This window comes from Phalacrocorax carbo, chromosome 7, assembly GCF_963921805.1.
Source record: "Phalacrocorax carbo chromosome 7, bPhaCar2.1, whole genome shotgun sequence".
Lineage (NCBI taxonomy): Eukaryota > Metazoa > Chordata > Aves > Suliformes > Phalacrocoracidae > Phalacrocorax > Phalacrocorax carbo.
This window is the reverse complement of record NC_087519.1, coordinates 45888841-46008374: the sequence shown is the minus strand read 5'-3', so window position 1 is coordinate 46008374 and position 119534 is coordinate 45888841. Positions and strand designations below refer to the sequence as shown.

Sequence of the window (119534 nt, the reverse complement as noted above, 5' to 3'; positions counted from 1 at the left end):
ACTGACCGAAAAAAATCCCTTGGAAAATGTGACTTGAATCAGCAGTGCCTGGGCTTCCCCTGCTCTTAGGATGTGGGTTGTTGAATAATGCAAAGGCTAGAAAACCAGAAACTGGGAAATAAGCTTTGAGATAATCTTCAGTATATCCAGTGGGTCAGAGTTTCCTTTCAGTGGCACTCATGTACACTGAGAGTAACATTACATTAACAGAGCTACAAGAAAGATAAATCTGTAATGTACAGGGCCAGGCCCAAGAGTCCCAAATGCCTCAAAGGATTGTGGTTCTTGAAATAAAAGATATAGCCAGGTGCTGAAATGTACATTTTCTGTACTAATCTTGATAGAAAATATATCTTACAGCATCATATGATTTCAAAATACAGTAATTTCATAAAAAATAATAAATGTTACTTATATGTTATTTTACCTTTATAGATTTGAGGTTGATGCATAGATTCTGGAACACAGTTTCACTTCCAGGTATGTATCACTATGATAATTTCCAAGATGAGTGTTTGAGTGTTATGTTCCTCACTCTTAATGAATTTTGCAGATTTAGATGTCTCAGAGCAGAATAAAATCTGCTTTTCTATACTTCAGCAACAGCTCCTATAAAAATTACAATACCCATAGCTGTGCACTCTTGTATGTTGCACACTCTGTTTCATTAAACAAACAAACTAATTTTAAAGACCTTCAGACCTTGCACAAACAATCTTTTCTCATAGAGACAGTCCTGCTGACTGCAGCACTGCTAGTGTCCAGTAGCAAGATTTACTCACTGGATGAGAGCTGTAACATGGGATCATCTTTTATTGGGTCTCCCCCTTCCGAGTGTTTACCTCATGGGTTTCATGTTTCCTCATTAGAATTTGACTTCAAGGAATCTCACTTCAAAGTACTGAAAGGAGAACACTCTCTTCTGTCCTCTTTGAGAGTGTGCTGCCACGTAGAGACCATTATGTACACTTGAATTATTTTACATCATGATAAAGTGCTACTGAAGTGAATGAAAACTGAATGTGAACAGTGGTTAAAAGGAGTTTAAAAGGCCCAGTAATATGTAATCCACTGAGATAATTTCAAGAAATATATCTTTCCATGCATAGAAGAAAATGATCTTTACATTAATAGATCATGCACATTTGCTATCTTTCCAACATCTAAATCTATGAATCTACTAAAAATATTTTAGTTCGTAATATTTTCTTTAGAATGTGTGTTTTTTCGCAGTCTTAAAAAGACATGGCTGAAATGCAGTAGCTGCATGCTATGGAAATTTTATCTCGCACTAAAATACCATTTATTTCAAACGTGTGCATGGCTTAAGTGTCCAAATACACTATCATGGAGAGACAGTGGATCAAACAGAATTAATCTGTTGAGGTCACCCGAGTGATTCAAGGTAACCCTAGAATATTTTTCTTCAATAATTTTAAGGAGATAAAACAGGCAAAACCAACTTTCTGACAGCTTGCTTAGGCATGCAGAACGTAACACGAGGTGCAACGGCGTGTTTAAGTCAGGCGGCGTCTGAGAGTGTGGCCACACACATTGCTGAGGGGATACACGCCGTAAGCCCTGGCTGGTGGTATGTGTTACAGATCGTCACTGGGGGCCCTTCCACTCCAGGCTTCGCTAGTTCCAGATTAGCATCAGCCACGTCTCCTGCCCTGGTATATCTAAGTAACAGAACTAGAGATAATAATTGCCCCAATTTATATTCACCTACAGGCTAAAGAAGGCCCAGAAGGCAAGCTCATTTGTGTGTGGGTAATGTCGTGTCACTGCCATGAAAGTTCATACCTGAGCAGCAGGGTGTGTTTTCCCATCTAGTATCCTACCCCCTCCATCCTTTCAGAAGGACTTGTGCCATCCTCTCTTGTTTGGCTGTATAGATATGACAGCAACATACTTCAACAGGGGATCTTTTAACATTTCTTAGGTTTCAGAGAATTTATTTTGTGCTAATTTCCTTCGGCTCTTTTTTACTCCCTAGCTGGTTGTCACTGTGAGACTTTTGAGGAATGCTATGAAATTACTGTTAGCTTATGTAGGATGACAAATGCAAGAAGTCAATGAGTGTGCTTCCTAGTCTGCATTAAGCCACACATGCAGAATGAGAAGAGGAGAAGTAAGGAAGGAGTATATTTCTGCCTAGATTTCTCATTTCTCTCCCACGCTCCTTCCTGTAATTTGCCTTTCGAATGATCCTCCTCAGTACCCTTCAGTCCTTGTACTCTCTGTTCTTGGTCCCCTCCTTCTCCCTCTTGTCTCTGGGTAACCTCACCCAAAGTTCAGCAACTTGCTATGCTGATGACTCAGAGATCTTGCTCTCTGTTCCTTACTTGTCTCTTTATTCAAATTAAAATCTGAGCTTCCTTGTACCTGAAGTGGGCATAGCTATAGAGACCGCAGGATGTTTCTTGCACAAACCCTCCTGTGCAAGACCGTAGCATGACACTGCGCCATTTTGTAGATGTACAGATAAGCTCTGGGTGAATTGGTAGGTCTGCGCAGGACACTGTGGTGCACCACAGGTCTCATCCCCAGTGCGGTGCGGTGTCGTCCTTGGAGGAACGGGCCCCAACAGCCATCTGCTGCCTACTGCCATGATCACTAAGAAGAGCTCCATTGACTGCCTTGTCACTCACCTCCATAACCTGAGATGTCGTTGAGTAAAAGGCTACAGACGCGTGCTACAACAAGGCGTTGTGATTTGGGTCTGCATGTTTTAAGGCCATGGAAATAATCATTTCCTTAAGCATAGAAAAGGATAAGCCTTGCAGCAAGCCAAGTGGCTACTTGGATGCATAAAGCTTTTTTTGAGGGGAAAGGAAAAAAGAAAATACGGCTCTTTAACTCAAGCACCTAGTTCTTATTTCTTTACATAGCCAACTGCTGAGAGTTGCTGGACTAACTGCAGGTAAACTGTAGGCAGATTAAAAAAGAGAAAACGGTTTCCTTTGAACGAAGCAGTCCTTTACCTGAAAGAAGTTTGAAAATCAGTGCGTAACATTGTGTTTCAGAGATCTGAATGCCAGTAATTTTTAAACAAATGTAAATCATACCAACAAAGAAGAAAAGGCAAAATAATTTGTAAAGAAATAGGATTGAAGAAAGCATTTATAGTTGCACAATGGCATTCAAGGAAACAAAATGAAGATTAATTTGCTGTTGAAAGAGTAATAATTCTGCGAATGATTTTATCTAATTTAAAAGGTTTCATTTAACAGTCCAGAGAACTTGGACGAAGCATACCACACACAGCAGTGCTCAGCCAGCACACCCAGACCTCGTAGCTAATCGGCTATGTATACTACATTCAAAAAAGAAAAAATAAGAACACCCATGTGGTACGGAGAAAGGGTTGTAACCCCATATGTAATGATGGAGACCAACATTTAAAGCTTCCTTACAACCTTATCTGCCACCTTAGGAAGGGAAATCAAAACGAATATCTGTAAATTGAAGCGAGAAGAGGTAATTTATGCAAGACGAACTCCAGTGATATATCGCCTCATTCCGTCGCTATGACGTATCATTCCCACGGGAGCACGGCCGCCCTCACACCGGTGACGTCACGCCGCCGGCGGCGGGGCGGGGCGGGGGCGGGACTCCAACCCGCGACTCCGGCGGCGGGGGCGGGGCGGCGGGCGGAAGTGAGGTGCCGGATGCGGCGGGCGGCGGTGGTGGGAGCCGGGTGGCCATGAGCTACGAGCACCGCCGGGACTGGGGTCGGGGCCGCGGCGGCGATGGCGGGTCCGCCGCCGCCTCCTCCTCCGCGGGGGGACAGGGCGGCCGCGGCGGCCGGGGGCGCCACCCCAGCCACCTGAAGGGCCGCGAGATCGGGCTGTGGTACGCGCGGAAGCAGGGCCAGAAGAGCAAGGAGACGGACCGGCAGCAGGTGGGAGGCGGCCGCGGGCCCGGGCTCCCCTCGGCGGGGCCTTTCGAGCCAGGAGAGCGGGGCGGGCGGGGGAGGCTTCCGGCCTCGGTGGTGCCTTTAACTGAGGTGAGGGGGGCGACGAAGCCCCTCGTTCGGGCCGGGCAGGCCCCATCTGCCCCCGCCCCCCGCCCTTCGTGCGAGGCCGCCGGTACCTCAGACGTGGGGGCGCTTATTGAGTGTCCGGCCTGACGGGATGGGAGAGGCGTCCTTGTCCCTGCGCGTTGAGATTCCTCGTGAGGAGAGGCTTACCAAGAAGTTTCTGATCAAGCAAAGAGTCTCGCTAGTTGGAGAATGACGTTTAAGTGTTAATCATGTAATACTTGTAGATATCCTGATTACACGTTGATGACAACTGTACTTTTCTCTTTCTACTAGAGAGCTGTAGTGCGTATGGATGAACGCAGGGAAGAGCAAATTGTACAGCTGTTGAATACTGTCCAAACTAAAAATGAAAAGGAGCAAGAAGCCATGTCCTGGTGGTCTGGGGATGAAGAAGGGTAAAGAGAAACAGTTACTAATGCCTTTATTTACTTTGAGTTGAACCAGCTTCCTACAAACTGGTAGGAAGATATATCAGAAAGTATTTACATTTAGTGAGTGAATTAGCTTAACAAGTATACTCAGTTTTCTCTACATGGATTGCCATGCTGATCAGTTGGTTGTAACCATTGCTGTAAAACTCTTTCCCAGATTCTTGTTGAGTTTTGGGGGGGTTAAACTTTTACTTAAAACCCTGTAATTGCTCTCCAGGCCTGCTAGAGTAGATACATGGAATTTTTGGACTCCCCTGGCCTCAGGAATTACTGTTCCAGAGTGGCATTTGACTTCATTTTTCAGTTATCGTACAGTCTTGGAATGTTTTCTTGGCCCCTGTGAAAGAGGGTCCGTTCTTAACACTTAAAGGATTTTAAATAATAGCAGTGACGTGAGCAGTCAGGTGTGTTACTCTGAGTCCATGGAGATGAGGTGTTTGGGTCTCTCTTTGGCTGAATGGTGCTGTTACAGGGCAGTGGTTCTGACAGCAGGAGAAGCAGTAATTCTCTGGAGTTATGATACAAAAGAACACGTTGCATTTCTACATACCGATGTAAAATTTTTGATGGTTGGTGATTTTCAGACTTCAGTTGTTTTAAGGGCATACGTCATATTCTCGTTAGCTGATGGTCAAGTAACTCATGGACGTAATGTCTCAAAACCAGACTTAAGGTTTGCCTTGAATGGTCCGGTGTGCTTTTCACAGTGGCCAAGCGCATCTTGGATAATCTTTGAAGTTTCTGTTTCCTGCGCTTATTTCAGACCTACTCCAGAACAGCCTGCAAAAGTGAAACCAGAAGCTGAAAAAGCTCCTGTAAGACAGAGACCAGTCTTAGAAAAAACATTTCTTGATCGGGATGTGGAATATCTCTTTGAAAAAAATGAGCAGGATACTGATTTAGATGAGCAACTTAAAGAAGACTTAAGAAAGAAGAAATCTGATCCTAGATATATTGAAATGCAGGTACTTTTCCTTGTGTTAAGTAGAAAGCTTTTGATTGGATTTTTTTTTTAAATTAAACTAACCAGAAGACATAACTTCTTGAAATTTATTTACTACAAAGTTGTCATGACGTTACTTTGACTAAAAATTACCTTCAGCATTTGCAAAATGCGTACCTATCAATAGGACAGTGATTAAAAAACAAGCTTTCAGTGCCAATTTCTGGTTGCATAAAATCTGACATTTTAAGCTTGCACATTGTTTAGTTGGGTAGGTTTTTCCATTTGTATTTTAAGGGATTGTATCCCTGCATTTACATTTAAAACTGAAAGCACAAAAATGGGCTTTGAAGGAATTGCCTCTTAAAAATGTAGTTTATGTTGTTCTAATAGCTGTATATAAAGTTGTCAAATAAAACAGTCTTGCCATGAGCAGACGGCTGTCCCCTTCATACAAGGCCCTAGTCTTGCAGCTGTACATACATACCTCTTCACGTACTGAACTGTTGGTTTTAAATAATTCTGCAAAATTTGATGCAACTGAAAACATGCATGGAGTTAAACTTATTCCAGTGGGCCTGCGTCTATGTAAGTATTAGCCGAACTGTTTGTCATGCTGTTTCGCAGTTTAGCCTAGATCATAGACATAATCTGTTCTATTACTTCAGTTTTGAAAATGTGTTTAAAGATACATACTGTTATTTTCTTTTTCCCCAGAGATTCCGAGAGAAACTCCCTTCATATGGGATGAGACAGGTAAATGTGTATTTAATTCGAAAGAATATGTGGTTTTGTTGCTCTTTTGTAGAACAGGAGAAAACAGTTGTGTAACTGGGACTAACAGGAAACCTTTGCCTTTTATGAAGGTGCTGAAGCCTCCCAAATTCTGACACTGGGTTTGACTTCTTTCCAGAAAGTAGCTTGGGCTCACTTCTTATGTGTGAGGTTACTCTGAGGCTGTATACAGTTTTATCAGTAGGGGCAGCATTATTCATGGGAACGGTATTGAATGCTGGATACATTTAACTACTTTTGGTTTTAAGTATAGGCCTTTTCTTCTTTCTCTGCCAGCTAAACTTCTAAAATGTTCCTAGCAACTTGGATTTTGTATAGAGTGATTGACCACTACATAAATTGTCATGCTTTCTTTTTCTTAAAAATGTATAAAATTGAGGCCATATGTTGAACATTTGCCCAATTTAGAATTTAATATAATGCCAGTTAAACCTTTTTCTGTCTTAATCACAGACTTAATGCTGTGCTGCTGGCTCTTACTGCCATTAGTTTCCCAAAGTATAATGTCAGTGATAGTATGGGTTATTAATCAGTGTTAATCCTTCATTTGATGTCAGCTGTATGAAATAGGAATTGAGTGTTCTGTTATGTTTTCTTTTGAAGATTCAACGAATGATTAGTGAGCTTCCTTTCTAAAGTTAATGTATTCGTCATAATGTGGTCCTTCCTGTTAATGTTTGTTTCTTAAAATAGTTATACCTCCACTTTGCAGTCCTTTGGATTGGGAGGTAGAGGCTGAGAGTGTAAGAGATCTGTTCCTGTCGGTATAAGAAATATTAAAATATTGTGCCGAAAATCATCAGTTAGTACAGTCCTGGAGGCCAACAGGGAAAGCGCTTATTTTCAGTCACCAAAGATATACAGAAGGCAAGTAAGAGGGAGAAAAGTCTAAATATATATTTCAGGCTTTTATTTTAGTTATTTTATATTGTTTTCATACAGGATCTTAAGTATTTAAAACTAGTATTCAGAACTGATATGCTTTAAACCTTACACGTGAAGTGCAAATGTGCAGAAATTACTTCTGTGTTAAACTAAACTTTTCTTAGTATTGTGAGAAACAGATGAGTATCTGTTTCTTTAGTCGCTATGACACTTAAGTTCACTGCACAGTCGCAGAGAATTGACAAAAACCTTCTAAAATCTGTTTTGAACAATAATACAATAAATGTTTTCTCTTTGTTTGGAAACAGGAACTTGTAAACCTTATAAACAATAATCGAGTAACTGTGATAAGTGGTGAAACTGGTTGTGGAAAGACAACCCAAGTTACGCAGTTCATCTTGGATGATTACATAGAGCGAGGGAAAGGGTCTATGTGCAGGATTGTTTGTACTCAGCCTAGGAGGATCAGTGCCATCTCGGTGAGTGCCATTGTGACAAACTGAGTAACTTCTCGAGATTATTTTTTTTCCCTGGTAAATCTGAGGATGAATTACCGCCTTACTCACAATCATTGAATGAAAGTGTATTTCTTACTGGGCCTAAGGTCCGAGGGCAAGCTTATGAACTGAGTGTACGATATGCTAGATTATTGGTAGGTAAGATCTGAAAAAATTCCAAACGGCCAGGCGGGTGCTGTGCACCTCTCAAGCTGCTCTGCTGTCACATGTACTCATACTAAGTTTAAAGCTCAAGATAAGCCTTCAGCCTGTTGTGGACAGTGAAGATGCTTTTTGTGTGTCAGTTTTCAGGCATCTTAGATTCTATTGCAAATAACAATTGTGTTAGTATATACTAATTTTATGTTTCATAAGTTTTGGTCGTTAATGGAGTACTGACACTGCAAGCCTCATTCTTTCCTGAATTTAATCAAGGTTTATACCTGTGACTTTAATGGATTTGGGCAGTGCAAATGTGAATTCAGGTAAACACTAATGCTGTGTCAGGCCCTCTAGAGGTATATTAATGAGTAAGAAAGAATTTGGCTTTTAAGTACACAGCAATTACTCTTCTTGATTGTTAAGTGTCAAACGATTATAGAACCTTACTTCCTATGAGGAAAAGCTTGCCCTGCAGAAAGAGCGAGTGTATTGCTGATGCCTAAATGGTTGTATTCCTTTAAAATATGTCATGGGTTAGAAACCTGGGTTTTAGTTGCTGACAGGAAACACTATCCTCAGTGGAGGAGAAAAAGTGATTTTTCAGGGTGTTTCTTCGTTGTTTACGTAGCATCTTGGTTTGGGGTATTTCCTGCTGATGGGTAGCTAAATCATAGATCAGCCACGTGGGATTTTTTTTTTAAATTTTCTTTAATGCACTATTTTGTTTTTGTTTATTTTTCTAAGGTGGCTGAGAGAGTTGCTGCTGAAAGGGCAGAAGCATGTGGTAATGGCAAGAGTACAGGCTACCAAATTCGTCTACAGAGGTAAGAGATGCTCCCTTGGCAGTTTTTGTGCATTCATGTAAAGTAGTACCTATTGTTATTCAAGTAAGAGAATTTGTAAAGTAGTTCTTATCAGTATGAAAGCAGTCATCTATGTTGTTTTCTCCGAAAGGAATTCCTGTGAATAGCTGGTGAAGGGAATAAGGTTTCTTGAAATTTAGCAAAAAGTTTGAGTACAGTTATTGTGTTCTTATGCAGGGTGTAACAATGGCTAGCACCAAGTTTTACTTTGTCTAGTAAGTCCTTCTTTAAGCTCTTCTATAAAGGCTCTGCTATAGGTAGAGGCAAAACTGATGTCCCTAATCCATGAGGTTCAAGAAAAAAGGGAAATGCTGAAGGAGACAGTGCTGTAAGCCATATTTCTGTGGAAAACTATTTATTTTCTATCTATTGAGTAATCCCACTGGGATCGGGTAATAAAGTTAGGGGCATTGACAAGAGTTTGTAAACCTAGTGCCATAGAGCAAAAGCTATTACATTTGGAGTCATCTGTAATTAAAAAATCTGAAATGTTACCAGCAAAAAATGGAATCTCAGTTATTGTTGAAGAAAGACTGCTGGCAAGAGATGACAGCTTAGTCCTTTCAGCATTTTAATTTGAGTTTATAGAATCTCATTTATATTTTTCTTTAATCAAGAATGATATACTGCTGTATATTTAGCTGTCATCTGTGCTGAGCTTAGATAGCTGCAAGAACTTGGGGTCAGCAGATCAATGTGCAAATGATGAAAAATGATGTCTGGGAAGTCAGGGCTGCTGTCAGATTACGAGTAGTTCATTCCTCATCAACAAAAATGCTGCAAGTGTGGCCTGATTCCTTGTTCCACCAATTGAACTGTAAGTGAGCAAGTTACAGAATGAGGCCTACTTCATAATGTCTTATAATGACTGCATTTTGATTTAAGCTTTTAAAGTACTTTGTAAAATACAGAAGAGAACTGAGAAATTCTTAATGTATCTCTTTCAGTCGGTTACCAAGGAAACAAGGGTCAATTTTATACTGTACCACAGGAATTGTCCTACAGTGGCTCCAGTCAGATAAGTAAGTTTTTCTATTTAATAAGAAACTCAATACAATTACAAAACGACTTGACTACTGAGCTGTTTGTAACAGCCTCGGCTCTGTTTTGTTTCTTTTTTTTTTAAATTTTTCTAAAAACAAATGTGTAACTTCCTGCTTTTGTATTTTAGGCACTTGTCCAGTATTAGTCATGTAGTCCTTGATGAAATTCATGAAAGAAATCTTCAGTCAGATGTTTTAATGAGCATTATTAAAGATCTTTTGAATATTCGTTTGGATCTGAAAGTAATACTAATGAGTGCTACTTTAAATGCAGAGAAGTTTTCGGAGTATTTTGGTAGGTGAAGTACTTTCTATGAATGTCCCCCTTAAGTAATTTAGGCTTCTACAGTATAATGCAGTTCTCAAATTTTAGGATGGATTTTTATCAAGTGGTAATGACGTCAGTTTTACAAATAGTTACCAGCTGCTGGAGATGCTGATTTCCTTAGCTTTATCTCATCGTGAGCTTTTGTATTTGCTTTTCAGACATATTGTGGAAACAGTATCTCCAGAATGTTTTCCTATTAAATATTTGCTAATTTTACTGTATTTTAGAAGTCTTGGTGTGAGTGGGCAACCAGATTGAAGCCTTTAGTTGTTCAGTCTTCCAGTACAGTTTATCCTGTAGCTGGAACCAGATGAACATGCTGGAGAGCAATAGACTGCTTACCACCTATGCTTTCTTTATTCAGCAGCTTTATTTGGAGTTCAATTTGGCCTCTTCTGTGAGAATTTAAAAATAAGCAGGAAAAACCCTATAAACTTGGCAACTGTATTGCAAAAATAATGAAGAAAGTGTATTGCCTCTGTTATTTCTGTAGAGTATTTTATTTCCTGTTTAAAAACTGAGTTACGCCTTCCTCGACAGATAATTGCCCAATGATTCACATACCTGGGTTCACTTTCCCTGTGGTGGAATATCTTCTTGAAGATGTAATTGAGAAGTTGAGGTAAGTGTTTTTTTTTTTTAACGTCGTTATAGGTAGTGTTTTGGGGTTTTTTGGTTAGTATGTCTTTTCAAGGACTATCTTTGGTATAACTAGCCTGTGGAAGAATTAGCTGTGTTTTTCAACAGAAAAACCTTCAAGAGAAGTTTAGTAGCTTTTACAGTAACTAAAAATGACACACAGCTACCTAGAAATGCTGACTTCAGGAGGGAAAAAAACCCTTGTCTGTTTTTCAATGTGGTGAATTTTCAGGCTAGTAAATCAAGCTAGTCTTTCTGTTTGTTCAGGCTTTTTATTCTACATGTTTTCATGCTTACTAGAGATAGTACCTGTTTTTATAAATAAGATTTCTTTCAGAAAAGAAGTGTAAGAATCTTATTTATATGGCATAGCTAAAGTGCAGCATATTGACCATAGTTTGGAAAACTACTATGCAGCTGGCTTTAAATTACTTTCATTTCAAAATTTAATTATATTTGTTATTTAAATGTAAAGGTATACTCCAGAGAACACAGACCGTCGGCCACGGTGGAAGAAAGGCTTTATGCAAGGACATGTAAGCAGACCAGAAAAAGAAGAAAAAGAGGAAATCTACAGGGAGCGATGGCCAGACTACTTAAGGCAGCTGCGGGGCAGGTTGTTCTCAAGTTACTCTTTTGCGTTAAGATTTTAGACACTTCTTAACTGAGGCACGTAAATTGGTGCTGTATTCTATTCCTGTGCTTTTATAAATGATGTGATAGGAAAACAATAATGATGGAGTTGCCGGTACAGTTGGCTGGCAACCATTGAAGTGCTTTAGAGTTACCACAGAAAACTCGCTTCCTTTGCATGTGCAAGCTGTAAGAGAACTTAGAGCTGTTGAGTCGCTTGCTGTTGATGTTGGTATTGTCCATTACAGTCTTCAGCATAATGTTAGGCTTCTTGAGCTTTGGTTGTCAGTCCTCTTCTTATGAATTCTCTCTGTCTTCGGTCTTTTTCTTTGGGAGACACCTCACAGTATTTTAGTCTCATAATCAACGTAATACAAAATGTGCTGGTTAAAAAAAAAAAACAACCAAACATAAAACCAAAACCCAAACCCAACCAAACAAAAAAAAAAAACACAAAAAACCCAACCAAACAAAAACCAACCAACAAACAAAAAAATCCCCACAAACCCAAAAGCAAACCCAACAAAACAACAAACCTCCACCACCTTTTCCTCAGAATATTTTAATATTCCTCTGGAGTGGTTTAAAGCCAAGCTAAATAATTTTGCCTTGTGAGCACCTGCTAGAGATTGTCCACTTGAAACATTCTTTTGCTTGCCAGCGTTTGACCTCTTTGGTAATCTGGATGAAATGAGTAATTGAATAGTCTGGCTGATTTATTTCAGGAACAGCATCTTTTTGTTTTTCCTCCTGTCTTATTTGTCCTGTGCATTTTGGGACTTTGTATATAGCCAGCTCAGTAACAGTAGTGAATATAGGTGGCTCAGTTCTGTCTCCCTTTTCTAAGGGAAAAGTCCTCAATGCTGCATTTCTGTCCGGCCTATCCCGTGCTCTGCTTGTCCCACTTGTACTCCTCCTTCACTTTCCCTCCATGTCCTCTGAACCAATTGGCAATTCTGTCCATAGTGTTAGCTTTCATGAAATCAAAGGGCTGAACAGATGACTTGCTTCACGGTGAGTTAGAGATAAATTGAAGGGGGTAAACTCATATTGTTTAGGTCCTAGGTAATCCATGAGGAGGAGAGAGATCATGTAAATGCTTCAAATGCAGTTCAGTCATAACATTGTAATTCTTAAACTTACCGTTCTAAACTGACGATAATAGCACTAAGCTAAATCTGAAGAGTGTATTGTCTGTTCAATTACTGTACCTCCAAAGAAATAAATTGAACAGTAGTGGGTTACATAGGTGCGTGATTGCAGAGCCTTATAACAGAAACATGAGCGTATGACTTTGTATGTTAATAAGTTACCAACATGTACGCTTTCAATGCCTATAGGTATTCAGCAAGTACTATAGATGCCTTGGAAATGATGGATGATGACAAGGTCGACCTTGACCTTATAGCAGCACTTATCAGACACATCGTTTTGGAAGAAGAGGTACATCTGTCTCCTATCATCACATTTTAATGATGTGACTGAATTGTTGTGAGTGGCTGTTGGGAATGTCAGAGCTGGTAGTTAGTTTCACTTATCTTACAGATTTAAAGAAGAATTTTTTTGTTTTGCTCCTCGGAGAAGTAATCTAACAGGTTTAAGTATCTAATTACTACTTAAGCCCTGAATTTAGCATGTGGTTGGTTACAGTGTTTATTGAAATGATGGGATAGGATCTGTGTTTAAAGGAGAGCATTTTCTTGAATAGGGGTTGTGGGCATTAATGAGAGCTGTCTACATAAGAAACTTGGAAAGCTTACAGATACATTTGATATGCTCATTTATGGTCCCTTCTGAGCAAGGGATAAAACAAGAGCCTGAATCCTTTCGGTGACGCTAGGGATTTTCTCGTAAATAAAACAGGATAGACAATCTGAAGGTTTGGGTGCCATTTTGATTTAGGTTGCTGCGTTTTTGTCTTTCAGATAAGCTTTTAAATAAACCTTCAAATTACTTACACACTTATTTGATGGTAAATAAGATAATTACAAATTTAACTTTTAGTTCTTGCTGTATGTTTGTCAAAGGTGTTATTCTTTGTAGCCTGTAGTAAAAGTTATGTTTTGTGAAACAGTTGGCGAAAACTGTCTGAAAACCTAAGTCTCTATTCTTAATTCCTCAGCAATGTGAGGGAGAAGGCAAGAGCAATACATTGAGTTGATGTTTGCTGCCTCATGTCTACCCTGTGAAGTTGGCTTTAATGGTTTTTCTGCCTGAGTAATATAAATATGACTTAGATGCTGTGAAGACTGAATTTTTCTAGAGCCTAGCAAAAGTCTAGTCACACTTACCCAACACACAGCCAGGAGACTCTTCCAACTTCCAGTTCATCAAGATTAGTAGTTAATACAGCTGCATTAAGTTATCCCCAAATGTGCCTTACCTTGTTATTTAGTAATAATATCATCAGAAGGATCACTGTGCCTGGGGCAGTGACAAACATGAAGTAAGAATAGCTTCTGTTACCATAGGTATAATGTATGTAGATTGTAATAACCTGAAGCTTATATTTGTTTCTGTGTTCAGAAACATCTGTGGATGAGCTGATACCTTGGCTGATTCCTTAAAGAGAATTTTGATTATTTAAAATATTAAATGATTTAATATTTCAGTTGATAGATCACTTAAGCTGTGGTTAATGAGGATGAGTTGCTGTTTCATATTTTGTTCTTCCTGTGTTGAAAATTATACGTTAGTTTCTGTTTTATTTGCAGCTCAAATTCTTCTAGTGTTGACATGGCTGTGTTTAGAACATTGCAGGGGAAAAATGTTTAAAATCAAATTTTTATGTATTATGCCGAGAGAAGCATATGTATCTAACTCTTTTATAAAAAAAAACAATCTTACAAACTTTGTTCCAAATTTGAGTCAATGAGGTTTCAAATATCACCTGTCTAACATACATGTGTCAGTGTGCAAGTAGCTGGTTCTTTGCATAGCATATGATTTATTCTAACCTCTTTTCCCCTTCACTCCTTCTTTTATACATAGGATGGTGCAATTCTAGTGTTTCTTCCAGGCTGGGACAACATTAGCACTTTGCATGATCTCTTGATGTCACAAGTCATGTTTAAGTCAGGTAAAACCGAACCTTTAAATGGGAATTCTAGCAGTAGCATTAGCGGCAAACTCTCACTTTTCGCATGTGATTGCTGGCATTACACTGGATTTTTTTCCCTCGTGTCTCCTCTCAAAATGTTTGCAGTGTGTTCAGCATTTTTTGCATTTGTGTGGTATCTTTCATCTGCTAATGATAATAACTCATTTTCCTCGGTGTAGGAGTGAACAATCTGAAAAAGAATCTGACTGTGTCTTTTTCCTTTTGTCCTTTCTCATAGCTATGATAACTTCCATCCAAAACTAAACCCTCTTTCTTCATTCTATGTTCATTTCCTCTTTTCTTGATTCTTCAGCAGCTTGTTTACTGCTTTGCTGATAGTTCTTTTAACTCTTATTTATTCCTCGAAGCTTTTTTTAATAGGACACGAAAATACCCTACGCCTGTCTGATACACTTTAATTTGTCCTGTTTGTCTAACTCATATTTTCATCTAACTTGTCTAACTATGCCCTTGAACTTTAAGACAACTAACTGAATAGTCATGTTGGGTACATTGCATAGATGAAGAATTTCAATTCGTGGAAAGATTGAGGAAAGTGTCAGTTTACTAAACTTGGGCAATTATTAAAACATTTAAGAATTTTGAAATTAAATATATGTTACTATACATAACTTAATATTTTTTCTTAAACTTGTCAAGTCATCGTAGTGTAATAAAAAAAATTCCTTTTTACCTTTTTGCTTTAGAATTTACCATTATGATATATATATATATCTGTGAATTCAGATAAGAAACAGTAGGCTTTACTTGCAGCATATTTTCTCTAGTCTGCATAGTTGATTTTCCTGTAAATTTAAAGTTTCTGTGCTTACGCCATATCTTTTACTGATTTCTAATTTTCAGATAGGTTTATTATCATACCTTTACATTCATTGATGCCTACTGTTAACCAGACTCAGGTATGCTTTTCTTTTATTGTAATATTTTATAATTACAAAAAGATAAATTAAGTATATGTTTGGGTTTGGCAAATATATAAATGGGTCATGGATAATTACAGGTTTTTAAGAAGACCCCGCCAGGAGTAAGGAAGATTGTGATTGCTACCAACATTGCTGAGACTAGGTAAATAGCTAGCTATACAGACCAAAAAAAGCTATATGTTTAACAAAATAGTGTTAAGTATAAACCTGTTCGTTGTTTCCAAAATACGTTTTGTATTGTACCATTCATTTATAACACTTTATCTTTAGAAATGTTTATAGGCTAAACAGGAGTTTTCCTTTAATTGTTTTAAACAATTAAAACGTGGATGTTACTATAAAGACATGCCTTTGTTGTATGTGATAAATCTGAGCTTCCTGTCCTCTCTGCAGACTTCATAACCCCATGTGGTGACTTCTGCCAGACCTAGGAGAATAAATCGAGCTGTTTCTTGAACTGCGTAGTAATGTAATTTTTAATGAAAATCCGAACACAAATTTTCTAATTGTTGGCTCACAGTTTAACAGTGGGTAAAGAGAGGCTAATCCCCTTTCAAATCCTAGGTCAAGCTTGCAAAGATGAAGAGTTACATGTCTTTTATCTCTCTTTTTTTTTAAACAGCATTACAATAGATGACGTCGTGTTTGTTATAGATGGTGGAAAAATAAAGGAAACTCATTTTGACACACAGAACAACATTAGCACAATGGCGGCAGAGTGGGTTAGTAAAGCTAATGCCAAGCAGAGGAAAGGTCGAGCAGGAAGGTAAGAATAACGGGGATAGTTAGAAAAGTTGTGTGATGTTAATTTTGTGTCAGTCTTGGAGCCCGTGCTGCTGAAGATACAACTTCGCTTCTGAACGTATGAATAACAGATGCTAGCACAACTGTCTGCTGTTCTTATGGAAGGAATGGTTTCTTTGTCCTTCTAGGAAACTGACTTGCGCTGCATTTAACTCCACGAGTTTCCCTCCTTTTTATAAAAGAATAAGTCAGCATTTTTAAAAAATTTTTGTCGGTAGTGTTTGCCTTCACACCTGATTTATGAGGCTGTGATACATTAAAGTGAAAATTGCCTACAAATTAAATTCACTTAGCTATATACCGAATTCCTTTTTTTTTTTTTTTTTTTTTTAAACTTCTCTCCCTCTCAAAATACCTCGTGGAATATTTTCTCTCTTGTTCAGACTTCCAGTTCTTCTCTGGTCTCTTCATTACTCTGTTTGAGCAGTTGATAGGAGGTTTCTGTGTTCTCCGTGCCTTCTTTTCCTGTTGATGGGTCTGCGTTTCAGAAAGCTGAAATGGCTTCTAGAATTGAATACACTTCAGTTCTAATTCTTTGAGGTGCTTTGGAAAGCTTTTTAGAAACACACAAAATCATACTATTGCAGTGTCATAGGAGAAAAAATTACCTGTGTTTGTTTAAATAATTCCAGAGTTCAGCCAGGCCACTGTTATCATCTATATAATGGACTACGTGCTAGCCTTCTAGATGATTATCAGTTACCAGAGATCTTGAGGACACCTTTGGAAGAACTCTGTTTACAAATCAAGGTAAATATATGAATCTTCAAACATATTTTTTACTTTTCCATTGGAATAAGAGGTTGAGAGATTAAGTTAATGTAACTGTTAGCCTGTGGTTGTCTTCAGGTTGAAGTTCTGTTACACCTGAAGTACTATATATTTAGCTAATCATTGTAGCAACTTTTGCAAAAGGTATATTTGTATTTAGATACATCAAACCCAGGAAAAAAGAGGATTGTCTAGTATAAATAAAAGCTGAAGTCTATCAACAAAAATTTAGACTATGCTTACCCCTCATTTCCCGCCAAATATCATTCAATCAGAGGAGCTTCAGTGAGAATGCCAATGAGTCAAGGGTTATGATATCTTAAAAGAATTTTACTAAAAAGTAGTTTTAGAACTGACCTGAGTTTCTGTTTTGACAGTTTGTATTGAATTCTATAAGCATGCATAAGGAATACCGTGTGTATGCATACTGAATGAAGGATAGATCCTTATGTTTCAGATTGCATCATTAAAACCTCTTATTTTTCTCCATAATTCTTAATTAGTGAAATCCTTACTCAAGCTCTGAATTATTCACACTTTTTAAAATTAGTGTGGTTGCTGCTTACTAATTTTAGATAACTGTCTTTCTCCAGTTGCTGCAGGTTTATGTTTTGGGTTTTCTTTTTTTTTTTTTCCCCTTGCAGATTCTAAAGCTTGGTGGAATTGCTTATTTTCTGAGTAAACTAATGGACCCACCATCTCGTGATGCTGTAATGTTGGCCATAAATCATCTAATGGAGCTGGTAAAGTATTGCTTAATGTACATGCAAGGAAAAATCTGTTTAGAACCATGTTACTGCATTGTTTGTTATCCGACAGTTGTGATTCTACAGGTCTGGAGACTTGAAACTCCTTACCATATTGTGTAGACCCTTCATATATCTTCACTGAACAGAGGAAATAATTTCATGTAATACATGATCTTTATGGGCTGCATAGAGTAGTTCCTGAGGAACTTTCTAAATTACTCAAAACATATACACGCCCTTTGCATTTAAGTTCCCTGCAGATATTTAACTCGCTGCTTCTGAACTACCCTGCTCATGGCTGCATCCACCAAGCCTTCCTATCTCAGTCAAATTAGTGAAGAGTTTATGATACTCTTTCTGTGGGCAAATAAGGCCTATAGGAGAAGGATCTTGTATGTCATTGCTCCTTTGGGTGCTGGGGAAGGAGAGATTAATGACACTATTAACTACTTGAAACATGATTAAAGATGACTGCTGTTTTCTTGGATCTAATTGAATGCTTCAATTTCTCCATAACTTGCTTGATCGCTTTCCTACCATACCTTATTACAGCTAACTGTGTGCTCCAGCCATTAGGCTTTCCTTTGTTCTCTAGGTAGCCTAGTGGCTATCTTGGGGAAATCCTCCCCATTTCAGATACCGTGTTTATTCTCTTTTCCTTTTCTTTTTTTCCTTCTTCTGACAGAACGCTTTGGACAGACAAGAAGAACTGACTCCACTAGGTGTCCATTTAGCTCGATTACCAGTTGAACCACATATTGGAAAAATGATCCTCTTTGGAGCTTTATTCTGCTGCTTGGATCCAGTACTTACAATTGCAGCTAGCCTCAGCTTCAAGGACCCTTTTGTCATTCCCCTGGTAAAGTTTCTAAGAAGAGAATTACATATAAGAATTTAAGAATCTCAGAAGGATATTGGGACTTACTGAGATGTTATAGTTTAAAAGCACTTTAATCTTATTTTCATGTTGTTTACATTTTTATTGGTAAAAGTTTGCCTTCATATACCATGAAGTGTTGTCTTTGCATACAGAATATTGGAAGTAGCTTTAATTTTCCTGTGTATAGCATACAAAGTATTGCTGTATATATGTACCTTAATTAGGAAAAGAACGGGTGTCAGTCACGAATACTTTATGGGTTCTAATTATTCTTAGGGCAAAGAGAAAGTTGCAGATGCAAGAAGAAAGGAACTGTCAAAGAACACTAAAAGTGATCATCTAACCGTGGTGAATGCTTTCACGGTAGGCATGCTTTAATGTTGTTGTTTGGTTTTTTCTCTTCTAGAATTTTAGTTTGAGTAATATGGATTATTCTAAGGAAAATCTGATCAGTTTATGCTCTGAAGTATTTCTTTCTCAGCTTCTAAGAAACATAAAACCAAATTAATTTTCACCCTTCTAGTGTTGAGGAATCTTGTCTTCAGGCTCAAAAACCTAATTTTTTTTTTTAAGTCTATGAAAGAGACAAAGGAAACGTAATGTTGTAGTTACCTTGCTGAAGTCATTAAGTCTTGTCCTTTTGGCCCTCTACAAGAGGCTGAAGCTGACTTCAAAAGTCTTGGAGACTTAGTTGTATAGTGTTGGGGTGAGAAGAAGAGGAAATAAATGGCCTGGAATGCCATTTCTGCCCAGGACTTTTAATAGCAACAATTGAAGTTCCGGCAAACATAGTTAGATTTCAGTCCTCACCATGGAAAAATGAAGTTTTTGATTCAAAATGTTATATAGTTGTACTTTTCTACTTGGGCTGCATATATATCAACAGAGAGATCAAAGGATTTACTTTCTCTCTTGTAGAGAAAAATGTGACTATATTGTTTGTTGACTTCCAGTTTTTGCAGTCCTTACTTCTGTAGTATATGTTCAGTTCCAAATGCCTTAAGTATGGTTTTGTCTTTTAGGGCTGGGAAGAGACTCGGCGTCGTGGTTTCAGAACTGAGAAAGACTATTGCTGGGAATATTTCCTGTCTTCAAATACACTCCAGGTAACATCCTGACAGTTTATAAAAGAGGATCATGTCTGTGGGGAAAAGGGGAGAGGCCTTTTGGCACAGCAATATCCTGGGACAATTTTGGTTGTTTCCTAGATGCTGCATAACATGAAGGGACAGTTTGCTGAGCATCTCCTTGCAGCTGGATTTGTGAATAGCAGAGACCCCAAGGATCCCAAATCTAATATCAACTCAGGTAAACAGCAAAAGGAAATGGAAAATTTCTGATAGCTGAAATCTCAGTTTGCAGAACTGCATCATTTACTTTGCTGTCCTCTACAGATAATGAAAAGCTGCTCAAAGCGGTCATCTGTGCTGGTTTATATCCAAAAGTTGCAAAGATCCGGCCAAGCTTCAGCAAAAAGAGAAAAATGTAAGGGTTTGGTTTAATGTTGGTTTGTATTTGAGGTGTTTTCTACGTTAGGTAGTTTGGCAAGGTGAAGCATGGGCTTGAGTGCGTGAATGGATCTCCATATAGCTTAATCGTGGGTGTGCGTTACTTCATTTGAAACAGGTAGATGAGAGCATGGATTGTTGATTTTACTTTAACATTTGGATACCTGCTAGTCTGTGAAATAATTTGTCACCTTATCATGATAATGCTACAACATATCAATAACGCTGCTGCTAAAGGAGTCCTACCATCATCTTCGATCCACAGCAGCAGTTGAAACACTATCCTTTCTTATTATGTGGCTACATAGAGCTGAGAAATTCCAGTCTGTTGATTTATTGCTACTTATTATCAGACTATTTATCCTTATAAACTGTTACTCAAACTAACAGTATACTCTTCAGAACATAGAAATCCTTCTTTGTGGACCTGATTTAAGACAGAATGAAGGGTTGAACATTTGGAGAGATTTTTCTGGGTGTGTAATGTCGAAACAGCAAGCTAGGATCAATCATTAGGCCTATAATCAAAAACTAACCAAAAAAGGCAAAAAAAAAAAACCCTCAAGTGGTTATTTCCATGAAAGGAGTAAGAATAGGTAGTCAAAATTCTACCTTAGACTGTGTAATTTAGACCTGTCCATAGTTGATGCTGCTAGTCTGTTGATACTCTGTTTTAAACTGAGTCGGGTACACTGGAGTCTCCTAAACGCAGTAAGTTTGCAAACCTGAATCAAATTACTGTGTCACTGTATCTTTGCCGCATGGTGGAGCTGCCCAGGAAAGTTCCGTTTTACAGTCCACTAAACAAGACGCTTGTTATGCTAACTACTTTGCTGGAGAAGCTCTCCCACTGCTGTTTCTGTTTCAAAACACTGAACTTAATGTTTTGCAAAATACTTCTGCACACAGGGGGTAGAGAGCTCAGTGATCCACACCCAAAGAATTAGGTTGCTGAAATGTAGGAAGGAAGAGAACAGTTGTGTTTCATACATATTGTGCGTGCTTTCTGCTTTTTATTGTCTGATGGCATTATTGCATAAGAAGGGAAATGTGATTTTGGGTAGTAAGTATGGCCAAAGCAGTTGAACATTAACCTGTGAGTCAAATTTGTTCAAAGGTACATGGTACAAAGAGAGGTGCACCACTCCAGACTGGTTGACAGTGGTACAGCTAGTCCTTCATTTGCAAAAAGAATGTCACTTGGTTTTTCTGCTTGAGAGGATGACAGGGTTTATTAAGGGGTAAATTTGGCAAAGAATTCAAGCTTAAGTGCAGAGAGATGTCTAAAAACTCATACCGTAGATTCAGTTTTAATCTTTTGGGAAATAAGTTAAAGTTTCCTTGAATGTCCCTGTACTCATAGAATCTCAGAATGTCCTGAGCTGGAAGGGACCCACACGGACCATCCAGTCCAATTCCCGTCCCTGCACTGGACAACCCCAAATTCACACCATGTCTCTGAGGGTGTTGTCCAAGTGCCTCTTGAATATCACCAGGCTTGGTGCCGTGATGCCTCCCTGAGGAGCCTGTTCCAGGGCTTCACCACCCTCTGGGGGAAGAGCCTTTTCCAAATATGCAACCTAACCCTCCCCTGGCACATCTCCCTGCCATTCCCTTGGGTCCTGTCATCGGTAACCAGAGGGGAGATCAGCGGCCTGTCCCTCCTCCTCCCCTTGTGAGGAGGCTACAGACCACCATGAGGTCTCCCTCAGCCTCCTCTTCTCCAGGCTGAACAAACCAAGTGACTTTAGCTGCTCCTCATACGGCTTCCCCTCTAACCTTTCTTCAACTTCAGGGCCCTCCTCTGGACACTCTCTAGTCGCTTTGTATCCTTAATGTACCCATAACTGCACACAGCACTCGAGGTGAGGGACTTCCACAGTTTAGAACACTAGTGGATAATCGGAGGGTTTTTAACTTGGGACATGATTGTGTTAAACTTTCAAGATCTTATTTCAATCCTAAAATAAAAACTTTTTTTTCTTTTAAGGGTGAAAGTTTGCACCAAGACAGATGGAACAGTTAATATTCATCCTAAATCGGTTAATGTGGAAGAAACAGAGTTCCATTATAACTGGCTGGTGTACCATTTGAAGATGAGAACTAGCAGTGTATGTGAAGGTTTATATTTGTGTAATTTATTTTTGTAGCTCTTTAGTAAGGTTGGATTAAGGTTCAGAGTGGGTGTGAACACTGCCTTTGTTTGAAGCCTTCCTGTCTTGGGTCATTTCTTTTACATGCCGTTAGATTATGGTCTTTGTGATACTGGTGCTGTTGTTCCACAAATGACTAATATACTGACTTCTGGTTTTTTGGTTAGGGGGGGGGGGGGGGGAGGTTGTGTTGTGTGTTTGGTTTTGTTGTTGTGTTGTTGTTCTTTTAAAGGTTCTGGCAATGACAGGTATAGTTACTATTATTATTTTAATTTTCAATCCAGTGTAGCACTTTTGAAAATGCCAGAAAAGAAAAATTCCTCTGATTGTTATGGAATAGTTGATTTGGTTTTCACTACTTTGCATGAAGGACTGTATCTGGGACCATTTTTACTCCTGTTTAATCTGATTTCATGTAACTTTTCCAACTGAGTTGCTTCAGATGTCTTTCAAATTTATGAATGACTCTGAATAATGGTCTTCTGGAATTCTGTTATGAGTTTCATTAAGGCTTACTCATGTCGCTTAAGATGTTTGGAAGGGTGATTGGACAACTTTATCTTCTTGCAGATCTACTTGTATGATTGTACAGAGGTCTCTCCATACTGTCTCTTGTTCTTTGGAGGAGATATATCCATTCAGAAGGATAAGGATCAGGATACCATCGCTGTGGATGAATGGATTGTTTTCCAGTCTCCAGCGAGAATAGCTCACTTAGTTAAGGTGACTATATTTAATAATAATGTATATGGAAGACTTAGTGCAACACCGATTCTTCTTGGAGATTTCTATATTTGATATTACTGTGTATCTACTGACTTATCACTACAGTGAGATGATGTTTTAAATGTATTCCCAGTAAGCAGTTCAAGTACACAAAGTAAACAGATCTACTGAAGGTGTGTAGATGAATGCAAGTTAAAATGCAGAAGTAAAAATAACATTCTGAACAGTCTGTTTCTCAGGGTAAACTGGGCACAAGTAAACAGTGAAGCACCCCCTTATGTTTGTCCTTAGGAGAAGGCAGTCAGGTGTGTGTTTATTTGTTTCCAATTTAATAACCTGACTAATGAGAATGAGGCTGGGTGCCTGTTGAGGCATCAGGAATCTGGCAGTGATGTTCTTGTTCAGCTGGTGCAGCCTCTGCTGAAAAATTCATAAGCATATTGGAAAAACTGTAGAAGCTCCAGAGGAGAGTCATAAGGTGAATTTAAAGCATTTATAAACATGTCTTACAGTGATAGATTTGAAGAGTTTAATCTCTCTAGTTTTCTGTAGCAAAAGCTGTAGGATGACTTGAGCAGTCCATGAAATGGCCACATTGGATATGGAAACATGAGGATGGGGTCTTCAGCTAGCAGTAGTAAGTTCCAGTGGAAGGAGGAGCTGAATGGAGCTCTGTTTAATATTAGATCCTAGAAATTATGACTGATGCTTTTTTTTAACACGAATATTTTTAATCCTGAAATGGTCAGCTAGTGTATGTATAGGCTATTAAAGGCCATCATATCCAGAGATGGTCATCTGTCACAAAAGGTGAAAGTGCTTATTTCTGAGAAGCAGCTTTTGATCCTGAAGATAGTAATGTTAAAGTGATTTGATAGGAGAGCAGGTGTAAAGAGTAGGACAACAGAGGGCCCAAGGGATTTGAACCTACTGTAGTTATGTTGTGTGTAGCTCTGACTTGTTTCTTTTTTCTTTATTTCAACACTCTTTCCAGAATTTAAGACAAGAGCTCGATGATCTTCTACAAGAAAAAATAGAAAATCCACATCCCGTGGACTGGAATGCTATTAAATCCAGGGATACAGCAGTACTGACAGCTATTATAGACTTAATCACAACACAGGAGAATGAAAGTGCCAGAAACTATGCTCCACGATTCCAGAGTGAACGCTATAGTTGACACACTTTCATCTGTATTGATAAAGCCAACATACTCCCCTTTTGGTTTTGTTTTGTATAGCATTTATTTAGCTAGAGGAAGAACTTTTTTTAGGGTAAGCTGGTAATTCCCTCATGCTGAAGAGCAGTTATTTCAACATAGTTGGTAATATCTGTATATGCATGGTATTCTGTGTTCAGTGTTAGCTTTTTAAATAAGAAAAATGCAATGCTAGCAATGTTAGTTGATGTATGGTTTTTGTCCTGCTGTAGCTTTTTTTTTAAACACCTATCAGGTAACAGATATTCAAAAAACCTGCTAAAATACTGCTTAATAATACTTAAACTGTTCTTGCTATTGGTAGAAACATCTCAAAATATTTTTTTTATTGGGGGTGGTGAGTAATTATACTTACTGTGTCATTCCAGCTGTGCAGCAGTCTCCTCACCAACACTTCCACAGAATGTAACTAGCTTAATTAAACTAAACTTGAAAAACACTTGTTAAATTTGTACTATGGGAGGAAACAATCTTCAGAAATATTCTCCTGCCTTTCATCCCATTCAGTTAATCTTTAGTAACTTTCTGTGCCTATCCATCATCACTACCGACTAAAAGTTCAGACTACAGGAAACATGGTTAAATAAAAGCCATGTTGGAATACTTGTCTTCAAGGTTTCATTGCATTCTAATTTTTCTTTTTTAAAACAGTCCATGTATGGATTATAGTATTACATTAAAAGCTTTTTTTCTTTAAAGTGCTATTTCATCTGTGCTTAGTTCAAAATGTTTTGAATGTCATTCTGTTTTGAATGCTTCCAACTCTGTAAGAACATTTGAATAACAAGGCTTGTTTAGGATTTCGAGCATGGCGACTTGTTTGAGAAACACTGTTCTGATCAAACTTGTGTAAGGGTGGCAGACCTGCAGTTTCCTTTAAACCCTGGGGGCTGGATTTGGGGTTGGGCAGTGTTCCCCCACTGCTGTGGGCAGGCTAAGACTGAGGCTGCGTGCTTCTAGGCTCTGAAAAGTGCCAGCAGTGTATTTGGCAGCCCTCTGGTACCTGCACTTTGCAGCCATAGCTGTGGTTATTTCTAGACTTAGCCTTGAGGAGGAAAAGCTCGTGTCTTGTTGTTGTTGTTGCCTGGAAATGTAATCCCTCTCCTTTCTTGAGGTTTGTTTTTGTTTCTTGTGCTTTGCAAAAATGACCTTGACCACCACCCTCGGGAGGATTTTTAAGCCTCATCGTGAAGAAAACAGAACTGGTCAGATGAAACTTATTTCTGTATGAAAAAGTCTAACTTAGTGACTAGACCGTGCTTTCCTTTGGGTTAACAAGGAGGGGAGGATGCCAAGCTCATTATTTCTACAACACAGGTGCAAAAAAAGCGTACGGTTCGACCTCTCCCTCCCCCCAATCACTTTATTCTTTCACACCCAGCTGCTAACACTGGTGCTGCAATCAGTGAGGGAGGAGGAGGAGGAACACCGCGCCCTGGCCTGGCGGTGGGGGAAGCAGGAGGCAGTTTAAAGGGAAAATCAAAGCCCCGGAGCCGGCTGTGCTTGTGTGTGGAAGGGCGGTGCTGTGAGGGCCGCGGGACCCGCCAGGAGCTCGGGGCGCAGGTATGGGCGGGAAGCGGCCGGTGGCTCCGCCTAAGGGCGGCGGGGGAGCGGTGAGGGGCCTCGCGCGGGCTGCGCCGCACGGCTGAGGGGGCCGGAGCCCAGGGCGCCGCGGCACCGCTGAAGGTGAGCCCTGGAATCAACGGGGAAAAGGGAGATTAATGATAACGTGTGTGGAAATGAAAATTAAATAACTTGACTGTAGCGCTATACCTTGGTCTTGGAAAAAAAAAAAGGGTGTCGGGCTGGGACAGGTGCAACCGATATAGGGGGAAGCAAGATGGCGCCGAGAGAAGAGCTGTGTTCTGGGGCCTGTTGTACCTGGCTGCGCAGTGTTAAGGCAGAGGGGTGTGCGATGGCACGGGCAGTTACCACAGCAAAGTATGGTGCGCTGCTCTACGTTACAAATTTCTAGTTTCTTGAGGGAGAATTGGCAGTAGTGCTGTTACTGGCGGGGTTGGATTAAGTCATGGAAAAAAAAGGCTGGCAGGTGATACCAGTTTTACTCTCCTAGTTCTTAGTTTTTGCAATACTTAAATGATGGCTAATTTTCTCCCTAAAAACACAAAGGGTAAAAAGAAATGGTAGTGATAGCAGAATCTGGGGGAGAATAGCAGTGTTGGTTGAAGAAATGAAAGACAGATGGCAGTTCTCTCAGTCCCCCCTGCCCCAACTGTGGAGGGTCAGACTGGTATTATGGGGGTGGTGCTAAGAAATATGGACACTGGGGTGGTCATGGATTGGTATGGTCAGCTCTTTATTTAAAAGGTAACATGATTGTTGTGTAAATAATGGTATTAGCTATGCTTTCCCAACTGTGCTTAAAGCATGTAGCTTAATATACTACTTCCAGCAGAAAAGCATCAGACCCCTCTGTTCTTCAGTTTGAAAAAATGAGCCTTTTGCCAATGTCAGATGTACTGGTTTTGGCTGGGATAATTGTCTTCATAGTGTGTATGGGGCTGTGTTTTGGATTTATGATGTAAACAGCGTTGATCAGTAGGAAAAAAACATCCCTGCTTAGCAGGGCTTACGCAGGGGCCTTTTCTGCCTCTCACCCCACCCCACCAGTGAGGGGCTGGGGGTGCACAAGGCATTGGGAGGGGACATGGCTGGGACAGCTGACCCCAACTGACCCAAGGGATGTCCTGCACCATATGATGTCATACCCAGCATATAGAGCTGGGGGAAGAAGGAGAAAGGGGTTGATACTGGTGTTTGTCTTCCCAAGTAACTGTTATGTGTGATGGAGCCCTGCTTTCCTGGAGATGGCTGGACACCGGCCTGCTGGTGTGAAGCAGCAAACAAATTCCTTGTTTTGCTTTGCTTGTGTGTGCAGCTTCTGCGTTACTTATTAAACTGTCTTGAAATCTGTTGAAATCTCAGCCCACAAGTTTTCTCCTTCTACCTTCCTGATTCTTTTCCTGATCCCACTGGGGAGGAGTGAGCGAGTGGCTGTGTGGGATTTAGCTGCATACCACGATTAAACCATGACATCAGGTCACTATGTAATCTCTAAGGTAATGCTGATGTAAGGGTTTTAGCTTTCTTTTTTATATGGCTAGCCAGAGATGATGAATGTTTTGCAGTTAATGAAGGGCATTTCTGCCTGTGTGCTAGTTTCTAGCATCTTTTGGAACTCCAGGTTATGAAATGAAACAGAATTCAGTGATGGTAATTAATTCTTCCTGACCTTTGTCTTATGTTCAGCTTTTATAAATTATGTAGTTGTTACGATAAAGCTGTTGAAAAGCATTAGCAGACTACAGTAGAGCTAAGAATATATTCTGTAGACACAGTTCAAGGTATGTGCGTGTATGATGCCGCACAAAGGCTCCATTTCATGAGGTTGTGTAGGTTGAATAAAGTGGTGCTACTTTTACCTTTTTATTTTCAGCTAACTAGCTCTGCATAATGGAGAACAAATTTATCCTTTGACATGAAAGTCAGGATAATACTGTATTATAGCATTACTTTTTTCAAATTCAGCAGATAAAAATGTTCTATTTGTTACATTGCGGGAGTGATATAAGAAGCAGAGGAGACAGTATTAGTAACTGTTCTTTAGTTGTGTCATATGAGTATTTGGGAATGCTGAGACAGGTTGGTGTCAGGTGGGTGCTGCTTTCCTGAAGGGCTGCGTGGTGACCCTCAGGTGCCCACAGACCTGATGTAGGCATCTGGGCTCAGCAGGACTGAGTGGGTTCCTTCCCCTGGCAGCACTGGCCTTCAGTTCAGTCTTGGCTTCAGTGAGGGCTCAGTGTAAACCTGAGATTTCCTTCTCATCCACACAGGTATCTGATCGCTTGGTCAGTTATACTCATAGGATTTTGCATGATTTCTGCCCACCTCACATCATGTGTAATCAATTGCATCATGTAAAATGAAACATTGAGTTAGGGATGGGTACAAATTCCAGGCCTTGCAAAAATGAAATTAGAGTTAATTTTACAGTAATAAGCTCCAAGCTGTAGTCTCACTGCTGGGCTGTTTAATTAAAAAGGAGGTGCTAGTGTCATGTCCTCATCCTTAGGCAGGAGAGACGGAAAGAGAGAGCATGTGTGTGAATGCTGGTTAGTGAAATCAGTGAATGAGTTTTAGATAACTAACTCCCTCTGAAGCAGAAGTGCTCATCTTAAAGCAAGTCGGAGTTAAAACATGCCTTTGTTTTGCTGATGAAAATATTGTGGAGCTGCTAGAACGGAAAAAAAAAAAAAAAACCCTTAGCTTTTGAAAGCTTGTTTATACAAATTTTGATAAATTGCTTGTCATGCTGGCTTAAATGTCTAAGACCCTCTAGAGCTATGAGGGAGTTTAGACTAGAGCAAGAGAGTTGGGCATTTTAAGAGGTCACACCAGTCATCAGTGTTGGGCCTGCTAGACGCCTAGTGTTGGCACATGCTGATGCTACACTAAACCAAATGGGGTGTGGAGGCTTTTATTTCCGTGTATGTGTGAATTATGTAGTGCTGAATGGAGCTGTGGGCGTAGGTAACACTGATGGTATCACCTGCTTCCCTAGAAAATGTAGGGAAACTGCCTTCTTTAGGAAGTGCTGCTTCAGTGGCTCACCAAAAGGCCACTGCTTTTTTGTTTTGTTGTTCTTTTGTTGATCCTTTGTTCAGGTGTCTTGCAGGTGAATGTGGACAACCAGTTGGGACAAACATATAGATGAATGAATTTGTATGTGCCCCTCCTGTGCCAGAGAGGCTGTAAGCTCCTAGGCTAAGGGCAAGGTGGTCACTGCTCTGGAGAAGGTTCTGGGACCACTGTTGTGGCCAGCAGGCATCAATGCTCAACTGGGGAAGCACCTAGCACACTGTGGCAAATGTCTGCGGTGGAGAATCTGCTAAAGTAAGACTGTATAGGAGGTGCCTGCAGGTGTTTGGGAGCTGGAGCCTTACCCCTTCTCAAGAATATGGACGTGACCTGGCTCACAAAGTAAGGTGTAGTTTTTAGTACAAGCAATCATCTTCCTCTGTATACTAACCCACAGATAAATTACAATACAGTTCCAGCATTTATTGGAACTATTTAATAGTAACTAATGCAGTCATCTTTAGCACAAGACCTGGATCCAACGTTTCTACTTCTTGAGTGCTCTACCCTGCTTCAGCCTTCTCTCCTGATAAATTTTGAATTATTTTCTACACAGTGACTTCTAGAAGTCAGCTGTACAAAATGTTATCAGGATTGGGATCTTTGAGGCTCACAGAGGGCAACACAGCTGGTGAAGGGGCTGGAAGACATGTCCTACAAGGAGTAGCTGAGGATTCTGGGATTGTCTAGTTTGCAGGGGAGGTAGCTGAGGGGTGACCTCATTGCTCCCTGCAGCTTCCTGAGAGGGGATGTGGAGAGGGAGGTGCTGATCTCTCCTCCCTGGGATCCAGGAACAGGGTGCCTGGGAACAGTTCAAAGCTACATCCATCAGGGGAGGATCAGACTGGACATGAGGAAGCATTTCTTTACCAGGAAGGTGGCCAAACATGGGAACAGGCTTCCTAGAAAGGTGGCTGAGGCCCCAAGCCTGTCAGTGTTTAAGAGGCATTTGGACAATGCCCTTAATAACATGCTTTAACCTTCGGTCAGCCCTGGAGTGTCATAGGTCCCTTCAAACTCTACTACAGAAACAGGTAGTTGAAGAACCTTGTATTCTGGACTTTTTCCCATTTCCCTCTCCTGATACAATCTCTGAGAGATGAGATGCTCTCCTAGGCCTGCATTTTATGTCATTGCTCCAACTTCATGGGCATACATGTAAATTAGATCTATGGCAGATGAAGTAGGACACATGTTGGTGCTATTTATCGTTACAGCACAGAAAATTTTAAAATGCCACAGATTTAGTTTCTTTGACAAGAATGACACTAACAGCTTGCACTTTTCTTACTAAAAAAGCTTCTTTTTTTTAAAGGATTTAAAAGCATTTTATTGATTGTTGTCCTATAAAATAATGGAGTTCTAATTCCTGAAGAACCATCTCTGACAACAGGAAAAATTACAAATGTCTTTAAAAAACACTACAGCATTTTTTGAAAAACTAAGTCTGAAAAATATATACAATGTATTAAAAAAATCTGAATAACATTAATCTCTGGCTTTATACATTCAGTTATGTTAAACATCTGCCTGTTTACAATAAAATTTCTTAAAATATTACCAGTATTTTTACTATGTTAAATAAGTCTTTGTTCACTTTACAGCTTTTCGCATTACTTCTTTATCAGTCTACTTATAAATTAATTTACAAGGCTGTATAACCACATCAGACTGTCAAGGTAAGTATTTTTGTACAAAATCATTGCCTTCCTAATATATTTTAAATTGTTAGATACATATTTATAAACAACCAATTAATTCACAAATTGAATCAACATATTACAGGATATAAAAGAATATACAGCCCCTTTAAAAAAGGTAGGGAATGCAACAAGAAGAAAGCCTTTGAACTAGACATTTTTCCCTCAGTTTTACTGACTCTGTATTCAACCCTGCTGAGTTATCAGCTGGTCCTTAAAAAGGTGAAGACTTTTATACACAAACTGTCACACCTATATACAGAAAAGATGCACTGAAATTTATTTCATTTTTGAGTGCATTTTGTTCACACATTAGTTTAGCTTTGGAATTTTACAGAAAAAAAAAACCCCAACCACTTACAGATGCAAAAATTTAGCAGGTGGTGTGTGCAGTGCAATTGTGAGAAGTCTTCTCTAAGCCAGAGAAGAGCATGTGTGAAGCAGCACAAATGCAAGCCCTCTGAAAGCAAGGTCAGAGTACTATTTTACCACTCACTCTCCCTCTTCCCGAAGCATCCAATGACATCACATCACACTGCAGTAGGAGAAGGCAAAGCTAACAAAATACTAAGTTAATCAAGGTCCTGAGATGTCTACTTCCAACTCCTTCCTCAGTGGTGGTCTCACCATTTATATGCACTGGAGATGAGAACTTAACAAGACTCTGCAGATCTTTCTTCTCCCTCCTTTTTTTGCTTGTAGATTCAACATGATGCTAACAAATGCTAAAGATGTAGGTAAACTGAAGTTTTTTGCCTCCACAGAAGGAAATAAGTTCTAGTACAGAAGAGCAGAAAGACTAAAAGACAAACCCAAAACAACCCCCTAATGGACACATTTCCAACAGTTATACTCCTCTAAAATACCTCTGCTAAAATGAGCTGAGAACAAGCTAATCAACATTATATATTTTGCAGAAGTTGGTACTTCTTTCTTGCTTTCAGAAATCCTTTCACCACTGCAGCACTAGAGGGAGAAAAAGCCTGAGCTGCCCGAGTGGGTAACAGGTTGTATTAGAGACCACCACCACTGGAGGCACTTCCCTGGACTCTTCTCTGGAGCTTTCTCTGGAGCTTTTGTCAGCTTTGCCAGTATTGCTAATTACTACTTACAAAGCCTGGGACGTCCCTGGATTTGTGCTGGGGAGGTAGTCCTTTATGAATTATAGGGTTGGTTAGTGTAGTTCAGGTGACATGCAGCTTTTGACACAACTGGGAAGTATTCCATTAACATTCTCGGAAGCAGAGTATGTAACACTGCAGTTTCTTAGGAGCAGAAAACCCCCAATATTGCTACTCACCTCCAGCTCAATGGATTGGGTGAGTTGCTGGTTTTCAGTCTTCTAGGCAGACTGCATCTGCTTCTGAAAGAAAGTCAAAAATGCTCAAAAACAGATGGAGAAAGAATACATGAAGAGGCAGGGATGGAGGAACTGAAGATGAAACTGAAATGTGAGTCAGAGATGCACAGCAGCTCTCCAGTGCCTAAGAAACAACTTTGAGTTGAAATTTGCCACTGGTCAAGCCCAGGTTTCAGTTCAGAGCTTTCAAAACACAAAACAAAAAGGGATGAGTATCTAAAACATCAGTGCTGTTACTAGATTTTTTTGCATTGGTGACCCACATCTTCATGTCAGAGCTGTAGGGCATGCAACCGTACCCCCACTGACAGCAGTTAGTGCAAATCCTGTAGTATAGTATGGTGAAGCAAAAACACTCTACACGTTGGTTTCAAGTCCAAGTAAACGTCCCATCCGTTCCATGTTCTTGTCAATCGTGGCACGACATGTGATTTCTTTAGCACACTCCGTGGGAAACCAACCTCTTTCACCATCCCGCAGTCGTTCCCCTTCATACCAACCTGCAAAAGGGTCAACAGACAAGGAGTAACAAACCTTTTCAAGTAATGTTAAAGATACTTTGTCAGAACTGGAAGTGTTGCACTTGACACAGTTCCCACATACATTATATGTTTGCCTTTGTAGTGAATAAAGTACCAGATTAAGATATGCTTGTTGGTTGGTTGTTTTTTGTTCGGATTTTGTTTTGGTTTTTTAATGTAATTTTAAAGACTAGGGAAAAAAGCGTGTAAAAAAAAATGAAACAAGTGTAATACTTTTTTTAATATTGTAATTCAAATGTATTGTTTGAAATAATATAAAGAATATAATTGCAATCTAAAGAAAGCAGTGCTGCAAAAGTGATAGGATCTTTGATTTCATATGTAATATTGAATGACATCATTAAGTTAGGACTTAGCACTAAAGCATCACCGAGTCAGCCACCATGAGGAATTAGTAGCAACACTTGCATGTCCAGGCAAGGATCAGTTTTGATCTCAGGGTACTTGATGCTATGGAAAACTTCAGCAAAATCACAGTGCTAGACCCCTAAACGTATCAGGCAGTGAAGCACAATGCATGACGTGACTAATAATGCGTATGGTTCTCTTACTCAAACCAACCTGGTGCTCACTCATTAGAATACCTGAGCTCCATGTTTTTAGGCAGAATTCAATTTCTGATCTGTGGACATCTCACATGTCAAAATCAACCAGCACATACTTTCCACAGCTATTTACCTATATAAAGTATGATGGGCCACAAGTTACTTTGAATATCTGCTGCCTAAACAGAGGCTGTCCCTTAGAAACCAGAACTGAAATGCTTACGTTTTTCTTTATTCCTTGTACAGCCAATGCTATTAGCAAATAAATTTTTTTAGCTGGGCTCACCTGCAGCAGTGACAGCAAAATTCTCACTCACCGTCATTTACTTTTTGGTAAACCAAAACAACATCAGCAACTTGAAGAGACAGTTCATCTGGCTGCTTTGCTGTGTAAGTTCTGATGATCTCTACCTGAGTCAAAGCTGTAAGTCAAAGAAGTAAGCCAGGCTGAATTAAACAATTCACATAATAGTATCTTTTATTAAAATATATATACAATTAATTTTTGAAATTTCCACCTAAGAGTATACTCCCCCCAAAAAAAAAAAACCAAAGAGGGCTGCAAATTAAGCAGATGGCTTCCTACCCGAGCAACTACACACAAACACACTTGGGATAAACACAGACAGGAAGGGGCTGTGCACTTTTGCTAACAGACTGAAACAGCTGACCAAACCAGCGTTAATGAATGCAAATGGCTATTACTGTGTGAAACAGAACTCCTCAAAGCATGCCCTGGGCACAGGAAGAGATGGCAAGTTCACATGTACTAAAGCTACAGAACACAGCAAAAGAAAGGGACAGTGTTTCCGAGTATTTACAGTCTACACTTGCTCAAACCTCCGCTAAGGGGCAGTGCATTTCCATTCCTGTGACAAAGCTCTCAGAAATCTTGTTAGTCGTAACTTACTTGTCCTGTCCGTTTTCTGCCCGTCTCGGTCCTGTCCAAGCGCTGTAATCCAGCGAGCTCTGTCACTCCTGCAAGTGGCAAAGACAAAACTCAGTTTCCCAACTCGTGCTCTTTATAATGGTTGAGACTACTACCCTTTTCAAGAACCTCTGGTTAATTTTTTCCTCTTTTGGGGGAAGCAAATGAAACAAAACCTCCTTTCTCCTCAAAATATGGCCAGGTGTGATACTACTTCTAGTAATATATTATTCAAACATATTTAACTATTCTACGCATGTTGGGTTAGAAAAAAACAAGCTTATATATGTGGGACCTACTGGTGTGATGTCTCATGTACCTTTACTTTCATTATTTTTAAGTAATATACGTAAACTTCTCTGCTAGTGTCTGTGACTAATACTTACTAGTAATCTTAAAAAAAAACCAACCATCTAATATACAAAGCATCTGATAAATGCAATACAGCAATCTTAATATTCGAATGCCAAGAGGTCTCCCGTAAGAACGGCTCTGCAACATGCACTTAGAATGACAAGCAAGAATGGGAGATGAAAAGAGAAAAAAAAGAAACCAGAGTTTCTCTGGGCTCTCAGAAGGACACATTTATGTGTTTGAGATGTGTCGATTTGGGGAATCTGAGAGCCAGCACAAATAAGCAGGGACCCAATGGAGGCCTGAACGAGTCGTTTGAAGCTCACCTTGTATAACCTAGTAAAAAATTAATCAAACACAGATTACATGTGTCAGTATTTCTGAGGAGAACAGAAAGAATTACCCAGCTTTTAAGTGTTATACAATAAATCACAGAAGTGCAAATTACTGACAACTGACTTTGGAAGGGAGCGGATCAAGCTAAAGTGGAATCAGACGGTAAGGGGAAAAGAAAGCTAATCCTAAATCGCCCCTGTTAACAGCTGAGCTATAACAACTTAATCATGTTAACTTTGAATTTTGGCAAATCAAAATTTGTACTGATTCCCAAACCAAACATTTCAGTGAAATTAGGTTTTTATCTCATGTTTGTTGAAGGGCTTTGCTATCAGTACAGATTAGAATAACACAAGGGATTTACAGGGTTGAATTTTCCCCTTCCCCTAAAAAATCTTTTTTTGCTATCTTTGGATAACTTCAGTTTTTAACTAAAAATAATGAAAACCATCTGCCTTCTGCTGAGAACCTGATTCGGTCAAATATCTGAAACATCTGAAAACAGAATAAAGTTCTGTTTGGAGATAGCACTATGGTGTCTTCAGAAGTGTCTGAAAATGGGACGTTTACACAAGTTATGAGGGACTTCTCTAGAGTACATCTTCCAAGATGTACCATCGCTCAACAACTGAGGAGACGATTCAGCAAGGGGTTGTAGTTAGTCTGTGAACTCCAGCCTGAAGAGCAGAGGGAGGGCAGGAATTAACTTGACCATCCCACTGTGCATCATTCCACGATAAAGTTTATCAGTCACTCCCAAGAACACCGACACCTTTCAAACCCTTTCTTCCAGCTAGCTCTAGAAAACTCTTTTCTGTTCACAGACTATCAACACTTGATTTGGATTGAGAATTCAGGGGATTCAGAATGGAAGTCTTTCTGAGCATGTTTCTTTTAGAATGCAAAAAATGTCCCACTGATTATTTTGAATATAAGTATTTGTACTGGGGTTTTGGCATTCAATAAGAAGCTGATCTTTTTTTTTAAATCCCAACACACATTCTTCCTCAAAGATGAAACTACTGCACATGCCCTACTAAGATTTGACACCTGTCAATCTCATACAGATGGCTAAAACTACAACGTGTGCTACTTTAGACATTTCAGTCATTAAAAGTAGGTGACATTTTCCTGTTAAGAATGGTTACAGGGAAACTACATTTCTTTTCAGAAAAATGGGATAATGCCAGACTGTCTCCCAGTTTAAGTGTATATTTCGTCATAATCTGTGTACGCTGTGTATTTTGTGCCTTATTCACAGGGCAGTAGAACGTTCCTGACCTAATGGTGGTACTTCCATACTTGGGAATCACACACCACATAAAGTGACAAAACATGATCAAACCGTGCTAGAAATCCTTGCGTCTGCAAAAATATTTAAGATTTACATGTGCAAAACTCTACTCAGTAAGCACTCTCAACTATCCAGCTTGGCCTCTCAACCATCTAGCTTGGCCTTCCTCCTGTAGACTCCCTTCCCATCCTTCTCAACGTTAAGAGAAAGTTAAGTTTTTCTGTACCTTTTGTATACATCATAATACTCTATGAAAATAGGTAGTTTTCAAATGAAGTACTTCTTTTCAGAATCTTTTCCTCTGAATGACAATCTGCTAACTGCTATTTATATTACAAACAGTATTTAGCAAATCAATAATAAATCTGCGGAACAAAATGCCTTTTCATAACAAGCCCAGACAACTAAAAATATACTGCATTTTTTCCCAATAAAAATGCATGGCTAAACAAGTCTGAATCATCTGCTTACTTTATAATGAGACCTTTAATAGAAATCATTAATGATCTATAGTTCCTTTCAGGGTTATTCTAAACTTTGAAAGCAAACCCAAAATTGTAAATTTTTCCAGGCTGGGATATGTCTGGAGCACTCTGTTTCATGTCTTCTGTCCCGCCTCCAGCTTCCACTAAAACAGATAAAATCTTTCACTTTTGTGAAGGGTTGTGTGGAAGTTAATGGCACCACAGAGAAATGGTGGCCTCTCGGGTATCTGCACCCGACAGAACAAGACACTTCTTGTTGCTCGTTTCTAAAGCAGAACACTTTTCAAAACTGCATCAGGAGAACAAGGACCACGTCTATCCCGGCACAGCTCCACAGCTTCCCCAAGGCAGGACCAAACTCCTCCTCCCATTTAATCCAGCACTGTTTCCACTTCTGTACCATCCAACCGTTACCATAAATAATTAACAAATCACTGCTCCAGGACAAGAGCATTCTGCATTCATACTCTAACAGTGTTTGCCTGCTACCACCTTAGGATGCACCTGTACCTATTTCCTGCTGCTAATCCTGTGCTCTATATATAGACAACTGTTATAAATGCCACATTGCTGAAAGAACTGACAATTAGGATAAGATACTTTAAGACAATAAGGAACAAACCAGTGCAGGAAAGTATCAGAGGCAGAGCAAGCTTAAATGAATCTCTGCAGTCAGATTATTCAAGGTCTTCTTGTCAAGAACGCCTCCCTTAGCTACAACAGTAAAAGCAACATTTTCCTCATAGTAACCTGTGTTACACTCATATTTGCACCCTCAGTTACTCAGTGGGCGCAGCAGCACGCTGTGCCACAGGTTGAGGTGGGACCATTGTTAAACAGAGCCAGAAACTAACTGTCACCACCTCGATGGCTTGCAATGGACCCTTCATTTGAAATTTAAGAACCTGCAGCGCTTCAGCACTGAGTTCTGTTCTTTGAGGTCTGTAATGGTCTGAACTATTTGCAGGAGAGCTATATATTTAAGCAAGCTGTAGAATGCATGCATATACAGCACCTTTGGCTACAGTATAATGTTTGCCGTTCTGGTTTACTTTAGGCATTTACACTCTGGACATAATGATTATTAGATAAAAGTGCTATGTTGGCACATAAGCTAGGCAGGAAACCTGTGTCTTGACTTCCAGTTCTCAGAACATGTGTTAGAGAAGTATTTAAACACATTGTACTCCTACTACAACAAAACCCAACGATGACTTGGATACTTAAGTGACATTTGTAGTTCAAATTAAACAATAAAAACTTTCTATACTGCAATATGTAATCAATAGATTGCGTAGTTTACTTCACAGTTGCATTATGTGGCAAAACTCTTGATTTTTTTTTTGTTACTGTGACATCACTTAAGTGTAAAAAAACCTTAAAATTTAATGGAAATTCCTTCCACAACCCCCACAAGTCCCAAGAAATACAAACTGCTTAAATCTCTGTCCTGCAGCCCTTGCTTGTTTGCCTCACCAGTACAACTAGAAGGGATTCAGTAATGCAGCATTATTATTGCATGAACTGTGGAAAAGATAGACTGAATCTTGTCTGAACTTCACAGTGTAACATTATATAGAAACTTGGCCTTTTATATATATAAATCTGCACTGATGAAGTTTGAAGAGCTCTATCTCTACTAGGCTAATTGCTCACCTTCCAGAGTGCAAAATCAAACCAAGGACTACATCTGCCCAGTACGTCACTCACACATACAGCACAAACCTATGCCCAGTATGCCACAAATGTACATCTTCCTCTCTGCAGACCTCTTTTTTAGGTCAGGTCTTCAGCCTGCATTACACTTTGAATCCCTGCTGACTTCAGTGTCATTACACTCACTTTCTGTCTATATCTATACTTTCCCTCTGACCAAAAACCCCCTTGATCCAGAAAGTGGCAGAACTCTGCACTGTTTATGAATAGTCATATGTCAATTCTCAAGTATTTTTTGCAAAAATATGTTCAACACAAGATCTCCAGTTCCTGCTTATTTTATAAGCATTTTTATGCAAAGCTATCACAGATAATCCTTTAACACCTTGAAGCAATCAATGTATGACCAGAATTTACTGTACCTTCCATCAACATGACTCCCTTTGCATTACCTCGACGTAGCCTTTGCTCCTTTGTTCCTCACTGAACTACCTGGGGAAGACACACCACCAGCAACTTTGTTTTCCTCCGTTCAGCTGCACGTCTAGAAGAGACACTCAGTTGCTTACGGAGTGTCAGAATGGTGCCTCAGTGGAGAACTCCATTTCAGACCATACCGGTTCCGCACACATGTCAAGCTTTGCTTGTCATTTCTCCCTTCTGTCCTACCCTCTAATGGATTCTTAAGTTACTTCTTTCAGTAATGGTATTTAACACTCTGCAAAGCACAGCCACACCATTATTCACTGGCTAGGCAGCTGGCAGAGGCATAGTTAATTCTTGGCCTGAACACCCAAAACAGTAGCATGTAATAATGGATACTTCCATTACAGAATGTCAATGTATGCATTCAATTTTCCATTATTCCTACACTGTAACCTCAGGGAAAGAGAATGACACTAACAGAACATGGACTTAGAACCACTGAGGACTCTCATGACAAGATTACATTAGAGAAACTGAACTATGTTTCAGAGGCTTTATTTTATTCCACTAAATACTTATTCCAGTATCTAGGGGGATATTACAGAAGCTGCACATTCTCCTGCTCTGCCACTCATTAAAAATCAGGCTTGTCGAGGTTACCTTGCTGCACTCTGAAAGTATCCACTTCTCATACCACTAGTGCAAACCAGTTTGCAGGTGTCCCAAGGACAGCTTCAGTGCTACTGAGCAGGGCACCAACACAGTCCATGACAGAGGATCATTTCTGCAGTAGCACTCCTTTGGTCACTGATCATCAGACATCACAAAGACTGCTTGCTTGGGAACTTGTTCCGTTCCCTTTTGATTTAAACTTGCCAAACAGAAGCTGGGCATTTCCTACTACCTTGACGGGGGGGGGGGGGGGGGGGGGGGCAGTGGGGAAGGGGGTGGCAGCCTGGTGAGACAATCAGGTGAAAGATTACAGAAATGGTAACTACTTACTGAGTCTCTGTTCCCAGGAGCATCTCTACCTTCTCTCCTGCGTGGTTACTGAGGACCGCTAGTCTGAAGAGGTGAGCTGCGGAACTCTGCCGCAAGTAGAGCATAGCTGAAGTGTTCTTTACAGGAGAAGAAGTCAGGTCCTCACTGTCACATTGTTGTACCACCAGCTGGTCCCTTAGAGAATAATCTGTAACATTGTAGCTCTCTTCACTGCAGAACAAAGAAGGGGAAAAAAACCCCACAAGTTTAATCTTTAGTTTTCCATTAAATATGTATGGAAGCAAACTCAGTCATAGAATCCACTTTTAACTACGCAGTATGGCACAATTCTTCTGACACCTCAGATCTTAATCTTTTCTGTTTGTTTTTGAAATGACCAATTTTCTAAGATATAAAGGAGATCAGTTTTAAAACCCTGTGGAATTTAATTTAGTGGCACAGTGAAGTGACTTTGGTGTTCTTGAGATGGTGTAAACTCAACTCCACTAAATTTGAAAACAAGCACAGCAACGATACAGAATTACACTTTTTTTTCTTCTGTAGCGTCACATGAACAACAGGCTGTAGTTGTAGAACAACACAGGAAAAAAGTAACATTTCCCTTTTCTTGTGCCTGTATGGCTACGGCTATGTATACTGCTTCCCGATAAACACTATTGATCTTCATTTTAGATACAGGATAATCATCCGTACTCCTGTCCATCTGCATGTAGAAGGTCTAGTCCAAAAACTGTTTTACAATATTCTGAAACATAACCTTAGTCAATTTTGAGTTTTAAAAATGGGCAAAGGCTTGTTGCACACTATCCATCTTGCAAAATGCGCTGTGCAACTTACCATTTAGAAAGCGCTTTGTAGGTAAACACACCAACCCTAAGTGATATGAATAAAGATTGCTGCATGTACTTAGCAACTTCCTGACAGCAACTAGAAAGAGTTCTAAGAAATTAAGCAAGTTAGCAGCTTTGCTTTGCTTATGGTTGAAATGCAGGGGGAGAGGTGGAAAAAAACCTTATTTTCACTGACACAATACCATGTTTGCACAGAAAACAGAAGACTTCAGAACTACTTCTTATGTCAAAGTCATTGAATGTTGAATTATACCAAAATGACATTATGGTAGTTTTCCCAGGTAGGTGAAAACATGCAAACGTCAGCCATCACAAACTAGAACATAAAAGCATTACTAATTTTAACAACAGAAGGGCTTAAATAAAACCATGGATTCTTCCCTGAACAGCAGGTTTTTATTTCTAGATGTGAGAATCACTTCAGCTAATCAAGATTTTCTTGAGAGGTGAAGACGTGGCAAAGACAGGAAGCAGCACGTCTGGACAGGGCACGCTTAACATACAACAATGCTAGTGATAGCAATGAACAGTTCCTTCAACCCCCCTATTCTTCAATCCATTACGATGTATTTATGACATGTGCTTCAACTTCAGAATATCCAGGCATCTTAAGCAGCATTCTTCAGCACTCTTAGGTGAGGTCAATCAGTTTTTGTATCTATTGTTTTTGATATTTAATCATCTCCAAGCAATACTGGAAATATATTTTTTTCAAGTGGAAAACAACTCCACTTCCAAATTCTAAAGTAATGAAACACAGCTAAAGAAACAGTTAAAAGAATCTACATCACTCACTCAAGAAATAGCAACTGATGACAAGAAAAGAGAAGCCAGCTGAAAAGGCCTTTTTGTTCCACTGAAGCTCATGAGCATATTTCCCTGAATTGTCTTACATGCATTCGTAAGTTTAACCAGGACAGATCATAAATCCAGGACACTGATAAACTAATTATCTCATGATTTCACATAAGCTTGTAAACTTTTTTCAAATTTATTGTCATACACTGGTGCAACATGAAAACATAGAAGAAACCTGCTTACATAGGCATGAAGCCACTTCTCCCTCCTAGCCCATACGTTGTTGTGTTTGTCAAATTTTGCAGGAAATCAAATACATCAAGTTTTAAGGTGCAATTATATATAGTCCACCTTAAAGTAAAATCTATTTAGACCTCAGTCTTGAGTGATTAAAAGCTATGTTACAGCCTCATATTACTATGGTTCATTGAAATAATTTAACCTGAAAAAATACTTGAGAAGATTAATTTTGCTGCCAGAGATATACAGAAACCTAAGCACTGAGCTGATAGAAATCAAACTGCAAACACCTGGAACTGAAGCAGTCTGAAATGCTGATGGTGACATACCCCTTTCTGGCAGGTGTAAATGAAGCGTATTCTGCCTTTATGGTTGCTCAGCTTTTACAGGAAAATGGAGAGAAGCTGACTGAGGGCATGTCTGTTGGGATATATTCTACCCAGTTTGTGAACTGTCAGAAAAATAGCTGTGACTACCTTGGTGGTTAATATGGTTTTTATAATGGTCTTTATAATTCTTTCTGAAGGACTAAAAAAGAATTGCTAAAACACAACTGAGCAACACTGTGACTCAAAACATAAGTTATTGCTGATTTCTGTGACTCATGCAGCATTAGAAGATTTTCTCTATTCTTCAAGTGATGACAGGTTTACACATCATATTGTATTTGTGGATTTTTGTGGATTAATAGTCTCTGCCAGTGCATCTAGCCTAAAAACAAAGTTCTTATTGCAGCTACATGGGGTACATTTTTTACTTTTGTTCTGTGAATTAAATACTTGCTTTTTTTTTTCCAATACAGCTTTGTACATTCTCAAACAATTGACATAGTTTCATTAGTTTCATGTTCTAATCCGTCTTCATCTTTTATTGAGGAGTTTGGGGGCTTCGCAAAGGAAAGAGAAGCCATGACAGACAATGCTTAGTTAAGATTTGTCACACAGAGGGACTGAAATCACTGTAGCTCATAAGATAAATGGTACTAACAATTCCCCGCAAGCCGTTGGCGTTTTCTACTCTGAGGGCTGGAATCGCAGCTCCCCATTCAGGTACCATTGACAAAGGCACAAAACATACCAAAACTTCCACAATCACTGTTGCAAGAACTTAAAATGGCTTTAAAAATTCTCCACCCAGTTTCGGTTAACCTAGCTTTTGATCAGACTGTTGTCCATGCTCCTTAGAGTAAAAAAAAACCAAAAATAAGTCACATTGGAAATGAGGTGGACACAGCAAACTCTTTCAGATCTCTGTAAAAATGAAGCCAGTTTAATTACAGTATTACACATGACTTCTTGGATGCCTAAGTAGAAATAATACAGATCACAAATAGGTTTTGGTCTAATTAAAGGAATTTAACGTGAGCGCACTGAGAAGCTGGGAGATTCTTCAATATTGCAGCATGTGAAAAGCTAAGTTTTAGTTTCTGCACATATAACCCAAGGACACTAAAAGGAATCTTAATTCAAATGTATTCTCTATGTCCTTATCTTTTGGGAAAGGTATGCACACAGCTCCTACCTGAAACATAATAAATTTAAATTTACTGTGATTGTCCTGCTTAGAAAAGCGTTAAGTGTTTGAGAGACTATGAGAGGGGAGAGAGTAGAGACTGTGCATTTAGGTTTCCCATTCCCCTAAATCCAGATCTAGATTGAAATTAATTCATTTATCCACAAAAAGATGCTACTTATCACTTAAGGACAACTGTTTCAAGTGCCATCCCTAGTAGCTGAGGGTTCCTACTGAAGAAGAAAAACCCCCGTTTTATATCTAATTTACCAGTCTCTCTCTCCTTCCCTCTTTCTTTTTTCTTAAAATACACACTCTAAACCAGGGAAAGGTTGGTTTGGTGTGGGTTTTTGGGTTTTTTGTTTGTTTGGGGTTTTTTTTTGTGGGGGTGTGTGTGGGGTGTGTGTATGTGTTCTGTGTGGTTTTTTGTTTTTGTTTTGTTGGTTTTGTTTGTTTAAACAAGTCCGTTCAGTATTTTAGTCTAGGCAATCCCTGGTTAGCCAAGGGCAGAACTAGCAGAAGGTAAGGATGCTGCTGTAGCTATTTGGGAATCTTGAATCTGAAAAAATAATGCAGTCTAGACATTTTTGTAACGAATAATAAATGCATTCCTTACTAACTAATCAGCTAGCATATGCATTTGCATAACTAATAATAAATGCATTCCTTACCAATTAGTCAACAGAGATAAACCTCTATAAATCGCTCCTGTTTATCTCCATTCAGCAAAACAGTGTGTTTTGAAGCTAGTAGGCAGTCCTCATCTTTTTACTTCCTGTGCCCTCTGAGAGGCCCACAAACTCTCCTCCTTTCAAACAGATAATGAAATATGCTGATAATACCGGCAGTGCTGGAGTGAGCCCATGTACATAAACAGAAACTTAATCCTCTCAGCCAGGCAGCAGAGGAACCAGAAGGACATTTAACACAGTCTAAAATCACTGTAACCGGATAATACAATGATGCCAACATTCATTTTCTGTTTAAATCTGAATGTTTTTGCTAAACTCTTATTTAGATTCAGAACACGAAACAACAGGATTATTTTATATCCCTTCACAGGAAATGCATGCAAATTTTAGAGGCACTTTTATGAAGACCAAATATCTATCGATGTACCACCATCTGTCCTAGGCCACCTGTACTTTAGCGGAAAGCAAAAAGCACGTGGTCAGTCTCCTGATTCCCTTTACTCTTTCCAGCTGCGCTACTCTGAAATCCTTGGTGTTCCGTAGCAGTTACTTTGCATTCGTGCTTGCCTTCAGTTACAAAATCACCCCTGGCATCTTGAGAAAATCCATCGTTTCACAAGCAGGTAGCATTCCCAAGTAGCAGTGAACCTTTGGGTGATTTCCAGTGTAGGAAGTCCAGCTGCATTCCACTGTCAAGGTGTCTCAGGAGCTGACAAGCCACAGAGCGATTAAGACAGACAGGTGGTATCCTTAGGGGATTATGGAAAACAGACTATTCAATAAACGTACATTCATTCAATAACACAAGCCCCTCTGGAGTTCACCTGAAATCTTCCAAAAGCACTGAGGATGTAACTGGTGCATTTTCAGAATAGCTGGATAAGGCAGCTCTTTAGCTGTATATAACAAAACTGTATTTAATTCTGGAGTTCTCCTGACCTCTGCAGAACAAAGAGCTAGCTCATTGGCAGCTTTGAGCATTAATAACTAAAATATGTAACCAAATCTCCATGGTCCCAGAAGGGCATGTGGAATAAAAGGAGGCATTTGACTTTACGTAGAATTCAAAGCTAGCTGTATCCTGGTTTTAGCAGAGTATTGTTACAGTGCACACTTCTGAGCCTGCAAAAGGTATTGGAGAAATCGCCTTCTCTGTGGCCTGGTCCTCTCCTCTCCGCAGGCAGCTGTAAAGTGCCCACTACAGAAACTCTAGACAAACACCTATCTAAATCCCGCAGTTAACGCTCATCAGCTGCGCAGGGGAGGTATGGATGATACAAAAATGGACTGTCTGGTAGCTGACATGGAAAGCATAAGCCTCTGAAAGATTTCACAGTGGCATGAGATATAACCACACAGCGTGCATTAAAAGGGAAGATATTTTGGTAGCTAAATTCCATTTAACCTACTTAATGGATGAGAGAAGACAGTTAAACCTTGCGGTTTCAATCAGGAGGTGAACTTGTAGCTGAGGAAGATTATGATGAATAAAGTATCATTATGATGAATATAGTATCATTATAACATAAGAACTCTGGAGCATGCCTGAGTATACACCAACACAAGACCTCTCTATCTTTTTTATAGCTAAAATGTAACAGTTCCCATTATAAACAGGTCTCTAGAACACTTGCTCACTCAGTATTTAAAATGCAGTTCTCCAACGATGGCATTTGGAAAGCGTCCCTGAAATGAGGATGCGAGCAGTGACGTACACCGTATCTGGCTGGACTAGCATTACTTAACCATTACTAGCATGACTTCTCTGACAGGTGCCATCAAGCCTGGCCTTGAAGTCAGGACCGAGCCATTCTGGGCTGCGTGCGCAAAGTTCTACATATATGGCAAACAGCTCAGATGGGATAGCTGGAGATTAACTGTTGGGTAAACATTAGACAGAATGATTGGAGCGCTAAGTAATTAGTATTTTTAGCACAGTAGCGAGGAGTGATTTTTTTGTGCAATGTTAAGAATCTTCTGAAATGCAACTGCTCAAGTAAAAATACAAACATTTATACTCAGCTAGAAACAAATGTTTCTGTCCACTGCTGTGGTGTCCATGGTAACACTGTGGGTGAGAGAACAGATCACCAAAACCTCAGATATTAATAAACTTATTCACTTGGGCAAAGTACATGCCTCATGCTCAGAATATCTGGGAGACTCACAGAAATCAGTCCTTTTCAATTACATCCATTTGTTTAGAGGGTCTTGGGAGAGTGACTGTGTGAGTCTGATCATTAACACGAAGTGTTCTTGAATTTTGGCTTCTGGGCCCATTTAGGACATTTCAATTCCAGCAGCCAGGAGCTGTTATAAATCAAAAGCCCCAAAGTCTGGGTAAGATGTGTTGTTATAAAAATCTGTCTTATAATCTGGACAACAAGCCATCACATAGGAAACCGATAAACAATGTAGCAAAACAGATAATAGATTTTTCACTGTTTTCCCAACTCAATCATTTACTTCGCTACCAGCACAATAATACGTTACCACTACTCCCATGAGAAAAGAAATGCACTCTCTAAAAAAGTGCAGTACAACTCCCATGTGCTGCCAGTGATTTAACAAGAGGCTGTCGCAGAAACATTTCAGCGTAAGCTTTGATAAACACTAAATCTTAGAAACATGTTCACATCAGTAAGATAGCTGGGGAGAAATCTGCTCACTTTTCTTCCCACCTTTTAAGAAAAAACCCTTTCTCTTAAATATTTTTTCCCCTCCATTTTCATTTTGCCTTCTCTTTGCTTCAGTATTAGCATTTTCTTCCCAGATTTTGTATCATACCTTATTCCCAAAATTTCTTACTTGAATTATGGATGTGAAGTTTCACAAAAGGGTTTCTTTTAAAAATATCCCGTATTTGGCTTAACTAGCCAACCCAGATGCAAAACAATTGTTCTGCAGAACAGTTTTCAGCCTTGGGAATAAGGTTTATCTATCAAGTATTACCTAACGGCATCAGCAGAGAATGTAAATTCTATTCCATTCAGTTCAATTATTCTAAACCTCTCCTTGAATCTAGTGATAATTTAAATGGAGACTGCTGGAACTGGTCGCCCACACACCATTCTCAAAAACAGCCCAACTGTGGCAAGTGGGGAGGGGAATGAAAATTTACATTTCTTTATTCTTCCAAAACTTCTCCCTTTGCTAAGGCATCAAGGATGAACTTTTTAATTTGTCTGATAATTCAGAATTTCAATTGCATTTGCCAAAAATATACCTGTTTAACTGTTAAACCACGGTTTAACAAGTGATTACTTGTCATTTTGAAACACTGTCTGGTCAAGCAATATTAGAAACTCCGATATCTACAGAATTCATTTACTCTCTCAGACATGGTGTATCAAAACATGCAAATGGCTTCACAAATGTTTACTGGACTTAAATCGCATTTAGTCCGTATTTCCTCCTGGTTTATGCTGCAACTGTACCTGGTCCACTTCTCTTTGAATCTCCTTCATTCTTTCAAACAAACAAGTGTCTAGAAAATATGTAAAAATGCTGGGGATGCAATCAAGTTTGCCATTCCAAAGCCAGAAAGCTTTGGTTTTCATTTCCCCTAGGGTGAGGCACACGCAGCAGTCATAATAACTTTAAAAGAAAATGGTAACTCAGCTGTGCTCTTTGCAATTCAAGGAGTTGAAAAGAAAGTTGATTTTATATTTGGGAAGCTCTTACCTCTTCTTCTTGGTGATAATGAGGACATCATTAAAAAGGAAGAAGTACACCTGCTGTTTAGAAGTTCTTTTAGAAAAAAGTCCAGTGTCTTCTACATATGCTGTTAATTCACCCCTTTTTACCAACCATCGTGAAGAAGAAACCAATGGAAATGGCTACAAAGGAAGAAGACAACATTTTAATCCTTCCAAAGTATAGATTTTTTTTTTAAAAAAAGTAACAGAGTTGTTGCATATTTGGGAAAAAAAATGCTTGAACAAACTCAAAGCTCAGAGATCATGAGTTCAAGCACAAAACAGAGGTTATCAAGGTTTAAGGTATCTTCATCGTTCACATAACACACAAGTGACAGCCTGCAAATACTTGAAAACTACTCATGCACATGACCTGATTGCTCATCTCACATAAAAATGGATAGACTTGACTGGTCATACTTGGGACGGAACAGACTATGCGTGATCTTCTAAGGAGATTAAAGAGTGTCTTCCAGGAATATATAAGTTCTTGCAGAGTAAGCAGTCATTCTTTAAGCACGTATGAACACTGGATTTTCCTCTAGGTCCCTCACAGCTTTTCTACCTAAACAGCTGGAAAGAAGAGCTTCAGCTTCTCATCTCAAACACGAGGACTGCTGGATGCTGAGCTTCATTTGCCTAAGGCCAGTTAAAGTGACGCTGTTCCTTCTTCCTGATGGTGGGTTCTGTACCACGCACAGAATTAAAAAATGTTAAATCCTGTAACAGAAATACACTTGTACACTTTGCAATAGTCTGTAAGTACAAAACCACGCATAGATGATGGAGACAGCACCGCTGGAGATGGGATTGGTCCTAATGCAGTACTGAACATCGCTATTGAGGAGTTCAGAGTATGCAGACCTTTTTTTCCACAGAAAAGCAAAGTAGGTGAGGAAAGCCAGAAGGCTTACCCACAAATGTGGTCAAATCCATTTTCTACTCTAAGTAAACTGAAGTTCCAACACAGCTCTGTGAAAGAATGTGCAAAGCAGTATGTGATATGTAGTGTTTGAATTAGCTGTCCGTTTTAATGCCAAAACAATATAGCTTGCTCATGACAGCATAAATTCACCAGTGGTTTGAAAGACACGTCTGAAAGTTTTTAGGAGGCATCTCTTTAGATACCCACTTATGAAAGGCCATGTTAGTAATTAACTGCCCTTCCCCAGGATGAACTTCAGCCTTATTTTTCTCTCCTGTCTTCCATTTTGTCAGAAAAGGTGACTGTTATTTTTGACTACAATTGTTTTGCTGTTTGCTACTGCAGCTGAAGGGGATGGGCAAGTCAGGCTGCTCCAGGCACGCTGCTATACCGAGTCATAGACTCGAGCTCGTCAGAGCACCCTCTCAGACCAGACAAGACAACTCACTGCGCATGTCACTGGCTCCAGGAAAAGTCAGTCAGGTTTGCATAAACCTTCATCCCTCAATTTATGAGGTATAGGTAGAATCATGCTTCCAAGGTAATTACCATACCAGACCACTTATATTTTTTTCCCTTGATAGCAAGAAGGGAAGTTTCCCAAGTACTTGCTATTCTCATTAGAACCTCTTGAAATATCATACAGTTACCTGTCCACTGTCATAGCTTTATCTAAGATGGATATTTAAGGATACTATAGCTCCTCTTAGAGTTCAACTACATCAACTAGATAAAGAGTAGGAGATCCTGCTCCACAGAACACTATTTCTCTCTAGGGCGAGGACCAACACCTGCGACAGCTGAAGCAAGCCAAAGAGGATCATAGACCAGGCTTTATTAATCCAAACTATTCCCAACTGCGGGAGGAATAGACAGCTTCTGTTTCTCTGGGCCATGGACACCAAGGGAGATGTGAGACTGCACGTCCTGGTCATACAGAGAACAGATTGTCCCTGAAGCTGTACCGTGACATACGATGCCGGAGGACAAAGGTCCATTGCAGTGCCGGCAGCTGTCCCACTGACCAGGATTCCTCAGTCAATGATCTCACCGACTGCTGCTAGCACTGAACCAAGCAGAGCTGCTATGTGGGAATGCCTCTTCAATGGCACACGGAGGACAGGGTATTCCTGCTAGACTGTGCTGTCACCAGGCAATATTCAAAGCAAAGATACTGACCTCCTCCATAGGTTTCACCCCTCATCGCTGGAATGACCTGTTTGGGTCCTAACTTCAACACCGAAGATGCTGGTACTTTTGTCTCTGAGCTCCTTTGGGTACTGCCCACGTGCTGGATAGAGCATCTGAGGACACCTGGTACCAGTCCCCCACTGGTACCAAAAAGGATGGGGCTGAGTAACTTCTGCAAGTGAAGCCTGAGCTGCACAACCTGTACCTTACAGATTCTCCAGCAGCAGGTACATGGTACCACTGGAAAAGAAGAGGCATCCTCTTTGCCCATGCTTACTTATACTTGTACCTAAGACGTTCCACAGTAAATAGGCGCTTACTGTTAAGTTTTATGGAGCGCATATTTTTCTTCATCCCAAGTGAAATAATTAAATTTTTGTTTTACTTTAAATGTAACTTTCTGCTTATCAAACTTCCCTACTTGCTTTGCTGCTGTTCAAATTAATTATCAGTCTTGCATGATTAGACTAATGAAGACAACTGCTTTCTTTCCCTCATTTAAAGCACCTTTCACATGCTTGTAAAAAACACTTCTTCATTCAGCTTGTCAGCTGTCTTTTCATTCTGCGTGGGTTGTCTTTTTATATCTTTTAATCGCTTTAGCTGCTCTTTACTGAACTGATTTCAACTTGTCAATACTTGCCCCACAGTATTATGCCAAAACCAAAATCCAGTGCTTTGACTGTGATCTCGCTGTTGGAAGCACAAAATGTTAACTCCCTCATTTTACATGCAGCCACCCGCGTGCTTTTGAATTCTGAGGTATGATTTTACAGTGACTCTGAAGTGGCACAGCAAAACAATTATTCCAAAGATGCTTTTTCTGCCACCACGCAGTACCACAGAACTCTCTTCCCCATGCCTTCCATTAGGTGTACTAACAGCAGGTGAAAGTTGCTTAAATTGCAAAACATAGCAGCCCTCTGGAACTGTTGCACATTGATACAAATTAAAGCCTTAAACTTTTTACCTTGCTTCAGGCTGATTTATCTCCCAAAATAACCAGAACAAGCGGTAGGGAATATCCACCCTCACCTGGCACTTGAACACAGACGTTCACTGAACAAAACCTTTGCTATACTGCAGGGACCTTTCAAAACCTGTATTCTTTCAGTGACTTCTGATAAATACCAACATATTTCATTTATCTGCTACATTTCCTAGTACTTTTGCATTCATGCTACCAAGATGGTATTATTGTATTGAATCTTGACAAAATTCCCTTCAGACACTTCCTCCCAATTAGTCTAAGCTCACATATTCTGTTTTGACTTACATGATTTTTTTGCGGGTTTCTAGCTTTGTAGTACCCCTTAGTTTATTAAATGCATTTTTTACTCTATTCTCCAATTTGGAAATGCAGAATTGTGTTTCAAATCCATATTTCATAAACAGATTTTTACCCAAGTCTCTGTTAGTGAATCAGAGTAAATCAGACTGGCTACAACTCACTGTAACATCATTAATTGATATTGTCACTCGCCTCAAATCAATGGCTAACTTAGACTCCTATCAAGCCAACTTTATTACTTTCTCCTAGGACTGTATCATATCATTTTTCTTATGGACAGTCATTTTATTAAAGACGCATCATTAAGCCTCAGAGGTTAGGTATGAAAGCCCAGTTTAGCCCAGTATTCAGATATGACACTCCCAGAGGAGCTCCCAAGCTCCATCACTGAAATCACAGGAAGTTTTATATCGACATTCACGTTTTAAAAATTTGGCTTACTTTCAATCAAAACTCTGCCGGTGCAGTACCTTCAAGTAACATGAAAATAATTTTTTTAAACAAACAGCTTGTATGTTTCCTGAAATGCAGTGCTGGTTCCGTGTGACAATACAGGAGCGTGAAACGTCAGACCGTATCCTAACAGCGACACCATCGCACCTTTCTGACTGCAAAGTTGAAAGACTCTGGGCTAGATGGGCCTTCAGTGCAGAGGTCAAACAGGTTTGTTTCATGAACACAAAAGCGTGTATGCAGAAAAAAAACCCCACAACCTTTCTGGTGCTACAGATGAAAAATTTAGTCTTCTGAATGTTAATTAAAAACTAAATTCTAAAGATAAGCCATGTACAAAAGTGATGTATTTGAGCAGCTTCTGTTGTACTCCTATGCAGTGCTCTACAGTTACATCTAACAGAGTTAAACAGAAATCCCAAAACAATCTATGAGGTTGAGCAAGAACAGAAATATTTTACCTAATTTATAATGGTTATAAAACAGAATTATGGCACCACAATGATTGTTTTACAGACAGAGTACTTTAGAGGAATTTTTAGTTTCTTCTCGCATAGAAATTTTTAATCTGCGCTCCAAGTGAATTCGTTACATTTTCCTAATTGACTGTATTCCAGAGGCTGCTTTTCACTTTCATATTAATTTTTCCTTAATTGCCAGAAGGGTACATCATGTATGCTGTCGCCTTTCTATATAAAACAAGCTGTCAGAACTTAGAAAGTATTGAAATTTAGCCAAAGCAGCCTTTTACACGCCAGCTGGCAAGCTCTCAAACCACAGATAAGGTCTGAACCACTAAGCAGTTATATTTAAGATGCACAAAGGAAAAAAAACACTTGCACAAAAATTACAGAAAAATGAAATACACGGAGTTGCTGTTACCCCGTGAACCTAGTGAGAGCTGCGAGTTACAGCACGTACAGGGAGGAATTACACAGGGCCTCTCGCATCTGCAAAGTTGGGATCAAGAGCAATCCCAGGAGGTCCCATGGGGAGCGTTAGAGCCTATAAAACATTTAAGCACTTAGACACTGTTAGGTACTTCTGCAGATTTGAAAACTGCAAATAAAACTGCAAAGCAGATCGCTCGAGGACTTCAGACTATCCAAAATGCTATTTTAGACTGTCCAAAGACTTGAGACTACTATCGACCATTGTTAGCAAATGTAGTGATGTCACTTGTTAAGATATGGTTTGTTTATTGTTGTTGTTGTATTTTTGGTTTTCTCAGTTTTTAGTCAAAGTTTGAAAATGAAAATACTTTGGACAGGTTGATAAACACCTTTTTGGAGACAGCATTTCCTCAAAGACTGACCAAGTTCCTTTAAAGAACTGTGCTTTTAAAAACATGAACCTCCACTTACTACATCTATGGTAATAAAATAGAAAAGATCTTCACCAAACAACACTCATTATGTAACAGAATAAGACATTACTTACAGAAACAGTATTTTAACAAACATTGAAAAACACAGGAAATAGTAAATATACTTGAAATATCTTGAAAGCACACTAAAACCCCTACTAATGATGACTGCTATTTTTCCTACCAAAAAGACTGATTGTAGAGGATTAAAAAAAAAAAAAACAACTGAAACTGTATTTTCACTACTAGAAGGAAAAAAATTTGGAATACCTCAGTACCCCAAGACTCCTCAAAATTATTTGAGGGTTAACAGCACCTGTACTAGCAAAACAAAAACTCAGGATTAATAAAGTGAACTGTATTAATAAAGGTGTAGTTTAGCTTAAGTAATTTCACCTACACCGAAGCCTGCTGTTGCACAGCCTGCTGCTCCACACCATTTTGGTTGCACGCCCGGTGCTGCCACATGTGCTGGCGTAGGCAAAGCTCGGTAACTCCTGCCTGCAGGCGCGACCCACGGGCCTGGGAGAGCCAGCTGCTGGGAGAGCCAGCTGGGCTCAGGCATTGTGCACCACGGCCTCCTTGAATTCTGCAGCGTGCAGCACTCCAACGCTATCCTGCTCTCAATCACGTCCCACAGAAAGGACTCCTCCTCAAACAAACAGATTTTAAAGCAGACTGAGAATCTTGTAGAAAGAGACCATAATTCCAAGAAACTGGAAATAGGCCTGGTTCATTTGGTGGGGTTTTTTTGTTTGGGTGGGGGGGGGTCGGGGGGTGTGTTTTTTTTGTTGTTTTTGTTTGGTTAGCTGGGGTTTTTTGCAGGGGGTTGGGTTTTTCTGTTGTTTGTTCATTTGTTTTGTTTTAAATTTTGTGCTGCTGTAAATCAGGATAATCAAATACTATTAGGATCCTTCCCTGGCCTAAAAATATTTACTCAGGGATGGTATTCCTACCATGTACATGAGAACATCAAGCAGCAGCAGTCGGCCTCCCTCCAGGTGGCAAAATCTTCACAGCAGCTTACTTTGTCCTTACAACAAAGAATCCTTAATTCAACAGATATTAAAAAAAACATTTTGCTATAACATAACCCTTCTACTTAAAATGAAAATACGTGACAAAAGTTTTAGTTTTTTATCCTGTCACAACAGGCCTTTCCTTTGCAAGAATTAGTGTGTGATATGAACATGTCACTAAAGTTCCACTGTTTACATATCGAACAAATACTAACACACTCTTTAAAGGAACACAAGATTTTGCTTAGAAATCTAAGCAAAACTTCAGAACTATCTACAGAGCACAGAAAAGTGACAATTCGCATGGGCTCAGGTTTATCAGAACTTGTTTACACACTGACAGACGTGCTGAAGTGAGAAACAGAGCTGCTCTGCAATGCAACACCTCCCCAAAAAAACCATTTCTTTAATCCATCCAACAAGTTCCACTCTACAAGAGACTTCACCAGACTTGTCAATTAATGTACCAGGGCACTGCACAACAACGTGGCCTCCGTTTGCAGCAGAGAACTGCAACAATTCTCGTACAAATAAGAAATTATGCTGTGCACTCTTCTGCTTTTGTTTTATGTAGGAGGAAAGAGGGGAGAAAAAAGCAATTCAAAATCTGACGAGCCTGGAGGAAATGAATGATGAGAGGGATGGACACTGAGGCAGAGCAACGTGTGATTCTGTGTGAACTGTGACAAGACCATCACACACATTGTTATGAATTACATACAGCAGCATAAAATTGTGCCATGACTGATATTATTAGGTATCGTCACTCCCACAGGGACAGGGTTTCATCCACAAAGGCAAACCCAGAGTCCATCCATACCTCATTCTTCAGGAATTAATGCTAATTTATCCTTTTTTTTAAAAAAAAATATATATATCCTGATACTCTCTTTCCCTGAAAAGCCCCAACCCTAAGCTTAATCCCCTTGGTTAGATGCAACATTTCTCAGTTCCTCCGAGTTTCCAGGGCTTCAGCTACCCCAGAGCATGAACCCATCCTCCTTGACTGAGAAGTCATGTCAATATTACAGCCTATGCTAATTTACTTTGTGCTGGCAACGAGCCTGTCAAACCTTAACATGTACTCAAAGCTATTCACATGCTAAGTGATTTATGGTCAGAAATAGCATCATCGTACCTTGATTTTAAATTCCAGTTGGGAGTTAATTGTGTACATCATTTCTGTCCTTTCCATTTTCCGAGCACCTTCGTTGCATAAACGCACCAGCTAGAAGTGAGACATTTATTGAACAGGTTTAATGTACTCAAGACTTGTAATAAACTCTAATTACTTTATTAAATGCACTTCTGAGGAAGCTTAAAATTTACGAAGGAACTGACATTTTCAGGCTGGGTCAGAGACATAGTGCTTTCAAGACCAGACTGCATGCAGCCCTGAGCGACCTGGTCTGCCTCGACAGCCGATTCTGCTTTGAGGCTCTGGATGACCCCCAGAGATTGCCCTCAACCTGAATTATCCTATTGTACTATGGTAATTATTTATTCTTCAGGGGAGTCCAGATGGCACGAAGGTTCATCCAGAAGTTCTGACTGAGAAGGGTCACAGCTCTCTGATCCGAGTTACTCATCAGCTGCAAAACGAACAGCCTTCCAGAGCGACACATCAGTGCGACCTGCTGCTGCGTCTACCGCGCACACCCAGCTCATTCGCAGAACGTCCCCGCACAAACGTTACAGCACCATCTTGATAAACTAAGGCAAACACTACCCTAGAAAAAGTTTCATTGCAGCTGACCATTAGAATGCCATTTTAAAGCACACTACAGTTTGACTGAAGCCTGCACAGGGGGGCGGTGAGAACATAAAAATAGGGGGCAAAGATAAAGACATGAAGATGCATCCCCTGAGCCCTGCAACATCATGCATGGATCTCCCAGCTGCCAGCAGGCCTTTTCTCCTGTTGTAATCGCACACTTCACACACCATATACCGCTCCTACAGAAAAACCTGAATGCGTTGGCAGCAGCGCAGTGTTGCCAAATTTAGGATATTTTCCTAAGTAATAAACAGACAGTAATTTAGGCATAAAAACGATCCCTTGTGGCTTTTCTTAAATAAAACAGTTTGGAGTTTTTATCCTTCAGTACTCTTCCCGTTTGCATTATTCATGCATGGAAAATACCAATTTTTGCCTTAAAGTAGACAAGAATTTCAAGGCCCAAGGTAATGTCCAGCCCCAATGTGTGGAGAAAGATTTTTTTTCTTTTTTCCCCCTAAATAAAGAATGCACAGTACTTCACATTTCACAACACTCTATGATGCACTATAGTTTCTGAAATTCTGAGCTCTTGGAGGCAAAAGATAGCCAGTCCTCAGATCCTTAGATTTTCTTTTCATACCATAACATTCTGTTTTAAAAAGTTTTCCATATATAAATATATATATTTAAGGAGTTGTTTATACATAAATATAAATGTATTAACAGATGGATTGGAATTTCCTACCAATTTAAAAAAAATGGTAATATGACTGCTCAGGTTCAAATGGAAGGAACTAGAATTTATTACACAAGTAAGCAATGTTGAGATTCCAATCCATGCACGGAAATGGACTTGTGCTCTTCATCCATCGTTGATTCTTGGAAAAAAAAGCATGAATACAGGAGAAGAGAACAACCTTGAACAAGTGACAGAAGGTGATGTGGTTAACTTCCAGTACAGTAGAAAGAATGCTGAAGTTTGCTTAGAAGATTCACACTCTTTTCTCTACTGTCAGGACAGTGTTTTGGCTTTCTTTATACATATGGTGCACCATATGGCTTTCTGTTGGAATGACTGGCAAACAGTGAACACAATGAAACAGGTGAACGAAGTGTTCATCGGTGAAGCTTCATGTTCATGAGTAACGAACATGAAAATTAATTCCCAAGTGACTAACAAAAACCAACAGCAGCCACTTCTCACGGTGGATTTTTGACATGACAGAAGCACGCAGTGCAATTCAGGAAGGAAAATAGTCAAAGCAAGAAAAATTCTGCATCCATATTAAACTGCTAAGAACGTACCTTGCTTACTTCTTTCAGGGCTTGCTTGCAGTTCTCATACCTTGGTGAATCCTTAGGAGTTTTCTGACAAATAGTCTGAAACAAAACATCAGTGACTTCAGAGGACTGAGAAGCACAGACTGTAACAAATACAGAATTTTAGGTACGTATTTATTGTAATCAAAGAGGTGAAGTCACAGCTGTGGCTTGGGATAAATGAGAGGACACTAGGTCACTTCTTCACAGTGCTTCATGACACTAAGGGACGCCTGCCTTGAAAGCTTTCTGGAGCAAAGTGATGTTTTGCACATCTTGGCCAACCTCCATCCCTGGCAACACGCTGGGGGAGGCAGGCTGACCATATCCTTCCAGGAAAGGGAGGGCTTCTGCCATCTTGCCTCTAACTTTTTGCAAACCACAATGAAACACCACTACAGCCGTACGTAATCAGGTACTTCCTGTTTCAAGTATCATGTTAAGCTTGTCCTGGAAGCTGAAACACCCATTTATGTAGACCAGTACTTGCAATAAGGGAACTCCACCAGATTACTCTGTCTTGACCTCTTTGTGGAAAGGAACTATTCCAAATGACTAACAGAGAAGGTTCCTAAGGCTGCACTATCGTGTGTATCATGGAAAAATACACGTAACAGTATTATTTTATTAAAACAAGAAAGCACATGAAAGAAGACAGCTGCAGCACCCAAACAGAGGAAGCACTGGAAAGTAATGAGAAGTAAAACCAACCTATAAGCTACACATGAGAGTTTTATCTATTGACAGAGTTTATTCTCGGGAGTTAGAGGTAAAGACAAAGTCCTATCAGAAACAGGCAGTTTGAATCAGTGACAGATCAGTTAAGTCACTTTTTTGATTGAGAAACGGGAACATCGTAAGGTATTTTATATTAAATTAGTCTTTGGCTTAATTATGTTCCCTCCTCTCTGAAGGTAGCTGGAGCCAGGTAGTACTGAAACCTTAAAAAATGAATTCACTCTGAATTCTCAATATAAGGTTTACACAACCATCTCCAAGAAAAACAAATACACAAAACTGAAACAGAGGAAAATAAAATGCTTGGTTTGTTTAGATTCTTTCAGCTGAAGAGGGGAAAGAGGCAAAGGAGGAAAAAACCAACGACCAAGAAGGTGACAGCACACCTAGTGACACACCAATTGATACTGGATTATTATTCCTTTTTTTAGACCTAGAAATGTAATGCAGAGGGGAGAGTATTCAACGTCCATGAATGAACTAAGTAACTATCCAGATGATTAATCGAATTAATCAGTACTCAATTTGCAAATAGATAGAAGAAAAAAAATTATTAATCCTCTTTCTGGATCCTACCGATGCTAGAGTCTGAGCCTGCATTTTAATCTGCACTATTGCTGGTGGTCCATCTCATAAAATTACTTCTAGCATCTTAACTGAAACACCATGAATCTGGGTGTGAACTTTGCTCCACAAATACTCAGCTGCACTTCACCACACTTCATGAGTCACCCAGTTCCTGCGCAGGAAGGGAACACCACACCATGTATCACACCAGTAGGAAAATGAACGTATCAATACTGCTCCACTCACGAGCAGCTCCCGTGCCCTCGAGAAGGGAGTTCGTTCTTCAGGGTTACACTGTGACCCTCTTAACTGAGGGTCTTAATGGTTCTGCTCCTGAAAGTAAGTCTTTACTGCAAAAGGGCCCATATCTCATCTATATGACAGGAAGTCTTGTTCTTTCTGTAACTTCTGTGAAATTAAACTGTAGGGTTTAATTTTAATCCTAACACTAAATACAATTTCTGCGCTAGGTTCCTTGGTTTCAGAATCATTTTGACCCTTTACAGTTTTTCCATTAGAATATCTAAATATTTAATTTTTGAAGGGGGACTCAGGAGCAGGAGGTACCGGTCACAGTAAGTGAACAAATGCTACAGGACTTCATAATCAATAGACCAGTATCTACAGCCCTGTACCTCATGTAAGAAAGAACATATGGAAAGACTTTAGCGAACTAGGACTTGAATATGAAAGAATGCGAGCATGGAAAGGACGTGCGTCAAGGTAAAATAGAAAAATAACTCTGTTCTCACATCCATCAGTAAGGGAAGCCGCGTAACTCTCTGCATGGGAAGAATGAGGAAAGAGATCATTGGTAAATTCCGACAGTCTTCATGGGACTCGATCCGTGATAACACCTCTTTAAATGCTGGATTTGTGGCTCTGGTGGGAAAAAGGGGGAGAGAATTAAATGGTTTGTTTTACCAGAGAATTGTGAAAGTTGCTAAATTTTGAATAAATTATTATTTTATTAGTAGGGAAGCATGGTTTGAAGGAGTCACATCAACTATGCCTTCAGCTTTATTTATTTAGACATGAGAGACCAGTATTGACATTTAGAAACCTCAAGTTCTCTGACACATGAACATGAGTGCCAGACTCCGATGTAACACGCCATGTGAAGGCATCTTTGACATTGATTAAGCTGTACTTATCAGCAGAAAGGGAATGTGACACAAAACCACAAATCAGACTGGACTATGCGGCCAGGCATGTTTTCACTCTCAATTACTTCAGAGGAACCTGCACATTAAGGAAAGCTAAGCATGTTAGCGCCTGTTTAGTTGGAAGCCGTATTTTACACCAGATACCATGGCCTACGACTCACTCCTACTACAAAGCGGGTGATTTTGCAATCGTATTTTACTATTAGTTCTTACAGTAATTTCTGCAGTGTTCGCTGCTGATAGACTTCATTGGTGCAGTACTTTACGTATGGATCAAATGTTGACGAAGTGTGCTTTTCAACTATATCACTAATATCATCAATAAAGATGTTGTTCTGATGTCTTGCTTCAAGTTCTTTAAAGAACCTGTGAAAAAAAGAAATTAATCATTTTTACAAAACAACAGCAGACACTCTCTTGCAACATTTTACACTTCACCTGACACAACCCATGACTTCTATGCCCTAATGACAATGTGAATGGTTTGTGAAAGGGTGAGATCGTTCTCTCCTTCGGCAGAACAGTGAGGGAAATCTTTACACGATACGAGTCAAAGGGTGGTGGTGGCACCTGGCAGGGCTCAGCATAAGCAATGCTGGCAAAGTTACTTCCTATTCTCTGGCTGCCAAAACCAAAACGGCATTACTAATCTGGTTTGACTAGAATTTCCAGAAACAGGGCTGCAAAAGAAATGAAACAACTTCAAGCACAACATTTACACATTTCCTCTTGTAATAAAGGAAGTACAATACAGAAATGTTCAATGAAGTAAAGCTGCATGTGAACTGCTAAACTAAGAACAAAAAAACCAATCGGCTGAGCACCTTGTCCAGCTGACATTTTCCCCTAAAAGTGCCTGTTCCAAGAACAACTCGGTTCTTCATCCCCTGTTCCATATCTGAGTTCCTTTGGCCTCTGAAAGCTTTCCACTCCTCCTTGCACTTCTGATTTTACCAGAAAACAAAAGCTTTTATTTTCACAATGCTCATTAGAAATATTTCACTGTGTGCGGCGTAAGAACTCACACAACACAGATTGGCATTAGATCTGTTGCAGGTCATTAGAATTCCCGACGCTGACACCCTGACACCACTGCAACCCGCAGAAACCTAGAAGCTACTGAAAGTCGCTCCAATACTAGACTTGCCTGCAGCCTTCAAAGATGATTCAGTAGAACAATCCTGAACTCTGTAGAATAAACCAGCTAATAAAACAACTCTCATATAGCACAGGGGGAAAAAAAAAAAACAAACCAAACTTGGAACACGTGATCTCCCATCAAGCTAAAACATTCCGAAACATGTTTTATTTTGTCCCTTTATTCCATTTCTTATTACTAACACTGGCTCTTTAAAAACCTGTCACCTTGCAGCATTTCATTTTACCTGCACCACCAATGTTCTCCAGAGTTTGTTTTATAAGCAAACCTCAAACACATAAGAAGAGGAGAACAGGATGAACAGGAGCTTATCATACAAGTGTTTAACAACATGGGTTAACTAAAATTAAGGCTTTTTTTCACGTGCGCGTGGAAGAAGCTGCCTGAATCTAGCGGTTGCCAGACTCACTCGGTCAATCACACTGTCAGAGGAATCAAGCGTGGGAAGTTTTGGTTTGGATTTTTTGTTTGGTTTTGGTTTTTTTTACAGTTCTGACATATTAACTGCAGACTGAACTGAGCGATGTTTATCAGTGCTGTCATTTAATGAAAAACAGGACACCGCCTACAGATAGATACAATGCTGTCTGCTACAGTGCACAATTTTCCTCTCTCTCTTCCCGCTTAAGTGGTGCAGCAGTACTTTTTTGGAAGCCTTGCCGCTTTTGGAAGGCAGAGTCCTCCAGCACCCTTCCATCCTCCACCCATCTTATGTCAACGCACAAAACATTTCGAGTTGTCACTGACTTGCATTATGCGCTGTACTCGGGGTTTTAGTATCAAGGACAGCACTAGCTGGCAAAGCACACCAAGCTGCAGTGAGGCCTCGCACAACACACGGACAAATGCTGAAGTTAACAGTTGCCTGAAATTTCACTGGGGTCCAAGAAGGGGCAGGGGGGTGCGTCCAAGTCACACAGCCTACAATTTCTCATGAACCACAACAGTCAGATTTCAACCGCTGACCACCATGAACTGCAGACAACTGGAATTCGTTTCTACTCTACTCAGACATGTTTATAGTTGGGAAAGCTTCTCAGCACACTGCCAATTTACTTTGCTCAGGAAATTAGAAAATATAACATTTCTTCCTGCTCTATGTTATGGCACGCTGACAAGGCTTTTGACCATGCTGGGCTAGAACATGCACTTTTTGAACTGGTGCTTCACCAATGACATCATCAGTCACAGTCATTGTAAGGAACAGTAAAATTCTTGGATTGTAGAAGATTAAACAAAAAAAAAAAAAAAAAAGAAGAGGAGCAGAAAGCAGCAGCGTACCCAAGTCCCACCCCCCACAACACACACTACAAGAATTACCACCTCTGGAAACCACGCATCAGATTCTGAATCAAAGTTTGTCTTTTTTTGCATCCAATCTGCTAATTACTAGATTCAATAAGTGAACCAGACACATCATAAAACCCTTCTAACATAAAATTTTAGGGAGATTCTGTCCTAAAAATACCAGTATGAGTGGTCGAGTGATTACATTCAATTTAACCAACTACAAATTAGTTGTGCTGTGTGACTGGCTGCTTTTTTTTTTTTTTTTTAAATACCAGAAAGGTTTCTTTAAAGCATTTGTTTCTGTCAAATCCAGAACCTTTCTGGTTAAAGTTAGATCCAATTAAGTGAAAGTCAAACAGCATCACAAAACAGCATTTGACTTCCCGCATCTTGCCCTGATGCTGTTTAAAAGAGACGTCCGATTTGCAGTACTCCAAAACTCCCCTCTCACAAAGGCTACGTGCCAAATTTAGAAATACAGGTTTAATTCATTTCCTGTTTGTTTCTTTTTACAGGACAAGATCTAGAAATACTGGAGATCTCACCTACAGTGGAGTTTGCCCTGTCTTTGTGACAAGGGTTTCCTCCTTAAAGTTGGTGGCTCCTGTGAAGGGTCTTCCCATGTCTTTCGGCAGCTCATTAACAAGCCGGCAGTCACCAACAGGAGCAATGTCCCGATATTTGCTCAGGCAATTTTCTTAAGCTGTTTTTTCCTACTTGTCGGCACTGCTTTAGTCAATGACTGATATGCACAACTTTCAAAAACTCCAGTTAATTCAACTCTATAAACACAAATGTGCAGCGGTACAAGCACAACGTTACAAACTACTCTATACAATTCACCTTTATGAGGCCTAAACTGTCTCATTTACAACTGCGAAACTCCCGTAAACATGAACAGAAGTTCTGCTTTAACAGATGCCATGAAAAAATACACAAAATAAATGCCCTGAGAGCAATCCTTTCGGTCGACATTTCTTCTCAACATTTACTCTCCCTTCACCCCTAGATAAAGATATTAATTGAGCAAGACTGACATCCTTATGAATACTGCATCTTGCTATCTGGATATTCCAAAACTAGACTGCACTGAATTAAAAATATTCAAATTAGGCAGGTAAAATAGATTTTAACTAGGCAGGCTATATTATAGTTAGAAAAACAATTATCTTATGGAATCAGTTATTATCCAGGAGCAAAAGACATGTAGAATCAAACGACAGCACATAAAAAGAATATACAGAAAGGTTGAATGTACTGCAAAAAGTCTAGATTATTTGCATCAAGGGTCACTATAGAAGAAAACCGATACCAAAGCCTTTCTGGTGTGTGAGACCAGGGAAGCGCAGACTTGGTGGAAGATCTGAAACTGAAGTAGACGTGGAACAGCAGAAGTCACCAGAACCAGGTGATCAGCACCCGAGAGCCAAGAGGGAGAAAAAAAAATTCTGATAGCATTACTAAAAGATCATTTTATTCTGTTTGCAAAATGGCAGGATACACATGGTAGCATTACCAGGTTGGTGAGAGGGACAGACAGTATAATATCGTTACTGTTTTGTATGTGGGTTACGCAGCAATCATAGAATCAAGGTTCTGAAACATTTATCTGACTTTTTTCCTACTGCTTACGGTACTGATTTTTTTATTTCCTCGCAGGTTCATGCCATTCTCCATTGCTAACCATTCTGGTCAGCACCATTGCTCCCCTCTGTCAGATGCCAGTCGCTGAAAATATCAGCCTGTTACCATCAAAGCCATCCTGTGTGTGGAAAGGAACTGCGGCCTGGCTTGTAGATCGCTTATTTCAAAGTTCATTATTATTATTATTATTCTCGCTTAAGGTTTTCAAAGTTATAATGACCTATATGTCTGCATAAAGAAGAGTATAATGCAAATTTAGCTTCACAGCGACGGTGCTGCTGATACATTACTACCCCGTAACAGAAAAAAGCCACTGGAGTGGAAGTAAGTACAATTTAGCTTCTTCCTCTTAGAGATAAGAGAACCGGAAAAACAATTACCAATTTCAGGCAACTTCATATAAAAGTAATAGAAATTTCTGATCAGCCTCTCCAAATCTGCATCATCTCATCAGGAACAGCAGCTTAGTATCTGTGTCAATTTTTTTTTTTTTTTTGAGGGGTGGGGGGTGGAATTTAGAATAGTAAAAATGGGGAAGTTAGAGCCTTATTTCCATCGAACTTTTATGCTGCATCAGAATCGGAGCTTTTAGCAAAAGAATGGCTGAGAAGAGGGTGATCAAAGAGAGAGACTAAAATTAATCAGTTTGTTACAGGAGTTACCACAATCTAAATAATGGAAAACAACGCATACATACACATATATTTAAAACAGCAAACACTGCAAAGTTAACAGCCCATAAAAGTACCTTTTATTAGGTAATTTCCACTGAGAAACTACAAAACCAAACAAACAAACAAAAAAAGAGCCCCTGACAGCCTATTTGTTCATTCTGCAACAAACTGGAACAACTTTCAGCATGCCTAACCACAACTAACTGTCCTAATGGTAAGCCGCCTGCCTTTTCAACTATTTATAGCATTCTGGCACAAATCCAGAACAATAAAAAGGCCATGGCAACCCTGGCAATATATTCTGTTACAGCCAGATTCCCGAGATAGCGAATAAATGCTCATAGCATCTAGCTCAATGATATGCATTTCAGAAAAACAAATCTTGATTCAACCAATTAATACTCACTGACAAATGAACGCAGAAAGAACATTCTGTGGCACTAGAAATGTAAATCTTTTTGATAAATTATAAAGACATCACAACAGGAGTCTTCATTTTAAAATCCTCTCCCATGCTGAACCAAGTAATGCTTTTTATAGTACTGAGAAGGAGGGTCCTTCTGCCTCTGCCCTCGAGACTGAAAAGTTGCTTACATACTCATGTGTCACAGAACAAAGGGATCTCTTGCATGTCACAAACAATGACTTTATAAATCATTTTGTGAAGCTTTCTAGCAACAGGGATGAGGCTACTCCCACGTAACAGACTTGCTAGAACGGCCAAACTAACAAACACAGCAAGCAGAGACCTTGGAGAACGGAGCAGAACAACTGGATGCATAACTTGCCTCCTGCTCTACAAACCCGGGCTGTCACCTGCAGCCCCTACGTTCACAATGACCAAGTGCTAGTACTAGCAAATACTGATGTGTTTACTATATGTAAGGGAACTAATCAATCTTGTTATCTGGGAAATATTTTCTGCTAACATAAAAAAAAAGAACCACACAAAAACATAAATTAAGCATTGCTTAGTCTTGAGGGAAGTGTATCAGCCAAAGAACTCTCCACCACAGTCTAGAAATAGCAGTGATTTAGAGAGTGCCCAGGAAACTCTCCAGATGAAGTCTGGAATTTGTCATTTCATTTCAAATTCCCCCATCAGGCTCCTGCCCCCCTCCCTTTCAGAGCCCAGCAGGTACCCCTGTGGGTAGCACCACAGCCACACAACTCCCGGCCACCCTGCGCCAGAGACCGCAAACACTCCCAGGTTAATCTTCCTCACAAGGGCACCTGTGCCAAGTTGGCAACCGCCTAAATCCCATAACTGAAGGAAAACAAGTTCAAAGTGCAAGTGTACTAGTCACCATGTTACGCTGTTTTACAGCCCTGTGTAGGTGCTGTTCAGAAGGCAAAGCAGCAATGCCTGTCACAGGAAGGGCAGAGGGGCAGGAGGACACCATGGCACAGATCCGAGTGCTGTCAGGCTTCTCTCTGTGCCGTTGCAGGCACTTCAGCCTCTTTCCTACACAACTGTAGAAGTTAACCAGGGCAGCAAACTATCAAACATGCTTAAAGGTAGGCAGAAAGTTGCAGGTTTTGATACTGCTGCACAGGAAGCTGCTTTTCCTATGAAATGTACAGATAAACACCTCTATACGTGACCATCATAGGGATGCAGCCACATCCACAGTAGAAGTTACAGTATGACATGCAGGTTAGCAGATGCCACACTTTGGCAGGGAAGATTTCCTAGGTATGACCACTGCACAGACCAACCTCGCTGTTGTCCAGAGTAACATGGAACAATGCAATGTAACTCATCCATCTGCCTTGAAAGCTTTTGTCTCATGAATTTGAGGTTTAAAATCTCATTTAAACAAAGCATATTGACCCAGTGATACATGAGAGGAGCCAACGGAACAAATACATATCCTCCCACTATAGCACCATTGCCGAACACAGATATTTCCAGACATACTAACAACTTGGTGCCTTTTCAAAGCTACACATTATTTTTATCCAAGAAGGGCAATGGCAGTTCTCCGAAGCCAGACTGACCTCTTGAAGACTTATCGCCCACTCTCAACTAAGAAAGGCTGTTTCTTCATTCCTCATCAGTCTCTGTACAAGGAAAGCAGAGATGCAAGTTCGAGTAACTGTTGACCATCCATCCACTTTACTACCAAAGAAACGCACAGATAAATACAGTGTTCCTCTTTTGTGCTTCCTGCAGCAACAGTAAATGTGAAAACCGGTGAAAGATTCATAAGCTACTACTAGAACAAACCCTGCAAGTCCCAACAACAAAGCACAATTGCTTGAGAGGATCTGTGTGGGCACTAAGTTTCAGACGATCGTGACAGTGATGCTCTGCAGGAAAGGACACAGAAACACCTAATGGATAAATAGTTCTTGGGTTACAGATGGAAGGCTTTAAATTTTTTAAGTACTTTTGTTCTACTGTCCTTAAACACAAATATTCACATAACTCTCTATACAGAGGTTAGGCCACAGAAGAGGAGCCAGATGCTCCAGGAAGACAGCTACGAATGCTGCTGTGGGATTTCTGGTTTTTTAATTTTTATTTTTTTTTAAATATTTTTACATAATATGCGGATAGATTTCAGTACAATTAAGTATGGCAGCTGGCAGCTTCATGCCATAGTTCTGGTGACGCCAGCTTTCACAGCTCTTGTCCAACTTGTTAACTCTTTTTCCTACCATGCTCTTTCAGGTACGTCACCACAACTGCCTGTGGGCTGACACTTGATGAGATCTGGGAACTGCTCCAACGGGGTTGCAAGGGAGGCAAGACAAGGAAAACTCTGACCAGGTTTGTTTTGTGGGTTATTTTTCAGCTACATCTCGCCTGTTTGGCAGCTGGCTGAACTAAGGGAGTAATGGGGATGGGGAAACCTCCAGGCACCACTAGCACCAAAAGTGGACCTTGTACACTAGTGTGCAAAAAACCCAAAGGATACAAATCAACAAACTCCACTGTGCTGGTACTACAACAGCCCTCTACAACAGTTTGGGTCATTATGGTTCTTTTGGATAAACTCACAATTTTAAGGCCATTGATCTAGAATATGGTTTAAATCCTCCTTGTTTCAAACAATATTTCATCTCAAAATGAGTTATTTTTATTTGATGCCAAAACTATTTGTTCCTGGGTAACAGAAACCATCTTAAGTCACTGGTGAGGGAAGATTTGGGGTTTGGGTGGCGTTTTTTTTCTTTTAAGGAAAGTAGCTATACTGTTAGCATTAAAAACGGTCATTAGGAGACAATTAGGTAAAGAAGCAGGAATTCTTTGGCTGAGGACTTCAGCTAGAGAAAGAAGAAAAAAGCATCTCCAGAAGTACTTAATGGCAGAAATAAAGGAAAAACTGAACACAAAGTCCTAGACCAAGGACCGGCAGAAGAGTTTTGAAAAGTAATCTAATTACAACAGGAAAAGTTCCAAGGGGACCTGACAGTGAGTCCTCATAGGAATCTGGGACACTGAGTTACACACCATCTGTGCTGCATTTCCACAGAAAGATAAATTGACAGTACAGAGCTTCAGAGTAATAAATTTTTCACAAAGGGACACAAAGACAATTAATTTGTCAAAATAATTTTGGCAGTAATACAACACACAAAGAATACTGTGAAGACAGTGTGCAGATGAGGTTTTGAATACAAGCATAGACAGGCAAGACAAAATTGCTAGAATTGTCTATGGAGTGAGAGGTAAAACAAAGTAAGAGTCTAATGGCCACTATTCAAGAATACTGTTTTTGTATATTTAAAATAGAAATTGAATTATCTTTCATCTGACAAACACTGTGAGTACTGTCAAGCTTCAGCAACCACAATTAAAAAAAAAAAAAACAGTAAAAATGCACACCTAAATCATGCAGTTAAGGTGACACAGCAATTGTAACTGATATCTCACAGCCACAGGAGCGTTGCAATTTCTTCTGCTGAACCTTTTCCCAAGAAATACACACATTATCGCTCACTATTCCCTGACATTTGCTGTCACTTCAGTTCAAGTGAGACAAGGAAGTAGAATCATGTTTTGTGGGGAAGAAAAAAGAAAACCAGAGACAGTATTACTTGGGAGAGATTGTGAAGACCTTAAGAGAAGACCAGAGTAGCACAGAAAACAGCCAAGTGGTTAAAGGTGCAGACTGTACCCTGTGTCTTTTCAGGTGAACTCAGCCCTACTGCAGAAGTTTAAATCAGCCCTACCACAGAGGAGCGTTGAGCAGGCCTGATCTTCAATTCTTTCCTCCCCTGGCATGCAATCACTTGAGAGTTTTGCAATCATATTATTTCAGGAAGTTAGGGGGGAAAAAAAGAATGTATTGAAAACCACCCTGATCTACTCCAGACAACTCTTGAGTAATACTCATCAAAAGCACGGGTTCCCTCTATTCTTCAATCAGTATTGCAGTTTGTAATGAGGGGACCTTCATCTGTTACTCTTCATCTTGGCAAACTGCAGTCATTTAGGTTTCTATTAGGTGGTAAAAAGAGCTGACATATACAGGGTATATCTACAATGCCAAATAAAAAACCCTAAAACCCCAACAAGATACTTAATGTACTACTTCATCATGTAATCTTTCAGAACCAATACCCTGAAGGGTCTACTCTGAGCAAAGCATGAGATGGCAGCTCCAGTCGCCTTGAGTTGTTTTAAAAAACAAAATCCAGCTACATAGTGTCTATTTTAATTAGCAAAATAAGTAAACACAATCATTAACATGATCCAAAGGTCATTAGCACCAGCTAATACTATTTTAAAGGAATTATGCTGTGTCTATGCAAAGCTTGACAAGCATTTCAAGATCTGCTGGGTAAAACACCAGGAAAGCAGGGTGCTAGAGAGAAAGAACATGGTTACATGGTCAGCATGTAAACGACAACGCAAATGACCCTTGAGATATAGAAGATTTTCTGAAGAAATACAAGTTTTATGCAACTAATATTTAAATTTCATATATCCAGCATTGGGGGGGGGGGGGAACTAACCATGAAGACAGTTGAAGTTTTATGTTTATGTTGGGTGTTTCTTGAAGATACAGTACAATCCATTAGAGTGACAAAGTAAGGCAAATTTATTCTGGCTTCTGCTCCCATCTGGTTTTAATAACTGACTTCAGGCTCACACTAAATTCATTGGTAACAGATACACAACTGCAAATGCCCTCCACCAACACTTTCTGTGCCATTCACAGTGTTACTGAAGGTTCTCAGGCAGCCTCTCCAGAAGTCGTATTTTATAACACCTCTGAGCAGGCCTGAAGGCAAAGATAAGGATGCCTGAGCAGAGACTGTGAAATCTAACACAAGAGCTATATTTAATTTCAAAGGATCGTGCAAGTCAGAGACAAGCAAATCATGAACAGATTCCGTTTTCTCTACTGTTACTGTCTCTATTAGCTGGCATTCCTTCAGAGGGGCATCTGAAATGGAGAACGCAACAGACAGCTTGAGCGTGACTTTACACAGAACAGAAGGGAATGTACTGAAAAACACCGTGCTTCACTTTTCTACTCTAAACCAATATTATATTAAAATACTGACTGTTCACAGAAAATATTTTAAGAGTTCAACCCACCCCCACTGGCAAACCCAATAGTAAATATCTTGGGCTGAGAAACTTTTCCACAGGTACCAGCCAAAACAGCACTTCCCTGCTTTGGTCGCCACTGTGACTGCGGGTGACATGTCAGAGCCACAGAAAGGAAAGCTGTGGGATCCATGTCCGGATCACCAAGGAGGGCAGTGCAGCAGCTGCGGGAAGAACAGGCTCACCCACAGTCAAGCGGTGTCATCATTCTCCAGTCTCTGTGGCAGAGTCACTGTCCAAATACCTTCCTATCGTGTCCTTCTGCACTTAGCAACAGCTGGCCACAGTTTACTCTGCTTACATAGCATGAAAATACACCACGAAGGTGATGGATAGAAATCTGTGAATTTGGGATATTCTTTTCAATATGTTTAAGTGAATAATTTGAAGCTAAAGGCTTATTGTATTTTCTGGAAAACTAGGCATTTTCTTCAAGGGCATTTTTTGTATAGGTAATTTCCGGGCATTTGCTAAATTAAGTAGTAGGCAATGCGTATATTTGTATAAAAATTTCTAAACTTGTTTAAAAAAAAAAGCATGCTTCCTCTTAACTTCTGTTCACGCAAGAAAATGAGCTGAGGGAAGTATGATTCTGTTCAGATTTGTTGTTCCCGAGTACTGAAGTCATACATCTCATCTTGTCTCCAATAAGGAAGCTAAATTACAAAAAAACAATCACTGGGTCAGGAATGCAAGTACCAACTGCATATTATTTTACAGTTACTGCTTACCAATGCCGCTAGTCATTTGCAAAGAAACAGTGCGGGTCAACCCAGAGAGTTATTTCAGCTGCCTGAAGAACCCTCTAAACAAGTAATTCCTGGATATTAAAGCCAAAGAGTTCAGCCACGAGCGCTGATGTTGGAACAAACCATGAAGGAAGCAATCTGAGGAAACTCAAGGACAAATGCGCTGTCCCAAGTGATCAATATGATGCAAATCCATAAATGTGTTCTGTGGGCACATACAATTTAAAGAAAAAACAAATGGTATTTTGGACTTGCTGCTCTACAATACGTCCTCCAGAATCCCTGGAATCTCCTGACAATCAAAACAGGCCCCACTGGCAGTAAAAGCAGATTCTGCAGCAAGGCTGGGAGAAAGGCAAAAACCACAAGTGGTAAGTTTAGCAGTGCTCTGCAACACCTCAAAAACCCAAGTGCCATGTACTGCCTGAGTGCTCACCAGCACCTGCCGCGGGTCAGGGCAAGGCACCAGCTCCTGCACAGAGCCACCGGGTGCCTCACATCCTGCTTCCAGACCACTTGGGAGGATTTTCCTCCCTCTTGTTCCCATTACTCATTCCACCATATCCAAGATAATCACTCAGCCTTACTGATAAGGAAGCCACTTAATCTGCTTCAAAGCACCCAGTATGAACAGCTTGCTTTGAAAGAGCACAGAAATTCTCCCCCAGATGACACCTCAGCATCACTTACCCAACAGGGTAACCACGCACAGCTGGATGCCCTCAAGACATTACTCAGCTTTCTTCAAAAATTGCTAACAGCAATAACTGTGATACAATACAAAACACCAACTAAGACCAGTAGTCTAGACCAAATAGGACATTAATGACTTATATCACTGTCTTACCTGGAAGTCAAATCGGTAATCTGTAACTTATGAATAATTCTCTTCATTATAGTTCACCTGAATCACCCAGGGTCTACTCACAGTATTTAGATTTTTATTTTTACTTTATTATATGTGGGTTTGGGGTTTGTTTTTGTTTTTTTGGGGGTGGTTTTGTTTTTTGGGTTTTTTTTTTTTTTGCAATCTTCTAAAGGAACCGAGCAACAGAACTTCACATTCTCCAAAAGTAATGTTTTTAATGCCTAGTTAACTGATTGAATTACACACTTCCTAAATGAACACTAGGACTGTATTTTCCCACGGAAAAAGATGAAGCTGCATAATTTAGAGTATGTTGGAAAGAGGTGAAATTTTAACCTAATTTACAAAAAAGTGCTATGAGATAGCTTACCTGGTTCCTAACATATTCACACATGTAGAATTAATGACTAGATTGTGACTTAGGTTAACCTACCTCACAAACGCACACAGGCTTCTCTACCTGAAGGAAGACACAGTTTAAAAACAGTCAGAACCCAGCAAAATATTTTTTGTTCATGTCTTTTTCTGCTCATCTTCTGATATTCTACCAGCTTTCTGCTTTTCACTGGCCTAATGGCAGAGGGAGATACAAAATGCCAGAACTTTCCTTCCTCCTATAAATTTGGTGATTTGACCTGTCAGAGCAATTGTTCTTCAAGACATTTAACTAACTTCCCTGTAAGCCCTCTTTCCCAAGACAGGCTCTTGGGAAACTGACCTCTTTTGCACCACGTACTAAGACTGGAGAGGGTTTTTCTTACTAGAGAGATTGATTGCGCTGTATTCTCAGACTACACAAGCTTTTATTTCTGAATAAGCTGGCCTATGGCATCCCCATCAGCTTTCTTCTCAATGTAACAGCTCTCACTGACTCAGGTTGCAATTTGTCTGTCTGTGTTCTCTCAGTTATGAACTCCCATGTTGCACAGACAGGCAAGTACAAAATAAAAGACTTAAGATTTCTGAAGCCACCTTACAAGATGTTTTCACAAACAAACAAATTGTATGCTGCACAATTTATTCAGATCAACTCTTCTTTGTTAGAGACGTTCCAATGAGCTCCCAAAAGCAGAGACAGTCCTTGCTGTCTGTATGCTGCTTCTAACAAAGGCAGCTTTGTTCCATCAGAAATGGCCTTGTCAGGCATTAGAAGCCTATCCTAGCGTTTCTGAAGAGTTTCCATTGAACATATTCTAAGTTAAAGTTCTTAGATATAAGCTTTAAGCAATTTTGACTAAAGATAGTGGTTTTATGAGCTCACATTCTTTAGCTCACTAAACTTTTGTCTCAGCAACCAAAACCACCGATAAGTACACTCATACTCAGATTTTGTTTCTTTAGTAAAGGAAGGGCTGCTTAAAATGCAGCATAATGGGACAGATGCTCAATTTTATTACAATTTAATAACAAAAGGATGGATTTTGCTACCTTGAAAGACCTTGAAAATGGGAAGTAAGTTTGGACATACCGAGAACGAGCTTCTGTTTTAAAATCACTTTCGTTATTTACACAAATGAGGTTGTAGAAAGCCAGCACAAAGTTTTGCTATAGTTTAACAGTATTGCATAACTCAGGAAACAAAATATGTTTTCATTTAAGTTTAAAAAGGAGTTACATACTCCAAGTTATAAAAAAAAAAACCAAAACCACCAAGTTCTTAAACCATTAGACTTTCCAGACAAGAAAGAATAAGATTATAATTTTACATTAGTGTGGTATTTTTCCATTCTTTCTTTTTCCCCCCCCTCCCACTTCCTTTGAAGACCATTAATCAAAAGGGTTGTAAGAATTCCCCTAAAAACACTGCTCTCCCCACCCCCATCTCTGCTTTAAATATTTTAAGCGAGAAATTTAAAAGAGGATTTAATGATTTGGAAGGCTTATTTAACACAGGGATAAAACCAAACACGCACCTATTCACATAGCTGTATGACCATGGTCAGCTGTGTCTTGCAGAAACAATCCAAAAGGGAGGCAAAGTCTGCAGGCTAATTAAATCTTTGATTTCTATTAAGCTATCTTAAAAAGATGGCAATTACCTCAATACATGGTGGTCCTGCGACATCAACATCTGTCTAGCAAAACACAAGCTCATGATATTTACTTTTACAATTCACATTTCATGTAAGGAGAAGCCTTTAAAAAGTACTATTCCTTTAAAATGAGGACACTGATAACCTGCACTCCCTGACAACACTGCTGCCGTACAACTCTCGTTCCTGTGTTGGCTGTGGATTCAGAAAATACCAGCCTCTCGAGAAAGACCTCAAACAAAAGGGAACAGGCTGATGGAGAAGTGACAGTATACCAAATAAGTCCAAATGTACACCTATTATATAGCTCCTAAATTAGGTTTGCACTTGATGCAATGCACTAGACTCTCTCACACGTATGCTCCATGGAACAAAATCATATTACCGCATAAACTTCAGAAGATACGACAATCAAGCTGCTGCACAACAGATGTAAAATTCCACAGACTTTGTGGGACTTCAGAGAAATAGAAGCCAAGAAAGGCCTTTACCATGACTGGGAACATGAAAGTTGAAAAGTTCCATAAAGGTAAATACAGGTTTAATGCTAAAGAATTCAGAACATCACAACTTCCACAAGAAAGAAGCAAAGGGGACAAAAGAAAAGGGAACAAAAAAAAATAACAGCTGAAAAGGTGGGAAGGACTGACTCCAGAAATGTTCCTAGTCTGACACATTCCTTATCCAACTGTTAGCCCTGTTTCTGAAATGTGGAACAGGAAAATATTAGCCTCAGGTAGAGGGAGATACATTTGAAGTTGTACAGTGCTACGGCTAAGATCAGTTGGTATCTTATCTAGGCCATGTGCAACCTTTAGCCATTGTGCTTGATTTCAAACTGGAAATAAGATATAAGAAGTACAGATGTTTTTATTGTTTAGTTACGTAGACCACAGAAATTCACCTGCTGATACTGCTATTAACCAGGCCAGGGTAACGAACAGATTATAACAAAGAAAACCCTCATTACACAACTTTTTGAAATAGAGTTTGAAGTACCCATAACCCTACAGTACACTGCGAGTGCACATGCATATGCATGTCCCATACTAATTACCAGTAATAATCAGCAATCATAAAACAGACTTTTCAGCATTTGTATCAAGGAAGATCTCCCAACTTTTCCTTTTCATTTGGCACTATTTGTGGCATGTCCATTTTTCTTGTTCTTGACTTTGTACTGGAAAACCTTACAAAAAAAAAGCACAGCAGAGCAGATCTTTTTAAAAGAAATACAAGTCTGCTGTCAGATGCTATGGCATGCACAACACTGTTCATAAACAGTAAAATGCCTGTACTGTTTACATAAAAGATACCACAGTCACACAGTATGCTGCACATTGAGTACTCAATAGAAAGTAAACAGTGATTCAACTGATTAAGGAAAACACTGGCAAGAGTCAGTTCGTTCTTAAGGGCAAGTATGAAACTCTTGCTCAATTTTTAACAGTTTAATAAGGGCAGACTAAGCTTAATTTGACAGGCTGTAAAGACTAGGTATGACTGCTTAATGTATCCACAGTTAGCTCAGGGACTGTTTAGATTTGAAGGATGCTTATTTCTACTAAATTACACTATGTTCTTTCCTTCCCTACCAATTTTCAGAGAAACTAAAATGATGGCTCTCATTAAATATGAGCTTAAACATAGTGGCAAGGTAAGTCTGTCAAACTCATGTGCACATTCAGTGTTATCTGCATTTTCCATCTTCAAACTAGCATGACAGTTTTGGAAGAAATGGTTACCACTCCAAAATGGTTACCTGAGATTCCAGTAAGAAACTTGCTTTTATGTGTTCCAACAGGTATTAAAATAATAACCCGACATCTCCAGTTCAGCCTCATGTAAGCTCTCCTTACTAAATCAGTATAGCCAGAAAAGTAAACAACTGTTCAACTTTAGAAACAGAGAGTATTCTGGTAAGAAAAGCTACTATTTTTCCAGATAAGAGCCAGAAGTCTCAGAGAACAAGAGTGCAGGTAAGGCATAGCCTCAGTCTGCAAATACTACCATATCTCGTAGACGGTTACTGACCAAACCTCTACTATTCAAGGAGCTGCCTGTGAGGTATATAAGGATAATATAAACCAAATAATCAGGGGCTTACTCATATTACAAAAACGGAACCTATGGGTAGCAAATTAAAACCTTAGCTTAGTATTACATGAAACGATTCTTTAGCATTGCAGAACACACGTACTATGGTGCTCTGAAAGAAAACAGAATCAAATTCCATTCTAATTTACTTACAGCTTATTAAAAACTAAGACTCTGCATATTAATACGTGCAACATTTGACTTCTCATTCTTAAACTGTCAGGCCTGAATTTTTGTTGAATTTGCTACCTTGTAGCTGTTCCTTTATTTTGTGGTAAAACTAAAGACACTATTTTGTATACTACATTTCTTTACTTGCTTAAAAGATATTTTGACCATTCGTAATCATCCTCAGGTATAATTATAAAATGTATTGTATATAATTTAAATTTATAATTACTAAATTTTAAATTTAAATTTTTAATTTTAAAAACATATTTTTAAAAATGTAAAAATTTATTGGTACACTTACTTTTTGCTTGCTTCATAAACATCCGTGATATTGGAGAAAAGGTGATGGCTCTCTGTTTTGGTCATCGTGAGACTCAGTTCCCTGGAATTTTTAAACATGCGGATCAGAATCTCCAAGCTCAGCAAATAAGAATGCTCAGAAGATATCACTTCAAATATTGCCTGCAAACAGAGTGGAGGGGAGAAAGAAAAGGCTTACTATTGACTAGGCTTTTTATCTTTTTAAAAAAAAAAAGAAAACGTGGAGGCAGGGTGCAAAGAAAAGTTATTGGATGTAAGCTAGAGATTATAACATAAATATTCATTTCCATGATAGCTGCATCATTTACTTAGAAAGAAGTTATTTCATATTACAAAAAAAGACTTTTTTAAAAAATCTATATTCAGAATTTTCAATATAACTGCAGAGAGTTTGAAGACAAAAGCTTAACTCCAACTATGATCACTCCCCACTCATGCTCCTAAGAGGTGGGGTTTTTGTGGTTTTTTTTTCCTTTTTTTTTTAATTAAAAAAACCCCACATCTGTTTCTGCGGTCCAGTTGGAAGCTTCACACCAGTCATACTACTGTTGACGAGCCAGTATTTGCTTTGCTTTTTTTAAACAGAAGTTGGGAAGTTATTTACTTGAAAGCGTCCTTGGGTAACAGAGCTCTGCTTACCGAAGCATCTGCAGAAAAGCAAAACCCTTGGGAAAATTCAGGTTTTAGTCATATCTCAGCAGTAATACCTTGGTTACTTTTAAAAGATCAAGCTAGGAGCACGCACACACACGAGAAGCTGAGCTATCTGCATATCTGCAGCAGGGAGAGAAACCTGGAGGCAGAGCAGACAGGAGGGGGTGGCAGCCACTATCCCCAGTTGCGATTAGTGACCAGACACGCCGACCTCCAGTACATTCCCTCACCTCCCACAGACAACTTCTGTTTTATCACCCTACCACTTAAAGAGTAGCCACTGCAACTGCCAGCAGCTGGCTGACATACAAAGCAAACTTTTAATGGACTCTCAGACTTTGAAATCCACGTACTTGTTGCATTGGAAATTTTCATCTCCGATGTAGAAACCTGTCAGCTTAGACATCTTTTACCTCTCCAGGTTTTCTTTGCTGTTACTCTACCAGAGTTCTTGTATGTATACACATGGGAAAAAAATTAAATAATTTTCATGCACCCTTTTGTCACAAGCTCCACAAAGTCACATTTGTCATCAGCACCACCTTCCAGGCATTACTAACACAGTAGCATAATACCCATCAGCAAAGCAAATACAACTTCGTTATCGATATAGCTAATGTTAATACTTGCATGTATGATTTCATTAGTTATGTGCAACTGACTTTTCCAAGCATTCTCAAACCAAATGAGAAATATTTACTTTGATGTGACAGTACAGATCTGAGTATTTAGAAAGGATAATGCCCATCGCTCTACAAACACAGACAGACAGAGGGTCATGCAGCTGACAGTCTACAGGAGGAGTTCACTTAGATGGTCCAACATGTGTGCTCTAGAGAAACCCTACTCTTCCGGGTGTAAAGGCAAGGGAGACTACTGGCATGTTGAAGGCAGTCTTCCTGAATATTCCCAACTGCCAATTGAGACAAACCACACTGGGAAAAAAAGCAAAACATTCTGCTGGGGACAGTTCTTCCTAAGATTTCTTTAAGAGTTCAAGTCTAGTGAATTCTGCTGGTGTTACTAAGGTAAGCTTTTGATCAAATACAGTTTCTCTTGGGTATCCTGAGTCTCAGTGTTCCCAGACTGTCCTTTCTTGCCCTTCTAAAAAGTCTTCTTCAAAGAACTGAGATTTTAATAATGAAATAACAAGTTTTGGATTTCTTAGAACAGAACAAAATCTGTTTTAGCTGAAGCCTTAAAAATCTATGCAGTACAAAGATCAACAGCTCCACAGGAAACCTACAGGGCCATTACATGTACAAGGAAAGGAAGTCTAATGTGCATATAGGTAGTCTCTCCATCTTCCAGTTTGGTGACAGGAAGTCATTAGCATAGTCAGAAATAAATGGGACAAAGAAAGGAACTTTGCTTCTAATATGCAAGGAAGTGAGGTTGTTTCTTCATCCTTTTTTTTATTTTTCATCTTACCATGACCCAAACACATTTCAGAAAATGAAAAATAAAAAAAGGATGAAGAAACAACCTTGATTTTGACTTACAGTAACTACACCACATTCAGAGGCTGGGGTGGCATTTACTAGGTTCTTGCTAACAGTGTTTCTGAACAACATTTGAAACCATATTGTGGTTAATTTGCATTACATCAAGGTAAACAGATGTTTGAATCCTGATGGACAGCAAACATCCTTAAGTGGCCAGATGCATACTGTAGTTTGTACACACATACACAGTTAGAATTTCCAGCTTGCCAGAAAAGGTTTATCAAAAATTTTTTAGTTCAAATCAGCCTGTCTGTATGACATTGTCTTTAGACAGAAGATGTACACAGACCCATCTCAAGAATGTGTTCTGAAAGATGGGATGCGTATGAATGCATGACATTGACATTTCATGAAGGTATAAATCAAACTACTTTTGTGCAGTGACAATATACTACGACGGCAAATATAGTCTAAAAGGCTCCAAAAAGCAATTTAAAGAATAGATACAGCATAATTGATAAAAGGCAATTTAAAAGACGTACAGCAAAAGCAGGACTTGGTAGTACAACTACATCTTAAGAATATTTATTTAGGCTCCCTCTGAAAGAACAGGCCTCTAATATTCAAATAAAAACACCTCAGGCTTGAAAACATTTTTGATAACATTAAAGACTTTACATTTAAAAGGCATCTAAAGAACTTGTTCTCTTTGAAGGGATGTAAATATGACTTCAGGAAACATAGACTAAAGGCTCCTAAAGGATATGACCGAAATAAATGCCTTGTGCCTCAAAGCTTCCCAGGAGGAGGAGGCAGAAAAGCAAAACATGCGGCCTGAACTGCTGCACTGCCTATTCCCCCGAAAAATGAAAAGATAGCTAAAGAAATGTAGCATTGTTTAAAAAAAAAAAAACAAACCCAAACTAAGGTATAAATCTAATGTATGCAGTGCAAGATGTTTCTGTATTTTATGTATGAACACAACAGCTGTAGGTCACACAGCTAAATTAACATTTGAGGCTTGCTATACGCATCTGAACTTCACAGAAAACCCCAGTCAGGTCTCACTTGGCTACATTCACTGAGGTATGTCCTGAAGTGAAATAAAGATATTGGAACTAATTTTCATGGCAGATACTGCTACAGTGTTTCTACTAAAAAAATTTTAAAAAAACCCAAACAAACCCACACCAAACAAAAAAAACAACCTTGGGGTTTTTCCCTATTGAAGGACATACCTCAAGAACTGCAGGTATATGGTTGGCTAGGTCAGGCTATTCTTTTCAACACCTCTCATTCATTTTGATATAGCCCTGTAAGTAAGGAAGGAGGGTAAAGCAGAAGAAGTGAACAAAAGGAGCAAAGAGGAAGAGGAAAGTGAATAAAGAGGACAAAAGGAGCAAAGGGGAAAGAGACACAGAGAGAAAAGATAACTACATCAGTAATTGCTGCTGTTGTCTGTACTGTTGACAGCATGGATGCACCTACTCCATTTCAGTGTGAAAGGAAAAAGGTTAGTTACACCAGAAACACAGCGCTTGTGTGTTCAGAACTGTTCACAGGATTAGTTTGAGCTAAGAGGCACTGTAAAAAGCTGTTCTTTGCTTGTAACTGCCTTTAAAAACTTAGGCACCACCTCTTACCCTCTGTGAACACAGGGTTAATTTTGCACCTTCCCCAGTACCACCCAGCAGTGGCTGGCTGCTGCTACTGAGTAGCCACTGACCAGGCTACATCTGCTGGAGTGCGCATACCTAGGAACCATGCCTCCAGCAAGACCTGCAGGGTGTTGGCAGGAGACCCGTGGCAGGCACATAGGCACATCAGCAACAGAAACATTTTGTTTATTTATTCTCCCTAGGGAGAGAAGACACTTCACTCTAAGACAGGAAGCAGTGTGATGAGCTTGTCTCCTTATCAACAGAGTATTAAATCAGGCATGCGGTGCATCCCTAAACAATCAACAAAAAAGAATGTGTTACTTTAAAGAGTACCTCTTGTCTTTTTCTTTCTTCCTGGCTGATCGCTGCCGATAATCCATTCTTCTTTACCTAAGGAGGCCAAAAAAAAAATTTATTTTTAACAGCTTTTGTAGAAAAATACAATTAAAAAAACCTAAACCACAGAATTATCAAAACATTGGACTAAGAATTCAGCCAAAGAATCTGTGCACTTCAAAGAGACAGCAATGAACCAGCAGAAATAAAAAACCTAAAAGTCGATAACATCTGTCATTTGACTTCTTGAAAGAACCAAGTAATTTTGTTAAAAACTATCCCAGGACATACACATAGAACTACTGCAGCAAAAGCACACACAGCTGAATCACGGTCACCCTGCGCAACCTCCCTGGGTATTACACATACACAAAAGCACGAAAACTGCTTCCTCCTTTTAAGTTAGATTTCCTGGACTGACACATGTACATCGCAAGGTTCATCTTCTGAGTCGGCCTGAAAAATCCTAGCACCTTCTTTTGTTACACACACCTAAAGACCTAGACAAACTACCTAGACAGGTAGTCTGTTGGCCTAGGGTAGCTTTACCCTAGACAGATATTGCAAAGTCCTGAGTAAATACCCCTGTAATTCTATCCTCAACGCTATCATAGAATCGTTAAGGTTGGAAAAGACCCTTAAGATCATCAAGTCCAACCGCTAACCTATCACTGGCAAGTCCACCACTAAACCATATCCTCAAGCACCACATCTACCCTTCTTTTAAATACCTCCAGGGATGGAGACTCAACCGCCTCCCTGGGCAGCCTGTTCCAATGTTTGACAACCCTGTCGGTGAAATAGGTTTCCTAAACTTCCCCTGACACAGCTTGAGGCCATTTCCTCTCGTCCTATTGCTTGTTACTAGGGAGAAGAGTCCAACCCCCACCTCGCTACAACCTCCTTTGAAGCAGTTGTAGAGAGCAATAAGGTCTCCCCTCAGCCTCCTCTTCTCCAGACTAAACAACCCCAGCTCCCTCAGCCGCTCCTCATTAGACTTGTTCTCTAGACCCTTCACCAACTTCATTGCCCTTCTCTGGACACGCTCCAGCACCTCAATGTCCTTCTTGTACTGAGGGGCCCAAACCTGAGCCCAGCATTCGAGGTGCGGCCTCACCAGTGCCGAGCACAGGGGCACCGTCACTGCCCTTCTCCTGCTGGCCACACTATTCCCGATACAAGCCAGGATGCCATTGGCTGCCTTGGCCGCCTGGGCACACTGCTGGCTCATGCTCAGCCGGCTGTCAGCCAGCACTCCCAGGTCCTTTTCCTCCAGGCAGCTCTCCAGCCACTCCTCCCCAAAGCTGCAGCATTGCATGGGGTTACTGTGACCCAGGTGCAGGACCCTGCACTTGGCCTTGTTGAATCTCATACTGTTGGCTCCAGCCCAACGATCCAGCCTGTCCAGGTCCCTCTGTAGGGCCTTCCTGCCCTCCAGCAGATCGACACTTCCACCCAGCTTGGTGTCATCTGCAAACTTCCTGAGGGTGCACTCATCCAGACCATCAATGAAGATATTGAACAGGACCAGCCCCAGCAGTGAGCCCTGGGGAACACCACTCATGACTGGCCGCCAGCTGGATTTGACTCCATTCACCACCGCTCTCTGGGCTCGGCCGTCCAGCCAGTTTTTAACCCAGCACAGAGTGCACTTGCCCAAGCCGTGAGCAGCCAGCTTCTCCAGGAGAATGCTGTGGGGGGAGAGTGTCAAAGGCCTTAATAAAGTCCAAGCAAACAACATCTGCAGCCTTCCCCTCATCCACTAAGCAGGTCACCTTATCATAGAAGGAGACCAGGTTAGTGAGGCAGGACCTCCCTTTCATAAACCCATGCTGGCAGAGCCCGATCCCCTGGGTGTCCTGCATGTGCCACATAATGACATTCAAGATGATCTGCTCCATGACCTTTCCAGCACCGAGGTCGGGCTGACAGGCCTGTAGTTCCCTGGATCCTGCCTCCGACCCTTCTTGTAGAGGGGTGTCACATTCACTAGCTTCCAGTCATCTGGGACCTCCCCAGTTGACCAGGACTGCTGGTAAATGATGGAGAGTGGCTTGGTGAGCTCCTCTGCCAGTTCCCTCAGTATCTTCGGGTGGATCCCATCTGGCCCCATGGACTTGTGAACATCCAGGTGAAGGAGCCAGTCAGTGACTGCCACCTCTTCAACAACTGGGACCTCATTCTGCTCTCTATCTCTCAGCACAGGGTCCTTACAACCCCAAGGATGACCAGTCTGACTATTAAAGACTGAGGCAAAGAAAGCATTAAGTACCTCAGCCTTCTCCTCATCTTTCGTGGCAAGGTTACCTTCCACATCCAGCAAAGGAGGGAGATTCTCCGTGGTCCTCCTTTTGTCACTGATATATTTATAAAAACATTTTTTTGTTATCTTTAACAGCGGCAGCCAGTTTAAGTTCCAACTGGGCCTTTGCCTTCCTAATCTTTCCCCTGCATAGCCTCACAACATCCTTGTAGTCCTCCTGAGTCACCTGCCCCTTCTTCCAAAGGCAGTAAGCTCTCCTTTTTTTCTTGAGTTCCAGCCAAAGCTCACTATTCAGCCAAGCCGGTCTTCTCCCCCGCCTGCTCGACTTACGGCACATGGGGATGGCCTGCTCCTGCGCCTTTGAGACTTCCTTCTTTAATAACATCCAGCCTTCCTGTACTCCTTTGCCCTTCAGGACTCCCTCCCACCCAAGGGACTCTGTTAACCAGACTCCTTAACAATCCAAAGTCTGCCCTTCTGAAGTTCAGGGTAGTGGTTTTGCTGACCCCCTTCCTTACTTCTCCAAGAATTGAAAGCTCTATCATGTCATGGTCGCTGAGCCCAAGACAGCCTCCGACCACCACATCACCCACCAGGCCTTCTCTGTTTGTAAGCAGCAGGTCCAGCAGGTGCACCTTCCCTGGTTGGCTCGCTTACCGGCTGCATCAGGAAGTTCTCCCACACACACTCCAGGAACCTACGAGACTGCTTTCTCTCTGCTGTGATGTATTTCCAGCAGATATCTGGTAAGTTGAAGTTTCCCATGAGAACAAGGGCTAGAGATTGTGAGACTTCAGCCAACTGCTTGTAGAGTACTTCACCTGTCTCCTCATCCTGGTTGGGTGGTCTATAACAGACTCCCACCTGGATATCTGCCTTCTTGGCCTTCCCCCTGACCCTTACCCATAAGCACTCAACCTTATCATTACCGTCGTTGAGTTCTAGATGGCCAAACACTCTCTAACATACAAGGCTACTCCTCCACCTCTCCTTCCTTGCCTGTCCCTTCTGAAGAGCTTGTAGCCATCCATTGCAGCGCTCCAGTTGTGCGAGTCATCCCACCATGTTTCCGTGATGGTGACCACATCATAGTTTCCCTGGCGCGTGATGGCTTCCAGCTCCTCCTGTTTATTGCCCATGCTGCGTGCACTGGTGTAAATGCACTTCAGTTGATCTATTGATCTCTTCTCCAACACAGGCATGCCACCCCCAGGCTCATTCCTAGCAAGCCTGGTTTTATCCCCTTCCCCCTTCATATCTAGTTTAAAGCTCCCTCAATGAGGCCTGCTAACTCCTGAGCAAAAATCCCTTTCCCCCTTTGCAACAGGTGAACCCCATCTGCCTCCAGCAGGCTTGGTGCCATGTAAACTGCCCCATGATCAAATAAAACGAAATTCCACTGCTGGCACCAGCCTCTGAGCCACGTGTTAATGAGATGGGACTTGCTGTTCCTTTCCGTATGTCTCCCAGCTATCAATGGGATGGAGGAAAACACTACCTGCGCTCCTGATCCTTCAAGTAATCGCCCCAGTTCTCTAAAGTCCCTTTTGATTGTCTTTGCACCTCTCTCAGCTATCTCATCGCTGCCGACCTGAACATCCACTAGTGGATAATAATCGGACATCTCTCCCCACTCAGCATCCTACAGCCAAATCAGCCAAGGCAAGTTTGCCCCAGCTCTCCATATACAACCATCGCCACATTTTGCAGAGCCTGAAGCCACATGCTCAGCTACCAGATTCCACAGCAGAGACCCCTGAAGTTTACTCCTTCCCAGTGCAAGCCACATGCATTATGTCATTTAAAAGGAGAACATAAAAAAACAAACCCAAAAACAAAACACCCAACCAAAAACACCACACACCACCCCCAAAAAAACAAAACAAAGCGAAGCACCGAGGAGGGACTGACTCTATGCATTTCCTAGGAGTGTTAAACACAGAACCTCAAATCAGGACAGTCACCTGTGGATGGCATGCTGGACCAGGCAAGGGGAAGACGGCACTGCACAGCACTACACATGTGAAAGATACTGTTCTCTTTGTGAAGCAGCAGCATGCCGTGGGACATTAGACCTAACAGATGCACTTCCATTCTCCCATTTCTGTTTTGGTCCCCAAAAGTTCCTAACATACTATCATCAACAGCTTACTCTTCTTACTCCACTTGTTCCCTGAAATTTTAAAGGATATATCATTCCTCATTTTATTCCTGCATACCAGGCACCACAAACCTGGACAGCAGGCTCAAGAGTAAAGATGGTACGACATCAAGAAGTGCCACACTTTGATTTGCATGCACGCCAAAGTATATACACATGCATTTATATACTTATAAAAATAACATAAATATTCCAGTGTTCGAGCAATTGTTCTTTGAACACAATTTACAGATTCCTATGTCACCACAAGCATACACTTCTGAATACCAAGCAGGAACTAATTAGATGCTTTTCTATTACTGGGACCTGATGAGATGCACCCCAGAGTCCCGAGGGAATTGGCTGATGTAGTTGCCAAGCCACTCTCCATGATATTTGAAAAGACATGGCAGTCAGGTGAAGTGCCTGGTGACTGGAGAAAGGGAAACACTGCACCCCATTTTTAAAAAGGGTAGAAAGGAGGACCCTGGGAACTACCGACCTGTCAGCCTCACCTCTGTGCCTGGGAAGATCATGGAACAGATGCTCCTAGAAGCTGTGCTAAGGCACATGGAGGACAGGGGTGTGATCTGAGGCAGCCAGCATGGCTTCACCAAGGGCAAGTCCTGCCTGACCAAGCCAGTGGCCTTATATGATGGAGTGACTGCATCAGTTCCCAAGGGGAGAACTACAGATGTTGTCCATCTGGACTCCTGTAAGGCCTTTGTCATGGTTCCCCACAGCATCCTGCTCTCTAAACTGGGGAGAGTCAGATTTGATGGGTGAACCATTTGGTGGATGAGGAATTGGTTGGATGGTTGCATCCAGAGGGTAGTGGTCAACGGCTCAACGTTCAGATGGAGATCAGTGACAAGTGGTGTCCCTCAGGGGTCTGTAGTGGAACCAGTGCTGTTTCGTATCTTCATCAATGACACAGGCAGTGGGATCAAGTGCACCCTCAGCAAGTTTGCAAACAACACCGAGCTGAGTGGTGCGGTTGACACACCTGATGAATGGGATGCCATCCAGAGGGACCTGGACAAGCTTGAGAAGTGGGCCTGTGTGAACCTCATGAGGTTCAACAAGAACAAGTGCAAGGTTCTGCATCTGGGTCAGGGCAACCCCAGGTATCAATACAGGCTGGGGGATGAAGGGATTGAGAGCAGCCCTGTGGAGAAGGATTTGGGGGCACTGGTGGATGAAAAGCTGGACATGAGCTTATAATATGCACTCACAGCCCAGAAGGCCAACTGTATCCTGGGCCACATCAAAAGAAGTGTGGCCAGCAGGGCGAGGGAGGGGATTCTGCCCCTCTACTCTGCTCTCACGAGACCTCATGTGGAGTACTATGTCCAGCTCTGGAGTCCTCAGCACAGGAAGGATGTGGACCTTTTGGAGTGGGTCCAGAGGAGGCCACAGAAGAGATCAGAGAGATGGAACACCTTTCCTATGAAGAAAGGCTGAAAGAGTTGGGGCTGTTCTGCCTGGAGAAGAGAAGGCTGCGGGGAGACCTTACTGCAACCTTCCAGTGCTTAAACAGGGCACATGAGAAAGACAGGGACAAACTTTTTAACAGGGCCTGTTGCAATACAACAGAGAGTAATGGTTTTAAACTCAAAGAGGGTAGATTCAGACTAGATATAAGGAAAAAATGCTTTACAATGAGGGTGGTGAAACACTGGCCCAGGTTGCCCAGAGAGGTGGTAGATGCCCCATCGCTGGAAACATTCAAGGTCAGGCTGGACGGGGCTCTGAGCAGCCTGATCCAGTTGATGATGTTCCTGCTCACTGCAGGGGGGTTGGACTAGATGACCTTGAAAGACCCCTTCCAACACAAACTATTCTGCAATTCTATGAAACTATTAAAGTACCTTCAATCAACAACCTGAAAGCTTAAAATCACTCATTAGGAAGTAAAATGTCACTTTTTTGTTTGGATGCAGCAGAGGACATTTCTAAAAATATGCCAACACAGGAAATACCTGTGAACACATCCAAGAGATTTCAGCACTTCCTGTTAATAACAGCAACTGTAAATTTCCAGTGACGTCAATTTGGCAACCGCTGTATTCATCTTCAAAGAACTGTAGCTGTATTTTGTGATCATTATTTTGTCATATATGGGTGTGTACATACAAAGTACACAGATAAATTCATCACATAAGCAAATGGTTCAACCTTATATTTTTAATCAACAGCGACACTTCCAAAGAGAAACAGGCCCAAATATGGAGACTATTTTTTGCATATTCTGTCAAAGAAAATTCAATTTCTATTTTTTGAGATGTTCAAAATGTTTTCACTGAAAGAGCCTAAAAGTCACATCTGTGCACTATGCAAACAACTCAATGTAAGCTACGAACATGACCAGAAGGAGTGGAAGAGGCCCAACACTACAGCTACTGTATGTTGTCTTACTGTCACATTGGACTGCTTTTTTCCAGCAACTCAGTTATGGCTGATTCAACCACGGAGACAAGGAGGAATGGATGACAGAACAACATGTTAACACTGTGGTTATGTACGAGAAGTTCCTCCAAAATAAGGAAGTGCTGCAGGGGATAAATGCACCAGATATATTTATTTGAAAAATATTATAAGTGGCTGCACCATAAACCGAATTGAAGATAAGCCTTTTCATATGGGAGAGAAATGAGAGTTAATGCAGAGATTAGCCCTGAAGATCCTTGACAGTTAAAGCAGGTAGTCTTTTTTTGATACCACAGAGAAGAGGCAGCCACGGAAAGGTGACCCTGTGAGTGGTTCAGTAAAGCAACTTGTGGCAGCTTTTTAAATTAATAAGAAAAATCACAACTGCGTGTGTCCTAAACCAGAGAAAGGGATGATCAGAAAAATGAAATGCAAGATGACCAAAGCTTGGAAAGAGTTTCAGGTTAGAGAGACAGCAGTTCAGAGAACATGCAAAATCTTAATGCAGCGCTACATAAATACATTGAACCTACTGGGCATGAAATGGAGGACTTGATACTAAAACACTCATTAAATACTTCAATAATTATGAACATTACCTATGCTATAGGACATCTCTTTCCCATGCTAGATCTCAAAAGTATTTAGAAGAATCACAGCAATACTGACAGTAGTAATGAAAAGTGAATGTGCACCATATTCTCCAGGCTGCACCAGTAACAACCTGGGAAAACAGACATTTAAGTTCAAAGTCCTCCAGTCAGATGCAGTGGTCAAACTCTGCAGCAGGTTGCCCAGGGAGGTGGTGAAATCTCCACCTGTGGAGATATTAAAAACCTGACTGAACACAGTCCCAGACAACCTGCTCTACCTGACCCTCCTCAAGCAGGGGGATTGGACAAGATGATTTCAAGAGGTCCCTTCCAACCTAACTGACACTGTGATTCTTTGCATGCACAATAATACACAGTCATTAACCATACCAACTGAACGCTGCATTTGTTAGAAAGTAAATACATTTAATATAGCGCAAATGTTATCATCAGTGCCTATGATCTGCTGGAAATTCTTAGATAATACCAAAATATACTTTTGGAATATATTTTGGAAATATTGGTTATTCTCCTTTAATTAAACTTTTACATTAACAGATGAAGGTTGAAAGGAACAAAGTTAGTAGATAAACTAGCTCTTCACCTAGTCATCTGCTTAATTACTGCTAGCTGTCTAATCTGTAACAGGAATCTGAAGAGGAAGAGAGTTCAAGAGAGAATTTGAAAGGAACTGAATTTAAATAGCACCCCATCTCAGGATCTTTAAATGTTCTCCAAAAAAGCTCACTCTTAGTTTCTTATGAGTTCATACACTGCAGGAAGATAGAAAAGCCCTTTTTGTTATTGTTATCATACAGGGTTTGACAACTCCACACATGAAGGTTCTCAAATAGAAAGTCTAGTTCAGAACTGCATCAGGTGCCATGCCTGTATGGCCAAAAAAACATCCTGCAGAAAGAGCGGATTCATTCTGCTGTCTCCCCTCCTAGCATAGTCGCTGCTAACAAATGCCATGAACATAGGATTCTCATTCTTTCTTAATGTATGTCGAAACCCAATAGTTTGACATTTTCCAGCCGACTTCCTGTTACAATTCCACACTCACTTTGTAATGCACATTGACAGCAGGTAACTTTTCCAGAGCATTATAAACACACAGACTGAGATTCAGATTCCCATAGTTCACTTCCTCAATGCACTACCGTTTCCCATATACTCCCCCCTTCCAACCTTGTAAATCAAGCAAACTGAACAAGTGTGCTGTGCTAGAAATCATAAAGAATAGGTTGGTTTATATAACTGTAAGCATGGCACAGTAATGGTTCTCTTACTGAGATGACCTTTAGACTGTTTTGGTCTCACGACAAATTAGTGTTTTTGAAATTATTATTATTATGGAATAGCATTCCTTCCAAAATACCTCAGCTATTCACCATTTAACTGCTAGTTTGCCTAGAAGGCAGAAAAAAAAACCAATTTGACTTCATTATAAACAAACTTTTTTGCAATAATGAGCAAATTAACCACATCTAAGCTACGTGATTTGTTGAAAGAAAATTTAAAGCAAATCTTTTCAAAACCACATTGCCTTGCCTTATTATTGAATTAAAGAGGGAATCGTATTTCAGTCCTTAAACTGCAAAAGGTCATCAACATCTGTAAGACAGGTCTTCTAAAGGGACAATCTAAATAGCCTTAGAAGATCTTGCTGAGGCTTAGTAATGAATTTACACACAGTCAATGGCCCCAACTGTCAAATATGCAAGGCAACCATGTCATGTAATAATAATCCTTTCCTGTACCATATATAAAGATGAGGTTCTACAACATTCTACAAGTTACATAAACAAAAACCAAAAAACCCCAAAGCCTTCATTTTAGGGATATTCCTCCAGAAACCACAGAAATGATCAAAGAATAAAAGTAACCACAGAAATACAGAATTTTTACAGTTTCTTTAGTCTCAAAATCATGCATACTAGGAAAGTCTGTAGAAATACCAACTAGTATAATTCACTTGCCAGCTTATTAGCAGGGATGCTAGCAAGATTACAGTACTTATTAAAACAGCTGAATTCTACTTTGTTTAACAATGCTACTAAGAAAAAGCCACTGCACAGGCTTCATAGACCGTGCTAAGGATAGCAGAATACCACCATGTGAATACGTGGCTTTTTTAAAATGGTTTCAATTAAGTATATGCAGTCAAATCAACTTAGAGCTGCCTTGCAGCAATTTAGAACAATTCAGCAGAAACTTGTTTGTAATCGAAGCTTTTCTTTAGTATATCCACTCTTTTAGTGAATTCAAAACACTTTTTTTTTAACGAATCAGTAAAGTTGTGGCTTTGCCAAACATGGGACCCTAAAATGAACTTTCTCAATTGCACTGTTTTTTGCGTAAAACAAAGGCTAGTAATTGATCAGGACCTCCATGTATTTGTTTGGTCCACACCACTCCAATTTACTGAGGAACTACAAAGCACAGATTTAACTGAGTTTACATGCTGTTTGGAATTAAACCTGTCTTTTCAGGCTTTCTGATAGTACTTCATTCCAAACAGCCAGATACAGAAACATATGTTAGCGTAACCCATAACGCTGCTGCGGACCTGCATCGGTATGGCTGCAAACATCCTGTGCGGGCGAGGCCTAAGCAGCCATGTCTAGTGACTGTAGGAAAATTCAATGTGCAAACAGAAGAGGCATGCTTGATTTTTTTTTTGTCTAGCATAGTTGAAAAAATATAAATATAACTTAAAGCGTAAAATTATGAAATATTAATCCCTATGCAAAGTTGTATTTAATTTCATCTTAAACTACACTGAATTTTCTTTTTCTTGGTAATTTCAAATCACATACTCTAACCAGTCTGTTGTGTGGCCACATGAGCCTACAAACACATGCTATAAAAAGGGAGGTGTCAGGTAACCAGGGAAACTGATTCTGGCAGGAACATCAGTCTATACCTACTAAAACTGACTGAGAAAACATGAGTTATGCTTTCTTTAAGCTGTTGGAGTTAGCCTTACATAAAGCCTAAACATAAGCTAAATTGAGGCCTCTGGGTCTGGATTAGTAACATATGAATAGCTGCAAACTTGTTGATTTAAAAAAAAAATATTTGGAGACACCTTATATTTTGGAACGGAAAAGAAGGTGACAAACTTCAGCCAAAAACTCCACCAGCAAGCAAAAAGACTTGCTTCAATACATTCTTAGATACTCTTTGTCTGGCTATACAATGATCAATACTCACAACGGACAGCTGACTCCATGTTGATCTCAGGGGCTTATAGTGAAAAACAACCTTTTCATCCGATTTCTGCTCTTGGGGCTCAGACTCTTCATCAGAATCTATGTCCAGAGCTTTTTCTTTATAGTTCTGATATAATACAGCATTTTCTATAAAACAACAACAGTATGTCATTAATTGCTAGCAAGTTAGCTTACCTGCTTTCATAAAAATTATAAGTAACATTTAAACAATGAAAGAAACCAAAATGTCAATGTGCCGTTCACAAACTCCACAAGACAAAGATAGTATCTTATTTAGGATGGACAATGGTGCAGTACAGTAACAATGGATCACTGTACCACTACCAAAAAATCCACACTGACTGAATTAAAGAACAGATGTGTCCTTTGTCAAGAAAAAACAGAAAACTATTTTTCCTTCCTTGGTTTGCTGTACAATGTTTCATAATTAGCCAGCAATTTAAAAACGGAACAAGCATATCAGTAGAGCAGAGTCACTAATCAGGAGGTCTAGCTATTTTAATCTACAAGATCATTATAAATCCCACTATCCATGCCAATTTTTATTCTGTCAGCTTTAAATATCATTTTCACACTTCACTAAGAGAAGGAAATGATCCAAATGTCAGAAATTTGAGGTCAGAACTATTCCAAATAGAAACTTCAAAGCTTGCTTAAATAAGCACGAGGACTATGAACCTTAAGACAAAATACACTCATTATATATTTCGGTACTGCTAGTATTAATTCAGTAATATCAGTGGCAAAGAAACACAGGTGTGGAGCAGAGCCTTTCCATTTCCCAACCTCCTGGACCACACACCCTTTCCAAAAGCAGAGAGAAAAGGACAGAGAAATTCAAGACCAGAATAACCTACAGATGATTAAGCTGTTAAGAAAGCAAGCTCTGAAAGGTAGAGACGAGGCAGGCTTTGGACAATATCCAATCTTCCCCTACAAGAGAAAGGGGAAAGAAGTGAAAGGTCTGGCTGCTCCACGCACAGCTGCAACTCCTGAGGTCTTACACTGGGCCGGGTGGATCCGTTCCACCTGTTCAGACCATACAGCCCTGGCTAAGTATTTTACAAGGTTTTGTGTTTGTTCTCTGGAATGCATCTATATAGTTTATACACTTTTAAGACAGGAAATTGTGTACAGCAACTGAATTGTGAGAGGCATTACAGAGACATTTATTAGTTGGGATCAGTCCAAGACAAAAGGGAGCCATTGGAAGAGAATCTAGAAAAAGTCATAAGAAGATCATGTGAGAAAAGATGAAAATACAAATAAGATAGGGGATGATGCAAATAGCAAAGTGAAAAGTTTTTAAAATAGAAACACAAACAAAAAGTAACACATCAGCTGAGACAACTTTAAGGAGGCATTAAGCAGAAAAAAGCCAAGATGGTAGCAGTTGTTATAATAAAACTTCCATAGACTCATAGCCAGGAAAGAAATTTTGTCTTGTTGAAATATTGCAAAAAGCACTAAACTTGGCAAAGCCCAGAATTAATGAGTAACATAAAAAAGCAGATACATGGAAAGCGTTTGGACAGTGTTTTTCTGACACTTAAGCTTGAAGCCTAGGTAGCAAGCAAAGAAAAGGATTACAAAGTCAAAGAATTCACCCCAGCACCCTTGCCTTATGAGGAAAGAGAAATAGCTGCATAAACCATAAACTCAGAGAATAACAATCCAGGCATCTGCTGCAAGTGATGATCCCAAACCCATACGCTGATCCACAAAAGCTACCTGTTGCACTTGGGAAGAGTCACTGAGAATAGGCAGGAAGGCAGTCCTAACTGGAGGAACAAGCCTCATCTATGTAATTCCACAGAACTGTTACACCTGAGATAGACACGTCAACCAGTCCATCTTTTAGGAGGGACAGGAGTTTAAGCTGAAAAGCAGCCCTTCAAACAAAAACCCATTTTTAGCCTGCCATTCTATATTCCTTAAAATATTCCCTGTAGTATGTCTAGTGCCAAAATCATGATTCCATATTTCAGTCAGCTTACTGAAAAACAAGGTACTTAGTCTTTGGCTACATACAGAAGAAGTGTGCAAAATGATCCTGAAGTTAATTTATCTTGTGATTGATCGTATTGTCAAATCTGTACAGAAAAGGGCTTACCTTCCCCATCAAATGTCCCTTGTCCTTTCAGCATTTTCTTCTGATAATTTTAACAGGAAAGAGATATACACACATTAAAAGAAGAATGCAAAATAACCAACAGTAACAAGAACTATCTGTTTTATTTGATACTTAGGCACCAAGTTACAGGCCCTAATGTATACACTTCTGATGTTGGACAATTATTCATTAAAACAATTGTTTCATCACAAAAAGTGAAAAGCAACTCTAGTTTTCCTTTTCTCATGCATTGGTTATACATATTTGTCCCGAACGCTAAATTTTTTCCTATGTTTCAAAGCATAGTATACTAGCTTTACAAGAGTTCAGTGAATTTGCAACTCCTTCCACTGTCACTGGGCTTTTCTACAAGGATATAAGGTACACGACTGAGCGGCTGCCTCTTTCCACACTCACTGCAAAGAACCACCACATTATTTTTTAAACTAACTTTTGGAGACCAAAACAAACCTTTGAAATAAAACAGCTGTTTTAATGCAACAAGTAGTATGGTCTAAGAAGTCTATTTTAAAAAAACAAAATGCTACTACCAAACAGCATTTTGTGTGTAAAGACAGGACAATGTCATGTCCTCCTATTTTAAATATAACTTAGTCTACTACCAAAACCAAACAAAGCCACCTCCCTACTCAGTAGCAATTCACAATTTGATTATTATTTTGCCACTTGAAGCATTTTCACAAAAGCTTCCATAGCCATAATTTTTTATTTGGCTGAAAATTTTCATAAAGCTGGTAATTATTTTAATAGCTACACCATTGGCCCTTAGCCTGGAGTACTTTTTTTTTTTTTTTTTTTTTTTTTACACAGTTCAAAACACTCTGCAGAAATCTACCAATATATTTTTTTAAAAAGTAACAAATTATATTAAAAAAAGGAGGAAATACAAGATTATGTTCAAGTAAAATAATATTTTAAGTAAGTTTTTATAATTTAATACATTAACATTCGATATAAGTCTACTATTCCTAAGTGATTACAACCAAGAATTAAAAACAGGCACTCTGCTTCTACTTGCAAGCATTAAGTTACAAAAAGATACCTGAAGTGGTCTCTATCAATGTAAAAAAAAAAAAAAAGTCCCACTCCAACTTTAAAAATACTGTAAGAGTAATGTCTCAGAGGAGTAAGGGAAGTTCATTTTTCTGTCTGTCTACTCCAGCAGGCAGACTTTATTAAGTCAATGTCTCTTTTTTTCCTGTTTACTACTTTTTGGGAAACAGGTTTTAAAACATCAGTTTGATTGCGAAAGAAAACCTCGATGTGCCGGGGAATCCAGCAGGAAATGCAAGCATGAGGCTGCCATCAACACATTTTTGAGCTGCCCAGATTTCAACAGAATCATGTCCCTGAAGCCTCCGCCACTTTACTTTGAAAACAACACTCGTAAGTGATCTGTGAGACTCATCAGTAACTACGAAAAGTTTCGTGGTAGCAAAAAGCAAACTGAGAAAACCCCAGCATTTACAGGAAACACAGAGATTGCAAATCACGCTCCTGTGTAGTCTAGACCATTCAAATGAACGTGCCCCTGATCAGCACAGCTTACCTTTATCCTCCCCAGGCTTGAAAATTTCTCTTTATCTTCAACAACTGCTTTAAGTATAGGCTGGGACATTCTGTTTTTTTTCTTAGAATTAGAAGAGCTGTCAAAGTCCACGCCGCTCACCACCGCTCTGCGGTAGGATGTCGACCTCAGGCCACGTCTCAGGGTCCCTGGGCTGTCCAGGTCGCCCTCTTCCTCACCATCGGCTACCAAAGGCACGCTCAGGCTCTCGACCATGCTCCGGACCTTCAGCACCCTCTTGCTCGTCTCCGCCTTCTGGCTGCTGGCTTTGCCGGTCACCTTTATTTCGGAAGCCAGACTCTTGGGAATGATCTGCTGCGTGCCCACCTTGAGAGCGGCGGGGCTGTTGGTGCTCAGGACCACGGGCTGCTGCTCCACGGGCTGGCCCTGAGGGGACGCCGGCCTCTGAGGAGTCACGCCTTGCTCCGGGGACGTCGCCCGGGAAATCGCGGGCGGCCCCAGCGGCACTTTCTGTGGTATTTTGGAAACCCGGTTGCATTGCAAGGGCAACGCTGCCGCGGTGTTGTTACCGGGGGAAGGTGCGTTTCCAGTAGGTGAAAGCTGAGGGCTGGCTGTAAAAACAATCTGCTCTTGCTGCGGTTTAAGTGCTGACTGACTGGAAATCCTATGGGGATGACCCAGCTGGCTTCCTGGTGAGGTAATGGTGCCGTTGGCAGTAAAACCCACAGAACTGTTCGAAACCAGAGCGAGCACCTGGGGGGGCCGCTCAGGAGACAGCTCGGGGGAGACCGCCGTGCAGGCTGGAGGCGGTACCTTCCCGTTAGACACCGATCCCATGCTGGAATTGAAAAACGAGGGGCCGCGGGGCACCCCGCTGCCCGGACAGGTGCTGACAGTGCCGGCGGGCTGAGTCACGGTGAAGGTGCACCTGTCCTCCACGGGAAAGTCGGTGAAAAGCACCCCGTTGGGGCTCTGGTACGACTGGGGCCGGGGTTTGCTGCAGGCGTGGGGCTGCGGCCGGGGGGTCGAACTCGCCTTCCACCGCGGCGCCGCCTTGTCGTCGGAGAGATCCGCCTCGCCCTCCCCATCCATCGCCCGCTCCTCGGGGCCGCCGCCACCTCGGGGCGGCGGCAGCCGCAGCACCTCCCGCCCGGCGCCGCTCCCCGCCGCCCGCTCCCTGCAGTTCGGCAAAGGGGGAAGCGGACGGCACCGCTCGTCAGGCCGCGGGGGTGGGGAGAGGCAGGAACACCCGCGGCTCGCACCCACCCCGCGCTTCCCGCCGGCGGGCGGGGGCCGCCGCTGGGCGCTGCTCCCACCTGCCCGGAGCCGGCCCTGGGCCGCCCGGCCCCGGCGGCAGGGAGGGGAGGCCCCGTTCCCGGCCGCGCTCCGCCCGCCGCCCCGGTCCCACCCGCAGCGCCCAGGGCCTCACCTCATCCCAGCGTCCCCCGAGGACGGGGGACGGCCGCCTCCCCGCCCCACCTGCGGCTCAGGCTGAGGGCGTCGCAGAGCGCTGCCACCAGCCCCTGCGGCCGCAGCCACCGCGGTTCTGCGCCGGGCTGCCCCGCCGCGGCCCGGCCCCGCCGCCGGGCCCCTCCCCTGCCCTCCGCCCCCGCCCCGCCGCCCGCAGAGCGCGGGCCGGCGCCTGGCCGGGCAGGTAGCGGGCGGCGGGAGAGGCCGGCGGGGGCGCGGGCGTTGGCCTGGCAGGGACGGGCCGGCTGCTGGTCCACCTGCTCGCCCGTCTTCAGAGGAACGTAGCCCAGGCAAAGCGTCGCGGCCGGCGATGTAGCTCTGGCTTCGGGGAGCCCGGGACTCGACAGGAGTCACGGGAGTCACACCTCGCCAAAAGCTGAAGTAATTTACCTCAGTGTTACCACAAACTCATGTGCCGCCGTGGGCAGGAACGACATCTAGACCAGTTGTGGTGGATGGAGGAGCAGACCAGGTGCTCAGGGCCTTTTTCCAACCCGTCCGATTCCTAATAACGACATCCCTGGCCTTTTTGCTGGAGAAATGCACAAGTACCCTCCACACAGGGAATTTTATTTGATTTTATACCTGACACGCACCCATGACAGGAGTCATGTGCGGCAACACCATCTTCGTGTGCTGCCTCAGCTGTGCCAGCCCAGGCAGGGGCTCACGCAGGCCCCTCTGCCCACGTACCTGCTCCTTCGTTAAAGAGAGCATTGGGCTTGGCTGGCTAAGGTTGGCTTACTAGCCACTGAAGTGCTAGGAGAAATCGGGGAAAAGGAGCAGCTTTTTGGTAAGAAAACAGGACATAAACCATGAATCTGCTGGGAATTTTGACAAATTGCATCACCCTGAAAAACCTGTGTCTGTAAAAATGTTGAAACTTACCTGTGACTTTGGTACATCATATGACTTAAACATAGGTAAAAGGAGAACAGAGTAGGTTTTAAAAAGCAAAATGAAATGCATCCTTTGCGTTGTCCGCGCAGGGTGCTGCCTTTCCTTCGGCCCGGCGGGGTGCAAGCTCTGCCCCGCTCCTCCAGGCGCTGCCCGCGCCACAGGTCCCAGCACTGCCAGGAGCGGAGAGCGTCAGCAGCACAGCCCCTGAAATAAGTAGCACAGACACTTTTTCCGTTCTATTACATTTAATAATATTTGCAGTGTGCCCGTAATTCACTATCTGCTTCTCTGTAGTTAAAATTTGTCTTGCGTTGGAAAAAAAATAACAATTCTTATATTGTAGAAGCCGTCTTGTCACAGTATGTGGAGCATTTAGTGTGAGTAATTATTTAGCTCCACTATTAAACATCACATTGGATATGAACGTAAAATATAATTTAGAATGCTTTCCTAGTATTGAATCGCGAAACTGAATGATCAGGCTTCCCTCGAATGTGTGAAAGGTCAAATCTAGGTGTGATTACTGTTCCTGTGTAATGCATCCGATGGCAGAACAGAAATACCTCAAACGCCTGAAGACGCTCGAGCCCAGGCCCTGAGCCGGGGCCTATTCCTGTTAATCTTGGCTGTCGCTCTCAGGTTTTCTGTCACCTAATTTAGTGGTGGAACATTCAGGTCATTTACATCTAACCGAGTTTCAGGAAGCGGCGAAGTGGCTGAGGGCAGCGAAGGCTTTGTTAGGCTGAAGGCGTTTCCTCCCACCTGGCTGAGAGGGTACTTTGCTTTCATTACCTAGAATATGCAAACTTGATTCCTCCACAGTTTTTAACTGAAAAAGAGTGATACAAAAAGCTTTGATGTGGAGACTGGGCCTGCAACATGCACCAGCAATACGATATGGCAGATGCCTCGCTAGTGGAGCCCTGCCACCTAGCAACCGCTCGGAGGGCTTGCTTTAGGGACGGAGACCAACTGTGGGGGTTTGTAGTGGGGGTTTGTAGGAGAGAGTTTCGGGGTGTACGGAGCTGGACCTGTGCTACACATCTGTGATACTGGCGGCTCCTGAAAGAGCATGAGAGCTCTGTCTGCAGAGTAGAAGGCGCACACAGATTTAGAAAACTGTTGAAGTCGCTATATTTGGCAGGAGCAAAGGGGGTGGTTCATTTCCCTGAGAGTATGTGTAACCAAAAACCCCCACCAGGTTTCTGTTTGGCAGATGCCAAATCTTGAAGTGATACTCAGGAAGTTTGAAAGCTGAAGTGATGATCCTGTTTGTTACAAGAAAGGAATTTAACTAGAAAAAAGGAGAGAACTGTAACAAAGAGAAGGGCCATCATCAGACTTAATGGCAAACTGTATTGCTAAGGCTGTCTAACCAATGCCCCCCTAAACATATGCATGAGTACAAATCAGAGGAGAAAGGGCCAGGGGTAACCTCACACAGGCTATAATTCATTCTGGTGCATCAATACATGCCTAACTTCGAGAGTGCAAATTTTCCAACTTAAGTTCAACAAAATAACTTGCTTATTTAAAGGTGTGCACCTGCCTAAGCACCTGGCTAAACGAGAAGGGACAGAAAAAAAATTGTTAAGATTTTTAATTGTTCTCTCCAGACTTGCAAGAGTTCATATATCACTGAATCAGAAAAAAATAGATTTAAAGTGTTCTACTATCTTTTTAAAGTTATTAACAATTTTTATTTATACTAAGCCTGTTACTAGGCAGTAAACAATTAGAAAAAATATGGAAGAAAACATAAGAAACAGTCAATCACATGTAAATGCACATAAACTTAAGATGTATTAATTGTTCTGCCAAAAGAATACAGGAAAAACAAAAATCTTGCTCAGAACAAAGTTAAGCAAAGCACAATGAAATTAATTGACAATTTGTCTGTCTCACAAATGAGACAAAACTTCAGATTGCCACACCAACTTCAAACAGCCAAAGCACACAAGAAAGTCACAAGTGTCACCTAAAATGCTAGTTCTGTTGTCACTTAGGATTTCACAGCCTTGTGTATTAATTATAAAGAAAATTTACACACAGGATTATTTCTAAAATTATCTCTCAACTTTCCCGATGAAATTGCCAAGGAATTGGATATAGTTGCAGCATATTACTTAACTCGTAAATCCCAATTATTAACAACTGAGGTAATCAGCTTTTACAAGATTATTCTCTTACACGTACTTATTAACTATGATGCAATTACAAGAATAATTTTTGTTTCTGAACAGCCACCTCAGTGTCTGATTTTATGCACAGTAAAAAAGAAATAAAACCCTTACAATACAATTGCCATCATAAGTAAAATCAACTGGATAATTTAAGACAAGAAAGAAATTTAAACATAGTTATTAACACCTTGTACAAAGCAAGGTCTTGGTATGAAATCACTGAGGTACTTTACTGAAGTGAAAGAAACTAAAATGAACTAAGTACCAGCAGGGAGAGCGTGAGCTTCTATAGGGCCCGCTACAGACAAAGCACAGTCGCTTGCCAAGTGTAAAGCCTGAAACACCGTATGCCCCGTGATGTAGAGGGAAGAAATCTGCCAGTAAAGCTTTCAGCCATGTCTTCCCAGCAGTTGGGTTAATCCAGTTAATGACCTTGAACATTTACTAGTGAAAATTTTAAGTCAATCCACCATCTCCTGGCTAGTGCAAAAGACCTAAAGGCTAGTGTTATGAATTTGCACCAAACCAGAAAGAATTTCTATACCTGCTTCCACTAAACGTTCCTTGATATCTGGAAGGTTATGTTTATCATAGCCACTATGAGACAGAGATTAGAAGACATGCACAGATGTTTTCAGTGGCGAATGTGGCTATTCTCTGAAAATCTACCAAGGAAAATGGAGGATTATTAATCTTTTCCCCACATCCAAATCAAGAGCATACTTTTCCTCTCTGTCAAATCAAAGAGAGAAAGCGTTAGTGAGACTCTGGCTTTATTTGTGAATTGAACGTCTGTGCTTTGCAGTCCCAGGTGCAGTGCTCATTGTGTGCATCCTGTAGGATAATTTTTAATAGATGCCAGTGTAATCACTATCATACTCTACATATTTTAGGTATATTAAATACACTAGTGTCTTCTCTCTAGCTCAGTACAGCAGAATTATATCTTGTCACTTAGATACAAATGAGAGAATCTCTCAAGATAACAAGCCAACAATAGTCAGTAAATTTAAGTATAGCTTTGGAAAGGGTACAGGTTTTGATATATATATTTTTGTAAGATCTTAATGTAAAAATAAAATTAAAATATTGATGCAGTAACTTACAGGAGATGTGTAAAACTCAGAGTTGGGACTGTGCGTTCTGGCAAACAACAGAAGAGGAAGAAAAACACTTGGACACTTCATGTGTTCAATTTCAGAAAGGTGTAGAATCTATCAAGCTCAGGGCGCTCTCTCTGGTGTGTGCCAGGCTATAGCTCTTCAACCTTGCAAATACCTTGAGATGTTCAGGAAGCACCTGTAATTCAATGTTTTTAAGTAAACTGACTTAGTCTGATTGCTGTATCAGTGCTTCTTAATCCATACTTTTATCAGTCCTCTCTATCTCCCCGTCAGTTTAGAGTGTAAGGAGATGCGAAGCAAGAACCTGTGCCAGTGCAAACTGACTGCAGCAGAAATAATTCCTGTGCACGTGCTGTGAGTTGCATTACTTTGGAAACTGTCCTTTCCTCAAACCAGGTCCCAAACTAGCCATGCCCCTAAAACTTCAGAACTGTGCAGATGAGCTTCGCTGCTGTTTGGGGTCTGCAACTCATTCACGGCAGCCAGCCTCCTGCAGCTGGCATTTGCAGCAACATCTGTTCCCTCTGTGCCTGCAAGCAGAGGTGAAGGGGATGAACTGGTTCTAAAGGAAGTGCTTACTGCTTTCTAAGCTGCAATGAAATCGACTGTATGTCCCATCTGTATTAACTGGCAGCTATGCAATATTAATATAAATAACATTCTTTTTAAACTCTTCTCTTTTCATGACTTTGGGCAGTCTGTTTACAGTCAGCTGCAAAAGAGCCAAACTGTTCGCAGAAGATTAGTGCAAGTCTCTATGTCATAATTAGCATGCAAGAAGGAATAAGACTCTTACTGTCTCACAAAAACCCTACCACAACAACAGGAGTGACAGAGGTCACTACAAACTGAAGAAAAGACTAGATGTAAGTGTGACGGAGCCAGGCCATTGGTGAAATACTTCTGTTACTGTTTTCTCCGCTCTGGTAGGGACATGAACTGCAAGGGAGTGGAGCTTCTTGCCAGTGAGAGTAGCAAAATTTTACTGAAGAGGACACTTGTTACTCCAGCAACACAGACAATCTCAGTCCGCTTACAGCCATGCTACACAGAAAGGGTAGAGCCTTCCTAGGTTCTCCCTACCTCTTTGTTTTCTATACAACCGTAGACTGTGAGAGATTTTACTCTGAATAATGTTCAGCTAAATTTTAACTATAAATCAGTCAAAGAGAGCAGAAGATAGGTTCTTTAGTTATTTCTGTTCTCCTCTTAATTGTTTTTGCTGTTGTTAAAATAATCAGCAATGGTAGAAAGCTTTGCAGCATTACCTAAAAGCTTTTAGGAGAAAACCAAATCACATTGTACTGTAGTAGTAAAGAACCTGTTAATGCTCATGGAGTACCAAAGTTGAAACAAGGTGCTATTTTTTACTGTTAAGCTGGGATGTGGCTTGGAACAGGACAGCAGAAAAAGAGCAAGAATGACTGAGTACCCAGAGAAACATGACTGATGACTGAAGTACTGCTACCTCTTTGATTCTTGTAATGGAAATTACAAATTTCTTGTCCACACAATCATAAAAATGTTTACTAGCACTTAAGCTGATATTACTAATTACCCAGATGCTTTAACAGCAGTCTCTCATCATAATGTCTCTTCACTTACCATATCAGAAGTAAGTCCAGAGATCATCTCCTACTGTGAGAGAGGGAAGCTACCTGGCAAATCCATAATTTGTAGAGGTGCTTGGGAATTTTCCAACAGGAAGTATTTCCGATTTCAATATCTCAGCCAAATTTTGTGTGTGTGTATGTGGGATTTCAAATTTTGATGTGAAAAGCATTTCCTGCCATGCTTGAATTATATGTCCTTCTTTGCTGTTACTTTATATTTTCCAACAGAGTTTATATCTACACTCCTTTTGCTAGTAAAACTCCCGTGGACTTCAATGGAGATAATTAGGTCCAGTAGGGTTAGGCCTGTCTATTGTTAAAATAGGTAATTTCTGTAAAAGGTTATCAAACTTTCCAAAAGTAACATCTACTTCTGATTTTTGTTTGGCGAGCGTGTAATGAATCTGAATTTTAAAGGAGAATTGTGAAACTGAAAACTGGGTCCCTTCGTCTCCAGTTTATTTGTATTCTTTGTTTTTCCAGTTTTAGGATTCCATTTACATGTTTGAAATTCTGAAAGCGAATTCCATCTCAATAATTCTAAGAACACAATTTCTGTAGGAGAACAGTTAGAAAATATCTCTGAAAAATGTAGACATAAACTCTTTTAACTGATTACTATAGTTCATAAGCTGTTGCTGTTTGAACAGTTTAGCAGGAAGATAAGGTACTTCAAACATTTCCTAACAAAAGGATTGAAGCATTGCTTGCCATAGCTGAAGACATTTTGTGGTTGCTATTAGAAACTAAAGAAAGCTTGGGAGCCAGCAAAATCACATCTTTGCAGCTAAAGGATGCTATTTTCTACGTCTGCTCTTTCTTTATTCTTTCTTGTCTGCATGTTGCACAGAAAATGCCTGAACAAGTGACAGGAGGAAGAGAGGATCATTACTGTGGGTATGTGTCCAACGAGCTGGTTCTTATTCTTGAAGTCTGGGGGATTGGGGTTGTTTGTTGTTTTTTTTTAAGGAATGAACATTCAGCTCCTACAGAAATTTAAAAAAAATCTGGAGAACCACTATGTTTTGATCCACTTCCTCTAATGATAGGTAGTAATTTATGGGTTTGATTCACCACTGTCATTCGGAGCAGGAGAGTCACCTACTCAGTAGCCCCTCTCAGGCTAACTGTCCGGCCTCTCTGTGTCGCTGGACTTGGCCAGACTGCCCTGCAGTTTCAAGTGAGGCGCGGTTCCACTTGACCACTGCTGACTGCTGACCCTACGTACCAGGTAATTCCACAGGACCACCCTGAACTCAGTGCTACAGCCTCTACAGATGGGGTAGCTGTTGTAAACAGAGGCTGAGATTTTCAAATCTGAATCTCCCAGGTTAGATACCTAAGCCCTATTTAATGACTTGCCTAAATTGGGCTGATTTTCAGAAACACCTTACCTGGTTTAGTTTCAAACAACCGGACAACTGATTAACCCATACTTATGCACCAGATTTGCCCTTTTCTGCATTAAAATGCTGGAATTTTATGAATGCCATAGCAACAGAATCAGAAAATGAGGAAATTTGGAGTGTGAGGCATAGAAGCTTGTATCTGTTCTTCTCTAATGAGCTGAAACTCTGAAGTATGCCTTTCCCCCTTAAATTCAAGTTTCCCATTTGTACTCTCTACATTCAGATTCCACGCTTCGCTTAGCTTCTTGGCTGAAGTTCCTTCAGTGGAAACTATGCATCAACGCGTGCATAACGGGTGAGATCCTGGTTCTGCGAAAGGCTGTGGGAGTTTTATTATTAACTTCAACAAGACCATGATTTTGGCTGCAATAGGACTAATTGGACCTGAATAACCATGAGTTTAATAGAATTCCCTGATCTACTTAGTGAGAGGCCATTCTCACTTTTCACCAGCCTTTCAACATGGCAGTGCTCTATGCACAATATATTGTCCAAATAATGCTCAGACTTCTAGTCTTTCTGTCATAATTTTTTTTCTGGTCGATAGCAGTATATGTAAGATTGTTCCTTTCCTAAACATTTTGAAAAATTGGCACGTCTTTTATTATCTTTCCTCTTCAAGCTATTAGAAGTGTTCCTAAACTCAACTCCACACCCACTAATTAGCTCAAATACATTTTAATTAGTGGGATTTAGTCTGTTGTTGTGTGTGCCAAAATTCAGCTATATGGTTTCTCTAAGCTCAAGCTTCCTAAAGTTGTCTCCTTTCCAGTGAAATTCAAGCTCATTTTTCCAGCAGTCACTTAAGTGTTGTTCTCATTTGGAAATACTTTCTATCATATTATCTAAGTCCTTTTTTCATCCTTCATCTTGACTGTGACTTATTTTCTAACCTACCATAGGGAAATTCAAGGTTCAGTTATATCTCTGCTTCTCAGAAGATCCTTAAGGATGAAAAGACAGATCCCAGACTGAACCTTCCATTTTCTCATCCCATACACCACCATTTTCAGAACTGATTATATTTCTTCTTCAGACAGTAAGCCCTTCTGCGGCTTATTCTAAGTGAATTTTCATCATTCACTCTCTCAAATACCTTTCTGTTAATTGAGAAAGGAGACTATTAATAGTGAACAAAATTAGATATGCAATCCACAAGAGCCTGTATAGCTCTACCAAAAAAATTCTGATATTTAAATTATACATGGGTTTATGTGTGTGTGTATATATCTACATATGTGTATATAAAACAAGTACACAAAACCCCAAAGCACATCTCAGACTTACATGTGGCACTTCTGTGTTGAAAGCACAAGCATTAACCAAGCAACTCGGGCATCTTTTAAAAGTAGTTGTCTTAGTACCTGGTCAGCTTGAGTGCTGTTATTGCACTTTGCTCTGCTGGTAAGGACCATTCTCCCCAGCTTATTGTCAAGTCATGAAGACAGAAATGCCATGCCCATGACCAGCCAGAAGTCATTATATAAAGAAAGACTTGTCAGGGAGTCATACACTTCAGCCCCACCTCTGCTGCATCACTGCTGCAATAGAAATACAAAACTGGCAACGCTAGAGCTTTCTGTAGCTTAGTATTTCTCCTATACAAAGGAAGAATACTCCAGCTGTCCTTCCAGATCTTCTTTCCAACAGCGTGTGCTCAGTGCAGATTAGTAAAAACAATAGCAGAGAATTTGGGTGTGTTTTCAAGCACAGCTTCGCTAGCACTACATCTCCCAGTGTAACAGATACCAGGAAGTACAAAGTAGCAAAGCATGGGTGAATGTCCAACAGACTGGAACAACAATGTGCTTGCACAGGTCTCAGTACCCCAAAGTGTTACAGAAGCACAATTTACAAGGCACATTTATGGCATGGTTTGTAAATAGTAGTTCTGGCAACTGAAATTCTAGAACTGATGGGGCAGTCATGAGGAAGACAAAAAGCGGAGGGGGTATATAAAGCAGAATATTGCTGGAAAGAAAAGAAAGACCTTCAGCTGAAACAACAGAAAGTCAGAAGTAGAGTGAGAATTCAAACAACACTTCTATCAAGACTAAAAAGAGAGAGAGAAGATGGGGGTAGAGACACTTGCTGAGCCAAGAACAGAACAGAATCCCAAAAGAGAACTCTGGATTCAAAAGGAGGGAAGGAAAAAAAAAGTGGATGGACAAAGTGTCGTTTTGCCAAAGGCCTCTGTCTGAAGGAGAACAGCTAGTGCACTCTGCCTAAGCAGTAAATTTGGCTGAGATTACTAATTTTATCTGTGAAACAAGTCCCCTTAGACAAAACATTTTTATTGTTTTTCAGTTGGTTTCAAAATTAAGTCACAGGCTAATTTTATCCCTTAAATCAAATTGAAGGTGATCAAGACCTTGAAAAAGGCATTCTTCCAGAGATGGAATATGGGACCCAAAATAAGCAGAAACCTTGCCTAGCATAGCTGCCGTGAAGAATAAGCTGTTTTATAAACGTTAATAAAGAGTTTAAATACTTTTCAAGTTACTCTGAAAAGGCTGAGCATGAGAGTCATGCGAACTTACTTATTCCAGCAGGTCAGCTGGCCAGCACATATAAGCATGGGCCTAACGAAGAGCAGGCTGCTCAGGCAGTTTCAAGTCCACATACTTTACCTAGTTGGGAAGAGCTTTAATAGGCAAGAGCCTTTCTCAAAGGACGAGGGCTTACTCAGCTGAGTTCCACTGACTTTGTAAAGGCCTTACAAGTACCTGAAACTGGAATCAAACAAGGCACTTGATGGCCATGGAATCAAAACATGAGCTGCCCTGAATGTGCTGGGACACCACCTCAAACGTTTTCATGATCCATTAACTGAGCAGCAAATATTTGCAGTGCTGGTTTTCTGCCAGCTTTACAGAGCTGAAAAAAGTCATTTGAGCTAGTACCTGGACCGAGACTTCTCAGTGGTTTTACAGCATAGGTGACAATGCTCTGTGGTCTTCTGAATCATTAGCAGGAACTCCGTGGATTGTGGTTCCTGTTATAATACTGCTCATATTTGTACATGGTCTTACTTACTGTGCTTTGGGGTTTTATTTTTACAGGCTGATATTATGCATTTTGTATGGAGTTTTTTTTTAATGTTGAATTATGTTCCTTTGGGGTACAGAAGAAAAGAAGGTAAGAGTAGATTAAGGTATGCACACATACAGCAAGAGTGTTTCATCGCAGCTCTCAGAAAATTTTGCCTGGCTTCTTCCTAGCGAGCTCTGTGCTGTTAAATACACATGTGGATTCATGTGTGGTGTCAAAGCGCTTATGTTTCATTTACAGTTTCATTCTAAGTTTCTCATGAGATGAAAGACAAATAAAATGGCTGAAAATATTTTAAAATGCAGTCTGAAAGCAAGAGAAAAGAATTTTAACGTCTGTGTCATTACTTGGAAAACCTAAAAAGAGAATGGCAAGCAGCAGTTTGTCTATGATATTGTAAAGTGCTTCCTGTTCTTGTTCCTGCATGTTCTTGTTCTCTTAAAAAATTAGACAAATAAGAAAAGAGATACTAAATTGCTGGCATCCTCTGTCATATAGAAATGAATTAAGCTGGCACTTGTCAGGCCAACATATAGAACTACCCCACTGCAGTGTCAGTGCATTGACTGGCTGAACAGGAGGTTACTGAAGCAATGGATAACATTCCTAGGCAGTGTTATGATGTGGTTTATGTTCTTGGCGTTTTCAGTGATAAAAGCCAGAAGCTAAAAGGAAACAGAGAACACGTTTTTCTCATTAAGACAAAAGAGAATAATATGTGTTACAAGCCAGTTTATTCAGCTTAATACCTACTTGCTCTGTAGCATAATTAACAATTCTTCAAGTAGCAAAATAACCAAAATAAATTATCTTAGTCATCTCACTTTGAGTTACATAGGCTTTTTGATAAGAGCAATTGTTTTTAAGACCTAACTCCGAGATGTTAAATATCAGATACAAATGCTTGCAAGAGGCGAACTCTCCTGTGCTGAATGGGAGAGAGTATCTGTCCAGATACTTTCTATGAATTTTACTGTATGCTAGTTCGTGTGTGCCTTTATGGACCCTTGTGACTTGGCAACAACCGCACAGTAAAGCTCACAGGAAAGGAATTTGGTTTTACATTACAGTTAGAGCCATGGCACAATCCACACCTATTGAGTTGTGTAACTAATAATTCTTTATGATGCATTCAGTTAAGCCTGTCCAAGCTCCATTGTAAATATTCCTAAATGAGTTTACTGATTTAGAATTAATTTTTAAGCTCAACTTATACATGCCATGTTTAAACAGATTTAAGTGCATCCAGTGGAGATACAATAAAAATTATAGTTCACCATGTTCAGCTGGGATGTGGAGTGCAGTCCTGCAGTACTGACTGCAATCAGACCCTGAATTTAGGCCATCTAAAGAAACAGCAAAGTACAAATCAACTATCACCCACTATAAACAGCATGACAGCTTTTAGTGAGATAAAAATAAATAACTTCTTAGAGGAACTAACGATCCAAAGAACAAATTAAAACACTAAATGAATGTATGAAAGTTTTCTGCAGAACATAAAGACATGCATATGGCTTAATGAAACAGACAGCTGATCCTTCCTTTTGTGTCCTGGTTCTCTCTTCTTTGCTGTTGATGTTTAACTTTATTTATATTAATGATAACATTCACTGTAGTACCTCAGAGCATGAGGAAACTGATTATGAAAGAGCCGCCTTTTGCATTATTCTAAGCCCTCAGCACCAGAAAGTCACAAGAACTGGAAATACTCAGATCCTCTCCAAAAACGAGGCAGAAACATTTGACTAGATACACGATACTAATCACTGCTGAGAAGGTTATTAACCACTGCGCTGTATCATGAACGCACCAGTCACCAGCAGCAGGCGCCTGGCTCCTGCCAGGGGCAGAATCCAGCCATGCTTTAAGAGACCTTTGGCAAACATCAGCCGTATTCACAATAGCTGCCATCAACGGTCCATGGCAACCTACCGGGAAAAAGTCTAGATGGCCCTTTCTGACTTGGTCACATTGTTAATGGTAAGCAAAATCTTTTGCAAGGAGTTTGAAATAAATTGGGTTTTGCCATCCATGAGCTGGGTGGATCACTTAGATGACAGTTTAGTCAAGGCATCAGAAGCCTTGTCACTCTTTTTAACAGGCTTTTCAATGGAGTCTTTTTGCACAGTATCAGTCAGAATAGCCTGCTAGGTGTCAAGCTACAACTAATCAGTAACTTTAAACTCCATTTTAAAAGCCATTCCCAAATCTCCTAAGAATTCCAAGAGAAATATTTAAGCCAGAAGTAAGAGACATTAGAAAGGACAGCCAGCTGCAGATGTTCTTATCCTTGTGAGTGAAAACCTAGAAATACTTGAAATACTCCAGATAGTTATGACTGGCCAGCAAAGTCCACAGCAAATATATATCTTTGTTTTAAGTAAACCATTAACAGAACAGCCCAATCACAATGATAAGAACCACACTAATATTCTTGGACTAAACTACCTAACTGTAACTAGCCATCCAAAACTAAAGCTACAAAAACTGAGATGCTTCCAACAGGGGAAAAAACATTTAAAGAGCAAGCTTCTATGACACAAAAGTTTTGAAAGCTAATCTTTGAAACACAGAAGATTTATTAGAAGTACATTGTATTAAAACAAAAGAGGCCTGCTCTAAAGTTTAAGTCTAAAAATAGCCTTTCTTACAGAGTCCTAATCTGAGTGAAAGATTTATTTAAATTACAATATAATTAGAAACCCTTCTTCGCCCTTTGCAGAGTCAAATTCTGATTCTTAATTACCCAACTGATTTAATTCATGGTTATGATTTCAGAAAGAAAACTGTATTTTAACAACAGTCCATACCTGTTTTAATAAACTCATTGCATTATTGCACTGGAGGGATTTTAAGTACAAATATATTTGGCATGATATACACTGTTTGTTCTTTGAACCAAACAGTTTTGTGGAGGAAAAAAAATAAAAAAGGGCTTCTCAGTTCTCCTCTATTTTATGTTACCATGTACACAGCTCAAACACAGCAGTGAAGTCGTATCTTCAGTTTAAAAAATCTGCATTTGTTATGTGAAGTTCTATACAAATAGGAAATTGATATGGAAAGGGAGAAGGCAATGATAAGGCAAATCTGTCTAGTTTCATGCTTCTTAATGCTGCAGGACCTTGCTCTTATAAACCCCATGCAAATTATTTTTTTCCACCATGTTTCAATTAATTGCCCAGTCTTCAAAAAGTTAGAGCAACAGGTTGCAGCTACTCTGCTCCTTACACTAGATGATGTCTGTTTAAAAAGATCAGCCCGAACTATCTCAAATCTTATCAATCACCTTTTTTTTCATGAAGTACAATTCTAGTCCTTTTTTTTTCCTTGGAGAAAAGCACAATGGAAGTATGGCCTTAATCCATTAAAAACACTAAATCAGATTTTAAATTGTGAACCTTTGGCTCTGTCCTTGTAATGGAAATCTCATTCACGTGATAATACATGCCTCTGAGATCTTGTTGGCAGCCCTCACCATACTTAAGAGAGGCAACAGGGTAAACTCCCTATCCTTATTCGATCAGTGTGTAATTGAAACATGGCCACAGCCCATACCCAGGGCACTATACATGGCATTCATCACAGAAACAGGGAAGAGGGATGCGTTGTTTTGGAATGAACATTTAAACACTGCTTTTATTCTACATGCTTCCATTAATGAATTACTTGGGCACTTTAGACACATTATTAGATAGAGATGTTTATATGTTTTAAATGCACATATTTTTTCCCTAGTGATCTATTTTCCTTCTGTCCCCAGTCACCAAACACATTCACAGCTGCCTGGCCTTCCCAGACTTGCTTTCACATGAAGGCCTTTCTGCTCAGAAATAACAGAGACCTGGGCTCACAGAAAGGTAGGCAGACAGGGATAGGGATAAGGCCAGGTGTGGCTGCACCACTCCTGGCACACACACAAATGCACCCAGAGCTCAAAGAGCAGACTAAATGGCCACATCCCATTTACCAAGGATGGGACTGGTGGAGAAGCTGTGAGCCAGTTGTACAGAAAGGATTCAAGAGGCCCTTGGCAGGGCTGTAAAATCACGTGAAAAGTCCCGTCGAATGATACAGCAGTTCCAAAGGGAAATACAGCTGAAAGGGGAGCTCTGGCTTTTTGCCCATTCAGCTCTTGAGTTCTTTACTCAGACTGTGAAGAGAGGTACAAAACAATGCCAAGCATGTTGCTCAGCAAGTTAAAGTTAAAGCAAGTTCTTTTCTTCTTTTAGCATGTTTATTTTCATTAGTATTGTACCTGTGTGCATTCATATACTTACACATACGTTACTTTAAAAAAGTTAGCTTAGAAATTGCTTTGTCATAGATTCTTTTTCTCAACCCACCGTCGCTAGTAGCTGCCAGAAGAGTACCCTGCATGCCTTGCATGCTTCCAGGCCTGCTGGATAGAGCAGCTGAGGCTAAGGATGTTTAATAGCCTATCAGCATATATGTACAGTACATGTTTGTTTGGGGAAATACAAATATTCACAGCTGACTTGTCACTGACAAAGAGCCTGAGGTCTCTTTATCAAGAAGGGTACTATTTTCCATTGTCCCTATCCCTCCCAAAGGGAAGAGATATTTCTCTCATTTATGCACAGGGAGCACAGGCAAATAATGAATCAAAAAATGGGTTGCTCCTTCCAGAAGTTCCCAGTGACCAGAGGTGGTGCCAGGATGGCAGGGCTGTCTACTTTTAAAACATACAGAACTTTGCCCAGGACTAAAGAACAAGATAGCAAATGGAAGGCAGCCACTGCACACATATAAAAGCTCTTGTCAGGGCAAAAGAAAAGCTCAGCATGGTTTTAGTTCTGTATTTAAAAAAATACAGTATGAAAAGCTCTTCACAAAGCTAAACAGAGGCGGCTGAGCTAGCCGTTATAATAGACCCACATTAACAAGCAAGGAAGCAGGCAACTTCTGAATCCATTAAGAGAAAGATTTCAATATATTTTTTTTTAGAAAGGTCCACTTTCTTCACCAGGCTGTGCAACATCATTTCACTTACAGATGCTTCACATTTTGTCCATTCTTGTTTTCTCTGGGGAAGGAGAAGTGAAAAGACTGTTCTGAAAAAACCAGAATGGAACAGAATTGATTTAAATGACCATTTGTGATAAATGCTATTAAAGAGTGTTCACTTGATAAAGAATAATATTAGTAAAGGAGTCCTTTTAAAAATTAATAACATGTAAAGTAGTGATGGTTTCTATGATTCTTAAAAACCTTAGGAATTATTTCATATATTTCAACACCTGTTAAAGGTAAGACAAAAAGCACAAGTGCCCTGCCTTAGAGATTAATTTCTTTTATAAAGCTGCTGCTCAGCAGACACTGTGTTCTTACGGGGAAAAGGATGTAGATGGAACAAAACATGACCGGAGTGAGAATGTCTGAGACATGGAAAACAAGTGAAGAACAGGCAGTTCCAAATTCTGTATTCACAGGCCAAAAACCCAGTCAGTGAAAATGGATACATGACTTAATCATTTTAATAAATAAGGCCTCTGTTTTGATTTCCATGGTTTGAGAGGAAGTTTCTGTCAGGCTTCTTCATTTGCCTTCTGCCATGCCTAGCTGCAGTGCTGGACCTCGGCAGGGCAGTGGTTACAAGGTCCACCAGCAGTTACAGGGCACGGTCAGGGTCCATCACCTCCCCAACACAGCTGGCTTTTGGCTCCCTCTGTTGTGAGTCATGTGGGCCTTGCGGTGGTCCCAGAGCCATGCAGTGTTGTCTCCAGTCTACAAGAGGTACTGTTCATGCATCAGTCAAATCTAAGCTGTTTAGAGCAAGTCATCTGAGTCCCATCCAGAACCTGAGGTAGAATACCAGACTTTTTTCCAAGAACCATTAGGATACAAACACCCTCTTATCTGCTTTTTCTTGGTGGATGATGGCTCACCAGCCTCCAAGCGAAGATGTAACTGAACACTGCCAACAGTACTTTTCACTGGGGCGATGTGGGCAAGCCATACACCACGTCTGCTCTGCTCTGCAGAGAGCTGGTTTGTTCTGTAAATGTGTGGATGGACAGCAGAAGAGCTGAGCACAAGCTAATAATGTACCTGGTATCCCCTTTACCTGATGGAAGGATTAGGAGATGCAGAAAAGCTTATGAAACTACATCAGAAATCATAAGAAGGAGCTTCAGAGAATGGTTTCACCATTGCCCTTTCCTTGCTAGAAAGGAAAAAGGGAAGATATTCTCTCGTTAGCTCCAGAACATTCACTCGCCCAGTGTCCAGCCAGCAGCACCTGTCCCTTGTCAGCATCCAGCTCGTTAGTGGCTAATCATATCCAACTCCAGTGTAGTTTTTATGTATAAAGAAATTATAGGCTTGTAGTTAGCTGGCTGCTCAAGGATCAGTTATGCTGTATGCTACAGCAATAGACATCATAGCATCTATGACATAAAAATCCAAAGCCTATTAATCCTTTGTTTCTTCTGCATTCAAATTCTCATGTTAGATAAAGAGCTAAAGAAGTTCACGACTTACATTCTTAGACTGATAAGCTTGTTTCCAACTAACCTTTACAAGCCTCCAGCTGTTAAAAAGTAGCATGACTAAAACTTTGAAGGTGGAAGAAGTGTGAAAGTGTTTGACCTTAGCTACTGCTTCACCTAGTAGCAACAGAAGAAGTAGATTCACTCTTTGTTCACCTTATTTTAGTCCAAAAAAAGGAGCCTAGCAGCAGTAGGAATGTGAAGAGCGAATGAAGAATAAGCTAGGTTTCCCTGTCCTTGAGGAGATAAAGTTCAGCAAAAAAAAAGTTACCCTGGTTACACTATTGGATTATATATGGATGAACCTTTCTCCCCAAGTCTCCCTTGAAACTTAAGACTCATTCCTACAGCATTTTTCATCTGCTTCCAAAAACTGCCTAAACTGAATTGACAGAGGTTTTTCTACAACTGACTGATCTCACCTGGAGACAGATGGTAAAGTACAAGATTAAAGGTACAGGAAAACTTGAAAGAAATTTACTGCTTTTCTTTGCCAGTTTGTTAGAGAAGCATAATCCCCATCTTAACTTATTCCCAGCTCCCAAGTATTATAGTCTGATGTAAACCTAGAAGAGACTGAGCCTGAGCCGAGGTAGGTCACTGCCTTGTGAGGCTTTCCCAGACATGGGTTTCCATACAAGGGCAGATGTGTCCGTTCCACTTCTCCAGGCTGGCTTGGCAGAATGCTGTGAAGGCCTGTGTTTTGCAGTAAATAAGGAAAAGACCCCAAGATAGCACCAAGGCGAACCTGCATCTGATGCCATTTGGCAACTCAGGCAAAGTGCCAGGATATGGTGCGTTCTACTGTAGGCAGAATGACCTCCACAATTGCTTTTACGAAAGGAAGACAACTTTTATCCTTTTATGTTATGCAAAATATGTACTAGGTGCAGAACTTTCTAAAATTGTCATCATTAGCCTAACTTTGTCCTCATTAGGTGAGTGGCAAGATTTGTATCTTTGCCTGACAACTGAGCTAAGCCAGAAATCTGAGTTTTTGAGAAAGTGCTCCCCTTTAAAAATTAAGGCATAGTATTATGAAATTTGTCCACATAGCAACTTATCTAGTACACGTGTCTATTCATTTCTCTCCATAGGGTGAGATTATAAATCTATCAATGCAATTAATTCACAGATCACACAATCATACGTTTATGTTTTCTTAGCTGTCCCTTTCCCTTGCACATGTAAAAGAGAAAGCAGATGCTTAGAGAAAAGTTATGGATTAAGTTTTGGTCTCATTTACATCTAAACAAGTTCCCTGTGTTCTTTTCAAATCTGCATACAGCTCAGCAACAAGACTCTGTCAGAGTCCAAAAACCACATTCTTAATCAGGCTAAATTACTGCTGACCCAATCCCATTTAAATTCTACCCACATAAAACAGAGCTGCAGCTAAGACATCTAGTGTGATAATCGCTGATGGACAGCAATTATTGTTATTTTCATTTGCAGATCAGAATAATATGTACATCTTAGCTTGCCAATCATATTGCTACAGAATTAATGCTCGATATTTCAGGGAGAAAAATGCAAGCAATGCTTTAAACAGTGATTGATATGCAGTTACAAGCGTTTGCCCAACCAGCAGTTAAATCACTTGCACAAATTGGTTTGCAAGAGATAAACTAGTTTAAACAGAACCAATGAGCAACACATATTATTTGCAAATATATCAACTGACCCTGAGCTCTAGACACTGTTTTTTCTCACATTGACTTTGACTCCCGAGATGCCTCCACTGCACACTGTCCTTATCTATTACAGCCTTCCATCTTGCATTCCTGCCTGATATTCTCTGGGTTAATCCAGACATGAAGGAACGGTCTTTTTTCTGATCTGCACTTTGCATACTGCAGCAATTATCAGCCATTCACTACTTGTTCTGGTGCCCTGTTACTGACTTTTGAAAAATGTATACAGGCGAACCCTCATACAAAATCTACTGCGCCTTCAAAGTTCTCCTTCAGCAAAATTCAGTGTTTGGTTCTAGGACATTTCTGCTTGCTCCATTTACTATAGCTGCTGCAAAGAGCACAGAGTGCTTTAAATACAAGCATTGTTAAGTGACAGTTATACTTACAGATTAGGGTGACTTTGATACAATAATTTAAGGAGCAAACAAATAAAAGGCTGTTTACATGAATCACTGAAGTACAGTACCCTGAGATTTACGTTTCAGGCTCCACTTAAGGCATAATTCCTTTGGTATTCACTGCAGTATTTTAGCTGTGATGAACACATCTGGCATTAATAAGAAACATAGCATACTTTAACAGGAGTCCCACTGCTGTCAACTGCAACTCATGAAAGTAAATAGAAAACAGTTATTTATAAAACCACTCAATCATAAAGAGAGTATTCAAGAGTCTGTAGCAGAGAAATCTGCACAGTGTATCACTGTAGTTCTAGTTTATATGAATCCTAAGGTGAAGGTAAATAAACCTCCTGGCTGATATTAGCTGGTAAGTGTTGATCAGCCTGTGTGAATCCTGGCACATCACACACGTGCGCACAGGTCACTGCCACAGAAAGCTGGTTGCGCAGCCAGTGCCCTGGGCTTGTGCTGCGGACAGAGCTTACTGGGCCATCATTTGCCCGGCACGAACTTGAACTATTGGTCAGGCTTCAGCTCAGCAAAGGACACCAACCGCTGTGTGAAAGATATCTGCTCCAGCGAGAATAGATGAAGGGTTGTTTAAAATGCGCTGTGCATTAGCTGTTGGAGGAACTAACCACCAGACTACTTCTGCCCGTTCCAGAAACAGCTCTGGGAGCAATATCTGTGAATGGTATTTTTCTGCTTACACAGAAACCATGTACATAGAATGGAATTTGTGGTTTTAAATATACACATACACACATGTATGTGTGTATATGTATGTAGAAATCCTTACCCAGGCAATTTGTTGAGGGTAATGTTACTACAGAAAAGGCTATAAATAGCTAATCAAATTTTAAAAATAGCATCTGACTTACATGACCAAAATTATTATGCAAAAAATACATAGGCAGAAAGATCTGATGATAAATCTATCTATTTTGTATATGAATACAACTTAGTTCAACTTAGTGGAAAGGCTTATAGCTTCTTATTCACTTCAACAATTTTTTAGTCCAGCATATAAGTTCATTACAATTGTACAAATACTTTGCAGAAGTCCAGACTGACTTATTGCATGGAGAAAGAAGGGGTTAAATTTGCAAAGAACATTCATTAATGAATGTCCATACGGCCTATTTATACAAATGTATAAATAGATTAATGAATAACAGAATATTCTGGCCTGAGGATGAGATGACAGTTTCCCTCTCTATTTGTATGTCAGTATGTGATTATGTTAGCTATAACTGGCAAATACGACATGAGAAATTACGACCTTAGTGTTACAGGTTAAAAACCAAGCCTGCAACAAATGTTCATCCAACTAATAAGCCTGATATAGACTTCCATGCAGATTGGAGCATAAAGTGGCAAGTTCTTCTGCAAGCATGTATGCATTTCTAGATCCACAGACTTAACCTCTTTCTGTGCCCCTGTTTCTCATGGAGATAAAATAAAGACAAAGAAAAAGAAGAATATGAGAGAGTGACTGTGACCATTTAATGTTAAAATATGCAAGTTTGGTTTATATGTTATCGACATACAAAAAAAAGCAGGCAAAACCGCCATTTGATATGGACTGGAACCACAAGAACAGTAACAGAATTTTAAAACAGCAGTGAGCTTAAAGGAAGGCTTAGAAATGTGTTTGTAAAGAGAATAGAAGAGCCATTAGTAAAAAGGCACAGATGTGAACATTTTAATTGACATACTTGTTTCAAATTTACAGTACTTATCAAAGTGTTGGCATGGAAAAAAATCCCAGAATTTATTCTTCCCTGTAAATTAGCTAGTTTCTCTCATTCAGTCGTACATGAGTGTTTGTGGGAAACGCCCTTTATAGCAAATAGAAAGAACAAAATAAAACTGCCAGAATAATGCTGCCTGTCATCTCTTGCCTTCCCAAAGTTTGTCAACAAACATTAGTGTTTAGCATATATCAATCTTTGGAGCATATTAAAACTTTGAATTTTGGCTTATTTACAGACCGTACTCTTTGAAGAAGCAGCTGAGAGACCCTTGCACTTTGAATAAAGCCTCCAGGAGCATATTTAAACAAATCTCCATATCACCCTTCTGAATCCAATATGCTCCAAGTCAGGTTGCAAAAAAACCATTCTATTTTTCTTGTGCCTAGAGAGAGTTTAGTACAGGGCCAAAGGAGAAATTATTAGAAATATTTAAAAAGGAGAGGAAATAAAAAAGGAAAAAAATCTCAAGAGAGCAGAACCTAGAAATACTGAAGTTTAAAGTCTGAGAATTGGCAGGCGGCCAATAAACATACTGAGTGCAGAAGACGACATGGGGATTGCAAGGAATTGGCAGGCAGACATCATGGGAGATGCCAAATGAGAGCACACAAAGAGAGTGAAATGAGTCAGAACTTATAAAAGGAGATATAAGAAAGAAAACCCAGCACAAGGGGAGAATGAGAAAAGGGAGACATGATCCAGGACTTGCAGCTTTAAAATGTTGGACAAAAATAACTGAAAAACCTAATTCGCCAAATTCAATCTGGTATATGACAGAGAAAGGCAGCAACCCGAAGTGATGGGGCACACAGTGAAAAGCACTTGCAGAGAACTGGGGTAAAGCAATAGTCCAGAGAAAGCAATTGAATCAAAGTCCGGAATTCTTTCTGGGCAGGGCAATTTGCAAACTGCAGGTTTCTATTATCGTTTCTCTTTCCTTATCTTCAGCCTTTGCTTATGCAAAAAGCGAGTCAAGGCTGCAGGCTATGTTGCTGAGTGGATGTGTTGCAAGGGAGGGGACAGATTTAGCAAGAATGTATTCCTTTTATAAAATTCAGTTGGCTCCATTGGAGATTTCAGACAAATGTGCAAGTTCAGACTTCACATTAATGTTCTGCTGTACATGACTCTCTCAGCTAGTCACAGCTTTATTTCTGCCTCTACCTGCTTGCCATGATTAAGAAATAAAGCTGTGCCTGCCTAGAAAAAGCAAAGTCCTTGTTTCAAGAGTTTTAAATATCAAAGGATTGTGCCACTTGTTTTTCAATCTATGCAGCATCTGCTCTTTAGCTCCAACCTCCTACTGCAGCACAGACATGCTGTCTGTGCCGTTGTTGGGTATGCAGTTCATCTGAAATCTTGAGCAACTTCTAGTGAGCTCATCTTCCATCTTTTAGGCTCTGACCTTTGATCCTCCTGTAAACTGAAGACATTAGACAAGGATATCATGCTGAATCTTTACCCTGAAATGCTTTATGCAATCTCTTTATTATTCGTGCTTACTTATTTTGATTTACCACAATTAATACAGGCAGTTCTAGTCTCAGATCTAGGCAGCTCTATGCACAGGTGCATGTGCACATATACAACACAAATCTGCATATCAATTAAAATTCCAGCAACTTCACTAACTTCTCAGCTTCACGCCCATTTTTCCTTCTGATAGAAAGGTTTTTTTTTACCATCAACATCTTAGAGCTGAATACTTTGAATCATTCTCTGAGAATCAATTAAAGTAGATAAGAACAAGCGGGTGGGTGTGGAGGAGGGCAGGTGGGCTGGCTCAGGGTTTCAGAAGCCTCTCATCATGATGAGCTTACAGCTCAGTATCACAGAGCAAGAAAAGCAAGACGAGTAGGTGGATGTCAGGCTGCTAAAACTTTACAAACCAGAGATAACACCTTAGCACCTGGGAACTGCTGAGGACCAAGGGCAAGGAGTATCTGCCCAATATGCTCTGCTCCAGAGGTAGTACTTACACTGACTGCTAAATGCCACATCCAGTCATTAGATGGATTTTAACTGACTGGTGGGCGCAGCACATTTCTTTAGCTGTACCTCAAGATATGGAGCTAATACCATTTGCATCCAGAAACTGGGGATATCCAGGTCATCTGCAACTGAAGTAAGCATTTTCTGTCCCCTTTCATCTTTTAGCATCTAGCATCTTCCAGCCACTTGCCTTTGTGCCAACCTGAACAAAACCCGAGGTGCAAACGCTGAATGGAAGGGGTGGGTTATCACCATCACCCTGCCTGGCAGCTGACTGTCACCTAGGTATTATCTGTGCTGGAATTAGCCTGGTTATTAACAGGTCACCAGACAAGATGACCACACATCCTAACACCTCAGGTAAAGCCCTCGACACAGAAAGCCAGAGGCACAAAGTAGAAGAGGCTGCCTTTCAGATGCAGCTCTTTGCTTTGCCCACACTCAAAGGTTTCTCTGCTTTGACTATATTGGACTATTTCATGCAGAATAAAGCTCAGGGAAAATTTCTACAACCTAATGGCATGAAAGTGCTTGTATCGTATCAGTAGAATTACAACTGAGGTATAAATTCTGTTTGTCTAGTCCCATTTATACCAGTATAATTTTATCCATGGGAAGGAATGGATCACTAGAAGAAGAAAAAAAATCACCTGTCACATTTTAATTATGGTGGAACAGAGATGGTTTGTTTAAAGGCTGATCTTACTATACAAGATCATTGTTTTCCTAACTTGTATGTAAGAATTTATTCATGAAAATATATTTTATCTAAATCTTGCAGAGCTCTGAAAGTCTTTTATTACAATGTACCAATGAGAAAAATGAGACACAGTCTAAATCTATTGAAAATTGAGACACAGGCACAATCTAAATCAGCACTGTAGAAAAGGTGGCTTTGGACACCACAGAAAACCTGAGACTATTCTGTGAGCACACTGTAGGAAAAGAATTTTTGCTTTTCTTGATATCTGAAGTTGCCACAGGCATGATCTTAGTTCTCTGGCAGCCTCACATGTCTCTGCAAAGGTTCACCTGAACTAGCTTGCACTTGGCTTTTTTTTCCCACTGGACCCATGTTCTTAAACAGAACAGTGATTTAGCACAGGTGACAAGCAGTATTACCTATGGATGTGTCTCATTAGCCTGTTACAAATTTATGGAAGCTTCCTTTGAGATAGAAGAAACAAAATTGTTAACAAAATAGCCATCAGCTGATTTGTGTGGTTTTGTTCCTACTGCATATATCATACAATGCATTTTACAGTACCAAAATCATGAGGTTAAGTGAAGTTTTTTGAAGAACAATTCTATAAATCATTTTGATAGTTCAGGAATTGTCACCTTTTTGTGACATTTTGGAGAAGATTTGAAGTAACTTAGATTTTTTTACAGTGTTTTAGAATTTCCTTCTGATTGTAGCAAGCTATCCAAAGGGCTACTGTGAAGAATACACAATACCATTAGATACA

General features: G+C 40.4%; 2 protein-coding genes across 4 annotated transcripts; one reads left to right on the top strand and one right to left on the bottom strand.

The window, feature by feature from the left end:
* The first annotated feature begins 3665 nt into the window (after positions 1 to 3665).
* On the top strand, positions 3666 to 32486 carry DHX36 (DEAH-box helicase 36). Of its 2 annotated transcripts, XM_064457833.1 has the most exons (27): positions 3666 to 3907; positions 4322 to 4443; positions 5243 to 5444; positions 6140 to 6178; positions 7411 to 7581; positions 8506 to 8585; positions 9572 to 9646; positions 9796 to 9962; positions 10536 to 10617; positions 11110 to 11250; positions 12608 to 12710; positions 14259 to 14346; positions 15232 to 15287; positions 15389 to 15453; positions 15934 to 16077; positions 16748 to 16865; positions 17531 to 17629; positions 18321 to 18494; positions 18792 to 18878; positions 19538 to 19621; positions 19724 to 19823; positions 19910 to 20000; positions 22014 to 22134; positions 22747 to 22899; positions 23897 to 25807; positions 30385 to 30459; positions 31425 to 32486. In XM_064457833.1, exons 1-25 carry the CDS (start codon positions 3710 to 3712, stop codon positions 24080 to 24082), a joined length of 2946 nt encoding a protein of 981 aa, XP_064313903.1. In that variant the 5' UTR covers positions 3666 to 3709; the 3' UTR covers positions 24083 to 25807; positions 30385 to 30459; positions 31425 to 32486. The 2 variants fall into 2 exon arrangements, with proteins under 2 accessions (XP_064313903.1, XP_064313904.1); XM_064457834.1 differs by lacking the exon at positions 30385 to 30459.
* On the bottom strand, positions 30081 to 95606 carry ARHGEF26 (Rho guanine nucleotide exchange factor 26). 2 transcript variants are annotated; one of them, XM_064457835.1, is made up of 15 exons: positions 95383 to 95606; positions 93975 to 95130; positions 92405 to 92444; positions 90272 to 90417; positions 79624 to 79680; positions 75511 to 75671; positions 59169 to 59321; positions 58542 to 58671; positions 56470 to 56544; positions 54583 to 54672; positions 47186 to 47340; positions 39409 to 39618; positions 33838 to 33905; positions 33245 to 33349; positions 30081 to 32340 (listed from the first exon to the last, which is right to left on the bottom strand). In XM_064457835.1, the coding sequence occupies exons 1-15, from the start codon at positions 95385 to 95387 to the stop codon at positions 32198 to 32200; spliced, it is 2694 nt and encodes an 897-aa protein (XP_064313905.1). In that variant the 5' UTR covers positions 95388 to 95606; the 3' UTR covers positions 30081 to 32197. The 2 variants fall into 2 exon arrangements, with proteins under 2 accessions (XP_064313905.1, XP_064313906.1); XM_064457836.1 differs by lacking the exons at positions 30081 to 32340; positions 33245 to 33349; positions 33838 to 33905; positions 39409 to 39618 and adding an exon at positions 42521 to 44250.
* Between the last annotated feature and the right edge of the window lie 23928 nt (positions 95607 to 119534).

Bases quoted from the DNA above. Each gene is read 5' to 3' on its own strand.
- DHX36 (XM_064457834.1), top strand. From the start codon at position 3,710: ATGAGCTACGAGCACCGCCGGGACTGGGGTCGGGGCCGCGGCGGCGAT. The intron at 8,586-9,571 runs GTAAGAGATGCT...TATCTCTTTCAG, and splicing joins TACCAAATTCGTCTACAGAG to TCGGTTACCAAGGAAACAAG. The intron at 16,078-16,747 runs GTAAGAATAACG...AAATAATTCCAG, and splicing joins AGGAAAGGTCGAGCAGGAAG to AGTTCAGCCAGGCCACTGTT.
- ARHGEF26 (XM_064457835.1), bottom strand. The intron at 92,445-93,974 runs GTAAGCTGTGCT...TAAAATTATCAG, and splicing joins CAAGCCTGGGGAGGATAAAG to AAGAAAATGCTGAAAGGACA. The intron at 33,350-33,837 runs GTAAGTTACGAC...TTTGACTTACAG, and splicing joins GCAGAAAACGGACAGGACAA to CTTTGACTCAGGTAGAGATC.